Raw genomic sequence first — 121,896 nt, 5'->3', positions numbered from 1 at the left:
AGAAAGAGCTATCAGATCACAAGGAACAGGAACGAACACGGAGATTAACGGACGGACGGCACTCGGCGAAGCACAAGTACAGCGATGTAAACACTAAAGTGCAGCGCAACAGTTACCAGCGGCCACTTGCGAGCGCGGCTGAAACGGAACTGTAACTCAGCTCGTCTGGCAATTAGACTCCTCGAGGGCTCTAAAATGTCACGCAAAATACTGATTAAACACTGTTGGTATGACTATGAATTACTCACGCTTCGTCGAAGTACAGTAGGAAATAAACAATTACCACTGTTCTTTATTGCGAAATGCGGTTCGTGAGATTGACACAAACACCTTTCCTTGCTATCGCCTGAATTAGGAGGCTTATTTAACTCTTCAGGCTTTCCCGGCAAGATCTTGACATGTGGAATAATCGGGTCTACTGCCGGATGTTTGTGTCGCTCTGGCACAATATTTCGGCCACGTAACTCGTTGCCTTCTTCAGGTGCTACCTGAGACTGCCGTGTTGGAGGATCTTGTCCAGTATTTATGCCCAGAGGGCGCTGGGTGCTCTCTTTGCCGTCCGCGCCCGGCTGGCGCTGCTTGTAAGGTGTTGTTTCTTCCCCGGTGCTCCCTCGGACGTCCACGCTCGACTTGGTCTGTGGCAGTTCTCTGAGGCCTGTCCTTTGTTGGGCGCTCCATTCGCGGTCTGCGCCCGCCTGGCGCAGATCCTGCGGTGTTGGCACTTCCCTGGTGCTCCGACGGTCGTCCGTGCTCGGCTCGTCCATCATCTGCGGTCGTGGCGGCTGTCAGAGGCCCGTCTTGCGTCGGGAGTTGCGTTCGCGGTCCACACCCGCCTGGCGCTACTCCTGCAGTGTTACTACTTCTTGAGGAGTTTGTTGGTTCATTTCGTTGAGCCCTGATAAGCTCCAGAGCCGGACTCCACATCGAGCTGAGCTGGTAACCGCTGTCTCGGTTTATTAGGTTTTCAGTGACCTTGATCTCGATGGCCTCCTTTATGACACTGTCCCAAAATCTTGGCGTCTGTGTCACAATTTTGGTGTTGTTATAGTCCATTGAGTGGCCGAGCTCCAGACAGTGCTCCGCTATGGCAGATTTTGTTGCCTGTCCGAGTCTGGTGTGCCTCTGGTGTTTTTTGCACCTGACATCACCGTCCTGGTTGTCTGGCCAATGTATGACTTTCCACACTGGCACAGGATGTTGTAAATGCCTGGTTTACGTAGCCCCAGGTCGTCCTTCACACTCCCTAGCATGGTCCCAATAAGCAGAATTCTTTCAAAATATGATACAAAGAGTATCTTCTGTCCACGCTCAAATATTGGGACCATGCTTCGCAGTCTGAATACAGGGATTGTATTGCATTTATTATTTTATGTACTTGCGTAGCTGTAACTTAGAAATATAAAATATAATGTAAACTTTAGTAATTTTTTTAAAAATAGAAATAAAGTTTCTTTTGTAAACCTTGACATGTCTCCTGTAGATCAAATCAAATGATATGAAAATTGTACATAATGAGATGAATAAATCGCATATCACATAGTCATGTTGCCATCTTCAGATGGTTTCTAATGACTGCTGCTCTTAGGTCGACATCCTATATACATTGGCCATTACCCCCTCCACCATTCCATTCCTCTTGCCATCATAATGGGAGGTGGCAGTTGTGATGACTGGCTGTGAACTAAGGTCTTCAGTCTCTGTGCTCTCACTGCCAGGTGAGGACATCTCTGTAAGGCTATACTTTGCTTTTTCTCAGCTCAGCACAAGGTCCCACAACTGACTCAGTTACAAGCTATTATCTTTGTTTGTTAGACCATACTGACCCTAATTTCAATGGCCTCTTTAATGATGCAATTCCAGTTGCAACCTGTAGTATGGCCAGTTTTTATACTATAGTCAGCCACTGCTTACCTGGTGGTCTGCCATAATTCATCATGGTATCTAAGTTCAAGGTAATCCTCTTCTACCATATGCACAGTTTCCCCACTGAATGCCTTGCCACAATGGCAGGGGACTTAGCACATCCAGGTATGCAAGAGCCTAGATCATCCCTAATTATACCTAGTAATGTCGAGGTCTTAAGAGGATGGGTGAAATACTGATATGATACTGTGTTGCTCCAGGATCCTGCAGACTTTTCTTGAGGTATTGATGACAAACAGGATGCATGCTGGTGATTTGTGCTACACTTTTTCTTCATGCTTCTGAAGTACAACCTGTCTAAACACATGCCTTATCTGTTTATCATTGCACTCATTCCTTCCAAATGTCTCCAGATGCTTCACCTCAGTTGGAAGGTTGTATTGTTTGCACATGATCATGACCTGTGAATAAGTGTGCTGGAAACAGTTTCACTCTGTGAGTTGTGGTTACTACTGGAGGCTAGTAGATACAAATCAGTGTGATAGTCTTTCTGCAAACACTGTGTCTACACTTGATATCTGGTTTCCAATTCACCAGGACATCAAGAAGTGGAAGGACACCATCTTGTTCCACCTCTACAGTAAACCATATGTTGGAGTGAAGCAAGTTGACATCATGGTGAAATTCACCTAAGATGTCCCATCCATGAAGCCAAACAGCAAATGTGTCATCCAGTAATGGTAGGAATATGTTGGGCTTCAGTTAAACTTGCTCCAGGACTTTCTCCTTGAAATCTTTCATAAACCGGTTCATCAGAACCTGCAACAGAGGATATCCCATGATGACACCATCTGTCTGTCCATATTAATTGCCATCAAGCAGGAAGTTGAGGTGAAATGAAGAAAATTTTTAACTCATCATTCAATGATGGACCTGGACTCAAACTAAGCATAAAAAACAGAAAGTATCTACGTACATTAAAGCAGTCAACATTTATGTAAACTCTGTTTGTAACATTGCTTCAAAGAGGATAAATTCAGTGGCATATTGAGCTCTATAAAGGCAACAAAAACAAGTTCTGTTAACCATTACACAGGATATTGTGACCTTGCTTGTTTCACCTTTATTCACCTACCTATACATGGAAAGTACTCTCCAAGTCTTCTGCCTAAACAATTACACTCGAAGCACTTGCAAGACTGAAGAATAAGGTACTGTATCTACTAAAGTAAAACTTCTATAAAGCAAATTTTTGCAGCTTCACTAATAACAGGTCTTTGATCACAGTGAATATCTCTCTGATCTAATAATAAAAATAATAATGTTATTCCAGTAATGCCACACAACCCAACTGCCTGGAATTTAGTGGGCATGAAAATAAAATAATTAGTAAAGGCAACAATATCATAACAATCTGAAGGGTGTTTGCAGTGCATACCCATATTAGAAAATAGATTATCATGAGAGAGCAAGTCACTTATATCATTCTGCCACAAGGTTATTTATATTTATACATCTTAACCCTTATTATACAAAATCATTCAGAACAGATTTATACTGTCTAATTCAAAATTATTGCTACTCCCTGTCAGTGTGTGTGTAATCTCATGTTTACCTTTATCTGCTCAAAGAAGAGTGAATTAAATTGCAGGTCCACAGAAATCAGATGTTCAAATGAAGAAAGCACTAAAAACTTCTACTTTCTATTCACACACACAATGATGCTCAACTGGCTAGTTAGAAATTCCACCTTACCCTGAGCATTTGTCACTTTACATGAAGTATTTTGCAGTCAAGCTTCTTTGAAAGACAGTTGCACCCAACTTTTGAAGTAATCTTGACATAGTTACACACAAATGAATATTTCACACTAACAGGGTACACAATGTAATTTACTCAAATCAGAAGCACAAACACAGGATTCTGTAAATTTACAATTTCAGCTAAGGAAATACACTGATTTTACACATATAGGCTACAAACATATGAAACTGAAATAAATAATTTTTGCCCAGAAACAAGAAACTGCTACAGTATTTTCTTGTGCATTTAGAACCTCCTCCTTGCTGCAAGAATCAGGGCAATTTAAAACATTGAGAAAGATGTTTTATTGTCTGTAATTCTCTACTTACAGACCTCGTAAGCATCCCCATTCATAAGTTGTTCAGTGATGTCCACACCTTCTTGGAGATTACTTATCTGGCTGACCACAATTTCTTTCTGGCCTCCTTGACTGATGTATTTAATACAGATGTTGCTCTTGCTACACTTCAGCCTAGTCTTGGTGAAATATGTCAATGAATATAGTGGGTATAACTCATTTTCGTCGTCTTCATTTCTTTCACCAGTTATGAGTACTTCCCAATGTATGTCACGAAGAGCAATGCCTGCCAGGTAGTACAATTTATCAACAAGAGTTGACCTCACACAGCCAGTAACTAACCTCGCAATGTCTACTTCTTTCATGTGTGTGTATTTATACCAGACTGCGCAAGAACATTCACCAGCCAAGAAACACAGTGCCACAGCAAAAGTTCAGACTACCTGAGTTTGGGCACCCACAGATATTAACAAACAAATTTCCAAATGGTGGTTTTTGGCTTGCAACTTGGTTAACTCCATGTTATTTGTGTGTAAAACAATACTTCAGCTCAATGCTTCTGAAATTACTTTTTACCCCCCTCCTGCCTGTCTGTCTCTTAGGTGGAAAGTGCAAACCTGAGTTCTGTGTGGGTTTGGCTTCAGGTGTTCTTGTTACAGTAATAAAAAAAAATTCCGAGAGCACTTGTCAGCAAGTGTTCTGCTTCAATATCATCTGTGCTGTCAATGCAAGGTTTTCAGCATACAGGAAAATTTTGAATGAATTAGGTCTTGGCAGCTGCTTCTTGAAGATTCAAAGTGTTGCCTTTCAGAGTGAGTATTTTCACAATCTGGGTTGTTCAAACACTTTCAATCAATGAGCAATATCTACAAGTTTGCAGAACAGCCTCTGAGGAGTTGGGAAAAGAGGTTTTCAGGTGGGTGATGAAGTGTGACTGGATAACTAAATCAATAAGAGCAATATCTGACTGATAAAGTAATCATATCCCTTGTTTATGCCACAGAAGTGTCATATTGGTACAGAACATAGCACAACTGAACACAGGAAATAAAACTATTATGAAAATGCATTGGTATTGTACAAAGTATATTTCTTCACCAACAAAGTTACACTGAATGAATATCTCAAACAAATGAAGGCACCCACAGCTACAGCTACATCTACCCACCTTACAGTGTGTGGCAGAGGGTACTTTTACTGTAACTGTTATTTCTCCTTTTTGCTGTTTCAGGCACGAATGGCGTGTAGTAAAAACGATTGTTGATGAAATTTTATCTCACTCTATTTTACCTTCATGGTCTTTTGACGTGATACATTTAAAAGGAAGCAGTATATTGGCTGACTCCTCTTTAGAAGAAGCCCTCAATTTTAACAATAAATCACACCACGATACACATTGCCTCTCTTGTAGTGCCTGTCACTGGAGACGGACGAGCACCTCGTCGGTCTTCCATTCTTACTAAATGAACCTGCAACAAAATGTGCCTCATCTTTGGATCTTCACTATTTCTTCCATACGTTCTATTCCAAACTGAGCAATGTTCAAGTATCAGCCAAACAATTTTTTTTTTTTACACTACCTCCTCCAAGGGTGGACTACAGTTCTTATTGATTCTTCTAATGGATCTGTCTGGCATCTGCTTTACCCGTTATTAGTTTTACACGATTGTTCCACTTTAAACTGTTCGGTATGTACACATTCAGATATTTAATGGGTGTGATTCTTTCCAGTGATTCTTATGCCATTGTGTATTAACAAAATAATAGATCTCTTACAATTTTTTTGCGATATGTCCAAAGTTACTTTTATGTCTGGAGGTTTCGCTACCTTAAGATGGTCTACTGTGTTCTATTTGGTAGGAAATCTTCAGTCCACCACAATGACTGTGCAACACTTTCATTCACTGTGCGATGGTACGAAACTGCATCAAATGCTTTCCGGAAGCCAAGAAACACATCATCAAACTGGATGTCTTTACCTGCTGGCTCCTTGGTCTTATACAAAGCATATTTTGTCTCCAGAAAGGTCATAATACGTGAGCATAATGTGCTCTAAAATTCTACAGTAGACTGATGTCAGCAATATATATGAGCATGACGTATGTTGTAAAATTTTACAGTAGGCTAACACCAAGACAGGCCTGTAGTTTTATGGATAAACCTTATTTTTTAAAAACGGGAGTACCTGCACATTTCATTCAACCAGTGAAATTCAATTTATCCTGCCTCATAGTTTTTCGAAATACTTCTAATTTACCACAGAAACAATAAGGGAACACAATCATCCACCATGGCCTAAAGTATTGAAGTTCATAGAAGAGTACACTTCTTTCACAAGAAGAATTTCCATTGAGGATGCAGTGCAACAAAATACCGTATTTACTCGAATCTAAGCCGCACCTGAAAAATGAGACTAAATCATAGGAAAAAAAAAATTTCCCGAATCTAAGCCACACCTGGAATTTGAGACTCAAAATTCAAGGGGAGAGAAAAGTTTTAGACCACACCTTCAAATGGAAACAAAGTTGGTCCATTGTAACATGAGACACAATTCAGGTCGAATGGATGAAGATACAGCTACAGTAATTTGGTTCGAGTCTTAAGCTTAACAGTTAAGATTTACCAAGTAGCCATTGCTATGTGTCCGTATTTATAAGGGTACCCTTCCTTTTTCACGTGCTTCGTCTGGTTTGAATTGATTGCTTATTGTGCTTTGATCTGATAAGTGCCATTCTCTTTGTTATAGTTGTTTACGTCACTCTAAGCTGAAAATGCATTATTGTATTGTGTCATGCATTGTTTGTCGTGTTATGATAATGAGTGTTTACGACCTGTAGCCGCTCGCAGCCTGGCTCGCTTTTGTGGCGCTACCGCCACTTACAATTAAGAAAGAGAGAGGAATTGCCAAACAATGGCAAGAGACCGCTATTTGTTGTTACTTACACTGCTGCTTTCTTTGACAATGATCAACAAGAACCAAATAATATACTGCGTATGATAGATGTTCTGAACGAGAGTTTAGCGAAAATTTTTCTCCATTTGAAAATCTTTGCAGATGCCTCTTTAGTACATTACATTCTGCACAGAAATTAGAGTCATCTTAGACTTAAAAACCTAGTCAGTTGCTGTGCTTCATTTGTGACTGTATCACTATTCAGCATAAGAATAATGTGAATATAAACATGGCATGATATGTATATTCTTCCGTGTTTGCTGTTGTCTCACTCTAGTTTCGTAGTTTATTGGGCAGACAGGATTTAAATGAGACAGCAGCAAATACGAAAGAATACACAGCATAATGTTTACGTTGTTCTACCTTTTCTTTTAATTTATTTGCTGACGCAGAGATCTTTGTGCCTGCAAAACATGCCTGTGTAGCGCTACATATATTAGATTGCAGAAGTTAGTTGTGGCGGCACCTACCAGCATTTTTCAGAACTTCCGCTTACTTTGCACTCGATTCTAAGCCGCAGGCAGTTTTTTGGATTACAAAAATCGGAAAAAAAAGTGTGGCTTAGATTCGAGTAAATACGGTATATACTTGGTGGTAACAGTCAAATCCAGTATGTCCATTCAGATTCAAAGTTTTCATTGGTTACACTCTGTACAGCCTAATCCATTAACTATCTCCCCCTCCCCTACGCCACAAAGCATTCTCTTTTCTACAATTTGGAGTGATCACTATTTTTTTTCTATGTCCCATATCCTTTAATCAATAATAATACTGTTACAAAGTTATCCCGTCATGGAGATACAATTAAGGCCATGTTGGTATAGGCTAGAAAGAATATTACAAAACATTTGTGGTGGCTGATCACTATAGGAAAAAATGAGCATGCCACTCTGCAAAATACCCAAAATCTACAGACTAAGAGCTGAAGTGCTTAAGCTGGGTAGTAGGGCACTGAGGAAATCACAGAGATCAGAAACTTCTTTCTTCGAATCATCAGCATATACTATATTAAAATTGTGATGCATTTTTGACCATTAGCCTGTAGACTCTAAATGTTATGATTTATGATACTGGTTTTGCTGAACCTGACATGGTATTGTCCTCTGCAAGCAAGATAAATAGTGAACATTGATAAATTTATGCCCTGAATTTCTGGTAACAAAGTAACATGTATTTCCAGATTTGAATTAAATTACTTGACATACCGAAGTCTGTTTCACTTTTCATTTGCAAACAACTCCTGGTGTTTCCTCCTGAAGTGCAATACAGCACTGCCCTTGGTGACAGGCAGACCAGTCCATTTGGTTAGGCTGTACATGTAAGGACTCCATTATTCAATCAAGTGTCAATAACTTACTGCTTAAAACCGAAGTCCAGAATATGAAGAAATTATGGGATGGTAACATTTTATTTAGTAACCAAATAAAAGCAGTTAATATGAAAAACTAATAACTGAAGCACACAACAGTACTAAAATTTTAATTTTGCTTTTATGTCCTTAATCACTGTTAAGGTAAAACAGTGGAGCATATAGGCAAAATGTTCATATTGCATGGTTCATCTGTTCTTTTCTTCTGTTTTGCAATCATCTGTAATAACAGTCTAGTGTGAGTTACACAGAAAAATAACTTTTACAATGTCATTCATCAGGCCATCACTAGAAAAGAACAGAAAATAAAAAAGTAGATATTTCTTCCCTAACTTGGGTTATCTGACAATACAATATCACAAAACACAATTTATCACAAAATCTGTTGGTCAATCACGCATTTATGCAAGATAACAGCTTGCATGGCGCACAGTATGTACATTATACAATTCAGCAACAGTAATTCATAGATAAAAAAACATCGACGAAATTCAATGGCCTCTAAGGGGAACACTTGCTTTCAGCTCACTGTGCTTTTGAAGACATGATTCTTGGGTAATATTAACAGAGTACACAAAAAATGAATATTATTACAACGAAATATACACACATCACAAACTCAATCACACCATTAATTACAAAGAAATATTACAAGCAAGCGCATATCCCCACACACACACACACACACACACACACACACACACACACACACACACACACACACACACACACACACAGGTATTTTCATATGTGACTCATTTTACTTTCAGACCACAATAGTGTACAAGGATACATTAGACCGTACATCATTTAACATGCACCCATACTATACATGCGAAAATTTACAAATACGTCGACAAACAAGGAATACTGGCATCACTGCCAGCATAGCACAGTTCCATAGTGTAATCACACCAGAGCAATCACATTCAATTACAATTCATACTTAAAGTTCACTGGCTGGCATTCACCACATTAAACCACGTCCGACCAGCTCCTAGGTGCTCCGATGAGGGTATCCTAATTTGAACAAGATGCACAGGGCCAGAGCTAGTCTGAATAGCAGGTACGGATCCACTGAGGGTAGCAACAGCATCCTGCTCATATGCAGCTGCAGCTGCCCCTAAGTTTGGAGTAGCGGGCACCACAAGTGTGTGTCTGCTTGTATCACCGGACGATGTTGTGATCTCCGTTACCGAACCAACATCAGTGTGAATATCAGCCAGTTCCGAAGGGTCCGCAAAGTGAACTTGTCCATCAATTATAAGATGCTCCACTGCTTCCTGGACAGTCTGGCTCTTTGTGTCGGCATCCTCAACTACTACTGTCTTTTCTGCATAGCAGCGATCATCGCTGTCTTGTTGGATAATCACATGATCCTTCAGTTCCGCAATGTACACCTGGAAAAAAATTATTTATTTTAATAGATTCCTGAATAATAATAATAATAATAATAATAGTTAGGAAAATATTCATTTTTTGGGTTCTGTACATAAATCAGAAAACATGTAACACTTATGTTGTCTATCTGCCTGCCTATCTGTTCATTCATCTGACTTTTCAAAATCGTTTTTGTCAGAAACTGCTAGACATTTAGAGTGGAAATTTATGTCACATACTAAGCTTTTAAGTCAATGCAATCAAAAGATTCAGTCATTTATGTCACATATTTTGATACTTGCAAATTCACTCATTTAAACCTATAGGGCACTTACCCTTGATGTAGAATCATGAAATGTGGCAATAAGAAAGGTTTCACAGTACACGTAAAGGAAAAAACAGAAACTTTTAATTTTATCAAACAAAAAAATTATTTTCCAGTCATTTGTTATTCAACTTCAAATTTTAAATTAAAACTTTCTTAATAGCCTTGGAATCCCTGGGACCGGAGCCAAGGGGCAAAAACTGACTCCCGGAATGGCTGATTTGTCTATATACATAATAGTTCATACGGAACCTTCAGTGTGCATGTCCTAATCACACTTCACCAAATTATGTTTTTTTTTTCTTTTTTTCTTTTCTTCTTTTCTTCTTTTTCTTTGGTCCATCAAATGTGTCCTTACTGTCAACTTTTAAGAGACATAATATCTATATACAGGCCTCTGTGTAATGAAAGAAACATTCTTCCTTTACAAATAGTTTAACAAGTTAAAGCACAGACTCTTTTTTTATTAATATGCATACTGATATCTAGCACAAGAGCATACACTGATAAATTCATACTGAATGCAACTATTAATTGATCAACAATTTTTCCATGAGGTATCATCTAATAAAAATAATGAAGAGCAAACTTAGATTCCGTATTTCTTATTATGATTCTATCATAAGTGATGTGGAAAATCATTGGCAAACAACAAATGTGGCGCACACTGATTTTTTATGAAATACTGCCAAGACTAAAACATCATCAATATTCAACGTTACAGAAAACATAACACCTCATTTATCACACAAGTCTTGTAGTGACACATCCCATTCCTTGAATGAGAGGCATCACATCCTGAAATACACATGCCAGAGAAAATATGCTCACGACAGAGTAATCAATAAGTGACGAGCACTCCACTGTTGAAATGTGTTTTACATCTGATACTAGAGCTAATGATCCAGTGACTGTATGGAAGTGGGTAGCAGTCAGACAATTCTATAATATGCTGAGGTGGAGATTGGACTTCCATGGAGCAGGCAGTGCGGAAGAAAGAGCTCCGCAAAATCTATGAACATGAAATGCTGAAGATAATAAATGTATTTTAATTGTTAATTATCAAGTTGAATATCACATGTGTTATATACATAGTATAGAGAGGCAGTACACGAGTTGGTAGCTGTCCTCATTTATCATGTACTGAGTTATAATTTTGAAGATAATATAAGAAGGTGAATTGAATCTCACTTCTTATTTATGTGGCTTATTTATGTGGAGGAGTGAATGAGAATGAGGAGTTAATTTTCAGCAGCTTTATCTGCAGCCTTTAAGGAGGCAAAGTCTGGGCCAAGTTGGAGGAGGAAAGTGAATGGATTCAGAGCACAGACTATCTGGACCATGATTAATAATAATACTTAACTGCAACTGAATATTCAGTAAGCAAGAGTCACTGTATATAAAGGAATGTTCAGATGGCAACTTAATTGTTTGGTGCATGAGGTGAAGTATAACAAACCATCACACAGCCCAAGCCAACCTGAAACACTTCAGTCTGACACAGAAACAGTTGTTACATAATTATACAGATAATTATTTATTTTATGGTGTCTCTTGACATTCCTACCATGTAGTTCGAATTCTCAATGATAAGAGTTCAAATGTCTGAAAAGATTTACTATATCATCCAAGATGATCTGTTTTCATACTATGTCAAATGGCTTGGATAACAGTGGCCAGAGAAGGAAACCATCACAGTCACAGGTACTTCAATACAAAGCTGATGTCTGTAGAGTACTTGACTTCCTAACCTTATTTGTGCGTTTTTTAATGACAATTCCTTCATGCAAGCATGGGCATTCATAGATAATGAGTGGCCCAGCCTCAAGAAGCTAAGGTCACATTTTATGCACATTTTTAAGTAGTTTTTGTACAAGGAGACAAACTGCAGTGAAACTTGTCTGTAATAATCATTGCCCTTTGTGATTATAATCAAAGATCGTTACTTGTTTGACCTTTGACTCAGCTTGTCCAATTTTCTTTTGCTGTTTTACTGGAATTTCAACTCCAGCTGAAAGCCTGTATTCATTACACACGAGACTGTTGCGATGCCCAGACATCTCTACTTATAGTCAGCTATCTGGCAATGAGGAATGCACTACATAGAAATTTGTCTCTTGTTTAAATCACTGTCAGAATTCAAAATCCTCAAGGACAGTTTCACAATGTTCTCCACATTCACACATAATGATCTTCAAGAACGCGTCACATGATGTCAAGTCTTCTGTAATTATGTTGTTGGTTCACCATTTGTGCTCGCACAACCACAACAAAAAAGAAATTTATGAGAAACTGCATGACAGTTTACTGTTGACTGTCTGTGAGTTTCTATCATGTTTTGAGCAATAATGTTTTGATCTTTATGTACAATCATTGGTCAACAGTAATAGTACCCAAGACCCAGCCATTCTCTATTAATTTCACATTCACATTACTTCAAACTAGAGGATAAAACAAAACCCCTTTTCCTGAAGCCACTCATTGCAACTAGCAGTATTTTTACTATTGTCGCATCACCCAATCCTAAGAGTTGCCAACATGCACAGTATTTATAAAGCAATCCTCACATCCACTATTGAAGTGTATCTACTGTATTGCAGGTAAGAAACTCTGCAGTACCTCTGTTACTTGTAAAGTAATTTTCCTTTATGTCACTGATGTTATAAATGACAACTTATGATGAAGTAGGTAAAAACTAATACTGATCATAAAGGAGTGAGTATGCACAAAAATAAAAAAATTATAATAATGGCAATATACTATACAGGAAGCAGCTACTCAGGTAGCAGATTACTTGTGGACTGCATGTGAGGGTTTTTTTAAGACTAGGTGGTAGTCTGAAGTACTCTGATGAACAATCATCAGTTGATACACAGCAAGGGAAGTCATACTGCATTAGGAATCAATAATGGACGAAAGGTGTTAATAAATTAACCACAGTTGGAAGAAAAAAAGTGTACTGATATAGAAGAAGGTAGCAAAAACAGGAGCATTAAAGGTTGTCTTGGTCTCATCAGCTAAACGAAAGCTGGACTGAAAAGAGTAGTATACAACACATTATTCTGAATTAAAAGGCAGAATATTTCTAACGCAGCAAAATCACAAAGCTGTTGTCAGGTAGGAGTACATTTGTGCAATCTAGGTATCAAACCAACAAAATTGGATAAGAGTTGCCGCAGTTAACAAAGATGATAAAATACGAAGTTTAAAGTGAAATTTTTGAACACTTAGAAAGCAAGTTACACCAGTAACGAAGACTATTTGACAGCTGTCTAGTTCAGAAAGAAGACAGAAGAAATTGGGGTAGGGATGGGTTCCAAGGCACTGAAATTTTGGTTTTCCGATATTGTGTGTGAAGAGAACAATGTTGCATTGGGAGTAGTTTATTGTTTAAAATCCACAGCTGAACGTGGGAACATTACAAAACATAATGAGAAGAGAGGCCAATTAAAATAAAGGAAGTTTGGGGAGTTGAAATCATTTAATAATGGAACTTTTTGAATTTTCCACATACGAGGAAATTAAAAGCTGGTTTTGCAGCAAACCGGGAAAGTCTTTGTAAGTGTTTGACAGAAAGAAAGTAGTGAATTGCAATCAAATTTATTCAGAGTAGTATGAACAGTAGGTATAAGAAAAATGAATTATATATATTTTCCAAGAAGAAACGTGAAGTGCGAGACTTGAGAGAGACCATGCTGAGTGAACTTTTTTGTAGCCAACAACTACGTACCGCGAGCTGCCAGAGTAAGGTGACAGAGCTTTCAACAAGCTCGATAGGTCTGGGGTGCACTATACAAAGGAAGCAGCTACTCAGGTAGCAGGTTACTTGTGGACTGCATGTGAGGGAGTCTGAAGTACTCTGATGAACAATCATCAGTTGATACGCAGCAAGGGAAGTCATACTGCATTAGGAGTAAAGACACACTGACTGTCAAAATTTTATCAGTAAATTACTGAAGTATTTGCAACCAAGTTCCTGAATTTACTGCCCTCTAGGAAAGTTCTCACTCTCAAATTATTCTCGGGACCAAGAGCTGGCTGAAACCCAAAGTGGAAAGCTCCGAGATATTTAGCGAGTCATGGAACATATATCGGAAAGACAGATTAGAGGCCATAGGAGTGGGAGTGCTCATTGTGGTTGACAAAAATATTGTCTCTATTGAGGTCAAAATTGAGTGTGACAATGAAATTATCTGGTTGCGTGTAACAGGTCTAGGTGAAACCAAGCTAATTGTTTGATGTTTTTCCCGGTCATCCGATTCTGCTGTGACATTTCTAGTCATTCAAAGAATGTCTAATGTCAGCAGCACGTAAACACCCAGATCATTACTAGTAGGAGGTGGCTTTAACCTACCAAGTATGGACTGGGATGTCTATTGATTCACTGCAGCAGGGTACAGTCATTCGTGTGAAGCACTTTTGAACACTTTTTCTGAAAACTGTCTTCAACAGCTATTTTAGCAACCCACACACAACAGAAATATCTTAGGCCTTGTAGTTACAAATAGGCTGGACCTTATTGACAATGAAAGTACATTAACAGGGATTATCAATCATGATAAGGCTAGGAGAATGATTCTGCTAGAAATGGCAGATAAGCAGTTGTTAGCATTCCACTTACACAAGTGAAATGAACTGACATCACTTAGTTCCAGTAAGGTGAACATAGAGAAATTACGGGCAAAGTTTAAGCAGATTGTAAATCGTGGTTGCGAGGCTTATTGCCCAGTAATTGGATTAAGGATGGAAAAGACCCCACCATGGTTTAATAGCAAGACTTGGAAAATGCTGTGGAAGCAGAGGCTGTTGCGCTCTCGGTTCAAAAGAGAACACACAAATGTCAACAAACAAAGGTTAGTAGAGATTCATGCGGCTGTGAAAAGATCTATGCGCGAAGCATACAGCTACTACCACCATCATACCTTAGTAACAGATATGGCAGAGAACCAAAGAAAATTGCTAAGTGGGTCTAAGGCTTCCATCCCGTCACTTGTTGACCAGTCTGATGTGGCAGTTGAAAATAGCAAAATGAAAGCCATACACTGCTGTTTGACCATCGAAAAGACTTCAGTATGGACAACATAGTAATAAGCATCCCTGGTGCGGAGAAACAACTGAGGGAGTTTAAAACAAATAGTTACCAGGTCCGGACAGAATCCAAATTTGGTTTTTCAAAGAGTATTCTATGGCATTGGCCCCTACTTAGCTTGCATTTATCATGAATCTCTAACCCAGCACAAGGTGCTAAACAAGTGGAAAAAAACGCAAGTAACTCCTTTGTATAAGAAGGGCAAAATAACAGACCAACAAAATTACAGATTAATATCCTTAACATTAGTTTTATGCAGAATCCTTGAACGTATTCTAAGTTTGAATATAATAAATTTTCTTGAGACCGAGAAGCTGATGTCCATGGATCAGCCTGGCTTTAGAAAAAAAATCACTTGTGCAAAACTCAGATTCCCTTTTCTCACATGATATAATGCAAACTATGGATGAAGGGCAACAGGCAGATTCCATAGTTTTAGATTTCAGGAGAGCATTTGCCATGGTGCCCAGTTACAGGCTGTCAGAGAAGGCACGAGCATATGGAATAGGCTCACATATATGTGAGTGGCTATAAGACTTCAAGTTATACAATGCAGTATGTTGTCCTCAGTGGAAAGAGATTTGGCGGACAGAGTGGGCAGCAATCTGCAGTTGTTAACTGACAATGATGTGGTGTATGGTAAGATGTCGAAGTTGAGTAGCTGTAAGAGAAAACAAGATGACAGACAAAATTTATAGATGGGGTAGAGAAATTAAGTTAATGTGGATGAGTAGGAAAAACAATGTTTGGGTAAGTCATACATCATTAGTAGTGTCCTGCTTCACATAATAACATTATTTTAATAACTGGGCATAACATTGCAAATTGATATGAAATGGAACAAGCATGTGAGGACAGTGGTAGGAATGGTGAGTGGATAACTTCGGTTTACAGGGAGAATTCTAGGAAAGTGTGTTCATCTGTAAAGGAAACAACATATAGAATGCTAGTGTGACCAACTCTTGAATACTGCTCCAGTGCTTGGGATCCGTACCAAGTTGGATTAAAGGAAGACTTCAAAGCAATTCAGAGGCAGGCTGCCTGATTTTGTTACTGATTGGTCCGAACAACACACAAATGTTACAGAGATGCTTTGCGAACTCAAATCTGAATTCCTGGAAGAATGTGATGTTCTTTTCAAGGAACATTATTGAGAAAATTTACAGAACCAGCATTTGAAGCTGACTGGAGAATGATCCTGTTGCCTCCACCAAACATTGCACATAAGGACCACATAGATCAGATGTGAGAAATTAGGGCTCATACAGAGGTACAGAGAGTCACTTTTCCTTTGTTCTATATGCAACTGGAACAGGAAAGGAAATGTCTAGTAGTGGTATGAAATACCCATGCCATGTGCATTTCGATGGATTGTGCAATATTGAAGTAGATGTAGATGTGCCTAACCAGAGGCCCTTTGTCAGCCTGCACTGATTGAGAGGATTTTAAACAATGAGTCATCACAACAGTATTGAGCAGAATTTCAGCTGACATACTCACAAGACACATTAACATCAGGACAGTCACATCATCTTGTGGCTTTCTAGGCAGTAAAAATTTGGCCAGTTGTACTGGAGTGACACATCAGGTGGGATTCTTGTTGGCACTTATGAGTAACGAGCCACAACATTACAACTTCATAGTGTATCTTCCTCCAGTGGGCTGCAGCGACCGTAAGGGACAGTGCCCTCTTTACCCGTAGTGTCAAACTGGCTTCAGAAGGAGCAGGCAGCTCAAAAGGGCTTACTTTACTTCCCACTGTAACCACACAACCCTCCTGCAGCAGCTGCACCATATAATTACAATAAGTTATTTCAGTTTGAGTTGTTACTGTCTCTGAAGGGTTTGGAGTGAAGAAGCCAACTGTTCAGAAAGCCACTAAGACAGTTGACAGAGCGAAGCAGAATGTCCAGTTGTCTGCCTGTCCAAGTTACAATTAAACTGTAATGATCTAAAAAGTTCATTTTGAGTACTTATAATTAGCATTTTCTTGAAAATTCTTTCAGTTCTGAACAAACAGTATAAGTTGCTTGTAATTTTATCAAGTAGGATACATCTTTCTTAGTAGTATACAGATTTCTATGGCAGTTATAGTGTAAAATGTAACTATCTATGTTTATGGAATCAGCTGAGTAGTTTAGGGAGGAAACAGCTGGTATCAATGGACAAAAGCTTAGTATGGGTGCAAAACTGGATGATATGAGAGAGCATAAAAACGATGTGAATCGGTAAATATGTCAAGCCAATTCAATGGCCATATAGATCAGTTATAGAGGAGTGTGATCAAGGATATAAGATAGTACATAAATCAGATGAAAGGATCAAAATAATGGAACATCTAACAGCCACAAGTTGCGAGCAACTCCATAATATGAACATGAACAAGAGAGGTTAAAAGGCAGATCTCAAAGTTTAAATGACAAGCTTGAACTATAGGGATAACTGCTCTGAAAAATTAGTTGGGTCCCTTGTTGACACAAGTAGAAGATAACGTCTAGGATTTTTCACAACAAAGATATTAGATTAAGTGAACTGCCAAATTACAGTTTCATCAAGATTTAGGCACAGTGAAAAAAGAAGTTAGAACGAAGCCGTAAAACCTTACAACTCAGTACAAGAATTGAACTTATGGGTGAGAAAATATATTACAGGAGAACAGTAACTTCTTTTAACCAGCTAACCAGCACTTGCCTACATTCAAAACTTTAGTGGAAGTAAACTCAAAACTCAAGAAAGTACCCCACTGCACATACTCCGAGTACTGGGATGAAGAAGTCACTGTGCGCACTTGTTTCGATGGGGGGGGGGGGGGGGGGGGTCCTATAGAAATACCCAAATTAATATTGCCAAACATTATAACGTTTACTTGTACGAAGTAAAGGATGGTGCATAAAAACTGGTCCCAAGTACAGAATCCTCGCCAACTATGCACGAATTGTTGCCCAACAGGAAAGATACAACAGCAAAAAGATAAACATGTAATAATTAGATTATAAATAAATAAAAAGTGAGCTAACCTAATGAACTAATCTTGTTTTTTACATTAAATTAAGTGCTGAAAATGATCACCTTGTGCTTCAAACCACTTTTGCATGCCTAATGTGTTAATACACATTTTGAACAACTCTGACATATCAGTTTTTAAAATTTCATTATGAATATTGTCCTTCAAATCTTCTAACATTATTGGCTTATTTGCATACACTTTCCCCTTTAGACTGCCCTCAGACAAAAGTAATAAGTGGTTAGGTCCAGTGAATACAGCAGCCACAATCCTTTGCTGACAGTCCTTTCTTCTATAAATCTTTCCTAAATTTGTGAGACTGAGTGACGTGAAGTGTGACAGATTCACCTGCCCTGTCAGATGGAACTTGTCTTCATCACTGATGAAATACAGCAGCGGATCCAGCATTCCACTCTCAATTGTTTGACATAGCCATGTACAGCAATTCATACATTTGTATTATCTTCCTCTTTGACTTCCTTGGCACATCTCATTTTGTAGGGCTTTATCCCTAAATTGTGTAAAACACACTGACAAGACTTATGCAAAAACGTCACTTTTTGTGACAATTTACGTCTCTACTTCTTTGGACTCTGGACCATTTGTGCTCGAACATCTACAACTACAGCATCATTTGCAGCTGACCCTGTAGTATGCCACTTTGTTACCATATCCTGTATACTGCTCTTTGCTACTACGGAAATGCTAGGAAACTTCTTTGCAAAAATGTCCCGCATTTCCTAATATGAAGTGGTTGACACGTATGCCTCCTGTGCGACAATTCTTTCTTGAATAGGATACACCTCGCTGAGATATTTACTTAACACATCTTAACCAAGTTGCAATGGCTTTCATACTGAGAATACAAAACACAGTCACAACATGTTTGAAACAATAGATGGCAACTGGTTGGCAACAATGAGCAATGTAGCACTCGGGGCCTGTTTTTCATGCACCACCCTGTGTAACAGCTTACAGTAACAGTAAAAAGGATGAAGTTAAGTGTTTTTACTTCCTTCTGTACAGTCACATTCAGACAGAAAAGAGAAAAATATTAAAATAAAGTGACATTTATGCTACTGAGTAATATAGTAGTGACTCTAAAAATGAGGAGAAATGAATAGCAGTGTTTACAAATCCCTGTAAGATAGACACAACATGACAAGTGGATAGTAAGGATACAATATAAACAAAAACATGGTGTGAAACAGCAATTGAAATCGAGCATGGTTTGCTCAGCAGCATGCTCATGCACTGGGTGGTCAATTTTGCTACTGGTCGCAGTTTGACAGTAGTCATTTAATTGGATGAACACTTAATTGGGCGTTATGTCCACATGAAATGTCGTGCAGAAATTACAGCGAAGCTGGTATACAAGATGACTGCTTTCCAAAGGTGCCCATGCCACCGATAGGATATGACAGGGTAATGTAAGGTAGCATAGGCCTGTGATGGGACTTTAGTAGGATGTATTGGGTGGGTATCAGACAGTAGCTGAACCCGTTAAATACAACATGCTCAATTTCAATAGCTGCTTCACAACCAATGCCATTTGGGTCCTTGCCAAACACTACTTTCTCTGAATTATATAGATGGGAGTTGTCCTTGCAAAGCATTCTTCAATCCCGTGATCCTCTTGGCCTCTAACTTTGCTAGCTCCTGCCTCCACCCCTGCCCCGTGATCTTACTTCACTTATTCTGCACCCACACCCTCTTCTTCAAAGTTCCTTCCCCGTCCTCCACATCCACTCCTCCATAGCATTGAGCAATGTGCACAACTCCCCCTGCCTATAGCCAGAATAAGCTCTCTGACAGCACATTCCTATCCCTTGCACCTGCTGACTTCTCTCCCAGCAATCTGTCACTCTACCCTAACACTCCCTCCCAATCCCTGCCTTCTTTCTCCACTCGCCCACTCCACATGTGCGAGGGGACAGAACTCGCAAATGGCAAAGTTCACAATTAAGTCTGAACAATGTAAATAAAGAGCCTGATTAAAAATGTAGAACAACGTATTTCTGTGCTACCTTGGATAATATTCAATGTAAATCATTTATTAATAATAGGTAATTATTTTTTGAAATTCTTATGCAACACAATCTGGATGTATGCTGTTAAAAGTGAGTCTCACACATAGTACCAATCCGTAGCGGACAGCCACTGTCCAACAGGAAAGAATATGAAAGAGGACTAACACTGATGTCACTTTTCCATTGAGTTATATAAGACCGATATTAATAGTAAAATGAAGTTCGTGTTATGTTCCTAATATTTTAAGTTCAAGTGGAATAAAAAAGTTCATCTCCTTTAATGTAATAATTATGATGTTTTTATATTGGAGAAACAAACTTCATTATGGTAAACATGACAGTTTTGGTAAATGTTTGTCGTATTCAGGGACAGAAGAAGTGAGATCAATATGTCAATGATGAAAGAAAGAATTTCATAACATACTACTCTTGATTAAAGTATTTACTAAGACCAATGTCTGTGCACTGTACCCATCAATTTTATTTTAACAGTTTATTCCCTCTGTCCTCTTTATGTAATTATCAGGTTATTTAAAATTCTCTTCTCAATTCAAAATCCAATTAGTAATATTACATCTGAGATGGATCATTGCAATCATCAACAATTTATCATCCACTAATGGATACAGGCCTCTTCCAAACTTCTGCATTCATTATGATCTTTAACTTTTCACATCCCAGCTTGTTTCTTTACATCGTCAGTCCATTTTCCATTTGGTACCCTCAAGGTCTTTCTGACCATAAGAAACCCAAAACAGAATCTTTTTAGTCAATTTCCCATTATTGGTAACACTGGTTCCCGTCAGCTCACCAAGGTTAAATGCCGTCGGGCTTCGCAAGTACTTGGAAGGGTGACCATATGGGCCTGCTGAGCACTGTTGGCAAGCAGGGTCCACTGAGCCATTGTGAGGCCAATTGAGGAGCTATTTGTCTGAGGAATAGGGGCTAAGGTCAAGAAACCTAACAATGGTCAGGAGAGTTATGTGCTAACCACGTGCCCATCCATAGCCGCATCCTATCAGCTGAGGATGACATGACAGTCAGTCAATACCATTGGGCCTACCGAGGCCAGTTCAGGCAGAATTACTCACTCAGAATTTAATTAATTATATGCTTAATGATTCACAATCTTCCTAAGGTGCAGAAAATAGTTTTGGTGGGTTAGCCATTCTTTGACTGTTCTCCAAACTAACTTCTTTTTGCATCACTAAAAAATTTCCTATAGCTCTAACTACTTGTACAATGAGAATGTTTAAGGTACTATAATAATGCACAATAATGCACACTAAGTTATATACACTTCCATGAACAGAGTATGCAAGAATGAATATTTTTCCTTTTTTCCATCATAAAATAATTCCTTGCATTATTACTTCTAAGCTGCAAATTATTGATTTAATACCTGAAAGTTCTGGGTAGACAGTAAATACCGAAAGGTGTAAAAGTAACCACACACAGTATAGTTAAGGTACTGAATGGCTGGCTGGTACAGAAACATGAGTTAAATAGTTACTAAGCTTTCAGACAATGTACTCATTTGGAGTTAAAATACTGAAACACAATAATCACCAAGCAAGGACACTGAAATCATTGTTAAGCTTTCACAAAATTGTTATAGTTGTCTGTTGACTGTTTAACATATCAGTTATATGGTGAGTGGTTATCTTTACTTCTTGCATTACTACTATTACTACTAATACTACTACTACTAACAATAACAATAATAATAAATTCGTATCCCAAATTTACCTTGGTTTCATGCTCAGGTACATGACTGCCATCAACAACAGTCATTTCTACTTCTGCACCAGCAGACAGTTCACCAGCAGTGGCAACTACTGCTTCTCTAGTTAAATCATCATCTGAAGTAAGCCTTGGCTGGTTCACTACAATTGTGTCATTTAAATGACCTTGGCTCTGCATGTGATTGTATAAGAGTGGTTTGCGCATGAAACCCATTCCACAACACAAACATTCATAAGGTTTCTTGTCACTATGCACAAACCTATGAGCATTGCGATTGTCACGGCTGTTGAATGCTTTACCACATACTTCACAATGGAAAGGCTTCTCACCAGTATGGATACGGCGATGTTTCTTGAAATGCTCAGGATAAACAAAAGTTGCATCACATGTGGGACATTTATATGGTCGTTCACCCGTGTGAGCAGCTTTTACATGGTAATCTAGGAGACGGCGTCGTTTGAAACCTTTACCACAATCAGCACATTTATATCGTTTGTCTTGGAGGTGTGTAGCACGTTTGTGAGATTGCAAGTTGCTACGCTGACTGAATGTTGCACCACAGAATTCACACTGATATGGTTTCTCACCTGTGTGTGTACGTTCATGATCACGTATCTCAGCCTTTCTTGCAAATGCTTTACCACAGGTGCGACATACAAAAGGCTTACACCCTGAGTGAACAACTGAATGGACTTCCAGATTTCGAGGTGTACCAAATGCCTTTCCACACTGCTCACAGATGTATTCACGAGAACCATTATGAGTACGTTCATGCTGTGCAAGGTTCTGTGCACTCAGGAATGTCTTCCCACATTCATTACATGTGAAAGGTCGAGGGCGTATTTCATGCGTCTTTGCATGAGCCCTGTATGTGTATTTTGATGCAAAATCTTTGCCACACACCTCACACACATAAGGTCGCACTCCAGTATGTGTATTGATATGTTCTTCTAGCAAATTTCGAGAGCTATACCGCTTGCCACAAGTCTCACATGTCCACAGCTTTGACTGTGGATAATGCATACGTTTGTGTACACGGAAAAGTCTAAGGTTACTGAATATACGATTACACACTTCACACTGATAGTCTCCATCCTCGGTGGCTGCATGCTCATCTAAGTGAGCAGATAATTCATTTCGTTTGCGGAAGTCCTGACCACAGATATCACAAATGTAAACACGGATGTTATGTACATTTTTTGTGTGTGATGATATGCTCTTCATGTCCCCCACAGCCCTCTGGTCTTCGTCACATAACAAGCAAGTGTAATTCTGTCCATCTCTCTCAATTACCTGCAATTATAAAAAATATATATAAATGTATAACACTCAGTTTAATAATGAACGCGTGAGAAAAACATACCGGGTGGTCATAATTAAACTGATGTTCCAATTGCTGCAGTGTGAGTTGTATACATAACAGGTTGCTGAAACACAGTATGTATGTTCATTAAATCGTTGTGCTCATGGAGTTCGCTGGGGGAAAAAGCTTCACTTTCTGCCACCAGGTGAAAAACAAGGCACCGTAAGAAGTCTGAACATGAAACATTTCCTGTTTTCACATCAGTATGCTGTTTGTGGCTTGGATATACATGTTGATATCTATTGTGAAGTGACTGTTGGTGTAAATGATTAAGAAGATTGAAGTTTTCTGTTCGAAACACAGTGGTGTTGACAAGAAAGACCGTGCACTGCTGGTAAAGTTATTTCATCAGAACGACAGCAATAGCAGTGCTATACTGCGGAAATATTGCCAAAAGAAACAGCTGCGAAGAGGCCCCATGTCAATAAATGGGCTAAAGAATATGATCAAGCACTTTGAAGAAAGAGGAGAATTAGGGGTGCAGCAAGGAGACAGAAGTGACCCTTTCCCATGGAAGTAGTTGTTGAAGTTACTGTTGCTATAACCGAACATGCAGCATATGGCTCAAACTCTGCACAGACAGTGCTCAAGCTGTGTCATGGGAATTTTCTCTCCCCTGGTCAACTGATAAAAGATTTTGCGGCACATTTTACACTGGTATACCTACAAGATTCAAAGTGTGCATCAAATGAAGCCCAAAAGCTACAACACCGTGACTGTCTTTTGTTTTTTGGCACCCATGGAAATATATGACATGTGGCCAAGGAATATTCATTGGCCGGGCAAGGCATATTTTACTCAGCATGGTGTCATGGATGCACATTTTTGCAGGAACATCCACTGCACCCAACTTTTGTGATTTTGTGGTGTCATTTCATTTCACAAGCTCCTTCATTGTCCATCTGTTTTTCTCTGTGCAGATGACACCTCGTGGTCTGTTAGCTGTACAGTGACATATTCATGCTATAAAGACCTTGTGCAAAATTTTATTCCAGCTTCGCAAGTAAGCAACTTTGTCACACCATATTTTGGTTGGTTGGTTTAAAAAGGGTGGGGGGAGAGACTAAACTAAGAGGTCATTGGTCATTGGTCCCTTGTTCCATAGGAGACAATGCCACAAGGCTGAGACTAAGACAATGAGACAACACAAAACAGAATGAAAGGAAAAACCAAACAACGACTGAAGGGCCACAAACACTTGAATGGACAAAAGGGGACAAGAAAACCACAAAGACAAAAAAACAGGTATAAGAGGTTAAAACAAGAAAGCAGGTTACCATGGCTGGCTGACCATGAGGATAAAAAGGAAAGGCCAGCCACTCTGCAACACATTAAAACCCCCAACCTGAAAGCATAGCGTGCAGGACACACAGGTACATAGGACATTGCTAAAAACTTAGAGCAAATGATAAAACTCACCCTCACAAATAAAACATAAAACTAAAGCTGCTGTGGAGGCATTGTCATCCAACACCGAAGGTAGGGTGCTGGGAAAGTTAAAAGTCGGCAGTCCAGCAAAAGATGGACAACCGTCATTCGTGAGCCACAGCGACACTGAGTTGGGTCCTCACGACGGAGAAGGTAACCTTGCATCAGCCACATATGGCCAATGCGGAGCCGACAGAGCCACAGAGCCCCTGCGAGAGGCGCGCACGGAGGTCTTCCACACATTCATAGTTTCCTTAATGACATGCAGCTTGTGCATACTGAGGTTATACCATTCCATCTCCCAAAGCCACAAAAACTTATTGCATTATATAGAATGCAGGTCAGTTTCAGAGAAGCCGATCTCCATAAGCGGTTTCTGCGTAGCCTGTCGGCAAGTTTATTGCCTGGGATTCCGATGTGACCTGGGGTCCAGACAAACACCACTGAATGACTGGACTATTCCAGGGCATAGATGGACTTCTGGAAGGTCGCTACCAAAGGATGACAAGGGTAGCACTGGTCGATAGCTTGTAGGCTGCTCAAGGAGTCAGTACACAGGAGAAATGACTCTCCCGGGCATGAGCTGATGTGCTCAGGAGCACGAGATATGGCCGCCAGCTCTGCAATGAAAACACTGCAGCCATCTGGCAGGGATTGCTGTTCTATATGTCCTCCATGAACACAGCCAAAGCCAACGTGACCATCAGCCATAGAACCATCGGTGTAAACCACTTCATGGTCCCAGTACATGTTGAGAATTGAGAGGAAGTGACAGTATGGCCCCAGTACATGTTGAGAATTGAGAGGAAGTGACAGCAGAGTGTCACAGGGTTAGCTGAGTGCTTAGGGCCATGTGAAAGGTCCACGCGAAGCTGCAGCCTAGGTGTACACCATGAAAGTGTTAGTGAATGAACCTCAAGTATAGGTGGTAATGACAAGGACTCCAGTTCAGAGAGAAGGAATCACACACGAACTGCAATTGTAAGCTCTGACCTAGGCCGCTGATGCAGGAGATGAACCGCCATGGGCAGGAAAAGGAGACGGTAATTTGGATGCACAGGAGCACTACGAACATGTGCAACGTAACTGGAGAGCAACTGCGCACACCTAAACTGCAATGGTGGGACTCTGGTCTCCACCAGGACGCTGGTCACCGGACTCATCCTAAAAGCTCTTGTCGCTAGGCGAATGCCACACACAGTGGTGCACTGGGTTGAGTAAACGCAACACTGAGGGTGCCGCCAAACCATAAACCGGACTCCCACAGTCAAGACAGGATTGAACAAGGGCTCTGTAGAGCTGCAGCAGCGTAGAGTGATCTGCTCCCCAGTTAGTGTTGCTCAGGCAGTGGAGGGCGTTCAGGTGCTGCCAGCACTTCTGCTTAAGCTGACAGGTGAGGAAGCCAAGTCAATCAGGCATCAAAACCAGTCCTAAGAATCGATATTTCTCCACTACAGTGAGTGGATCGTTATTAAGGTAAAGTTCTGGTTCCGGATGAATGGTACGACACCGACAGAAGAGCATAACATCAGACTTTGCGGCCAAAAACTGGAAACCATGGGCTAGATCCTGTGACTGTGCATTCTGGATGGCTCCCTGTAGGCGTTGCTCAGCAACACCAGTACTGGTGGAGCAGCACAAAATGCAGAAGTTGTCTGAATACAGATACGGTGAAACAGACAGCCCTACAGCTACTGCTAGATCATTAATGGCCACTAAAAATAGAGATACACTCAACACAGAGCCCTGCGGAACCCCATTCTCCAAAAAATGTGGAACGTTTCACGATTTTGCATGTCATCCTTGCGCAGGAGCCGTGCTAATCTTCTCTGTATCGTTCCAATTTTAGTGTATGTACCACCGACGTGAGTACACCCTTATTTTCATGCAAGATGGGGCGATGACATGTTGCTTGCCATGTGAAAGACTTGCTTGCTAACAACTGCAAAGTTTCAAGATAATTGGCTTTCCAGATCCCCCAACCTAAATCTAAGTGACTTCTGGTTGTGGGGCTATCTGAAAAATCATTTCTATTAGAGATGTACCTGGACTCTTCGTGATCTGAAGGATAGCACACAAAGACCCATTGCTCTGATTGTATCGCATATGATGCGAGCAACTGTTGACAAGATCATGTTACAGATGTAGCATGTTGCTGAATCAGGAGACCATACTGAATACACGTTGTAACTTGTGACCACATCCCAATAAATGTGGCAGAACCACCATTATCATGTGTTTTTTGTTTTGTTTTTTTTGTTTTTTTTGGGCGCAAAACTGCTACGGTCATTAGCGCCCGATATCATGTGTGTGATGGTTCCTCCCCTTTTCCTGCACCTGTACCACATTCTGACTGCTTACAGTGCCATATTTTCACCCGGTCCAGAAAGTGGAACTATTATTTTTTTTTCTAGCATACTCCGCCAGCGCACAGATTAACGAACATGCATACAACGTTTCAGCGTCCTCCAATGTATATAGCCGACACTGCAACACTCTGAACACCTGTAATTATAACCATCCAGTATAAACAAAATGACGAAGACAGTCACAAAAAAGAAACATAAAAATACTAAATTTTACATTTTGAAATGGTGTCAAGAAAGGGTACAGAGAGGCAAAAATTCTATTGGGAAGTGTGAGCCTACATCAAAGAGAGCCCTCGTATTCTCATAGGAGTACAAGACTGACAACATTGCTGTCTAATCTTTCCAAGGTGTACATACTGGGATAAAAGCGAAATTTACAGCTAACTAACACTAACATAATTTAGATATAAACACTGCAAGATTTGACACCACCAAAAGTAGTCAAGCATATTCAACAAAAAAATTTCACTTGTTAGTTATTTAACGCGCTTGCTAAGTATGTCAAAGTTTCTTATACAAATGTACAATCAACATTTCTTGAAGGTGCCACAAGTTGGAAATTCTTTGTAATTTGATTGCAAATTACACAAAAACTTGTCACAAATTGTTTTTCCTTCTGAAAAATATCCATAGCTACCAACACACAAACAAACTGATCATCATCATCATCATCATCATCATCATCATCATCATCATCATCTTAGTTATATGTCTTGCACACTCAGTCCACATACTTTTCTGTGTATGTTTCTAATTTACTACAAACCTCATACATGTCAACAACACTATGTCATGGCCCCAAGTGTATGTCTTGAAAACTTTGTTTACATCTCAAATGCCTGTGTCTGAAGGATGGACATGCCGAAACGACATCTTCACAGGTCGCGAAAGTCCATCTTCCAATGGTTATCTGTGCAAGGCATATTATTATTTGGAAGATAAATCCCATTTAACACAGTTTACTTCAAAGCTTTTTGTAACACACAGCATATGCTTTCTCTAATCTCTCCACATTCCCGAGTAACAATAATGGTTTATACCAGTACTTATTGTAAAAGACCTCAATGCTTTTAAATATAAAAACCTAAATAAACTGTTGAAGGCAAGTTACACATACTTTGTTTAATTACTAAAACCGATTACTTTAAAACAGCTTCTGTATTACTTTACATCAAGTATCTCGATGTTTTAAAATATTAAAACTGAAATAAAATGTGTAAGGCAAGTTACACACACTTTCTTTAATTCATCAGCATAGTTTTGAAATATTGCATCAACCCCCCCCCCCCCCAAACCCATTTTCATTAAAAATTGATTAAGCAACTTTGTCTCGCTCAAATGTACATCTAAACACCTGCACAATGAAAGAAGAAAAATATCACAACATTCTTCTTTCTCAATTTCCAATTCATTCCTTTCACTTTTATGTACAAGTACGGGCACTTTCCCTTTCCCTGGTTTCAAAGCATAGAGGTGAGACACTTTGGGAAAACAAATGTATTTCTATCATCAAGGGCCAATTTTTATAATCAAAGCTTATGTTCAGGAGAAGCCATGTACACCCATACTCAGCAAGCCCAGTGAAGTGCATGCAGAGAACACTTACCATTCTATTAGTTATTACGGTTTTCCTAATCCATTTGTCTGTGGAGCACAGTAAGAATGACTGCTTAAATGCCTTTGTGAGTACTATGGTAAGGATACAATGTAACCATTTTTTGTCCTACAAAACTCTAGTAACAGATGAAAAAATTTTAATACCTCTGGGTGCGTAATAACACACAGGCCTAATGGACAATATTGTGAGAGTAGAGTTCTGGAATTTGGACAAGATGCAATGGGAAATGGAAAACCATTTCACGGACAATGGACATGAAGGATTCAGACTTATACAGTGTCCCCTGGCAGTAATGCAAGAGTTACACTTCAATAGTGCATTTTAAACTGAAACATTATTTTGTTGTAACTAAGATGCTCCATTTTTTTTATTCTTAACAGTTCAAGAAAGACACTGAAATGTGTAAAGATAATCTGCATACTGGGTAACTGTGAGTTTGCTACACTTATGCATAACTTAATTTATATTATTTTCTTTTTTTAATAATATTTTATAAAATCACTTGAAATACACATATATTGTCTACATGCCATTATATGTAAAAAAAATTAAATCTACCTATATTTCATGAACACAAATTCTGTTTTAGCACTTTAAATAACATTTTCCAGAAATAACTTTGAACATTTATAAAGCGCTATAGTTCATACTGTGTTATGAACAATATGATCAAAAACCAACAAAAATATTTACATGAAAACAACTTTCTCAAATGTTCAATTTCTGCCATAATTTTGTCTGCTTCAGCCAACACTTTTTCTTTTTTTATTTATTTAGATTCTAATGTGTCAGTTTCATATTTTATTCTTTTTCTGGCAAATTACTGCCTTTTTGTTTTTCAGTTTCAATTACTTGTTTCTTTTTATCATATTTATATGAGGAACTCGCATTATGCCTAGATAGCATTAAACTTCTGTCGATTTTATAACTGCCAAAACCATCATCATCATAGATTGCAGCAGAAATATGTACACAATTCCCAAGCAAAAATACTGGAATAATATTGAGCACCACCATCATCATAGATTGCAGCAGAAGTATGTACATTCCCAAGCAAAAATACTGAAATAATATTGAGCAAATCTACAAAGTTACAACATTCTTTTTGTGACAGTGACATTCATCCAAATGAGTTTCACTACTTTTGAACAATGTTGTTTCTTTTTTAATATGAGCATTGCTACAAATATTGAAAAATTCTAGTTTGACACAATTTGCTTTTACACCGGATAACCTTTGAGCAGGCAGAGAATTTCAAGGCATGATGTCAACCTCTTAACGGCCATTTCTTAATTTAATGCTACTGATACATGAAATGGCACATGTAAGTTTATATTTCAGTGGTGATCTTTCAAATAGCTTTTGTATCATACCAATAACACAAGAATGCATTTCTTCTTTAAGCCTCAAGGTATCAGTCAGTACCTTAACTTTCTGTTACAAAGTACTGCATAGTGACCAGATTATTCTTATCCTTCATGTCAATCTTCACAAGAGATTTTTCATTTACTGACCAGTCTGATCTGACTATTCACTACATTAACGGCGTGGCAAGAGGGAACAATTCATTGTACAAAAAGGAGCCACACACACATTACTTTGAAAATCAAGCAAAAATCTTCGAATGCATGCACTATCGCAGCAAAAAAATCTAATTTTGGACCTAAGAATCTGTCTCTAACTGCTGACTTTGGTAAGACTTTTATTTTGAGCAGCTGAGAAATATAAGTTCTTAGATGTGGAAAAATTTTTAAGGCTTGTTCAGCCACACGTATATTTTCGATCCATCTTGTGCCATAGAACTGTTGAAACAACTAAGGCTCTAAAAAATGGTGCAATTTCCCAATTTGTTTGTCACAGGCCAGTTTTGAAAGTTCCGTGAACTACATGCAGGCTCCAACTACATGCAAGAGTTCCATGTTATAAGAAATGTCATTCCAAACTTAAAAATTCACTTTTGGTCCATTCATTGACAAATTCAAACGTTTTGGAAGATTCTTCACGCCAAAAGAACCTTTCAAAGTATATAGTAAGTCACTGACCTTTGTGCACTGAATAAAAGCAGAGTCAAAATATTGAATTGAAAACTAACTTATTTTTATCCCAAAACCTAAAAAGGACTTCAATTTGTTGGTTGGTTTAAAGGCGGGAGAATGGACCAACCTACGATGTCATCAACCCTCGTTCCTAATAAAACAGTGCCACAAGTGAGAGGATAAAACGGACAAAACATGTACACAACGAAAAGCCACAAGAGCGAAGGGAAGGCAATGGACACTAAAAGGAACAAAAGAGGACAAGAAAACAAAGAGATGCTGGAAACACAAGAGAGTAAAACATGAATGCAGATTACAGTGGCTGGCCAACCACGAAAATAAATAGGGAAAGCCAGCCACTCTGCAACACATTAAGACCTCCACCCTAAAAGCACTAGGGTGGAGGACACAGAGGGACAAAGGACATGCGCTAAAACCTACATAGAAGTATAAAACCCACTCTCACGGATAAAATGTAAAACGAAACCTGCTGTGGAGGCATTGTCGCCCAGCACCAAAGGCAGTGTGCTGGGAAAGTTAAAAGTCTGCCGCAGAGCGGCTAAAAGTGGGCAGTCCAGCAAGAGGTGGACGACTGTCATTTGGGAGCCACAGCGACACTGAGGTGGGTCCTCGCGACGGCGTAGGTAACCATGCGTTAGCCACGTATGTCCAATGTGCAGCCGGCAGAGGACAACCGATTCCCTGCGACAGGCCTGCATGGAAGACTTCCACACATTCATAGTCTCCTTAATGACACGCAGTTTGTCGTGCATGCTGTTATGCCATTCCATCTCCCAAAGCCGGAAAACCCTGTGGTGTAAGACAGAACGCAGGTCAGCTTCAGAGATGTCTATCTCCAGAAGCGGTTTCCGCATCGCCTGTTTGGCCAGCCTGTCGGCAAGTTCGTTGCCGAGGATTCCGATGTGTCCTGCGGTCCACACAAACACCACGGAATGGCGGGACTGTTCCAGGGCATAGATGGGCTCCTGAATGGACGCTAACAGAGGGTGGCGAAGGTAGCATTGGTTGATAGCTTGTAGGCTGCTCAATGAGTCAGTACACAGGGGAAATGACTTGCCAGGGCATGAGCGGATGTACTCAAGAGCAAGAGATATGGCCACCAGCTTAGGGAGTGCTGCTCAATATGTTCTCCATGAACATATGCGAAGCCTACGTGACCATCAGCCATTGAGCTGTCGGAGTAAACCACTTCAGAGTCCAGAACACGTCAAGAATTGAGAGGATGTGACAGCGGAAAGCGGCGGGGTTAACTAGTCCTTAGAGCCATGCAAAAGGTCCACACGAAGCTGCGGTCGAGGCATACACCATGGAGGTGTACATGAACGGACCACAAGTAGAGGTGGTAAAGGGAAGGACTCCGGTTCGGAGAGAAGGGACTACACGCGAACCGCAATAGTTAGCCCTGATCTGGGCCGCCGATGAGGGAGATGGACTGCCGCGGGCAGGAAAAGGTGACGGTAATTTGGATGTTCAGGGGAACTATGAATGTGTGCTGCGTAACTGGCGAGCAGTTGCTCATGTCTGATCTGCAGTGAAGGGACACCAGCCTCCACCAGTACGCTGGTTACCAGACTCATCCTAAAAGCTCCCGTCACTAATAGAACCCCACAGTGGTGCACAGGATTGAGCAAATGCAATGCTGAAGGCGCTGCCGAACCATAAACCACACTCCCATAATCAATTCGGGATTGGACAAGGGCTCCGTAGAGCTGCAGCAGCGTACAGCAATCTGAACCCCAATTGGCGTTGCTCAGCAACGGAGGGCATTGAGGTGCTGCCAGCACTTCTGCTTAAGCTGACGAACATGAGGGAGCCAAGTCAATCAAGCGTCAAAAACCAGTCCTAGGAATTGATATGTCTCGGATGAACGGTATGACACTTGACAGAAGTGCATGACACACAACTTTGCAGCTGAAAACTGGAAGCCGTGGGCTAGAGCCCATGACTGTGCCTTGTGGATAGCTCCCTGGAGGCGCTCAGCAACAACAGTACTGGAGCAGCAGTACAAAATGCAGAAGTCGTCTGCATACAGAGAAGGTGAGACGGAGAGCCAGACAGCTGCTGCTAGACCATTAATGGCCACTAAAAATACAGACACACTCAATACAGAGCCCTGCAGGACTCCATTCTCCTGGATATGGATGGAACTATGGGAGTCACCAACTTGGACATGGAAAGTATGGAGCAACAGGAAGTTTTGGATAAAAATCGGGGGTGGTCCCCGGAGACCCCACTCATACAATGTGGCAAGGATATGATGTCGCCAAGTCATGTCATATCATATGCTTTATGCAAGTCAAAAAAGATGGCAATAAGGTGTTCGGATGGCAGACTCGATGGACACAAGAATATCAGTGATAGAGTGACCCTGACGGAAGCTGCCCTGACATGGAGCCAGCAAGCCACGTGACTCTAGAACCCAACCCAACTGCTGACATACCGTAAGTTCCAGCAGCTTACAAGGAAAGTTGGTGAGGCTGATGGGCCAACAGCTATCCACATCAAGCAGGTTTTTACCTGGTTTGAGCGCTGGAGTGATGGTGCTGTCCCGCCATTGTGATTTAAAGACGCCATAGCACCAGAGCCGGTTGAAGATGATGATAAGATGTCACTTGTAGTCAGATGAGAGATGTTTAATCATCTGGCTGTGGATGCGATCAGGCTCAGGAGCTGTGTTGGGGCAATGTGCAAGGGCACTGAGGAGCTCCCACTCTGTAAAGGGGGCATTATAGGATTCACTGTAGCATGTAGTGAATGAGAGGACGTTCCCGCCGTTTGAGTGTGCGAAAGGCTGGGGGGTAATTCTCCGACACAGAGGCTTGAGCAAAGTGCTCAGCAAAGTGTTCGGCAATCGTGTTTGTGTCGGTACATAACTCGCCATTTATGGTAACACCAGGGACAACTGTTGGGGTCTTGTACCCGAAAAGATGTTTGATCTTTGCCCAGACTTGAGAAGGTGATGTGTAGCACCCAATGGTGGAGACTTCTCTCTCCCAACATCACTCCTTCCGTTGTTTGATAATGTAGCCACGGGCACGGAGCCGTTTAAAGGCTAAGAGGTGCTCCAGGAGAGGGTGCCACTTATGCCGCTGTAGAGCTCACCAATGCTCCTTAACTGCTTCAGCGACTTCCGGCGACCACCAAGGGACTGCCTTATGCCTTGGGCACCCTAAAGAGCGAGGGATCGCATTTTTTGTTGCAGAAACAATTGTGTTAGTCACCTGCCCAACCATCACATCGATGTTACCGTGTGGGGGAGTTTCAACGGTGACAGTAGAGGTGAAAGTTCCCCAGTCCACCATGTCAAAGCCCATCTGGGCAGGCATCCATGTGCCTGATGCTGGGGCAGTGACAGGAAGATGGGGAAGTGGTCACTACCACACAGGTCATCATGTGCTCTCCAGTGGATGGATGGGAGAAGTCCTGGGCTGCAAATTGACAAATCAATTGCCAAGTAACTACCATGAGCCACACTGAAATGTGTGGTGGCCCCAGTATTTAAGAGGCAGAGGTCGAATTGTGACAGTAAAGTTTCGACATCTCTATGTTAAAAAATATATCAACTCAACCACTTGTTTACAGTGTAAAACACTACATTGGCATTCACAACCACAACCTCTGATCCAGTATGAATAAAATCAAAGTACGACATCTCTACCTCGGCCAGTAAGCATAGTACCACCCCACAAGGGGTTATGGACATTAAAATCTCCCGGAAGTAGGAAAGGTTTAGGGAGTTGATCAATCAGTGCAGCTAATACACTCAGGGGTACTGCACCATCTGGAGGAAGATATACACTGCAGACAGTTATTTCCTGCACCATCCTCATTCTGACAGCCACAGCTTCAAGAGGGGGTTAAAGGGGCACATGTTCACTATAGACTGATTTTAGGACATAAACGCAAACTCCACCTGACACTCTATTATAGTCACTACAGTTCCTGTAATATCCCTTATAGCCGCAGAGGGCAGGGGTCCACATTGCTGGGAACCAGGTTTCCTGGAGAGCAATGCAAATAGCAGTTGTAAAGCTTAACAGTTACCGTAGCTCACCCGAGGCAGTTTACACCTCAGAGTCACCTGCTGCCACCGATTTATTGCCTGAACAGCCTATATCCATTGTGTCCGAGGGTCTGGCGAGACCTAGGTCCTCAGCGGACCCCAAAATCTCCACCCCATCCTCAGCCGCAGAGCTTGTATGTAGTGGTGGTGTTGGTGCTACTGCAATTTCCTTGGTCTTAGGGGCTTTCCTTCTGCGGTTCTCTCACTGCTCCTTGGGTTTCCCTGGCTGGGAGGACTTCACTGGCTCAGTCTCTGGGATTGAGGATGAGCATGAAGCACTATGACCAGCTGCTTTTGGGCTCTTCAGCCACTGTCTCTTTCCCACTAGAAGAAACCTGGGAAGGGAGTGACCGAAGGGACCGCTTCCTAGCGAGAGAAGCCGAAGAAGACTTACGCTTCTCCAGCTTAGAAGTGGGGATGGATGTCCCCGATGGTTGGAGGGGGGGGGGGGGGTTTGCTCCCGAAGTAGGTGGTGCAGGCGCAACAGGGAGGGAAATGCCCCACCATCAAGGGGGCAGGTGTAGTCTTCTGGCTCTGACAGGTGACCTGGATTGGCGGAGCTGATGGTGCCAGAACTGTTGTAGCAGCGGCGTAAGAAAATGTCATACGCACAGGATGCAGGCGTTCAAATTTTCTCTTAGCCTCAGTGTAGGTAAGTCAGTCCATGGTCTTGTACTCCATGATTTTCCTTTCTCTCTGGAGAATCCTGCAGTCAGGCGAGCAAGGCAAGTGGTGCTCTCCGCAGTTGACACAGGTGGGCGGCAGGGCACATGGAGTATTGGGATATGATGGGCGTCCGCAATCTCTAAATGTGACGCTGGCAGTACAGTGGGAAGACATATGGCCGAACTTCCAGCACTTAAAGCACAGCATCGGGGGAGGGATATTCAGCTTTACACCACACCGGTAGACCATCACCTTGACCATCTCGGGCAATGTATCATGCTCAAAGGCCAAGATGAAGGCACCGGTGGCAACCTGATTATCCTTCGGACCCCAGTGGACACGCAGGATGAAATTTACACCTCACCGCTCTAAATTGGCGCGCAGCTCATCATCGGACAGTAAAGGAGGTCTCTGTTAAATATGATACCCTGGACCATATTTAAGCTCTTATGCGGCATGATGGTTACAGAAAGATCCCCCACCTTGTCACAAGCGAGTAACTCCCGTGACTGGGCAGAGGATGCTGTTTTGATCAAGACTGACCCAGATCTAATTGTGGACAAGCCCTCCACCTCCCTAAACTTGTCCTCTAAATGCTCAACAAAAAACTGAGGCTTCATCGTCATGAAAGATTCCCCACCAGCTCTCAAACATACAAGGTACCGGGGCGAATAAGATCCACTGCCATCCTTAGCCTGACGTTCCTCCCATGGTGTGGCCAGGGAGGGGAACAATTTGGGGTCGTACTTCTGTGCGTTGAATTGAGCTCATTATTGCTTAGAGACTGCTGGTGTTTCACCACCAGCAAGAGATGATTGACTACGTTTCATCGCATGTCATCTGCCCTGATTCCACCCACCCCGACCAGGGGCCCTCCCCACGGACATCACCCAGCCGCAGCAAAGGCCACCTGGCAGGATGGCCATTGTTGGGAATCCCGATGCCCCCGTGGGATGGGCATCTACCTCTTGGCATACGTGGGAAGTTAACGGCGCAGACATCAGCAGAGCAATCCCTGTGTGGTGAAGGGGTGACAACCAACAGGGTACATGGCAGACTGGCTACTGTGCTGGATATCAGTTGCAAAGTAGTCCACGGTCATCGTCAATGCAGAAAACGACACTGCATAGTGCATGGTGGAAAACACACCCAGGAAGATGTCCTCACCCAAGAGATGGAGAATGGGCAAGACTGCAATGTGACGACGAGAAAGTGGGCTGAAGATCTCAATGCATGATGGACACAATGCACCTTCTAAGGCGCCTTTCCCCAATTGGCTCGCTCTTCAGGAAAATTTTGAAGAATGGGGGTCAAACCCCACAGGGGACCATCACATAAAGGCTGAAATGTGTGAAACATCCTTTTAGTCACCTTGTACAACAGGTAGGAATACCTCGGGCCTATTATAACCCCCGGACCTGCAGGGGGGAGGGGGTGGGCGGTCTTCAATTTGTGTTTCACGAGAAACAGTGTTTAAACTCTCATCAAATTCAATAACAACATTCTCACACTCATTGTCAGCAAATTTGCCATGAAGATAGGGAGCAACACTGTAAACAACACTATATCCAATTTTTGTTCTTCGCAATTGCATTTTTGCTGCAATTTGGCTATCTGGAAACATTTCCAGAAATAAAGATATACGAGCAGCAGAACTTCTGAATGACGAATGATTTTATATAAGAACCACAAAATGTCAGCTTTTGTAGCATTTTCTGATAGTAAAAGTGAGTGCATTGAAGACTGTTTAGTCAGCCAGTTTCTTTTTCTTTTTTTTAAAAGTTGAAGGTGTCACACCTGCTTCTGTAGTACCAGCTGCATCAGAAGATCTGCTACAGGTTGAAGCTCCTGTAAAATTTAAGTACATGCTAGAATTCCTGTATATGTGCCACATTAAAATGAGTTGGTTTGTCACTGTTTCATAAACATAAGTCAATGACTTTGGTCTTACCATCCTCCAATGGGTTGTGGGCACTGAAAATGTCCAAGAGGAAAAAAGTTAGAGGTAGCTAACAGATCAACTAATATCTTGATATGTCAGCTCCCTGCCTGGAAAGCAAAAGGTATTTTGATAGTAAAATCCATTGTCGTCCATATGTGCACAGCCGCAGCCTTTACAGCTGTACTGAGTGGAGACTGATAAAGTGTCTGCAAGCACCAACGTAGAGGCACAAACTGATGCCCTTTCAGAGCCAGCTCTATTTTTTTAAAATAAGCACAGTGATTACGTAGGATATGGATATACATTTCAAGGAATCAAGCTTCCCAAAGGACTGTACATACTGCTTGATGACAGGAAACTACATTTCCAAGTTCTGCTATGTGATGAATGTAACCATTACAGTTCCACCAGATGATGGTTGTAGGGGTACTAAAGGGAGATGGGAAAAAAGCAGTAAGATGGTTCATGTTTCTACCTCTGCCTACAACCCATGTTCAGTGGGAATAACGTTGGTGTACATAATTTTATGTCTGTGGTTCAGAGGGGAAGGCAAGTGAGATTTCTGGGGAAAATTTAAGTACACATCAAAAGGATATGCAAATCGGAAATAGAGGTGGCATACTTGTCGCAGTAAACAAGAAACTCAAATTCACTGAGGTAGAAAAAATTCAAACTGCATGTAAACTTGTTTGGGTAAGGCTCAGTATCAGGGTTGGGCATAAAATGATAACCGGATCCTTCTATCACCCACCAGACTCATCCCCTGATGTTACCAAAAACTTCACAGAAAATTCAGTTCACTTGTATATAAAATCCCCAATCATATTGTAATCATTGGTGGATACTTCAATCATCCAATGATTATTTGGGAAAATTACAGTTTTGTTAGTAGTGAGCGAGATAAGACATCTGTGGAACTTTACCTGACCTCTTTGTGGATGTCCACATCGAAACTGGTATCAGTGATCAAGATGAGGTTGTGGCAACAAATATTACCAAAGTACAAAGCACAATTAAAACTCTCTCTCTCTCTCTCTCTCTCTCTCTCTCTCTCTGTGTGTGTGTGTGTGTGTGTGTGTGTGTGTGTGTGTGTGTGTGTGTGTGTGTGTGCGCACTTGATTAAAAAAAAATCAGTAGTGTCATATCCCAATGAGGAACTTCAAACTTTCAGCACAGGGCAGGAGCATGAAGTTTAAAAGAATAGTTGACCATGCACTGGATAGTTGTGTACCCTGTAGAACAGTTTATAATGGGAGGGAATTTCTATTGTATACAGTACAGTCACTGGGGAGGGAGGGAGGGAGGAAAGTGAAGCACCAGAGATTACCACACAACAGGTGAAAAGCAAATTGTGGGGCTACTGAATGAAACACATTTGGCTGTCAAGACAGCAATATATGATACCATCAATGATTACCACAACAGAACACTGTCAAATGATATTTTGCAGAACAGAAACAAATTCCGGTTGCATGTAAAGCCTGTTGGTGGCACCAAAGTTAGCATCAGGTAACTTTGATGACAGTGGTACTGAAATTGAGGGCAGCAAAGCAAAAGTAGAGATTCTCTCCTCTGATTTCAAATGTTCCTTTATAAGGGAAAACCCAGGAAAATTGCCCCAATTTAATCCTCATGTCACTGAAGGCATGCAGCTTTACTATATGACGGCATTCTCTTGAGTAAGATATTCCCGAGATAAAATAGTCCCCCATTCGGATCACTGGGAGGGGACTACTCAGGAGGACATCATTAACAGGAGAAAGAAAACTGGAATTCTACACATCAGAGCATGGAATGTCAGATGCCTTAATCAGTCAGGTAGGTTAGAAAATTTAAAAAGGGAAATGGAAAGGTTAAAGTGACATATAATGGGAATTAGTGAAGTTCGTTGGCAGCAGGAGGAACAAAACTTCTGGTCAGGTAAATACAGGGTTATAAATACAAAATCAAATAGGGGCAATGCAGGAGTAGATTTAATAATGAATTAAAAAAAAAAATAGGAATGTGGATAAGCTACTACGAACAGCATAGTGAACACATTATTGTAGCCAAGACAGAAACGAAGCCCATGCCCACCATAGTAGTACAAGTTTGTTTGCCAATAACTCCGCAGATGAAGAGATTAAAGGAATGTATGATGTGATAAAAGAAATAATTAAGATAGTTATGAGAGACAAAAATTTAATAATCATGGGGGAATGGAATTCGATAGTAGGGAAAGGAAGGGAAGGAAAAGTAGTAGGTGAATACGGACTGGAAGTAAGGAATGGGAGAGGAAGTCGTCTGGTAGAATTTTGTGCAGAGCATAACTTAATCAAAGCTAACACTTGGTTTAAGAATCGTGAAAGAAAGTTGTATCTGTGGAAGAGGACCGGAGACACTGGAAGATTTCAGATAGTTTATATAATGGTAAGACAGATACTTAGGAACCAGGTTTTAAATTGTAAGACATTTCCAGGGGCAGATGTGGGCTCTGACCACAATTTATTGGTTATGAACTGTAGATTAAAACTGAAGAAACTGCAAAAAGGTAGGAATTTAAGGAGATGGCATCGGAACAAATTGAAATAACCAGAGGTTGTTGAGAGCTTCAGAGAGAGCATTAGGGAATGATTGGCAAATACAGGGGAAAGAAACAAAGTAGAAGAAGGATGAGTAGCATTGAGAAATGAAATAAATAAGGCAACAGAGGATCAGGTAGGTAAAGAGACGAGGGCTAATACAAATCCTTGGTTAACAAAAGAGACATTGAATTTAATCGATGAAAGGAGAAAATGCAAAAATGCAGTAAATAAAGCAGGCGAAAAGAAATACAAACGTCTCAAAGATGAGATCGACAGGAAGTGCAACATGGCTACGCAGGGATGGCTAGAGGAGAAATGTAAGGATGTAGAGGCCTATCTCACTAGGGATAAGATACTGCCTACAGAAAAATTAGAGAGACGTTTGGAGAAAAGAGAACCACCTGTATGAAGATCAAGAGCTCAGATGGAAAACCAGTCCTAAGCAAAGAAAGGAAAGCAGAAAGGTGGAAGGGGGATATTGAGGGGCTACACAAGGGCAATGTACTTGGGGGCAATATTATGGAAATGGAAGAGGATGTAGATGGAGATGAGATGGGAGATACGATACTGCGTGAAGAGTTTGACAGAGCACTGAAAGACCTAAGTCGAAACAAGGCCCCGGGAGTAGACAACATTCCACTAGAACTACTGACAGCCTTGGGAGAGCCAGTCCTGACAAAACTCTACCACCTGGTGAGCAAGATGTATGAGACAGGCAAGACACCCTCAGACTTCAAGAAGAACATAATAATTCAAATCCCAAAGAAAGCAGGTGTCGACAGGTGTGAAAATGACTGAACAATCAGCTTAATAAGTCATGGCTGCAGAATAGTAACACAAATTCTTTACAGATGAATGAATGGTAGAAGCTGACCATGGGGAAGATCAGTTTCGATTCCGTAGAAACGTTGGAACACGTGAGGCAATACTGACCCTACGAATAATCTTAGAAGATAGATTAAAGAAAGGCAAACCTACATTTCTAGCACTACTCTCTTTCAAACTCTGAAGGTGACTGGTAAAATACAGGGAGCAAAAGGCTATCTACAATTTGTACAGAAACCAGACTGCAGTTCTAAGAGTCGAAGGGCATGAAAAGAAAGCAGTGGTAGATAAGGGAGTAAGACAGGGTTGTAGCCTATACCAATGTTATTCAATCTGTATACTGAACAAGCATTAAAGGAAACAAATGAAAAATTGGGAGTAGGAATTAAAATCCATGGAGAAGAAATAAAAACTTTGAGGTTCACCGATAACAATGTAATTCTGTCCGAGACAGCGAAGGACATGGAAGAGCAGTTGAACTGAATGGACAGTGTCTTGAGAGGAGGATATAAAGTGAACAACAACAAAAGCAAAACGAGGATAATGGAATATAGTCAAATTAAATCAGGTGATGCTGAGGGAATTAGATTACGAAGTGAGACACTTAAAGTAGTAGATGAGTTTTGCTATTTTGGGAGCAAGGTAACTGAAGGTAGTCGAAGCAGAGAGGATATAAAATGCAGACTGGCTATGACAAGGAAAGCATTTCTGAAAAACAGAAATTTGTTAATATTGAATACAAATTAAAGTGTCAGGAAATATTTTCTGAAAGTATCTGTATGGAGTGTAGGCATGTATGGAAGTGAAACATGGACGATAAATAGTTTAGACAAGAAGAGAATAGAAGCTTTTGAAATACGGTGCTACAGAAGAATGCTGAAGATTAGAGGGGTAGATCACATAAATAATGAGGAGGTACTAAATAGAATTGAGGAGAAGAATTAGTGGCACAACCTGACTAAAAGAAGGGATCTGTCGGTAGGATACATTCTGAGGCATCAAGGGATCACCAATTTATTACTGGAGGGAAGCGTGAAGGGTAAAAATCGCAGAGGGAGACAAAGAGATGAATACACTAAGCAGATTCAGAAGCATGTAGGTTGCAGTAGTTACTCAGAGATGAAGAAGCTTGCACAGGATAGAGTAGCATGTAGAGCTGCATCAAACCAGTCTGCACAAAAGACCACAACAACAACCACTGAAAAGATGAATGAATTAAGTATTAGTGTCAGTGGTGTTGAGAAACAGCTGAAATCATTAAAACTGAACGAAGCTCCAGTCCCCGGTGGAATCCCTGTCAGATTCTATACTGAATTTGTGGCCGAGTTAGCCCCTCTTAACTATAATCTACTGTAGAGCCCTCAAACAAAAAACTGTGCCAGTTCTTGAAAATGGCACAGGTCACACCCATATACAAGAATGGTAGTAAAAGTGAACCACAAAACTAGCATCCAATATCCTTGACATTGATTTGTTGTAGAATCAGAACATATTCAAGCTCAAACACAATGAGGTATCTTCAACAAAATGACCTCCTCAGAGCCAACCAGCAGGAATTTCCAAAACACTGATCACGCGAAACCCAACTCGCACTTTTCTCATACTGAACATACTGAAACCTTTGGATTAAGGCAACCATATAGATGCAGTACTACTTGATTTCCGAAAAGCCTTCGACTCAATACTGCATCTATGTTTATTGACCAAAGTGTGATCATATGGGGTATCAAGCAAAATTGTGACTGGATTGGGGGCTTTGTGGTAGGGAGTACACAGCATGTTATCTTGAATGGACAGTCACCATCAGAGATAGAAGTAACTTCGGGTGTGTTCCACGGAAGTGTGTTGGGACCGTTGCTGTTCATGTTATTTTTAATGACCCTGCAGGCAATATAAATTGTAAAATCAGGTACAGCTTTACATGACAGGGGTGAACCATTAGTTTGACCTTTTGAAGTAATACATCCCTTTCAAAAGCCAAAATGAAAGCTCCATTATCCACTCCATTATGCTTTGGTGCTTGTTGAATACGGAGAACAAAATGGACATCCCATTTTTCCTTTTCCAAGTTTGTATGCAGTTCTTCACCTGTCTGAAATGTGAGATGCATGTTTAAGTTCTTTCATAGAGGGTGGGGGGGATTGTGACTGCAATACAGGATGTCACAAAGCTTCTCATAGGAGGCAATGTCTATGACTCAGTAAGCGTCACTCTTTTAAAGAGGATGCAGCTATTTACCATTTTTCTATTGGTTTTGTATGCAAAAAGAGTACATATTTAGAAGCTGAGGGGAATAATTGTTGCCATTTCTATTTAATTTGCTTTCCAACAAAGATGTGGATGAAGGAAAGGTCTTTGAGTTGTACCTTTCTGCACTGAACATACTGTTCTATCTGGTGAGACTACAGGGGCCACACAGCCACCAAGGTGCAATGTTTTGATCCTACACATTGCAGATCATTTGCCACTGTGTCACCCATTCCATCTGGGAACACTCCCCATGGCTAACCCCTCCCACCCCAGCCACACAGCAATGGCTGCCTGCCGTGGTAATTATTCCTCTGCCTGGCATGGTAACCTTTGCTCAGAATCACTGTATCCCAAAGTTGAAAAGCACATATTCCTAGGCATGCACATGGGGAGCTTGCAGCTCTGGCATCAAGAGGGTGTTTCCCAAGTTGTTAGGGATCCCTAAATTATTAGGGGCTCAGACTGTGCTGGTACAAAACCCAGTTTCCAGGGGCAGTTAAATGAAACACGGTAAAATAATTTAAGACATGTTCTCCATAGAACATAAGCAGTGGGATTAGTGAAGGTAACAACCACATTATTTGAGGTGTTGAGTCATCAATGAGCCCAACAACTAAAACAAGGGAGTGTTACTATCTTCCAGAGCTACCACCATCAGGTGGTACAACAGTTGGTTCGTTGACTTGGGGAAGGGGACCAAACAGCGAGGTCATCAGTCCCATTGGAGGAAGGATGTGGAAGGAAGTCAGCTACGCCCTATGGAAGGAACCATCCTAGCATTTAACTGAAGCATGAACTGTTGTCCTACCCAATGCTAATCCAGTGTGCTATTCACTGTGCCACATCGCTTATAGGCAGTACAGTGATTTCTGTTTTTATGCAACAGTCGTGCACCACCAGGGATGAATGTGCAGCTGTGTTACTGTAATGCAAGAACCATGAATTGTCTCACCACATTTCAGGCAGATTCCTTCTCACATTTTCTTGCAGGCATTGCAACATGTTGCGATAGCACCATCGATTATCAGTCTGTCCCTGTGGCATGAATTCATGATCAACTTATCCTTCAAAGTCAAAGAAAACTTTCAGCATGGCTTTGACATTTGATCTAACCTGATGAGCTTTTTATGATCTTGGAAAACCTTTCCCAACCGACTGTGAAACTGAACCTTGGCCTCATCATCATAACTGTGGACCCAGCTCATCACCAGTTATGATTATCTTAAGTAAAATCTCATTCTCAATTGTGCACTCCAAAAGCTCTTCACACATTGCAAGGCAAAGGTCATTATAGTCTTGACTCATGAGCCATGGGACGAACTACAAGGCAACACAATGCGTTCCAAAATCCTATTTCAGGATTTCATGACATGATCCAACTGAAATGTTACATTGTTCTGCAATCTCATGGACAGTCAGGCTTCAACTAACATGCACAATTTTGTTCATGTATTTAAAATGAGCATCATCAGACACTGAAGGGCATCCTGAATGAGGATCATTTTAACATCCATCCAGTCAATTTTTAAACTGTGTTAACCATTCGTAACGCCAAGTACAGCTTAAGCACTAATCACTGTAGGCTCCCTGCTTCATTTGGTGTGTCTCTGTAAAGGTTCTCTTGAGTTTCATGCAAAATTTAATGCAGACATTCCTCTAAATGTAATGTCTTGAAATTTGAAAACTGTGCGACAACTTTCTACTTAAAAAAAAAAAAAAGAAAAACACTGAACAATAACTAACAGACATACAGCAATGAAAATTCCAGCAGTTATAGATTGAACACAGGTGTATACAGGGATGCCAATCCGGTTTCACTCGAACACACCATTGGTACGAAATTATGAATGTTCTGGAATTCTTTTAACAGGCCTCTTACATAGGGGAAAACATTACACAGGCAACCCCTCATACTCTGACAAAGTTAGCTCACAATGCACAGATAGTATTGTGTAAGTTTTATGGAATTCCTACTTCACTGTCTCTCTGTATATGTGAATAGTTGGCACAAAGTGAATTACATGGATCTGAAACAAATTACTATATTTGTGTTTGATACAAATATCTGAGAAAATATACAATTCCATGTTTCAGTTTAAAGTAATCTGTACACTGCAAACTGAAAATGAATTGATAATTTTTTTCAACAGTTTTAATTGGGCAAGGTTTGAGACTGCACACAGGTTTGAAAACAATAGTGTCATCTACACCAAGTATAAAAAATTTATTCCATTTTTCTGGGAATTCAAAATATTTTTCAATATCTAAATTTCACTTATGAAACACATGGCATTCTAGAAAATACTGAATCTGCACTGAAATATGTATGTTCAAGCATCTTTTCATGAGAATGCAAAGGCCTTAGAACAAATAAGCTTAATCACATTGTATTAAAAGGAAAATTCACTTAGAACTGCTGGCCAGTACCTACCCCCAAGATGCAAAATTTTTACGATTGCCAAGATAGATATAAAAGTATAAGAAATGATGCTAACTTTTCACACTATTTGCTCCTTCCTCAGGAGCAATGAGGAGTTTACAAATATGATATGGAAATCCGTACGGGAGAAGTGAGTAGGAATTACTCGTGTTTTGTTGCATTGAAGAATCATTCTCCTTCCTGTCCCACTCACAAATGTGGCAAAGGAAAAATGACACTGTGCCTCCATTAAAGCCATAATTTCTCTTATTTTGTCTTCATGGTCCTTTTGCGAACTGTACTTTGGCAGTAGTAGAATCATTCTGCAGTCAGTCTGCAAATGCTGTGTCTCCAAATTTTCTCAACAGTGTTTCACGAAAAGATCATCATCCTCCCTCCAGGATTCCCACTTCAGTTCACAAAGCATCTCCATAGTTCTCACATGTTGATCAAACCTACTGATAACTAATCTAGCAGCATGCCTCCCAATTGCTTCATTGTCTTCCTTTAACCTAACCTGCTGAGGTTCAAATGGCTGGCTCTAAGCACTATGGGACTTAACATCTAAGGTCACCAGTCCCTTAGATGTAGAACTACTTAAACCTAACTAACCTATGGACATCACACACATCCATGCCCAAGGCAGGATTTGAACCTGTAGCAGCAGTGCGGTTCCGGACTGAAGCGCCTAGAACCGCTCGGCCACAGTAGCCAGCTAACCTGCTGAGGATCCCAGACACTCTAGCAGTACTCAAAAACTAGTCACACTAATGTTCTATAAGCTGTCTCCTTTGTAGATGGACTACACTTTCCTACAATTCTCCCAATAAATCAAAGATGACCATTCGCCTCCCCTATTACCATCTTTATGAGCTTATTCCATTTCATATCGCTTTGCAATGTTCCACCTAGGTATTTAATTGATGGGATTTGCCTCTTGACCTTCATCCATAGTTCACACGATATCATGTGAGAAAGGGGCAAGCAGAGTTTCACACAAATAATGCTTTCTAAATTTGTGTTGATTTGTGGACAGAAGCTTTTCTGCCTCAAAGAAATTTATTATATTTGAACATGCTCTAGAATTCTTCAGAAAATCAGTGTTAAGGTTCAGTAATTTTGCGAGTACCTTCTAACCTTAGAATAGTCTGGAGTAAACTGCATTTTTTTCTGATTTGCTTGGAACTTTGGGCTGGATGAGAGAGTGATAGTAAATGCAAGCTAACTAAGGGGGTCAATACTGTAAAGTACTCTCTGCGAAATTGAACTGGGATTCCATCCAAACCAAGTAATTTATTTGGTTTCAACTTGTTTAGTTGCTTCTCTATACCAGATATGATTATTAGTATGGCTTCCAAGTGGAAGTCTGTACTATGGTGAAACGACATTACGTCTGTACAATTCTTCTGCACGAAATGATTTCTTAAACGCGAAATTTAAAACTTCAGCTATCCTTTTGCTGTCTTCTTTTGTCACACTGGACTAACTGATGACTGACTTTACAGAAGACTTCATTCTGCTTAGTGTTTTTACATAGGACCAGAATTCTCTCGGGTTCTTAGGAAGATCTTTCGCAAAGTATTACAAGTGAAGTTGTTACATGCTTGGAACATCGATCTTTTCATAGATGCACCAATTTCTCGCTAACTTTTCTCTGTTGACATTCCCATCTGTAATCCACTTCAACATATTTCTCTAAGGCACAATTTACAATCAGTTCAAAGTTTGTGTTCACAGATATCTTCAGTCAGGCTCAATTTTGACCTCAAAGGAGGACATAATTTTTTCGACTACAACGAACACTCTCCCTCCTATGATATCCAATGTGACTTTTCAATATATGTTGTGTATCTCACTAAATGTTTCACAGCTTTCTATTCACATTCCACCCAGCTCTCAGTTCCGTGTATAATTTGAGTGTGACAAATTTCCTGGAGAGTAGTAAATTCAGGAACCTTTTACAAATGGTTCAGCAATTTACTGCTAAAATTTTGACAGTGACTGTCTTCACTTTTGGGACTATAATGGTTACACTAAAATACATTTCCTACTGAATAGGACTAAAATATATCCCACACTGAATAGGATCTTTTCAGAAAACTGAAAAACCAAAAATAAATCTCATTACCTGTTTGTATTTACCACACAATGAATAGGTAAATGAATCTTAGCAGAATTAGTAAGTGTAAATTACAGAAATATACTGAGTTCCACTATTATATCTTATGAGTAAATGCAAAACAGCAGTAACTAGAGATTTTCAGATGATCTGCAACAAGTACATCAGTGTACAACACAAAATGCTATATTTATGTTACAATCAGGAAACAGCAAAACCAATAACATCAAGCAAGAAGCTAATTCACACTAAGCAGTTACCCTACATATTAGACTACCTGAAGCCTAGGAGTGCTTTTGGAGCAACACACAATAAAGTCGGGTTATTAAGAGTGAATAAATGCCCAACTTCAACTTTTTTGTTACAATTAAACTTGATAAACCCATTATACAAACCTTGTCCTGTGCATCATAATCTTGTGGCTCATTAGCAGTCTTCTGTTTCCTTTTCGTTCCACGTTTTCTATGTACTTCCCTCGAATTAGACTCTTCAGATTGTTCTATTTTGATTTGTATAACATCACCATTATTATCTGTGATTTCACTGTTCTCTATTACCTCAGTGGCATAATTACTATCAGGATCTGATATTTCTATCTGACACACACTATTTTCCTAGAACAGAAGATGTTAAACTAACATGTAAATTATGCATAAATGATAAAAACTAAAAATTGTATCATTTATGTTGTTTAAAGAAACATGTATTACACAACCGGATAACAGCATTGTTACAAAGATATTCAAAATGCTTATTTTAACCTATCTCCTCGCAAAAAGTTTTTGAGATGGGAAGTGGAGGCTGAGAATCAAAGGTCATTTCTGTATTGCAACTTCAGCACAGTATATTGACAGGAACCACACAATAAAACTAGAAAGGGAATCTGAAAAGTGGTACTATCAACAAAACCACTTTAGCCTCCATGCACATCTGCTTTCACAATTTCAGGCATATGTAGATAAAGGTCTGATGGCTGAAGTACAGCTCCTTATGATATTCTTGATATTCCACTTCTGCTGATTTATCCAAGACCTCCTTATACCAGAGCACACCACCATCAAAAGTTTATCATCACTGCACAGTTGCAGATATTAAAGGGACCTTTTGCATATTTTTTATGGAAATGTTATCCAGTACCTTTGTCCAAGGAGAGAAACTGGAAACTGTAGGTGGGAATACACTAAACTGTTCACTTACTCAGCTAGGAATCATCAACCTCTATAACCACAGTTAAAAGTGAAAAAGAAGAAATTCTCTCATAATGTTTAAAACACCGAAAAGTTTACATTTCCTTATATGTAATATACATTGGTGTGCAAAACTTTTGCATGGTGTATCACTGCCAAGTAACATAGCTCGATGAAACTTGGACCGTACAGAGAAAGAACTGCTACAGTATAGAATAGAAGGTAGCTGAAAGAAATACATGATGAGAAACCGATATGACCTTAAACAAAAATAATAATTAAATTGAAAAGCCAGCACGCTTTATGATGGTTCCCTGGACATTGCAAAAGTTGGGACATGGTTCTTAATAGGGTGAGTGATCACCACAAACAGCAATGCATGGTGCATCATGCTGGCCATAATGTTGGTAAGAGGTACTTGTGGTAGGGCATTACATTCTTCCACTAGTGTTGTTCACAACTGCTGGACAATTAGTGTTTGTGGATTGCATCAATACACGTCTACAGGGCATTCCACAAATGCTCGATAGGAATTATGTTGGTGGGACGGGAAGGTCAATCCATTTGCTGAATATCCTCTCATTCCCACAGCTGCTCCACCTCCACTGTTTGATGTGGTTGCACAATATGTCATTCATAAAAATGATATCAGGGTCAAATGCACCCCTGAAAAGAAGTACATGGGGAAGGAGTACAGTATTACAATAACACTGATCAATGAATGTATCATGTTCAAAGATTTGGGAAATTTAAAATTATGTCTCCCTATATCATAACACCTGGACTACCAAGACAATCATGTCTGACAATGTTTCTGGGTACATCAAATATTCCACCACTTGCCATATGAGGGTAAATCCAGAATCACTACACTGTTAATCAGCTCTTATCCAAGAAGAGTGCATGATCCACTCCTCAAGGGTGCAGTCCCTATACTCTTGGCACAATTGCGAAAGGTTGCCGCTGATGAACAGGTATCAATAGAACACAATGTGCTGGTCATCCAGCAACGAAAACGAAAACAGCCGCAGTTAGTTGCTGTGCCACTGTGGACTGTGAGACTGTGTGCCTTGCAGTCCTGTTAAATGTGACTGCAACAATTGCACTGTCGTTTGACATGGGTCACTCCTTGGCTGTTGCAGAATGAGGCAGACAACTGCTACTGTAGTTGACCACAGTCAATCACCTCCTGTCATTCGGACAGCAGTGCTCATGGTTTGGAATGCTCCCCATGCATGAGAAACAATGCTGTGAGCATTACCAAACTCCCGAGCTACACAAGACACACTTCGTTTTTGTTCCAGATGATTCTTCCAATGTGAAATAATCCAAACTTTGTTTCTATACCATGCTGTAATGAAGACCACCACAACAGTACACCATAACTGCTTGCTGATTGATGCTAACCATCTTTTTCTGTTCCTTCAACTGCTTCATGTTACGGGGCCAGCTCAAATTGGCACTATAGTCAGTGACCTCATGCTGTATGATGTCCACATTTCTGTGCACGACAAGGAGACCTCTGGCAACATGGTCCCACTCTTTCATTCATTTCGACCAAGTTGTTATCCTTAAGTTTTGCTGAGCAGTGCATTTTAACAAATTACTTCACTCTGTGTGCCAACAGATTAAATACTCACATTTTTTGTACATTACGTGCAAGGTTACCTATAATATTACAGTTTCTATGGGAAATTTTACACTATCAGTTTAACGGTCTCAACAAATCTATTGTGAATCAACAATAGCGAAAGTAAAGAAAATGCTCACTGAAAAATACTGTCACCATTCTCTCAAATTAGAATATATACAGTAACACTAATTACCTCTTTCACAATACCAGTTTTAGTTTGGAGGGGTATTTGACATACACACCGTCATTCCAGGTCAGGCCATCAATAAGAAAGGATTACGTAGAGCAATTTTTCATTTCTATTTAACTCAGCGGCAAATGCTGTCCACAAAATATCACGTATCATATTGGGATGGTGCAGAAACTGTTACAGCGTAAAGTCACGTGCCGGCACGCCAGTCGGGAATGACAGATTGTTAGATGACTGTGAGAAGACAACAGCCAATCACATGCTGACCAACCCTTCTTCAGGATGACAACATGACAGCAGCACCCCCCTATCTGAAGAGGACAAAGCGCCACAACCGACTGGTGACGATCCAGTTGAATAGCAACTTTAAGATAAACGACTTGGATAGAAGTCTCAACTCTAATTACTTCACTTGCACACTCTATGTAGCACAGACTTGGAACTGTTTATACTGAAGAAGATTACCTATTTTGTATGTCACCCCTTGCTTGTGACACATGTGTGAATTTGACATTTAAGTATTGTAATCTTTTCCTTTTGTAACTGCTTGATTGACTGTGGTCAATACAATTGTTTGAATGTTTGTCTAGTGAAGACATAATAGAAACAGTGAAATGTAATGCAGCCCTAGTTGACTCACGAACTACACTTTTAACTTTTACTGAAATTATTAGTTTTTGCTATTGCAATAGCCAACTTCAAACTCAAAGTACAAAAAAAAAGTCTACTAAAGTTCGTCAGAACAGTCCAAAACCTTTGCGTTATTCATTCTAAAACAACTGCTCTTCCTTTTTTTCCTTTTCTCTTCCTGTCTCCTTGGTTCTAGATTCTTTTATCATTTGAAGAGTTAAGTCTCTCTGCTGTGGCAAGATGCCCGCAGCCAGCAGTATTCTCTGAGACTATCCTTAACTGCGAACTCCAAACACCCACTTATTGCTATGTCATTTAAAAGTGTCACAGAATCTTGTTCTCCAAGTTTCAAGACACTTCTTCCTACAGAAAAGTATTTTAATACCTGTTCCTAATTTATGTGATTGAAATGTTCATTCAGGTACTGTGCAAGACTATGAAGACAAATTGCTAAAAGTCTTATCATTTAGATCTTGAAAATCAGATCTTCACTTATCGATGTGTTTCCTTGTTGATAAAATTGACTGTATAACTCTCAGCTTGCCTCAGAATCTTTTGAGCAAAGTCTATTGAGAGTGTGTGTTATTTAACTGATTTTACTGCTCTTCTCCATACCACCAAACAATAGTAACACTGAAGAAAATCGACCAGGATGTGTAAGATATGAACAACCTATTAATTTCTTACCATCAAACAGTCTTTTTGGCCTTTGTATAGTTTTTCAGTTTTCAGCTTCATGAAACGTTTTGACTCTCCTTCCTAATGAGAATTAATGTAAGGTGGAATAATGTCTCAGACACTTAAAAAATTGTGAGAATGTCTTCGCCTTTCATTTCACCTCTCTAAACATAATTTATAGTACAATTATGTAAATGACCCTCAGCATAATATCTGCACATGCAACAGAGTTTTGGATGGACGGACTGATGGGGTTATTGGTCCCTTAATCCTTTGTGTGTCAAGCTGGGAACAGTCCACAGACAGGAAGGATGCAGAAGACAAAACTCAATGGACTCTATTCTATCCAAGAACCAAGCAAACAGAAATGAGAGTGGGGTAAAAGGGTAAAGTAGTGAAAGCCACCCTGTCCAGAAAGTAGCTGGAGGCCCCTGGAACACATTATGCAACCAGAAACACACCCTCTGCATCCAACTTGTGCTGCCACATCCTCAAGAAAACTAGCTACATGGACAAGATAAAATCTCAGGCAAGAGAACAATGACTGTGTCCAACAGATATAAAAGAACAAAAAGATTTGAAAAGGTGGGTACAGAAGGCACCAGGCCAGACCACTGTGCAAGGGCAGTCATGGGCCCCTTAGGTTGGAGCAGGTGACAGGGCACCCTTCCAATTTCTCAAGCAGGTGATGAGGTTAAAGTGTCCTACAACACACAGAGAGAAGTAAAAAATCACTTATGGGTAAAAAAAATTAAAAAAAAAACTAATCAGCCACTTTGATGTCCACTAGCACCACAGGTTGTCACCAAGTTTAGGGTTTCACCATAAGTTATTTCTTCTTGGCTTCTTGATATGCAAAACAATCTAGTGTATTGTATTCCTGGATATTCTTTTTGCCTTTGAATATGGTGCAGTCTGTTGAACAATAGGATGGTGCTCCCCACAGCTAACACAGATGGGAAAGGAGCACAAGGATCTTATGCAACTGACGGCCACAATACCTACAGACAGGGTGGCACTGCAACAGAAAGAATCACATGCATTTTTAGCACAGCTTGGGAGGAGGAATATATGACTTGCCATCTTAGTGGTACACCATCATCTTGACCTTCTCAGGCAACGAGTCACCTTCAAAGGCCAAGGTGAAGGCTTCAGTATCCACTCTGTTGACCTTCGGTCCCTGCTTGACGTGACAGACAAAATGCAAACCTGTTTGCTCCAAATCAGCATACAAATCATCATCCGTCTGTAAAAGGAGATCTCAGTGGAAAAGGATATCCTGTACCATATTCAGACTTTTATGGTGGGTTAAAGTGACAGGGAATATCCCCTAACTTGTAACATGTGAGCAGTGCCCGTGACTGAGTGGGGGAGACCATTTTAAGCAGAATGGGGCCACTTTTTATTTTTGAAATTGCTGCCTCTTCCCCAAACTTGTCCTTGACATAATAAACGAAGAACAAAGGCTTTGTAGTGGAAAAGGAATCCCTGTCCATCCTAAAACAAACCAAGTACTGGGAGAGGGGGGGGGGGGGGGCTATTTCTCACCTTGTATCTGACAAGGAACCCTTTTGACAAGGAACCCTTTGAGTGTGAGGTCACAAGTTCAATCTTTAGTAAGGCTCATATGAAAGTGTTGTATTAACAATTATGACAGGAAAAATGTTAGCTCCTAATGACTCACGATGTGCATCAGGAAGGCAAAAGAAAATAAGTGCCGAAGAGCTGCAGAGATCAACTTTTTATGGGATGCATGTGTTACACTTCACAAAATGGACATCGCCGACATTCAAGAAATGTTCAAAACAAATCATTAACAATTAATGAAAAATGGTGCACCACAACGATCACAAAGTTTCCACACTATCAATATCGAAGGCAAACTCCCAAGGATTACAAATAGTGCAGGACATTCAGCTAGGTATCCACTCTTGAAGAATGCATATAAAATCATATTGGCGTAATGGGATGATGATAACCAATACCCTTTGTCGTGAAGCTCATCGTGAAACTGGCTATCCTTTAAGGCGTAGCTGCAGTGGTGTATTAATATGTTTTATAGGCATGGAAAAAACAAACATCCAGAGGCTCAATTTGTCAATGGTTCCAGGTGGTACAAATTGCATATCCACACTTTTGAGGAGGGATAGTTTGCTCTAAAGGAGTTTTCATTTTTATACACAGGCCAGGAATCAAGCAAAAGCATGTTATTTTGACCAGATATTGGTCAAAAAGCAGTGGTCATACCACAGCTGTAGTTCTCTTACATATATTTCCCACTTTTGCTTGCTGTAACTTTTACTTCCTACTGCCTTTGCAAGATTACAGACACAAGAAAGAATCATAAGGGGACAGAGAACCTCTAGCTTCACTCAGCATAATAAATAACTTTCCAGTCAATTCACCATCCAGATTAAGTCGACATAGTTGTATACGAATACATGAAGGCACTGAAGTTAGTTGATCTTGATATGACTTCTTGGTAGCTCTAATTTCAGGGTTCCTTTCATAAGCATTTCCTCTTCAAATCCCGACTGGTCGGAGCTGAAAACAAACTCCTTACTGAATGACGGGATAAATTTGTTTATCTCATCCACAAATTTTTGGGCCGATTCCACAGTTTGCTGTGCATCATCAAGTTGACACTTTCTTTGAAATTTCATTATCTTACATCTTCTAACTCCGTAGCACAGTTTGAAGTTATGGAACCATCCATTTCCCCCTTGAAATCACTGTAAGCTATGTCATGCAATTTGATGTCCATAATTTAGTATGTCACTATCTTGCACACTTTGTAAACTGTATCAAGCATCCTTGAAACATCCAAACACCAGTTTTGGTAGAGAGTGCACCTTGTCTTGCCTTCAATACCCATAGTTTTTCTCATGCACTACATGGTCATATTGCTGCAGACTTATTCAAAATCTGTTCATAATTGCTTTTTTTTTATGCTGCACATGATCTTCCATGTACATAATCATGTATAGTGCTCGCTCCTAGGATAACAATTCTTCTTTACTATGTTTCACTGGAGACAGGATATGTGGCTCCCTATCTGGAAAGGTGATGAACTACATCGCTCGACACCTATTTTGGTATCACTTTCAGTTGTTAAGCATGCATCGTCGTCACTGTACTCCTCTAGTACATTGTCCACAGAGTCGAGCGTATATGACACCACACATTCCACCGACTAATCTTGCAGAAACACTAATATTTCATCTGCCAATTCTTTCTCACTCTGTGAAATTCCCTGTGTTCCTTCCTGATGAAATGCCAACTTCAGCAACTGTTGTTGTAGATATAATACATTATCCACTTTGTTTATCATCAACATTGCTCTGCTTTGTATCAACACAACTTGCACTGTAGCACTGTTCCAAATCACTCATCCGTTAAGCATTTTACCTATGCTCCATCGCCTCGTGCTATGCTCACCATTGGATACCTCCAGTACCACACCCTGTTGCCATTAGTAGCCAATATGGTGGTTGCATGACAAGACAATATGTAATGCATAGAAAGCCCATAAATATTGTTGGCCTTTTGCAATCTCGCGCTCTAAGAGTTGCTTATGAGCCTTATATTCATCCAATGGCATAGCCAGGGAAAGGTAAATTTTAGGGTCAGACTTCTCCGCATTATAGTGTGTCTTAACTTCAGAAGAGACAGCTGGGGCTGTGCGGACACTACCGGAAGAAAGTTTAGTTCAATTTATGTAGCCCAATCAATACAGACGAAAAGAGGACGAACTGGGGGAAAAGTTCACTTAGTTGAAAATTTTCATACGATGGTAGGGGCAATGTTATGGACAACACACTGAAAATCCCCAGCTGTGGTGTGTTAACATTGGGGTAATAGCAAGGGGTGGGGGGGGGGCACATTTTAGGATCACTTTTTTACATTTTTCTTGAGTAATTCTGGTTTCTATCGAAAACGTTTCCCAGTACAAAATTGGACTAATAGTTTCTGTGTTCTTTTTTTTTTTTGGGGGGGGGGGGGGTTGGAAAAAACTCGCAAATTATTAAAAATAGTGTTTTAAAGGTATGGATTAATGGTTATTGTTAAATGAAGTGGATTAAGATCAAATATTAAAGGACTGTACTGTATCAAAGGGACAAATTGTGTTCAGGGGAATGTGACTGGTGGCAGTGGAAGGGAGTGGCAGTGGCAGGTGAAAGTGTGAGGGAAGGTAGGTCACCAGACTGAGGTCGCTTACTTTCCTTATTTGTGCATCCGCAAAACAAGGAGCGAGCAAGTGAGTCCTCACTCTCCACACCACTATATTGCAGGAAACAGCTGCATGCTGTTTCACAACCATAACGACCCCTCCACAGCATGCCCATAACTCACTGGTGATGCAGCATACACATACACCTGGAGAGTGTATTTTCCACATAATGCATTGTGTGCAAACATGTCTGGCAACTGTCTATTTTCCACAAAATCTGTTAACACTAAATAACAGATATTAGACACTAATAATACTACACGTATGAAGAGAATCTATGTAAATCCCTGCACACCGCCCTACATTGCTAATAGGGAAATTGATTGTTAGTCATCCTGTACGAGTGTCAGACTTTCTTCTGGGAAAGCTCAGTCCCCCACAATCAGAACTGCTCGCTCTTCAGTTTACACAAAGGATAATCAACTACACTCTCCCTGGCATTTCCTGTACTGTTCTCTTACATGAGTAGAGAAAATAACTTCACTGTATTCATTTTTAAATAGTGGAGTAACTTTCAGTTTAGTAAGTGAGTACATATTTGTTGAAATTAAGACAGATTTTTATATAAAATATGCATTGGTCACACAATGGTAGGGTCTACACTGAAAGAAGTGTTAAGTCGAGTTTATGCCACAAATTCAATTGACAAGATGTTAACTGGGGGTGCTTACGGCACAGACGTTATAGGGCACTTACTTGCTCAAGCTGTTTAAGCTCGAATCATTCTGGAAGACGCCTGTGTCTCACAAGAAGGAAAGAGATGGGCTATCAACATTTTGAGAAAGGCAGAAGATATTACTGTACATAGAACTGAGGGAGAAGCCATTTTCAGTAATGTGTATTACTAAGGGGGGGGGGGGGGGGGGGGGGGGGGGAAAGAGATACTTTGTGCCCACCATAAAAATATTTAGAAAATAAATAAAATTCATTAATCCTTCTTGAATTACCATACTTTTGAAGGATCTATTGATGCATAATCACGATCTAGAACCTGAATATTTCTTTTAAAACTGTTTTCAAAAATTCATTTCATATCTTCCACTAACTTTGTCATTTAAGTTTACTAAGTCTAATTATCTTGATAAAAATTTCTAGTAAAACTCATAGTACTATTGAAGTACAATTCACTATAATTAAAAAAATATTACAAAAACTTCAGGTAATATACAGATAGCTTAGGTACATAACACAGTTTTGCGAGAAGAATTATTCACCACTTCCTTTGGAATCTACTTCACACTTGGAGCATACAACAGATTTTTGCTGTATTTACCACATGTGTATCTCTTACAATTGTTGCTGATTATTATTGTTTTATTCACTTTATTGTACTTTTCTGCTTTTGAATAGCTTTCATTAACACACAAACGACATCTATCTTTACCTCCATGAGCTTCCTTTGCACGGAAGTTCTGTTCGATTTTCTGTCCGAGAATACCCTCCATACTTGAAACTCCAGGCTTGGGCAGTCCTGCAATTTTTGGAGCCCTTTCTTCAATGTATGGTTTCGTGAGCTGCAGTGTCAGTTCTTTAAGAAAAAGTCATCACTTACTAGGTTTTTTTCTTATTCCAGTCCAGGAAGTTCAACAATAATAATGTATAACTATTTATGACTTCTATGTCCAAAATAGTATAGAAAACAGACAGCAGCCACCTTCTTGCTGCTCTCTTAGCTGAATATTTCCTCACCATTTGATCTTTCATGTCAATGCCACCTTTAGTCTCTTTACAATATAAATTTATAACTGTTTTCTCCTTAGGGTCATAATGTTGAGATGACAGAAACAGCAGATTTCTTTTGGGCTTTTCACGGGGGATATAAGAAACAATTGTGAATGGAACATTTTCAGTACTAGTATCACTGAAAGCCAGTTTACTAAAATATAATTTTCGTCTTGAGATATCTTTCAGTTCTTTAGGTATCTGTTTCCTATTAGCTTGTAATGTTCCCATGAGAGTTAGTTTGCAATTCCTCCATAGATCTTCAGACAAATCAATTGAAGTGTAATATCTGTCTGTGGTGACATTTCACCCTGAATTATGTATAGGAACCACCAGGCATTTGACCACAGCTGCAGTGGAATTTTAACTGTTGGGTATCATCATTTCTTTTCTCAGCATAAGGCTCCATGCTGATAACATATCTGGTTTTAGCATCTGTGAGCATGCATATAAGTATATGGTATTTACCGGGTTTTTTCCTTCATGAAGATCTTTAAGGGACACCTGCCACGGAACAATGCCAACATTTCATCAGTAACAGAGCGCATCCCAACAGAATAATATTTTGGCAGTAATTCATTTGTCTTATCAAAAACTTCTTGTATTGCAGCAAACTTATCACATCTCCTGTGATTGCTTCGCGATTCTCTGTCATCAAATCTTACTATTTTAATAAGCTGCTGGAATCTGGTTCGGCTTATGCTAGCAGTATAAACAAACCTTCCTGAAGTGTAGGACCATAAATCTGTAACAGATGACTTACTGTCATTTTCCTTCCCCAGAATAATAAGTAGCCCTATATATGCCATGAATTCAAGTCTGTCTGTCTTGGGTAATTTCTGCCTCAATGCCTCTTCATTGGTATGCTTTATTATAATGTTGACAATTTTGGAGACAAAAACTTTTCAGATGATTCTCTTATTGTTCTTACTTTGTCTTCGTCTCTTATGCCTTCTCTTTCCGTCACTATGTTTTGTGCTACTCGTCTTCTAATGTGACGATGTTTGGAGCTATAAATTTTTCCAGTGCTTGTAATATACCTGTCACTAACCTTGCAAGCTGTGTTGTCGTCAGTTTCAGGTGCTCAGAGTTCATCTTCAGCAGCTGTAGGTACTCTATCACTGTCCACATCCTCGCGCACAGCACATTCCTCTTCAGGTTCACTCACTACAGCGTCAGTGTCATCAAATCCAATTTGAGAATCTGCAGATTCTTCCAAAATCTGTGATATTTCTCTGTCAGTAAGTGACTGTCATTATATTTTCAATCACATTTGTATCTAACACTGGACTAAGTGCCACGGAACAAGACACAATGAAGAATTGTTGAGATCATTGGTGCTGTCAACCAAGAGAAATATAATTTCCATGTTTTCTATGGTCCAGTCACACAAAATTCAAGCTTTCGCAACAAACTGTTGCCTCATCAGGAAAGAGGGAAGGAGAGGGAAAGACGAAAGAGAGAGAGAGAGAGAGAGAGAGAGAGAGAGAGAGAGAGAGAGAGAGTGTGTATACCCGTCCTTTTTTCCCCCCAAGGTAAGTCTTTCCGCTCCCGGGATTGGAATGACTCCTTACCCTCTCCCTTAAAACCCACATCCTTTCGTCTTTCCCTCTCCTTCCCTCTTTCCTGATGAGGCAACAGTTTGTTGCGAAAGCTTGAATTTTGTGTGTATGTGTTTGTTTGTGTGTCTGTCGACCTGCCAGCACTTTCATTTGGTAAGTCGCATCTTCTTTGTTTTTAGATATATTTAATGTAGTTTAATTTTTTAATGGTGAACATTTTTGACAGAAGCCACAGTGTTGTACGATCCCTGTGTTGTCAAGGGGCTACCACCATGCGGGTACATGATGACCCCCCCCCCCCACAACAGAGTGGGTACTGTGCTGGGTTTTGGGCGTAGTACCATTGCAAGAAAGAAGAGCGTAAAGAGAGAAAGGCACAAAGGTGGGGTGTACTCCATGCTGGGTGACCTTCCCTGCATGATCCACACTTACATAAAATTTTGAAGAGAAGTATTATGTCAAACCTAACAAGAGGAACATATAATTAATAACAACAAGCTGTACAAGGTTGGACGGTAAGAAAACTGATTTTGTCCATTATAAACCTTTTTTAAGCCTGTGACTGTGAAAACAATGGGTTTATTTACAAATAACTTTTCTGCTACCAGTCAAGATTTTGTTTTATTTATATTTTATATGACATATTTTGGGAAGCAATTCCCATTTTCAAGTGTTTTTTTCTCTTTGTACTGTGCCATTTTTACATAATGTTTCCAATGTATACGTTCTGCTTTGCTTTGTTGAAGTATAAAAAATGCACAGTTTTTAGTTGGTTGTCGTTTTTTATATGCCATTAGTGGATAAATTTGGAAAAACTTGTACTTACAGTTTTCTTATGGTCCATTTGTAGCAAAGATCATCTAATGGAAAGATAGAGAGGAAAAAAGAACAGCACAAAGAGACTTGCAGCATGGAAAAGAAAGTAGCACAGCAAAGGTTCGGGCTCTGTGATGGCCAAGCATGTAGTCACGAAAGAGATGTGAGGCCCCTGTGGCGGGGGTGACATTTTTGTGATACAGTCCATGGTCAACCTTTATTCTGGGTAGTTCAATGAACCCAAGAGAAAATAGAACAGAAACTAAAAAACTGATAACTTAATAAAAACAAACACACATTACTAAATCAAAGAGAGATGACGTGCTTCTAAGAACAGTTGCACAGCTACATACTGCAGAGAAGAGTACCATCATTTAGTAGCCATTCAATATACTGTCAGATCTGTGAAGCAGAGAAATACAGTGTACATCAAATAAAGCCAACACGAGTGAGACGTGCCCTCCGTGCTCATATGACAGAAGTAAACCTGTTCCAGTACAGAATTAAATGGCACATCTGACAAAAAACAAAAACATGATTTATTTCATTGATGGTCATTACCCTCCAGAAAATACAATTTATCACACAGGGTCCGACCTAAGCTGCCATACTACTGCGATCACTATTTTGGGTCATTAAAGCATTTAATGTCACAGTGATTGGCCTTCAACAATCACAACAGGCATACCAAATTTAACAAAACATCTACATAAAAAATACCTCTCTCTCTGTGTGTGTGTGTGTGTGTGTGTGTGTGTGTGTGTGTGTGTGTGTGTGTGGCGGGGGGAGAGGGGGGGGGGGGGGGGGGCTGCAGTGACAACACAAATATCACAGCATTTTAAAAAAAGGGAAGAAGAGTGCAAGATATCTTAGGTTCAGATTAGCTTTTCATGCCAGTTTTATGTTTTCAAAACGATACGAAGCTATGTCCTTATAACAGACATTCAAATTCAAAACTAAAGCAATTAATTTGAAAATAACTAACTAGACTACTGATTACAAGGGCACCTGTTATTGGGTGCAACAGGGTTTGCCTCCCCCCCCCCCCCTTTCTTACGGACAGGAAAAAATTAGTGCAGTCAGGTGATATTCTTTCAAGAAAATGACTGCAAAGTTGGTATTACGCAGGTATTTAACAGAGTCAGAACTGGGTGTTTTTAATGGCCAGTTGCTAGTCACCATTTGTCTTCCAAAATAATAATACTCACGACCCCCCCCCCTTCCCCCCCCCCCCCCACACACACACACAAACAAACAAACAATCATATGGGTGTTCTTGACTGTGTAATAATGTTTTAGACATCTTCAAACATTAATATAACTGTAAAAATTCGATGTATGCTTTAAGGAAGCACAATAAACGGAACATTTTAAGCAGCAGTTCAAAGCAAATTTGAAACACAGATCAGTCTAATTATGAAACAGATGTATTTGTAAAGCACAAGCCAACAAAAATTGTTATGATATGTTTTATATTTACTACTGTTCTGATTCTGTAGATGGAGGAGTAATAAAATCAAATATCACATAAGCAAATACTAAGAGATAGAGGGGCTGGCCAGTACTTACCTCAGCTCAGTACAGCTGATAGATACACAAAAAACAGAACCGAAAATTTACGTTCCTAGCTTTCGGAACAAATGTTCCTTCATCAGGGAGGAGGGAGGGGAAAGAAAGGGAAGAAGGGAAAGTGGATTCAGTTACTAACAACCCAGGTTATGAAGCAACAGGGAGAGGAAAACAGGGAGGGTATCAAGGATACAGGCATGGTTGTCAGAGGGAAGCCAAAGATATTCTACTGTAAGCACTGTGCCAGCTTCAAACCAAAGAGTATGCATACAGAAGTAAAGAGGTATATAGTATAAAGATAAACACAACTATGTAGGATGAAAAGATGCATGAATGGCTAAAGAGGAAAGGGAAAGAGGAGAAGACTGAAAAGTAAATGGGATTGAGGTGGTTTAACGTAGGTTCAGTCCAGGGGGATGGCGGGATGAAAGGATGTGTTGGAGTGCAAGTTCCCATCTCCACAGTTCAGAGGGACTGGTGTTGGGTGGGCAGGTTCCTAGGTCCCTAGAATTATGTTGGAGGGCATGCTCCGCTACTGGGTATTGGATATCTCCTAGGCAGACAGTTCGTCTGTGTCCGTTCATGCGCTCAGCCAGTTCAGTTGTTGTCATACCGATGTAAAAGGCTGTGCAGTGCAGGCATGTCAGCTGGTAAATGACATGGCCCTGCCTTGAATTGTGTATGTTTTACCAGTAGCGGGGCTGGAGTAGGTGGTTGTGGGGGGATGCATGGGGCAGGTTTTGCAGTGGGGTCGGTTACAGGGGTAGGAACCGCTGGGTAGAGAAGGTAGTCTGGGAATATTGTAGGGTTTAACAAGGATGTTACGGAGGTTAGGGGGGTGACGAAAGGAAACTCTGGGTGGAGTGGGGAGAATTTTGTCAAGGGATGATCTCATTTCAGGGGTTGACTTGAGAAAGTCATATCCCTGGCGGAGTAATTTGTTGATGTATTCGAGGCCAGGATAATATTGGGTGACAAGGGGGATGCTTCTGTGTGGTCTGGGGGTAGGAACATTGTTGTTGGACGGGGAGGAATGTATTGCTCGGGAGATCTGTTTGTGGACAAGGTCTGCAGGATAGTTGCGGGAGAGGAAAGCACTGGTCAGTCCGTGTTTCCAATAAGCAGTTTTATTTACGCTAAGAAGTCGTCAAACAAATGATTTGTAACCTAAGTTTTGACCCACCTGAAAATACTTTCATCATCTGAACTTATTTAATCTTATAACATACTTCTCTTGTTCCACTTTTTCTAATTTAGCTAGTACATCTGATTATCCAAGTAAGGTACTAATTAAGAATTAGGAAAATTGGAGATCTGAGAAAATTACTTGGAACTCTGTAAACCCACTGTGGAGGTATGCATTGAATCAATCATAGTACATCAAACATCATTACTTTTCAGTTATCTAACATATAAATAAACAAAATTATTGCTTGGTCCAATACGAGTTTGGACTTCATTATGGAAGCATGTTATGAAGAAACTGTCACTGTCTAGAATCCATTGTGTGTGGCTACTAACTTGATTTACTGCTATTATTATACTGAAGGAAGAGGCCTGATAAGACTGAGATGGTCCATTGAATTTGACTGTTATCATCACTGTAAAGTGAAATGTAACTACCAATTTCACTAATAATTCTCACACTTGTCTACATATACCGCCATTAGACAATATGTCACCAGTCCTCGCTAAGTTATTATCAAGTTAACATCTCGGTGTGAATTTGGACCTAATAATCACTAAACCAACGTCCCTATATCAATGTTCGCAGTTAAATCTCATCACGTCAACTTCTTAATGAAAAAATTCATGGCTGATGTTCACCATCACATGAAGTTCTGAGTGTGAAATTTCACCTTAATTATTCATGTGATAACCATTAGCCAATGTGAATAATTTACAGACTTACTTTGAACAGTCTAACTGCAGAAGTCAACATAACTTTTCTGTGGTAGTAGACTAGTAAAACTCCAGTGACCATCTCAGGGAGTTGTTTGTAATTGTCCATCTTCCCTCATATAATGTTTGGGTGAAGGTGTGTCATTTGTAGATAGGACTCCATTATGGAAGTGTGTTATGAACAAACTGTCACTCTAGAATCCACTGTACGAAGTTAATAACTTGATTTACTGGCATTATTACCTCTAAGGAAAGAGGACTGATAAGACTAAGATGGTATTCTTGTTGACATACAGATAGAAATATGAGAAAGACAGTGTGAGCTGATCACTAAAGAGTGTTTTAATCTGCAGAAAGGTGAAAGAATTTCAAGCTTAACTCAATGATGTTGTAGCTCTTATTGAACTATGATACTACCAACTCAAGCAATTTCAGAGGATGAGACATCACAACATCAAGTTCCACTGAGGTATTTTAGCAACACAGGCAGGTTAGAAATGTTACAATATATTCTGAAGTACAGTGATGGTTATTCATCTGGGATACAAAAAAAAGATTCCTCTCATTGATTACCATGTAAGGGTGACATACTGATTGGGAAATATATGCAAATCTTTTTGACCCCCTGTATAAAAGGTGGAGAAGTTAAAAGAAGAGGAAATAATCACACGTCATCAGATCATAGCACCTGAGCACGAATGTAATTCAGCAATGAGAAATCTTATTTGATTATGAATTGTTCAAACATGCGCCCTAACCTAAGATGTTAAATCTTCCGATTTTCATTTATTTCCACATGTAAAAAATCCTGTGGCTGGAAAATGTTCATAGACAAGGTCATGCAAGGTGTAGTTTGGTTTTGGTTTTGCTTTGCTTTAGGGCGAAAACAACTGGGTTCATATGCGCCCAAGTCAAAACTATATAAAATGAAGACAGAGAGGAGTTAAAAAACTACTATACATCAATCCCAATTGACATAACAAGAGACAGCTAAAAACAGGCACACGGGGAAAGGGCTAAAAAGACTCAATACAGAAACAGAGGTCCAAAACTAAAAATTAAATGGCCTTTGCCATATTGCTTCGGAGGATAAAAAGTAAATGTGGTCACCAGCCTGCACATCATTTGCTAAAGTGGCCAATAACTCAGATGGCAAACCCAAGCGGGAACGTAAACAGTTAAAAAATGGGCAGTCCATTAGGAAGTGGCGGACAGTTAAAACGTGGCCACAATGTGTACAAAGTGGTGGGGTAGCCACTTATCAAATGACAATGGCTAAAAAGGCAGTGCCCAATATGCAGCCTAGTTAAAATGCCTCCCTCCAGTGTGAGGGCCATACAAAGTGTAGATGAATATTTCAGAAAACTTTCACCACTAAACTTTCAAGGAGGGAATATGCACAAGAACAGTTACAGACAAGGAGTGTGTCAGGAAAAAATAAGTGCATTTCTTCACTGGCGCAATGGGAACTTCTCAACTTTACCTTGTATCTGTTTTTGGACAATTATTCATCAGTAACAGAAAAAAGCTTTAACATAACAAACAACAATAGCTTAAGCTACAGGATAGTAGGGAGAGACTGATGAGCTTAACTGTTAGTAGTAAAGTGCGCAATGTAGTCTACATGAAAGTTTATGGTGAATAATAAAATTTCATCAAGATTTAAGGGTTTCTAAAAATGAAGTTTTTCCTTAATTAACAGTAATCCTTGGCATATCTTAAGATTATAATGCTTTCACTGAGCAATTACTTCTATATCACCATCTATAACATACCTTTTGCTGTTCATATTCTTCTTCACTGTTTATTAAGTGACTTGATTTCATTTTCTTAAGTGGTCCCTTTTTACGAGCTCGTGGCAAAACTTTTGCTTTCACAACATTTCCATCTTCTGATCCCAGGGGCAACTTATGGTTCTCCTCATCTTCCTCAACTATATGAACAATTTCCTTTTCTGCTTCACTCTGAATTTTCAAAGTCTTGTTATAATTTGTTGTTATTTCAAGTTTCACTTCCTCCAATCTTGCTTCTATTTCATCTATTTCATTAAAAAGTTTGAAACACTTTTTACAAATGACGTGACTGTGCACTGTGTCCTCACTCATCTCCACCCCTAAAACAGTTCCAATAGTATACGATATTGGTTTCTCTGTGGAAGTAACTGTGTACTTGTGAAAAATATTGCAGCTGTTCCTGGAGGAGACTGCCACACGACTATTGCAAATCAAACAATGGGTTGTCTTTGAACTATTGTTTTGCTCTTTTTCTGTATCTGGTGTCATGATATCTCCTTGAATTAACCTGAAATACAGGAGTGGAGTGAATTGAACGTTTACCATACAAGCATCTGCACAAAATGAATGTGAAGTAATGACAATTTGCAAGTATTGGTACAATAATGTGCACTGCAGTAGTTTAATTTGGAAACAAATGTTCAAATAACAAGACATCACAATTTCAACATGTTACTTTTGTCAAGCAGTGAATGTTCCTTTCCTATCAACTCTTAGCAGTATATTTTCATTTACTATGAGATGCTAACATATACTGTAAGTTCTAGGCTGTTTACTAAGGAATTTGTCTCATATCATATGGCCCAGTAACAAATAAGCAATGTTATGTACTTCCTTTCCTGCAGAGGGCACGTGGTAGAGCAATAATTACCAGACACAGCACAGTTACACAGCATCTAATGATGCCAAGATTTCTGACAATAGTCATCTAAATTGTACACACTATGCAATTATCTAGCAATGTAGAACTGAATGTGACGTAAACATTTAAGCTTCCTAAGGGTCGACAGAAGCATCCGATCCCACGCGTTGGCTTTGACCCGTGACGTAAGGGTGTTGTCGTGTGTGACGTCATGACAGCGCGGAGTTTGGTTTGAGTGTGGCTGTCTCCAGTTCTGTTTTAACTTATTTTATTTACTTTTCCGAACTGTTCGTTCTATCTCGTGAGATTTTTTTTTTAATTTAAAAACACTTATTACTTATTTTAATTATCTGTTTCCTCCAATTTCTGTTTTAGTTTATTATATTTATCTTTCTGATCTGTTCGTTCTATCCCGTGAGATTTTTTTTTTTTTTAATACAAAAAACACTAATCAGCTACTGAAGCATCTTTATCTTCTATGGGTTGCAGGGGTTACGACCCCTGGGGAGGTGGGTGGGTATTCATGCATGGCTGTCTTCACTTACACGTTGTAGCTACGCAAGGCGTCTACATTTGTTTATATTTAGTTTGCCCCCCACCCAAAACACCCCATTTCCTGTGCTTGTCCCGTTAGTGTCATTAGGCTTCTTGTGGAAAGTGTGTGTGTTTGTTTTTGTTTCCGCCATATTTGTGACGTCATGGGTCAAAGCAGACGGGTGGGATCGGACGCTTCCGTATTTCCGCTTCCTAAATATTCTAGTTCATCCACATTACAGATTTACTTTTGTTTCACAACCACTGACAAAATTGTTACCCATTAAGACAGTATACTCTATTGTAAATGTAAACTGTTGCACTTAGCGCCATCAGTTGGTATGTAAAACACTACAGTTGCAACCAATTGTGATGGTTATAATAGGCCCCGAAGTGTTAGTGTTGTAAGCTATTGGTAATGTTATCAAGTCTGGCAGAGTATACGATGAGTGTGCAATGCGTCAGATGGTTAGCAAGAATTTTGGAGGATTATGGAGAACACCACACACTTGTTAAGATAAAGAAACCAGCATTTAATAGAGTTTCGAATGGGGGCATCATTTTAAGCCTGCTTGTGACCAGCTGGGCAAATTCTGCAATATGCAAACAGCAGACATTTTGAATGTGACAGAAGCATCATGTCTGACTGAAGGGGGATGGAAGGGGAAACCACATAAGGCATCCAGGTACTTGTCAACCAAATCTGCCCACATGAAGGGAGAAATGCCCCAGTGCGCACCCACCACATTGCAACCCCTTCATATCTGCACTTGCCATCCAAGCATAAGCAATGGCTTACAGCAACACCCCATATCATCCTGTCCCATTGACGGAAGACCAGCAAGCCTACTGAAGCAACATCCCACAAGTAGGCTGCCATTAACACCACTGTAGTACCATGACTAGGAAGCATGGCCTGCTGCCGAGTGGTACTGTACCATTTTCCACGATGAATCTTGTTTCTGCACTACCTCAGATCACAGTCTGTGAGTACAGCAGCACCATGGAAGATGATACATTTAGGCAAAGTTTGTAGGGACACATTAGTGTTATCCCCTAACATCTAACATCCTCAAGTGTTAACCTTTTTCAACATATGGCTTATGTGCCTGTGAACAACCAGCATAATGTTGAGATACTCCCTTGGTCAGCAAGATATCCCTATCTGTCCCCAAACAATGTATGCAGGACAAGTCGTCACCGACTTCATCCCAATAAAAGAGTATCAAGAACCATCTGCAACATTTGTGAGACAACTATCCCTGGAGAGTGTGCAATAGCTGTATATACCTACCTCAGTTGAATCAGTGCATATATCCAGGTAGATAGAAGATGCACCATTTTACTGACAAGGGACCAGCAATGTGCTTGTATTTAAGTTTGTCTTGTCTTCATTATGAAATAAAACTGGACAACTTTCAAAAATGTTAATCTCCCTTTCACTCTCCTGTCCCTCTGGGTGTTTATCCTTTTTGGTCAGAGAAATTGTTTTATTGGCATTTGGTGCACATACCACATAGGGCAGTATCATATGACATTACCACATTTTAGACAGGAATCATAGGAAGTAAACAAAGTGCCTAAGTTTGTCAAAGAATGTTTCTTTGCTTGGAACTAAAAGTTTTAGAGTAATTGCAAATAGCTTAGTAATTTAACAAAAACTGTGCAATAAACTTTCACAAATACAATGTGATTCAAGAAAACTGCATAACCTGGATTTAAAACACAATTTACACAGTAATTACATAGCACCTTAGTTTTCACATTCACAGACAAATGTCTAGAAACAGAGCAGATGAGATGGTAAATGATACGTTGGCAGTAAGATCACCTTGTATCTGTATTGGTCAGAACCTGTATTTGGACCACTGCAGTCTATCCAAAATTACTGCAGGACTGCTAGCAGGGACATAAGTGGTAGGGGGGGTGGGGGTGGGGGGTGGGGGGGGGGCACGCGGCAGGCCCGGACCACTTTCCACCAACACCATACTACCAGTAGCTGCGGCAAATTCCCAAAGTTGCCAAACCATTGCTCCACGCAACACTTTCTCCCTGCAGTGGACAGTTGCTGCCAGGTAGCTCTCCTGAGTGATTGTTGTGTCCTATGGCTTTCTGTGTGTGAGTTTTTACTGTTGTAAGAGTTATTCTTTTATTTGTTGCTTCTGTTATTCCTCATATGGTACTGAACAAAGTCAACAGGAAGTTCATCGAACATTATAAGTGGAAAAGTTAGACAACATTTTCTTGGCCATGGGATTGCCATACGAGGGCAGTCAAGAGAAATGGTTTGCGCGTTATGTGCCTACTTTGAGAATAAAAAACTTAATGTTAGCCTGCTGCTCTCCAATACAAAAGTGAACGATAGAACTGCTGCAGCCTTGAATACAAGCAAAAACATTTATGTGAATATTGGGAAGGAAATTTTTGACAAAGAAAAGGAAGTTGAAGAACCATAGAAACCTAACATACCTGGGGAAAATGTCATATTGGAAGCAGATTACCAATATTTATTCATCTGCCGAGGACGAGATTCATCATTACATTTATAATAATTATTGTGGGAAGGAACATCTGACGCTCAGGAAGTTACTATTCACACTTAAAGACTAGGACTTTTTCAAGGGAATCACACATACTTGTCCACTGTTTTACACAATCTTAGCTTTCACTACGGAAACTTCTGTGGCCATAAGCTGTTGATGGAAAGGGAGGATATAGCTGAATGGTGGCACCGATTTTTAAGGGACATCTGTAGCATAAATATCGAAGTGGTGTGGCTTGATGAAACTTGGGTCAGTTCTGATCAGGCTGTCCAGCAGAGGTGGACAGATGCCTTCTGGCAAGGGGGGAGTGGACTTTTTCTTCTCCATGTAGGTACCTTGCAAGGTTTTCTCCCAAATAGTCTCCTGCTTTTTAAATCAAAGAAAACAGGAGATTACCTTGAAGAAATGAACCACACTACATTTACAAAGTGGTTCAAGGATACCAAATCTTGGAAAACAGCCAACAATTTTTCAAAGTAATGCTGCTTACCATTCAGTTGTTATTGACAAGCCACCTGCCACGGCAAACGGAAAGGAGGAAATGATTGACTGCCTTCAGAGCCCTAATGTCGATGTAGGTGATGACCTTAAAAAGGTCGAGCTTATGGAAAAATCTCTCTCTATAGGTCACAGATCCATCTCCACGAAATCAACGAATTGGCAAAAATACATGGGTATACAGTCATTAGACTCTCACCTTACCACTGCCATTTCAACCCAACAGACTTGATATGGGCCCAAATCAAAGGTTGCATTGCCAGGAATAATAACAAATTTACCCTCTCTGCAGTCTAAGCACTTACAACAGAAGCCATCCAGAACACCACACTGAAGATAGGAAGAAACCCATCAAACATATACAAAGCATCATGGACAGAGCTTGGCAAAATGACACTCATTTTGGAAATTTCAGTGAAGGAGATGATGTTTCATTAAATGGCACCAGTGAAAGCTACACTTCAAGAATCCGTCATAGTGACGGGAATGATATCAGTGGAGTTATAAAATGAATACTTTCGCTGTGTGGGTTAGTTGAACGAAATTTAAGATTACATGTGTGTTCTGTGCAGGATGTGGCAACACTGTTCCATGCCTTCACATGCTCCTGGTGAAGTTTCAGTCCTAAACTAATTTTGGACGGACTATAAAGTATTTTTTTAAATGATATATGCAGTAATAAAACACAAAAGTATTATATCAGTGGTAGATGTTGCACTAAGAACTAAGTGAGAAAAAGACTAATGGAATGGGCCAGTCCTACAGCCAACTTGTGAATTACAGAAGGCAACATCTGACAAATTTGAGTGCGGCGAGTAACATTTTACTTTAAAACCAAAACATAACAATTTGCAATCATCACCTGGAAATAGAGATTTGTTTAATGTGCCAACATTTAAGTAATCACTCTTACACATAGTGCAAATGAAAATAGTCCCAGCCCATCCTCCTAAAAAACTTACATTCACTAAAATAATTATATATATCTAAAAACAAAGATGATGTGACTTACCAAATGAAAGTGCTGGCAGGTCGACAGACACACAAACATACACACAAAATTCAAGCTTTCGCAACAAACTGTTGCCTCATCAGGAAAGAGGGAAGGAGAGGGAAAGACGAAAGGATGTGGGTTTTAAGGGAGAGGGTAAGGAGTCATTCCAATCCCGGGAGCGGAAAGACTTACCTTACGGGGAAAAAAGGACGGGTATACACTCGCACACACACACATATACAGACACAAGCAGACATATTTAAAGACAAAGAGTTTGGGCAGAGATGTCAGTCGAGGCAGAAGTGCAGAGGCAAAGATGTTGTTGAATGACAGGTGAGGTATGAGTGGCGGCAACTTGAAATTAGCGGAGATTGAGGCCTGGTGGATAACGGGAAGAGAGGATATATTGAAGAGCAAGTTCCCATCTCCGGAGTTCGGATAGGTTGGTGTTAGTGGGAAGTATCCAGATAACCCGGACGGTGTAACACTGTGCCAAGATGTGCTGGCTGTGCACCAAGGCATGTTTAGCCACAGGGTGATCCTCATTACCAACAAACACTGTCTGCCTGTGTCCATTCATGCGAATTGACAGTTTGTTGCTGGTCATTCCCACATAGAATGCATCACAGTGTAGGCAGGTCAGTTGGTAGATCACGTGGGTGCTTTCACACGTGGCTCCGCCTTTGATCGTGTACACCTTCCGGGTTACAGGACTGGAGTAGGTGGTGGTGGGAGGGTGCATGGGACAGGTTTTACACCGGGGGCGGTTACAAGGGTAGGAGCCAGAGGGTAGGGAAGGTGGTTTGGGGATTTCATAGGGATGAACTAAGAGGTTACGAAGGTTAGGTGGACGGCGGAAAGACACTCTTGGTGGAGTGGGGAGGATTTCATGAAGGATGGATCTCATTTCAGGGCAGGATTTGAGGAAGTCGTATCCCTGCTGGAGAGCCACATTCAGAATCTGATCCAGTCCCGGAAAGTATCCTGTCACAAGTGGGGCACTTTTGTGGTTCTTCTGTGGGAGGTTCTGGGTTTGAGAGGATGAGGAAGTGGCTCTGGTTATTTGCTTCTGTACCAGGTCGGGAGGGTAGTTGCGGGATGCGAAAGCTGTTGTCAGGTTGTTGGTGTAATGCTTCAGGGATTCCGGACTGGAGCAGATTCGTTTGCCACGAAGACCTAGGCTGTAGGGAAGGGACCGTTTGATGTGGAATGAGTGGCAGCTGTCGTAATGGAGGTACTGTTGCTTGTTGGTGGGTTTGATGTGGACGGACGTGTGAAGCTGGCCATTGGACAGGTGGAGGTCAACATCAAGGAAAGTGGCATGGGATTTGGAGTAGGACCAGGTGAATCTGATGGAACCAAAGGAGTTGAGATTGGAGAGGAAATTCTGGAGTTCTTCTTCACTGTGAAATCCCATGCCACTTTCCTTGATGTTGACCTCCACCTGTCCAATGGCCAGCTTCACACGTCCGTCCTCAGCAAACCCACCAACAAGCAACAGTACCTCCATTACGACAGCTGCCACTCACTCCACATCAAACGGTCCCTTCCCTACAGCCTAGGTCTTCGTGGCAAACGAATCTGCTCCAGTCCGGAATCCCTGAAGCATTACACCAACAACCTGACAACAGCTTTCGCATCCCGCAACTACCCTCCCGACCTGGTACAGAAGCAAATAACCAGAGCCACTTCCTCATCCTCTCAAACCCAGAACCTCCCACAGAAGAACCACAAAAGTGCCCCACTTGTGACAGGATACTTTCCGGGACTGGATCAGATTCTGAATGTGGCTCTCCAGCAGGGATACGACTTCCTCAAATCCTGCCCTTAAATGAGATCCATCCTTCATGAAATCCTCCCCACTCCACCAAGAGTGTCTTTCCGCCGTCCACCTAACCTTCGTAACCTCTTAGTTCATCCCTATGAAATCCCCAAACCACCTTCCCTACCCTCTGGCTCCTACCCTTGTAACCGCCCCCGGTGTAAAACCTGTCCCATGCACCCTCCCACCACCACCTACTCCAGTCCTGTAACCCGGAAGGTGTAGACGGTCAAAGGCAGAGCCACGTGTGAAAGCACCCACGCGATCTACCAACTGACCTGCCTACACTGTGATGCATTCTATGTGGGAATGACCAGCAACAAACTGTCCATTCGCATGAATGGACACAGGCAGACAGTGTTTGTTGGTAATGAGGATCACCCTGTGGCTAAACATGCCTTGGTGCACAGCCAGCACATCTTGGCACAGTGTTACACCGTCCGGGTTATCTGGATACTTCCCACTAACACCAACCTATCCGAACTCCAGAGATGGGAACTTGCTCTTCAATATATCCTCTCTTCCCGTTATCCACCAGGCCTCAATCTCCGCTAATTTCAAGTTGCCGCCACTCATACCTCACCTGTCATTCAACAACATCTTTGCCTCTGCACTTCTGCCTCGACTGACATCTCTGCCCAAACTCTTTGTCTTTAAATATGTCTGCTTGTGTCTGTATATGTGTGTGTGTGCGCGCGCGAGTGTATACCCGTCCTTTTTCCCCCTAAGGTAAGTCTTTCCGCTCCCGGGATTGGAATGACTCCTTACCCTCTCCCTTAAAACCCACATCCTTTCGTCTTTTCCTCTCCTTCCCTCTTTCCTGATGAGGCAACAGTTTGTTGCGAAAGCTTGAATTTTGTGTGTATGTTTGTGTGTCTGTCGACCTGCCAGCACTTTCATTTGGTAAGTCACATCATCTTTGTTTTTAGATATATTTTTCCTATGTGGAATGTTTCCCTCTATTATAACCATAAAAATAATTATATAATTATTTACATGTGCCTGGTGCAAGATATTTATTTATATGCGCTACGTTAAAGATGATTTGTGCCTAATGTTCTTTGGCAGACACCTTTAAACATCTATGTTTTGTATGGGTGCAGGACCGTAAATCACTCAGTGCAAATGGTAACACCAAACCATTGTCCACATGTTCCATTAAACAGGGAGGTTTGGCTCTTCTGAAGTATCATAAAGTTAGCAGCTCCACACTAGAGAGTTGGCAACATTATTTCTTTTAATAATTTCTACACGAAAAGTAAAGATGGGTGAACGTTACATTGTAGTAATGGTAATATCACTATTTTAAACCCTATGTAATATTCCTATTAATATTTATGCAAATTTACCAAATTGGTACCACCAAAAACTTTACCAGAAATTTATAATATTTCACTTACCTACATATTTGATGCAATATTTTTCCCTCCTTTTTTTTTTTTTAATCCAAAATCACACTAACTGTGAAAGGGACAAATGAAGGCTGTGTGAATCTAAAATCTTCTCTTCAAGGTCTTAAGAAACTGAAAATTAGCTTTCAGAGAGAGTAAATGGAGAAAGGAAGGCACTGACTCTATTTCAGGAATGATCTTGGCATTTCTGTATGTGAAGCACAAAAAAAATCTAAATTTGGAGGATCAGAAGAGGATTCAACCTCCCCTTCTCATGCACAGGAAGTGTCTTTCCCTGCATCATCTCACTAGGCAACCTGAATTCTGAGGCCAAATAATGTTGATGTAGTCACAACAATGAAAATGTAATCTGTTGTGATTTACCTCTAACAATTCAAGGTCACCATCTTCCAAAGCCTTCTAAATGTCATCTTACCTAGTCCATCTGCTTATTGGTGTAACATTGGAAGTTCGACTAATCACCATAACAGATCCACAAAATATAACAGCTTAAGAAAACCAAACACATTAATTTCATTTTACAAACAATAGAATTGAAAGAAACATGCTTATGATATAATTCAATACTCTAACCATCACACTCTTTACAACCAATCAGTAACCATTACATTTAATGCCACCCCTCCATTAATTTCAAAAAATGCACCATCTCACACAACCTGAAGAACAAACATTAAATTGGTTAGAATAAGTATTACAGGTGTTGATGTGCAACACTGAGAACCATTCATCATTAAAGGAATAACTAAACATGAAGTTCCCATGGTACATTCCTGTAATGCATCCAGATATACTTCCCAACAAACTTTCTCAAAAAACAAAGACTAAATCTATTCTGAAAGAGCATTTGTTATGCTTCTAAATTAATGAAGCACTATATACCTGTATGAAATTGAGAACCCAGGATGTTCCTGATCTTCGTGCTGTGTTTCCACTGGAGATGCCATTGAGGACTTCTGCAGGCCCTATGGAATGAAGTGATTGAAAATACACTAATTCATCCAGGAGAATCATAATTTAAAGATGAGATACGGTTTCTTTAAAATACCTGACTGAATGTGAAATTTCGAGAAGACAAGCGTACATTTTTCTCAACTGTGATTTGCGACAATGAATAACTAATAACGAAGTGTACATTACGCCTATTACGGTTTGTCACTAATCAGTTGACTAAACTGTCACAATACTGTTTTAATGATACTCGATGTTTTAATTGCAAAAACTGAAAAAAATACTGAATGATAGGATTTAATGTCATGGAGCATAATGGAAATGAAAGTTAATATTATTGAAGGAGACTACTGACGAAATTTTAATCAGTCTTAATTTCGAATTATGTAGCGAAATGCCAGAACCATGCACTGTAGAATTATATAACTGTTCACAAAGGTAAGACAACATTGTATTTTAAAATGTTACAGCTCAGTATGTATAAATGACTTAAAAAACGAAAGCTATGGCTTGTTCGCGTAACATTAACACAACAGGATTTTGAACGACGAAGTATTTGCTTAACAGGATACTACTGTGTGGGATTGGATAACGCCTAAAGACTGTTGAGTTGTTCTGCACGCTATGACCGTTATTATATGCAATAAAACATTTGTTTACAAGCTGTGTGATGATTTCGGCACAAGCAACTGTCATTATACAATTGATACAGGCTGCCAACAACTTGCAACACGCTTTCGTTACCAACACATCTACAACAGGTTCGTGTTTTCAGTTGTCGATGTTTCTGAACCATGTAATTCTGGGTATTACCCTATATATCTAACATAAAACTCGATTATGCTATATATTCTCTATAACATAAATCATATTCCGCGAACTTAATGTCTACTGGCCGAAAAATACACCAGAACCAGCTCGTTAAACGCAGAAACCAACTTAGGTTATGCGACGAACTTAAATGTCAACAGTTGGCGCAACATACGTAAATCGTTTGAAGTGTTTCGCGCAATGGTACATCAAAGTATGTAGTGTCTTCCCACATCTAAATAGTTGTCTGTCAAACTGGTATTTCAACTTTTTCAGTAAATTACGAAATTTATATTGTTTCTATCGCCTAAACATTCAGTACTAAAGGAAGAATTCACTGAAGAATGTGTATCCATTTTAATGATCCAATATTGGCATATTTTTAAATTCACTACTGTTAATACTAACCGAGGGGCATTTGAGTTTCAACAAAGATTACATACTATAAGAGTATGAACAAAATAAATTTAGTAATTTATGAATTACTTTATAAAATTTATAAGGAGCACTACAGGACGCCCGTGTGCCTTATTTTCGTACAGATACGACAAAATGTTGGCATCACACTATTTGTTCAGGAAAACATATACGCTCATGCAGTAATCTAACTATTGTAACACAAAACAATCTATTCGTTACTCACATACCTTATTTTAACAAGTAAAAACAGGCAGTCAGAAGTTGCCAGCACTGGACAAACAATATGGCGCTCAGAAGGTCACTATCTAGAGCTGCGTTGCTTCGGAGCTCAGTGTATTAGGCTGAACGAAGAATGCATGTTCATTAATTCATTGGAATACCGTTATAACGTGAGCATAAAAGTGTAAAAGCTATATCTAACAATCAATAATCACAGTTAATTCGAAAGTGTTTCTTTATTCGTAGATTTTCTAAGTTGTTCATACGCAAAGATTACATGGCAAGTTGTACAAAGCAAAGACATTACTCCCGTAGTCAATCATAGCAAACGTCACGTTATCAGTTGATAACTTTGCTAATGAACGTTGATCAGAAAAGCGATGTAGTAAAAGAGTAATTTTCAGAGTGTTTATGTCATACAAGCTGAAAATATTGCATTGTCAGAAAAGTGGACTTATATTTCGTGCTAGCTAAAATTTTCCGACAATTCTAGTGCCTTTCACATATCTACAAGAGCCTTTTCTTTTTGTAAAGCCGAATCAAACTGGACTTCAGGGGAACGGTGGGAGGCGTAACATCAGATCATGATTTGGAACTACATTAAACATCAAAACAATCTCACTTTGATTAGCACAACATCAAATATTGATAATAAGGTTATGAGATAGCATCCCTGACTAAAAGCAAGAGCCTTTTCAGATGTGGGTTGTATTTATATTTCTTTCTAAGTAACTACTAACTTCAAAACCAAATTTATTTTTCTTTTCGGGTAGCACTGACTCTCTCAGTATTAAGAAAGGTCATTTAATGGCAACCGTGTCGTCAGTTTTATGTTCTCATTTATGAGCAGTGTAGGCATTTACCTTTCCATAAGTGAACACAACTTCCTATGTTAGCACACGACGCCATGATCCCCGCAAAAACGCCAATGTCTAATATTTTGTCCGCAAAAATTTACATTAATGTGCTGAGCAGTTCCGTTGACAAGCTGTGAATGAAGCCTTTTGAAATACATTGTGCAATGTTTTGAAGTTCCGCACCGTCAACTAAGAATTGACCTGTAGAGTAGCTATAACACAAAAAAAGGTCAATTCACACTAGACATCAATGAAGCGGCAGGCTACGTCACCGCCAAACTATGGTGTGTACATCAGACAGAACGTCAACACAAAGTCACTTCCCTTAGTTCAATTCTAAACAGTAGAGTGAGGTTTTGAGATATCATCCTCGATACATAATGTCGGAATATAGTATCAGAATTCAGAACCTAGGAATGAAATGATAAAGTTTATTAATAGCCAAAGTGAACTTCATAACAGATGTTCTTTGCAAAATTGGTATGTTAAATCGTTAAGAATAAAATAGAAAGCGTCAGGCAAACAATTGAAAACATCAGTATATCTGTATTAGCGAAAAAAACACCAACAATATGTAGAGTGCAACACATAGAACCTTTCTACCACACCCACTTTAACATTTTCTTTTTAAGTACCAGATAACAACTACTTTCTTTCCCTTAAATAGAGCTGACTTTTTCATAGTCAAAAGTTGTTTAATGGAAATTGTCTCTTCAATTTATGTTCTTATTATGAACAGTGTAATTTTTTCTCTGTCCAGTTATTGTAAAACCAAAATCATTTTTCACTTTAGGATATCAGGTCTCTCTAGTGAAAAAACACTCCTGGAAAAAATCTGTCATCATGGAACATTTACAATGTGTCATGGAGGCGAAGCCCCTCCACAACAGTCTGTACATGCATTAAATCGCGACACATGTGATGTCTTCACACGAAACAAGTTCCAAGTAACTGCTCACCCACAATCAGTCGGTCTAGAAAAGAAATTTCAGTGGCTAGTTTGTGTTCGAAATATGTTTTGCTGAAAAAAAAGCAACAAAGAGAAATGCTGAGTGAAATTATATGGGCAGTGGCAGCTTAAGTGAAGACAGTTTCCTCACATAAATTTACTTAGTGATTTGCAGAGTGAACCCGATGACTAGCGTTAACTATTTGTGGACATATTTGGAAAACATAATTATCTTCTGACACTCATAATGCCTCATATAACACGAAAAATACTTGTATAAGGAGAGCAATCGAATGGGAATATTGAAAGCCCACATGCCCATCTTTTTTTTTATTTTTGTTCTGGCATTTTTTGTATTGTTATTCAGGCATTGTAACCTTAATTGAAAATTTGAAGTTGTCAGCTCTGTTGTCAACAAATAGAATATTACAATATCATATTTCCTTGCCAAGGTTGATATGTCAAAGAAATTTGATAGTGTAATAGGGATCTTTGACAAATCTTGTCTTTCGCCAAAGAACTATGATGAAATGTAGGACCTTACCGTAGATTTGATAGAAAAGTCGTTCTTCATCTCTTCACTACAGTGTGAAATGTAACTACTTGCAATGACCTCTACAGCTATTGACGTATGTAATGGGTTTCTAAATGTGGCTGCAAAGTTTAGTTCGTGTGTTCCTTCAGCTGTTAATAATAACCTTGCTTCGACGAAGTTGGGGGAGTGATTCAAGGGGCACAGTGCATGCAATTAATCATGTGCTGGAAACATATGATGCAGGTGACTTCAAATCCACAATCACAGCTACAGCCATACACCTCTACATCGGGAAACACCAAGGCAGCTTTTCATCAAACTGGAATAGAGGATGACACGTCTTAAAAAAATTCTTAGTTTCCATTCTTGTTTGTCTATTTTTGAACTCTGGATCACACAAGTTAAAAAGCTCTTCATCTGTTTCGTACTTTTCATTAATTTTGTTGTGGTTGGAACACTAATACTATTAATTAAATTATTCAAAGGTAAAAATAGTTCTAGATGCCCATGTAGCGCATTTAACATTTATTGATGTTCAGATATGCCTCCTTCAGTGTTTTACAAATCATTTCACACATTTCTGGATTATTTTGGTTAATATGCACGGTGGTATTCGAGTGCCGTAAACTACATTAGAGTAGCTTTCTTCTGTAGCAAGCAATCGCGATGTTATGGTGAACCTGTCTTCTACACATATAACATTACTCAAGTGAGTATTCTGCTTTGTAACATTAGGAGCCACTTTACTGAGCAAATACTAAAATGCACTCTCTTCCATTCGTGAGTAATTTAAATAAGACTTGATGTCTTCCTCCTGCAGCTCTCGTAACAAATTTTGATGAATGCTTTTACTATCTCAACACAAGACCCATAGTTGCGCCCACTTATGTTCACTGTTTTCTGCTGCTTCTTTTCCAAAAGCATAAACAATGCAACTGAGCTGTCCACCATCTTGAACTGTGACGAAAAATATGATGACAGTGTAATACCCCTTTCTAGCGCCACATCAAAGATCTTTTTCAAAGAAATTTGACGAATATTTGATCATTTTTCTTTGTCAAAGGAATATGATAATGCAATACCGACCTTACTCTTAGGTTAAATCGATTTAAATTGTCATTAGTGGTAAAATATCAGACAGTGGTGACGCTAGCAGCAAATGTCAGGAAGTAATGAAAAAGAAAGAATTAAGTGGCTTTTCCGTAACATATACCCATAAAACGAGCAGGAGTAAAAAAATGAACGATATACAATTTGGAGACGGAATAGAGTTTTACCAAAACATCATGGTTATGACTGCAGGTGAGTTCTAATTTGAAACCTAGTATTGCTTAAAACGTAAGGTTTAACTATCACAGTGAACGTAATAATAATATAGAACATTAAATTAAATTTATAATGCCTCTTTCGATATTACTCCAGGCCCACTACAATAGGTCACAGTCTCTGCTTACTTTCCCAACAAACTTTCAGTACAGCTGATCTCATTAAATAATTCATACAGCGATACTATGATGACTGTTTCAAGTAAGAACACCGATTATTAAGGGGTCAGGAATTATAATTTATTCAAACACTCAGTAAACATTAACACTTATGATAACATTCCGCATTTCAAGCTACATGCGACAGCTTGCTACTGATTGCTTCCACACTGAAGCCTAAGCAATGACCAATAGTGGCACAGACATGCTATTAAAGTACTGAGATGGTTACAAGCAGTGCCGACGAATGCAGTAACCAAGCTCAACTTATTCTGTCCTAGCTGAGAGTCCAACTGCCACAAACTCACATAACAACAATAACAGGTCTCCAGCATACTGTCAACGAGCAAAGATTAACTTATACTGGTAGCCACAGCTACAACATGCTCAATGGAAAACTTCATAATATACAGGAAATACATAGCCGTTTGAGGATAGTGTACCCTCACAAATTGAATACATAATTATATTTCCAGTTGATGGATGAAATTCATAACAACTAAGTGAACAGAGAGCACCAAGTTGGAAAATTTTATGCTAAGTTTTTCATATAAATTTTAATTCAAAATCTGGGCAACCACAAGTGGATACATGTTGCACATTTGAAGTGCTCGGTGTAAAAATCAGAAGTCCATCTCTGAATGATGCTGCTAAAAAGGACAGCAATAGCTGAATTAATAGTGCACAAGAAGTGTGCTGATGAACTCTTCATGAAGTTAGATGCAGTTAAAATGAAAACAAACTGAGTCTACCACTGCAGGCCCCTTGTTTGATTTTATGCAGAATCTGCAGTTTCCTCACTGACCGATACAACATGCATTTTAATTGCAACAGCTTTCAGTGAATGTCTTTAATGTGCAAAGCCTATGGAATGGAAGACCTAGGTGCTATCTCTATCATGAAGGAGTTGCACAAAAATCCCCAGTTACTTCTTTTTGATTATGTGGATGAAAATGTTGGACAACACGTTAAATACCTTCACTTGTTCTCTGGCTCTTGTGGAGGCCAAAATAATAAAAACATACAATGATGAGATTTTCTTTAAATACTTGTGGCACAGGGAAGATTTCAGTTCATTACTCATCACTTTCCAATAATAGGCCAATTTAACATTCCTTGCACTAGAGACTTCAGTATGGTGAAAAGGAAAATCAGAAAGGCAGATAGGATATATTTTCTGAAAGAATATGCAGCTTTAATAATTGAATCCAGCACTAAGACGAATTTCGAAGTGAAACAGAAGAGGTGCTAAATTTTAAGGAATGGTGATGGTAGTCATGCCAAAAGAATACGATTTCTATTGAAATTCAAGGAAGGGCTACACATAGAAATAACAAACACGACTTTCCTGTAACACAATTATGAAGTTCTGCTATTCACATGAACCTCTTGGTGGTGTTAAACTTAAACACTTCATTGATGGGGCAGAAGAGCACACGTTCCAACTGGCTGATCAAACTGTAATTCCACTAAGCCCTGTAAGTCAGGTTTATTGTGGGCATGTGCCCATAAATGAGAAGAAAATGCGCGACCAAAGGCGATTTCTACCATTCCCACCAAAAGAAGAAACCATCAATAACTTCTATTTTGACACATACAATTGGCCAACACATGTCAAAGAATGTACCATATGTGGAGTATGCCAAAGAGAATCGAAAATAGCCGTAATTTGTTTGTTTCTTGTCCATATTAGCACTAAAGTATGAGTTAAGTATTGATTTATGTTTATTTATTACAAAATATTGAGAAAACCCCTATGTTCACTCAATAAATTTTAACACAACGTCAGGAAAACATATTAGGATTGCCTGCATAGCATTGGCATTCATCCTTCTGCATTCACTTTCACGAAAAATTAAAAGAAATAATTTTAAGACCTTACTCTCCAGTTTTAAGACCTGGAATGGTTTTTTTGTATTGTCTGAAAAGTTTAGTTTCTTGGACATGTAGAGTTTCTCAATATGCACGTCTAATTACTCCACATGAGCGGATTACACTGAAGTTAAGATGCCTAGCACCAGGAAGACCCTACAAGGAACTAGATTCTGTACTGCACTTTCAAAACAAGCATTGCATGAAATCACACCCAACACATGCAGAGCTATATATACTGCACTGAAGGAAGATTTCAGAAAGGCAGATAAAGTATTGGTATCTCAGTTCTGTAATATATCAATCCTGACAGGTTACAGGCAATAGTTTTACAGCTTTAGGCGTGTTTGAAACTTAGTATGCTCTTAGAAATTATGGGTGTGGCCAGTGATTTGTAGTTTAGTTTGTTTCTGAGTCGGATTTTCAGCTCGCTGCTTGAAGCCTACAAGAATCTGTTCCAGACTTTTGCACTAGAATATAAAACCCCATTCAGAACTCTAGACAGAGATTAATCGTCTATCTCGTAAGTTTAACACATGTTATTGTGGATGTTAATTCTACAGTTCATCTCTAATTAACACTTGTTATGAACCATACGTTATTTTAGGAACTAAAACAAGTGTAAGAACGCCTATGATCCTGAAGGTATTGCTGCAATAACTTTCATTATCAGCCTATCACAATATTTCGACTGCAATTATCTTTAGAATAAATTGGGTCTACTTCTTTTTTACTACAGGGTCAACTAAGAGCATGGCATTGGACAGTTCTGAGTGAAAATATTATAGAAACCTGGTCCCAGACCCCTACAGTCATCAGGAGAGAGCTGCCCTCAGCGGCCCAACGTTCATTTCCTGGGTATGGGTTTGGTAACCCTGGGGTTCCTGAACTGGGGAGTAATAAGCGCAGCCAGTCCTTTGTCGCTGTATGCTCTGGGCATGCTTCAGCGACAACCATGAGGTGTGGCAGTGGAACGTTGCATGTTATAGGGAATGGCGATCTTGGTTTGACCACCTAGATTGCGAGGCTGGTGAAAACCTCTATAAAAACCCTTCAGTCTTAAGGTGTGCTGCACACCAATGAGATGCATGGCAGTTGAGATGGAACAGTCATTAACAGGCAGCCTCTGTGGAACCTGCCGCAGCTCAGTTCTATAAGGCTTACCTAGGCACGTGGGGCTGCTTATGCGACCAAGATGGAATCATCGAAATTCTCTCCTCCTCCCAACGGAAAGGGTTGGCCACTCGTAGTTACCCAGTCAAACGAGAGGGCTCGTGTAGGCAGTCCTCCTGATTCAGGAGTCCCTTTCAAAAGTTTTGTCTGCAGTAACAGAATGCATACTGGTAATCAGATAGCTTTGAGGAAGTTTCGCTGTTTTATATTCAGAGAGCTTATAGGGCATTGCTGGAACTTTAAAATCAGTCAAGTGATTGCGTAATGGCCAATGGGACACGGTTAGTAGAAACTTTTAGTTCCCAACAAGTTAAGAACTTCCAAAAAGCCTCAGTGCCTTGGTGAATATGCTATCGAAACTGAGCTACACATCATCTTAAATTACAGCAAAGGTGTTGTGACATGCAGGGATCTGCTGGACATTCCCAAGGAGAAAATGAGTAATGAGTAGGCCCGAAAAGGTATAGTCTACATGCAAAACATCATGAAGAGGGTGAATGGCGATGTCGTAAAATCCACCTCCTTTATCCTGACATTCAGCAGCACGAAACTTCCTGAGCATGTTAAGGAAGGTTTCCTTTGCCTAAATGTGAGGTGTTACCTCCCAAACCCAATGTGCTGTTTATAATTCCAGTACTCTGCTCATCCTATTCTTGTGTGTCATGGATAAGCCACATGTGGCAAATGCAGTAAGGCCACCCATAAAGGAGTTGCTTGTTCATCTCCTTTGAAGTGTGTGAATCGTTCTGTGGCTCACCCTGTTGGGAGTTGGGACTGCTGCGTATACCATGAAGAATAGTAGATACAAGAGCTTAAGGTAATGAAGTGCGTCTCATATGGTGAAGACAAAAAGATATATAATGCCATGCTGCCCCCATCACTCGCGACTTTCTGTGCTTCAGTTCTTAAACATCCAGTATAGAAAGCCAATGCTGCTTCACAAACGGAAGTACCTAGTGACAGTACTAGTATCTGCATTTGTCAATGCGCTTGTGCTGCTGCAGTTATTTTGAAGCCTGTCCCTTCCTTGACTGTCAGGAAAGACTGTGATTGCTGATACTGTGGGACTCCCTGCCTCTCCAAAGATTCAGTCTAGTCCACCGTCCAGTGCCACAGTTGTGGCTCAATAGCTTCTCAGATAAAAAATCAAAGTCGAAGGCAAAGAATGCCCACTGATGGAGACAGGAGGTACAGTCAGACACTGTCGACTTTATCCCCTCTGATGTCTCTCTCGACTCTTCTTCAGAGGCAATGGGCCTTGATGTCAGACTGGGAAATCATCTTGCCCCAAGACTGAGCCTCCACTCATCTCAAACGCTCCTCCCTCGCAGAAAGTCGGGATGAAAGTGGAACCCATGTTACAGGTGGCTCCCATTCTACAGTGGAACATTAATGGGTTCAGGAGACATAAGGAGAACTGAAACTCCTTGCACAGGAACACTCCCTGTTCTTGTGTTTGCAGGAAACGTATTTTAAAACGTCTTATGTTCCTCTATTTTGGGGCTATATGCTCTATCACAAGGATGCCCTTACAGGGGAAAGGGCCAAGGGGGGGATCACTATGTTTGTAAATAACACACACCACTCCTTTGCTCTCCCCTTGGCTACTGACCTGCACAAAGTTACAATTGAATTTCATGTGTGTCCAAGGCTCACTGTCTGTTCACTGTATTTACCTCTGCAAGATGCAATAGACTCTGTGGGTCTCAAAGATCTTATGGAACAACTCCCCTGACCATTTTTTCTACTGGGAAAACTTTAGTGCCTATCATGCCTTGTGGAGCTCGACCTCTACTTGCTCCTGGGATCGGCTTTTGGAAAGGCTCATGGTGTCTCCCAAGCTGTGCATCCTCAACAAAGGTACTCCCTCCCATTTCTGCACTGCTGCTGAGTAGCTCTCCACCCTGTTTCTGCTTTCCAGCCCTAGCGGACTGTGCTCTGTGGGAAGTCATTGTCGACCCTCATTCCAGTGATCACTTCCTACTCCGACTTCATCACTTGAGGGAGCATTACCTGAACAGAATCCACGAAAATGGGTAGTCAGCAGGACTAACTGGACGCTATTCAGTCACGTGGTGCACGCCACAACAGCGTCCAGGTATAGGTGGACCACATTGCCACAACTTATTCATCTCAATATCGTCACGTCACCTTAGGAGGCAACCTGTACCTTGGTGGACCAGTGAGTGCCGCTCAACAATCCAGTATAGGTGTGTGGCTCTTTGACAGCAATAGCAGACAACTTCACAAGACTTCAGGTCAAGAGGGCCAAGGCTTGATGCATAATTAAGGAGTGGAAGAAAAGGTTATGTCAAGCATTCCTGGACTCCATCAACCATTCCTCTTGTTCTACAGAAGTATGGGAAGCCATCAGGAGGATTTCTGGTAAACACAGTCGTTTACCAATAACAACAATGCTGAAACAGGGGTGTCTCTACACTACATCCAATACATCACCCAGGTGATGCAAAGCATTTTGCACAGACTACCATCAATGCCAGTGAGGATCTGTCATTTTGCTGCTACTGTGTGACTGTAGAGAATGATAAGCTGGACTTCAGATCCAACAGTTCTGAGTCTTACAACTACCCTTTCTCCATGTGGGAGCTGGAATCGGCACTTTCTGAGACTTGTGATATTGCACACTGTCACGACCAAATATGGTATTGCATGCTTCGACATTTGCCTACAGCATCAAAGGAAATCCTCCTTGGATGTTTTAATTTGATAGAGTTGACAGGTCACTTTCCCAACTTTTCTAGAGAGACAATTTTGATCCTTCTCCTTAAACCATGAAAGGACCTCCCATGTCTCAGTAGTTACCAGAGCATCACCTTAATTAGTTTTGTTGGAAAGACGATGGACGGAATGATTAACTGTCGTGTGACATGGTTGTTAGATACCAGTAAATTCCTTAGCTGTTCAAAATTTGGATTCCGGAGATTTTGGTCCACTATCGACAACCTGACCCTTCTAGAGGTGGCCATTCAGCAGGCTTTCCTATGTGAACATCACTGTCTTCGTATTTTCTTTCATGTCAGTAAGGCATATAGCACTATTTGGACACAATATTCTAGAGCAACTTTATGAGGGGGTTTCATGGTCATCTCCATCTTCATCTTCATATGCTATTTCCTATCTAAGTGGTTTTTTAGGTCCCACATTGGTGACACTCTATCAGATCATTTTGATCAGGAGAACAGTGTCCCTCAGGATGGTGGTGTAATTGTTGTCATCTTTGCCATAGCCTCTTCAGACCCAGTACCAAGTTTAATTAAAAATTTTGAAAATGCCAGTAATTTTTTGTTTATTTGGTTGTATAGGCACTGAATTGTTGTGTTTTGCAATTTAGAAAATTTTCATTTTTTGAAAATTGATGGTACACGTTTGTGTGCCTCAGGTTTCAGTCACAGACATATTTTTTAAATTTTCTTATGGGAACCTACTGTATTTCAAGGTAAAATTAATTACAGTATGTTGTATTTGTACAATCTGCATATTTTATTTACAATACGAAATTTTACGATAGATATTTCACAACTTTTTATTACTTCCAGATGGTTTTGTATGTTATGTCAAGAAATAATTGTTTTTCATCACACACAAATACATTGGCATTTGGTGCATTTAACTCTTGTCCTTCATTTGCAACATTCGAGTCTTCATTTTGATGCAAACTTGTCATCACAAAATACAGGAAAATGCCCTACTTGATCATACTTTACTTCACAAACTGGTTGACTTACAACTTTCCTGTATTTTGGTATTGGTGTAAACTGTTCCTCATCTGTGGAACTTTCTTCATCAATGGCACTATGTGTTACCAGTGGCTGCTTACTGATATTACACAGTTGCTGAGATTTTATAAGTGACATGGCTAGATGTAGTCGAAAAGCAATCAAAGGCATCTGATCCTTTTTATTAAAATCTGCAATCACACAAGCTCTTCTGTATATCAACCAACACTTCACAACCACCACATCAACAAAATGGGTAAATACTCTTACTCGACATTTTTTTATTCGAATAGAACTTCTGTAATAAGCCAGAAACCTGTCACACAAATCTATACCTCCCATCATTTGATTGTATGCTTGTACTACAGCTGGGTGGGGAATATTAATCTTCTGCCCCATCTTTTTAGGACCATCTTTTACATGTGCCCACACGATTGCTACCAGTGCAAGAGGAAAGTAATGTCACACATTTATTGTCTTTCCATTTGACAACACAGAGTTTGCCAGCTTCCCTTACAATCTCATTCCATTCACCGCTTTTTAGGCACTTATCATCACTCAGTTTTCTCATAACTGTTCCTGTCAGTAAAATGTTCTTCTCCAACAACATTTCTGCACATCTAACACGTGTAAAGAATCTATCTGTGTAAATTACATGAGAGACACCTTGAGGGATAGTTATTGACAATAGTTTGACAACAGCTCCTCCCAAAACCAGGGTCTTCAGATCATCTTCTGGTACAGTACCCTTCCTAACACAAAAACAATTATCCAGGAGCAGTCCGTCATTAGAAGCAAGAACAAATTTTTTTAACCCCAGTGGATTAGGCTTAGAAGGAACATTCTGAGTGAAACCACACCTCCCAGAAAAAGGAATAATTTGTTCATCAATACTCAAATGTGAATTTCTGAGCAATGTTAAGCATTCTTTTCTCACTGCATCAATAAGTGGCTGAATTTTCCACAACTTATTATTAGGATCCCGAGCACTTAGGTTATCAACAAAATGCAGATTACTTCTCAGTTTGTAATATCGATCCCTGGGCATAGCCTCAGTAATGAGAGGAAAGCAGAGAAGCCTGGACAAATACATTTTTGCTTGTGGTATCTTAAAAGTCCCCATGATAATTTCAATCCCAACATAACACAAAAAATTCTGATGCTGTTGTTTTCAAGCTAAGTGGACTAGTCTTAACAGATTTCTGGTTTGTCTGATACACCACAGGCTCCCACAATTCAGCTGGAAAGTATTCCATGAAAGATTCCAGTACTCCTTTAGGTCCACTGGAATCACATGCCTGTTTGTTTTCCGGAGATGGGCCCATCTCAGGCATGTTGAAATGGAAATGAACAAATTATGGGTTGGCACCAAAACAACATTTTTAAAAAAATTTTGTGTGACACTTTACATATTTTTATTGCAAATAAAGAAACAAACAAACAAAAATACTGTTCTTCAAAATGAATAGAGATACTAACCAAGTAGCTCTCCACCTCAAACCTTTTGTGGGTTTTTAACACCACCATTCATTACATCTTCAATGTTTTGACACTGAATTTCGTTATTAGCATCACATCCAGAGTCATAAATCAGAGGCTGTTGATTCATTTCAGCAAATAAGTCATCCACAGAGTCAAAAGTTGAACATTCTGCATCAATTTCATTCAGTATGCGTGATATCTCTTCATCAGTTAGCACATGAGCTGCAAAAAAGTACATTATGAAGTAGCGATCTATCCTAAAAGTACTCACCAAGAACCAAGGTACACAGACGTGTACCATGAAAACATCGTCATTTACTGCACAGGAAAATCGAAATAACACACATTTGCTGCATTTCAGATAATGCTCCAGTCTTTCAACTTCACTTATCACTCACTACAACGAAGATAAACACATATAGCTCTAGGTATTATTTAGTTACTGTCATTACGACGCTGTCGGGCCGCCATCTTCTTTCACAACAAACTTCTGATGTGTGTAGTTCACGAAGTACTGCTACAAGAGCGCTCCAAGTGGCGTTATTTGAAAGCACAAAGGTACACGACCGTGACCTCGCAGTCTCAGTTCACAAAATACGCAACAGACAGCGACACAAGCTTATGAACTAAAGTGCACATATGTGCACTTATAGACTGAAGAGGATAGCCACAAACAGTATCACGTCTACAATGAAGAGTCATGTACAATGCTTCTTATTTGTGGACAATTTTGCTGTTTTCCGTTCCTTCTCTAGTGTCGTAACAACGACTCGCCAGTTGTAGCTTCAATTCCAGAGTTTAGAGGAGTGTGCTGCTAATACAGGTTTCCAGTTTTCTGCAGGTAAATGTGTGTGTGTTCATTTTAATCAAATTTTTAATTTGTCTGCTTTGCATATGAGGGACACCGTTCTGTGTTTTAAAGACTCAGTGGGGTTTCTGGGCCTTATTTTTTTACACAAAATTGTCATGGTTGTCACACCTGTGGGACCTGAAAGCCAAAACCCAGAAGGCATTGGACATCCTAAAGTGTCTTAACCACAGGTCTTGGGGAGTGGACAGGGCGCGTTTGCTCCAGTTTTATTGGCCTGTTGTGCTTTTGTGGATAGATTACAGGTGCACCGTGCATGGATCAGCGAGACGTTCTTACATCCACCATGAGGGGATTAGGCTGGCCATGGGTGCTTGTAGAACAAGACCCATACACAGTCTCTGTGCTGCAACTGGTGAACCACCGCTTACAGTACGACGGCAACTCCTCATGGCACATCAGGCATGAAAGTTCTTCACAATTCCGCATTCACCTGCATACCATACTGTTGCTCGTCTGTCTCTGGAATGCCTTTTCTTCAATCGTCGACGAGCAACTAGTCTTCTTGGGATCTGCGAATGGCGTATGCTGGAATCGCTTGGTGTGGAGCAAGTACAACCCCACATCGAGGTTTTTAATTGTCTACTACCCTGGTTACTGCAGAGGCCCTGTGTGATTTTATATTTAGTTGCAGTACAGGAGAGGCTGCACTCCAGGAAATTTTTAATATATTATTTAAGAACATTTTAACTGTTCACCACAACTCTACAACTGTCTTTTTGAATGGACAGAAAGAGTGGGACGCCTTTGGTAGCTTTGTTGATTTCCCTGGTCGTGTCCTCGTGGTCCAACTGCCTCGCGATTTTTACTGTCTTCAGCGTGGAATTATATGCGATCTTCTGGGCACTCGAGCAGATGAGCTGTTCTTCGAGTGTTGATTTCCTTGTCTGTTCCGATTCTCTGGGTGCCCTTCACTTTCTACAACGCTTGTACCAGCAGATAAACTCGCCCAGAATATCCAGGATGCTCCAACTACAGTGATTGTGGGAGGGGGCGTCTCCCCGCTGGGTACAAAGGCACATGGATACTGCGGGGAATGAGAGAGCAGAAGCAACAGCCAAGGCGGCATGTCGTGATCCTCAACTATTTTAGTGTGCCATTCTCGAACATGCTGTCACTTCACTTTTAAGTTACAGTCTTGCCTCGATGGGAGGGTGAGTGGCTAGAAGCAACATACAATAAGCTCCGTCTAGTAAAGCTGACAACATGTCCACGGCATACCTCTTTCCAGCGATGTTGACCAGACGAGGTCCTCCATGCTCATCTTCACATAGGCCACAGCCCTATACCACATGGCTTCTTGGTCCAGCTAGAGAAAACTCCATTGTGTGGTGCTTGTGATGTACAGATCCCTATGGGCAACATTTTATTACACTGTGTGCCAGAGGGCAGTAGCAGATTTGCTGAGAGGTCTGCCCTCTATTTTACGTAACATTCAAATGAATGTGGTGAGAAATTTAAGTTTCTGTGATTTGTCCAACTTGTTTACTAAAATTTTATTTCAGTGTGCTTAATGTGTTAGCAGGGTGACTGGTTCACCAAAATTTTTTCTCTAAGTGGTCAACCTGTCACATTACCCCGTGCCTTTCTTTTAGCTCTTGTGTGGTTTTACTTCTGGTTTAATCCCATGGGTAGCACCTTTCACCCTTCTCTGTTGTGTTAAAGTGTGAGAGATGCAGTGATCTTGTGGGTCAACATGGGTGAGGTGGGAGCGAGTGAATGAGTGTCACTTTATATGTGTCTTCCTCAATGTGTTGCAATTTTAGTCTCATAAGGATTTCAATATAGATAACACTATTTATACATACAGTGAGAATGAACTTAATTCATTAGATAACAAATTAAAGGCTACTGTCATTTTATGCGGCCCATCAAAAGCCTTTGACTGTGTGAATCACAGCATTCTCTTAAATAAATTAGAATATGATGGTGTCAAAGACAAAATGGTTCGAGTCTTCCCTAACTAACAGGAAACAGAGTTTCAATGCAAAATAGCTATAGAGTATGCAATCTATCTTTGCCTGATTGGGAATTAATTGCATGCTGTGTTTCTCAAGGTTTCATCTTGGCTTTGTTGCTTTTTCTTGTGTACATTACTGACCTCTCGTCTGTTAGATTGCCAATGCTAAGTTTTCTATCTTTGCTGATGATACAAACATTGGGGTAAATAGCAAGTGAAGTACAGATTCAGAAATGGCTGCCAATCAAAATTTCACTGACATTAATAAATGGTTTAAAAATAATTCACTGTCATTAAACTTTTAAAAGATCCACTACATGCAGCTCAAAACCTGTAAGAGATTCCCTTTCAGCCTGAGTACAACATATGATTTCATGCAGATAGAAGTTGACAGTATCAAATTTCTGGCATTTCAACTCGATAATAAATTCCTTATGCTTACCTGCCTAATCTAGTCTGTATTTGCAATGCGAATGACGTCAGATGTAGTAGATATAAATATAAAAACCTTGCATGTTTGCTATTTTCATTCTATTATGTCATATGGGACCATATTTGTGGGTAGCTCCTCAAGCTGAGTGAAAGTTTTAGGATTCAAAAGCGTGTTTTAAGACTCATTTTTAGTATAAATTCAGAAACATGATCTAGAAACCTTTTCAGGGAACTGGTTATTGTAACCAATGCTTCTTAGTATATTTATTCCTTAATGAAATTTGTTTCAAATAATATGTCTCCATTTCCAAGCAACAGCTCAATACATAGTGTCAATAGTAGGAGTAAAGTCAAAATACCTAAAGACTTAAAATAACTTACCTTGGTCCAAAACAGGGTGTGATAGCCGAGAACACACATTTTTAATACATTGCCAGCAACTATTAAAAACTTGGTTTCAGATAAAGTACAGTTTAAACTGAGTTTGAAAGACTTTTTGTTGGGCAACTCCTTCTACTCTATAGATCTTACAGAGACTGTTAGATCAGTTGAAGTAAAAAGTCTGTTAGATTTCAGTTTTGACAGCACATTGTCACAACAGTTAAGATTAGGTATCTTATGTATGATAAAGTTATTGAAAGTGCGTAACTATGTTTCATTCTGGCAGTGTATTAATTCTGTAAATACTGGCAATTCCAGTTTATTGTAATGTATTCACATATTTAGACAATCTCCTGACAAATTATTGTGAAAGTGAGTATTATATTCAGATGTTCTTTGTTTTTTTGTGTTATACTATCTGAAATATTCCATGCCCATGAAAATCATCTCATTTTTGGGTCTATGGAACTAAAACTGAAGTTAATCTAGCCTACCTCCTCATTCGTTTCTTTTAACATGTGTAAATGAGTTGATAACCTTGGTGCTATTCACCTATAAGCTTTAGACGCAGAAACAAGGGAGTGCCAGGCAAGATGTGGCGATGAGGACCTAGCTACGCTTGAGAGTGCCAAGAAAATAATACTGACAATAACACATCTTTAAAGGGAGAATACAGGATTGTCTTCCAAAGTGTTGGACCACAGGTGGGGCGTCAGAGTGGCAGCCTGGTTTGCTAATGAGAGCCAGTATGCACCCTTGCTGTTCCACCAGCACAGCGAAACATTGGGTGGCAGCGATTACGTCACGTCATGGCCGTCGACCATGGACGCCGACGGCCTCCAGTGTTCTTGTTGATTTCGAAGATTTGCACTCAGGAATCACAGTGCAGGTCTACTTGAATTACTCACTGACTTGCAGGGATCGGCTCTCAGGCCATCCTTAGGAGACAGGAGCCATCAACTTCAGTGTTGACCTCAGGAATGGGATGAGCAGCAGTTGCCCTCCCTCTCGAAGATGTATGATGGACAGTGTCCTGGTCATGCAGATCAAGCTTCTAGCAGGTCTTCAGGATGAAGGTGGCCTCCACACTCCACCAGCATTGCCTTGGAAGTTGGCAGTGCAGCTGGCAACAGCAGCGTCCTTCCTGCCAAACTCATGGCTCCATAGACGTTCAAAGCCAGCTTGGTGTGCTGAGGGTTGGCCTCCACAGTCTCCTCTCTAAATAGATAGTTGCAGCTGACACAAGATCTGAGAATATGCACTGGGCAGTCAGCAATCCACACTCAGCAATCATACATTTGTTAAGAAGGGTGGGGTATTTATGTTGGCGTTTCCCCTGCGCTCTGCAATGGCAGTGACATCATGTGTCCTGTCAGCTCTCCTAGTAACTCTAGACGTTCGCAACTTCACCTTTCAGATCCTCCTTTCTGTTGATTCAGCATCTAAATAGTTATTGTTGTGTTCTATCTATGCCTCCAGATGACACTGTAGTATGACGGTATCTCTTGGCTTCCATGATGTCATTATGCTTAGCTTGCAGACTTGGGTGCTTGGTCATTTCCCTGTGCTGCAATGGCTTCCTTGTCTGCCACACTTGCCCCTAGCTGACAATCTGCTGCTCACTGACACAGGCAGTTCGGCTTCTGGGAGCTGCAAAGGTAGAACTTGGACGAATTTTTGGCGTCTGCCAGGGATACTATCCTGCGGCATAACCTCTCCCCCTTCCTTTGGAAAATTCGTATCGAATTTTTCAGTTTGGAGTACCCATTATAGCATGATCCAACATACTTTGCGCCAGTAGTTACACATTATGCAACTTTAGCTATTCTTCCATTAACGTATACCTAATTTACATGATTTTCGACAGTTTATACATCGAATCGATAACGTTGATCTTTGCAGAAGTCATTTCTTACACATTGACACAACTTAATTTTACTTATAGGTTCACCTATTAGTTTACATGGGGGAGGTCTTTGCAGAAGTCTTTTCTTACACATTGAAACGATTGTTCATGTATTTATAGGTTCACCCAATAGTTTACATGTAGTTCCCTTCAATGCCTGTGCCTTTATTACAAACCAGTCAACTGGTATTTGGTGCTCAGGTAAATCTGAGCGTCATGTTGACTTTTGTTTGAAACAGAATTAGATTACACAAATCGTTATCAGAAGCACGAAAGTGCTGGTAGATATCACGCTAATATTCGTGACATATGATTTTGTCTATCGCGGTATTCCTGTATAGCCTGAACATTTGCTCAGCTGTAATTCTCCATTTTTGCATTGCTACTAGTTCGTCTAGTGAGTGCAGAACATCTGGATTCAGGTTATTATTTAGGGAGGTTAAATGTATTCATACCTGTCCGTTTCCCATGTTCATGAAAGTTTACTACTACTACTTCTGATGAAAGAACTGAGTAGGCCCACTAGGTGCCTACTCTCAGTGAATGTGGACACGATGTTAAACCTCTCTTTGGCATTCACTTGCTCCATCGTCTCCCAGGAATAACTGGACCTCACAGGCCTGTGTGCCAGTTTGTATCATCCTACTTGGGCATATCATAACACTTTCCTCTGGCATATCTGTAGGTCTACCAACGTAATCAGAGCATAGGTATCTCTTTGTTATGAAATTTGTAATTGGTCCATGCTTGTACCTATTTCCCACTTGACTGGACAGGAGTAGATGGTAAAGCATTGATACCGTACATTGAAGCCTGCCACTGGAAATCGAATTAACACATGAAACCTTGCACATTGGAACTCATTTCAATAGAATAATGCCAAATTTCCTTCTGTTGATTCCACTATGTGCCATAGCTCTGCTGAAAATTCTTTTTGCGCTTTGCATAGACTGGTTAAGAATTGCTGTGGTGACAATAACGTAGAACTTAGGTGCCTGTGGAGGACGTCATCGTCTGCTTCTTGTAGCGTAGATACTCCCATCCTTGCATCATTCAGGCTATCTGCTAGTGTTCATAGGAACCTGACTATGGCCATTCTCCCATCCAATGCGTTCATTCGATTTTGCACTATCTGTAAGTCACTGTTTAATACATTGACTGTATCTCTTTTATTTTACGCTGGTTCGGCAGTTAATTCTAGCACTATCTTGGCACTGTTCAGCACATACTGTTCTATGTTTGATAAGTGAGTGATATGCCATTCCACTCTGGATCTAGTAGCCTCGTCTTATATTCATCCTATCATGTCAGGTCATGTGTCTGCAGACGGGGTCTTGCGGTAGTGTTCTCGCTTCCTGCGCACGGGGTCCTGGGTTCGATTCCCGGCGTGGTCAGGGATTTTCTCTGCCTCGTGATGACTGGGTGTTGTGTGTTCTTCATCATCATGTCATCATCATTGACGCACTTAAGTCGCCGAAGTGGCGTCAACTAAAAAGAACTTGCAATACGGCGGCTTAACTTCCCCGCATGGGGCCTCCTGGCCATCAATGCCATACAATCATTTCATTTCATTTTCATGTCATTCAAATTCCGGATGTCTTCGGTGTCAGCTGTGCCAAACACTGTTTCCAATAGTTTCCCACCAGCGCCTAACCAAGCCCTCTTCTTACCCACCAGGGTTCGTGGTACCAGGTCCATTAACTGTGTATGTTTTTCTTGTGAGAGCTGTAAACCTTGGTTTTCACCTTTTACTTTGTTTAAAATACCCTCTTTCTGTGCTTTATGATGCAGCTTCCCAAATTTGTTGTGCAATCTATGCACTTCGTTCATAACTTCCCATGCACTGAGAGTAAATCTAAGCAACCACTAATGGTTGTCCAGCTGAACGTCCAGTTGCCTGTAGAACAGTATCCCTGACTTAAGAGGTGCAGTGGCACTTGCTAGATGTTTCCAAAGAGGTACACATAAGATAAAAGAAGTGATTCGCTGCAGCAGAGATGCTGTTGATGAGACAGACGCGACTGTCACTGTTTCACTTTTTTTAAAAAACAGCAGAAAGAGAGGAGTCTTTGGTGTGTGTTGATAAAGAGGGAATGTGAACATTTTATTGTTCCTCCCACAGTTTTGTTAATAATATTGGAAATTGGATTAGTATAAATAATGTCAAGCAAAATATGGTGCCTGTCTATTTATTTGACAGACAGTTCATATCACCACATCAAAATATATGGTGATATGGTTAACAATTGGCAACTTCTACGGTGGCTGTATTCAAGGTGACCACTCCAGCAGAAAGAAGAGGTAAAGTTTCCCAATGAGAAGAAAGTGCAGCTAAGAACATTTACCATTAAATTTCCTAGAATGTTTACTTCAGATATGTTTTATGGTGTCTGTTCAGCAGCTGGCAGTAAAAGCATTTCATTAACTTCCATTTACGACTTCACAGTTAAATGTCATAAAAAATTTCCAGATCAAAAACTCTAATTCATTATCCAGCGAGTACTGAAAATAGGAAATAAGACAGAGGCTGAGTTTGTAACACTCTCTTCCTGCCGAAGTACAGCATTGCCTTGACCATGACACTCCTTCTGGTAAGCGACCTGAGAGAAAAGAACCTTTATCGCTTCTCCTCCTCCCCCCCCCCCCAAAAAAGGCGAGATTACCTGGGTATAACTATACCCCCCTCCACCCCCTTGTTCAAAAACAACATTATGTCGATCCCTCGATAAGGAAAAAATAAAAAACACATTAAAACATACTATAAATAGCACAAAATAAAACTGGACGACTTCATAATAATCTACACAAGAAAAAACAAAGTGCAATATATGCAAACAACAATCTCAAATTCCAGCCGATCTGGCCCAGCGGTTCTAGGCACTTCAGTCTGGAACCGCGCGACCGCTACGGTCGCAGGTTCGAATCCTACCTTGGGCATGGATGTGTGACGTCCTTAGGTTAGTTAGGTTTATGTAGTTCTAAGTTCTAGGGGACTGATGACCTCAGATGTTGAGTCCCATAGTGCTCAGAGCCACTTGAACCATTTGAACAATCTCAAATCTTATCTGTCGCCATGGACTAAGGATGTAAGAGATTTTAGACACACTCTGGTCAACAGTCGTTTGCTTCTTCTTTGTTCCATCAGGCTTCACATTCTGTATCGCGTATGCTGCAGGTATGTGTGGCAATGCATCAACACCTCCCTTAAAAGGCTTGATATGTCCCAAGTGAATAATCGACGTCCTTGTTGGCATCTGTATTTTAACACTGACAGATGAGGCCATCTCCAGTACTTAGTATACGGTCACTAAATTCTTTATTTGCCTTTTGGTGTACAGTCTTAGACATAAAAACTGACCACCGGCTGGCCGCCTCAGAGACCAAGTCCGAGTCGTTCACTTAAGGTGGCCAATAAAACCGACCGCCCCTGACAACGCAAAGTCCGGCCATCTGCACAATCTGGTAACACTGTAAGATGCAGAAGCGTCAGGAGGACGTGTTGTTTACTTACGAGACGTTGTCGTGTTGTGTGAGCCTGTGGTCAGCCAGCACGGTAGCTCAGCGTGTTCGGTTAGGGGGTTAGCTACCCTCTGTAATAAAAAAAACTGAGTGAACGGATCAACGAACAACCTGAACGGGTGTCATGAGACGTCCGCCCCGAACATATACAACGAACAGAATAGAACAAAACGAGATTAACAAAGAATAAAAAGAAAAAAAATTGATCGCAAATGTAAAAAACTGTAACATCTGCAACACAATATTTACTTTTTGTATAATAGAGGGCTGAATGCAGAGGGGGCAGCTCGAAAGATTTGAACTGTGTGTGAGGCGAGTGCTTTTGGGAAAAATACGCCAGCAAAAGATATTCTTGTTTCAACAAAGATCGATCTGGCATGAATGATAAATTCTGACGAAATTTTTACACAGGTACAGACGGTGTTCAGAAAGGATAGATTGCATGCAACCGGTGGTGGAGTGTTCGTCGCTGTTAGTAGTTGTTTATCCTGTAGTGAAGTAGAAGTGGATAGTTTCTGTGAATTATTATGGGTGGAGGTTACACTCAACAACCGAGCTAGGTTAATAATTGGCTCCTTTTACCGACCTCCCGACTCAGCAGCATTAGTGGCAGAACAACTGAGAAAAATTTGGAATACATTTCACATAAATTTTCTCAGCATGTTATAGTCTTAGGTGGAGATTTCAATTTACCAGATATAGCCTGGGACACTCAGATGTTTAGGATGGGTGGTAGGGACAGAGCATCGAGTGACATTATACTGAGTGCACTATCCGAAAATTACCTCGAGCAATTAAACAGAGAACCGACTCGTGGATATAACATCTTGGACCTACTGATAACAAAAGACCCGAACTTTTCGACTCTGTATGTGCAGAACAGGGAATCAGTGATCATAAAGCCGTTGCAGCATCCCTGAATATGGAAGTTAATAGGAATATAAAAAAAGGGAGGAAGGTTTATCTGTTTAGCAAGAGTAATAGAAGGCAGATTTCAGACTACTTAACAGATCAAAACGAAAATTTCTGTTCTGACACTGAAAATGTTGAGTGTTTATGGAAAAAGTTCAAGGCAATCGTAAAATGCGTTTTAGACAGGTACGTGCCGAGTAAAACTGTGAGGGACGGGAAAAACCCACAGTGGTTCAACAACAAAGTTAGGAAACTACTGCGAAAGCAAAGAGAGCTTCACTCCAAGTTTAAACGCAGCCAAAACCTCTCAGACAAACAGAAGCTAAACGATGTCAAAGTTAGCGTAAAGAGGGCTATGCGTGAAGCGTTCAGTGATTTCGAAAGTAAAATTCTATGTACCGACTTGACAGAAAATCCTAGGAAGTTCTGGTCTTACGTTAAATCAGTAAGTGGCTCGAAACAGCATATCCAGACACTCCGGGATGATGATGGCATTGAAACAGAGGATGACACGCGTAAAGCTGAAATACTAAACACCTTTTTCCAAAGCTGTTTCACAGAGGAAGACCGCACTGCAGTTCCTTCTCTAAATCCTCGCACAAACGAAAAAATGGCTGACATTGAAATAAGTGTCCAAGGAATAGAAAAGCAACTGGAATCACTCAACAGAGGAAAGTCCACTGGACCTGACGGGATACCAATTCGATTCTACACAGAGTACGCGAAAGAACTTGCCCCCCTTCTAACAGCCGTGTACCGCAAGTCTCTAGAGGAGCGGAGGGTTCCAAATGATTGGAAAAGAGCACAGGTAGTCCCAGTCTTCAAGAAGGGTCGTCGAGCAAATGCGCAAAACTATAGACCTATATCTCTGACGTCGATCTGTTGTAGAATTTTAGAACATGTTTTTTGCTCGAGTATCATGTCGTTTTTGGAAACCCAGAATCTACTATGTAGGAATTAACATGGATTCCGGAAACAGCGATCGTGTGAGACCCAACTCGCATTATTTGTTCATGAGACCCAGAAAATATTAGATACAGGCTCCCAGGTAGATGCTATTTTTCTTGACTTCCGGAAGGCGTTCGATACAGTTCCGCACTGTCGCCTGATAAACAAAGTAAGAGCCTACGGAATATCAGACCAGCTGTGTGGCTGGATTGAAGAGTTTTTAGCAAACAGAACACAGCATGTTGTTATCAATGGAGAGACGTCTACAGACGTTAAAGTAACCTCTGGCGTGCCACAGGGGAGTGTTATGGGACCATTGCTTTTCACAATATATATAAATGACCTAGTAGATAGTGTCGGAAGTCCCATGCGGCTTTTCGCGGATGATGCTGTAGTATACAGAGAAGTTGCAGCATTAGAAAATTGTAGCGAAATGCAGGAAGATCTGCAGCGGATAGGCACTTGGTGCAGGGAGTGGCAACTGACCCTTAACATAGACAAATATAATGTATTGCGAATACATAGAAAGAAGGATCCTTTATTGTATGATTATATGATAGCAGAACAAACACTGGTAGCAGTTACTTCTGTAAAATATCTGGGAGTATGCGTGCGGAACGATTTGAAGTGTAATGATCATATAAAATTAATTGTTGGTAAGGCGGGCACCAGGTTGAGATTCATTGGGAGAGTGCTTAGAAAATGTAGTCCATCAACAAAGGAGGTGGCTTACAAAACACTCGTTCGACCTATACATGAGTATTGCTCATCAGTGTGGGATCCGTACCAGATCGGGTTGACGGAGGAGATAGAGAAGATCCAAAGAAGAGCGGTGCGTTTCGTCACAGGGTTATTTCGTAACCGTGATAGCGTAACGGAGATGTTTAATAAACTCAAGTGGCAGACTCTGCAAGAGAGGCGCTCTGCATCGCGGTGTAGCTTGCTCGCCAGGTTTCGAGACCGTGCGTTTCTGGATGAGGTATCGAATATATTGCTTCCCCCTACTTATACCTCCCGAGGAGATCACGAATGTAAAATTAGAGAGATTAGAGCGCGCACGGAGGCTTTCAGACAGTCGTTCTTCCCGCGAACCATACGCGACTGGAACAGGAAAGGGAGGTAATGACAGTGGCACGTAAAGTGCCCTCCGCCACACACCGTTGGGTGGCTTGCGGAGTACAAATGTAGATGTAGATGTAGAATGATTTTTCACATTAAGGAAGCTAGAGAATAGGTGCGGCATATATGTCTTACTTATTGGCCCAGTAGTAGCTCTGATAGATAATTCACGACATAAGAGATGAGAGTAGTTGTATTTCCCGTGTGGAATGACTTTCGTAGACTCAAAAGCATTAACTAATATCCTTATATCACATCTGAAGAGAAAATCACTCAGATTATTCGACTGAAATGACACAACAATATCAAGTGAATTTATTAGGATAGTTCTGTATCATCACTGAAGTAACTCGTCGGTCACAGAATTGCCAAACATATTCTGCGTTGTTACCAAGTTTCGGGAAGGATACCAGCTGATGTGTTCTGTAAGTAACCTCAGAAGTGACTATAGCTTCGTCTCAAATTTAGGGTTGGCAAGAGCCAGAATATCCTCATTATACACTACTGGCCATTAAAATTGCTACACCAAGAAGAAATGCAGATGATAAACGGGTATTCATTGGACAAATATACTATACTAGAACTGACATGTGATTACATTTTCACGCAGTTTGAGTGCATAGATCCTGAGAAATCAGTACCCAGAATAACAACCTCTGGCCGTAATAACGGCCTTGATACGCCTGGGCATTGAGTCAAACAGAGCTTGGATGGCGTGTACAGGTAGAGCTGCCCATGCAGCTTCAACACGATACCACAATTCATCAAGAGTAGTGACTGGCGTATTGTGACGAGCCAGTTGCTCGGCCACCACTGACCAGGCGTTTTCAATTGGTGAGAGATCTGGAGAATGTGTTGGCCAGGGCAGCAGTCAAACATTTTCTGTATCCAGAAAGGCCCGTACAGGACCTGCAACACGCGGTCGTGCATTATCCTGCTGAACTGTAGGGTTTCGCAGGGATCGAGTGAAGGGTAGAGCCAGGGGTCGTAACACATCTGAAATGTAACGTCCACTGTTCAAAGTGCCGTCATTGCGAACAAGAGGTGACCGAGACGTGTAACCAATGGCACCCCATACCATCACACCGGGTGATACGCCAGTATGGCGATGACGAATACACGCTTCCAGTATGCGTTCACCGCGATGTCGCCGAACACGGATGCGACCATCATGATGCTGTAAACAGAACCTGGATTCATCCGAAAAAATGACGTTTCGTCATTCATGCACCCAGCTTCGTCGTTGAGTACACCATCGCAGGCGCTCCTGTCTGTGATGCAGCGTCAAGGGTAACCGCAGTCACGGTCTCCGAGATGAAAGTCCATGCTGCTGCAAGCGTCGTCGAACTGTTCGTGCAGATGGTTGTTGTCTTGCAAACGTCTCCATCTGTTGACTCAGGGATCGAGACGGGGCTGCACAATCCGTTGCAGCCATGCGGATAAGATGCCTGTCATCTCGGCTGCTAGTGATACGAGGCCGTTGGGATCCAGCACGGCGTTCCGTATTACCCTCCTGAACCCACCGATTCCATATTCTGCTAAAAGTCATTAGATCTCGACCAACGCGAGCAGCAGTGTCGCGATACGATAAACCGCAATCGCGATAGGCTAGAATCCGACCCTTATCAAAGTCGGAAACGTGATGGTACGCATTTCTCCTCCTTACACGAGGCATCACAACAACGTTTCACCAGGCAACGCCGGTCAACTGCTGTTTGTATTTGAGAAATCGGTTGGAAACGTTCCTGATGTCAGCACGTTGTAGGTGTCGCCACCGGCGCCAACCTTGTGTGAATGCTCTGAAATGCTAATCACTTGCATATCACAGCATCTTCTTCCTGTCGGTCAAATTTCGCGTTTGTAGCACGTCATCTTCGTGGTGTAGCAATTTTAATGGCCAGTAGTGTATGCCAATGTGTCTTATTTACATTTCTTTGAGTAGGTTTAGGGGCTTGTAATACATCGATGCACCGAGTGCAAACGAAACGTCATAAGAATGGGAAAAAGAAATGAGAAACAGAAACATCTGGAGACACACCAGGCTAGAAAGACAGCAGCATAACATCAACGTTACATGTCTAGTCTTTGCTGATGATCTTGCGATTCTTTCTGGAAATAAACAAACAGCAATTCATCAGATTGAAGTCCTCAGAGAATGTGCAGAGAAAGTTGAACTATCAATTTCTTTCTCAAAAACCGAATTCATGACCACAAAACACATCAAAACACAAAATTTGATCACAAAATACGGCGCAATAAAAAGGTCAACTACTTTAAATACTTAGGCAAAAACATTGAACCCACAGGTACAAAATAATTAGCACAAAAAGCACGCGAACTCAAAATACGGAAAGCATCTACAAAAAGGAATGCATGAACATCAAAACCAAAATTCGACACTACACAACTGTTATCAAACCTGAAACACTCTATGCCAGAGTAACCCTAAACCTCAATTACAAAGGGGAGCTCGAGAATATCAAGAAATCTGAAAGAAAAATCAACCGAAAAATGCGTGTGCCAAAACTCACAGATGAAGGATATCGTCTAAAATCACACATAGTAATAGAAAAATACATCGGAACCGATTTCCGCAAACGACGACTGAAATTCTACTGTCACATCACGAGATCAGATGACAACCTACTAACAAAGAAAATGTTGGTGTATCTACAGAAACTGAAAACTACAAGTTCGCATCAAACAAGTCCAAACTGATCTCAAAAATGCCAACATCACACCCACAGACATCTACGATCGAATGGTCTTTGGACATAAATTCCACTGCAGGGAATCTGTACCAGAAGAGAGAATGAACAGAAGAACGTCGCTCTAAACACAGCAAGATGATGAAAGAATTCTGGAAGAACAATAAAAATAAAAGAAACAGATCATAATTTGCTTTATGTGATCTTCTATAAGTCTAAACAGCGTTAATAAATAAGTAAATAGCAATAGTACTAGTAATAGTAGTAGAAAGTAGTAGGTAGTAGTAGTAGCAGAAAATTCAGAAAATGAAAATGACCATGCAGGTGGCATCCAACGCGTTATGAAAGAGAAAATTCAAAGTAAAATCTTATTAACCAGACGACAGAATGGACGGCAATGAGGAAAAATACTAATTAGATCAACGCTGACGGAAAAGCATTGGTACTAGAAGTTAATCACGTCGAGCTCTTCGTGTACGTCGAACGTGGTCTTTGCTGTGCATATTGTGGAACACACGGTGGTCCCTCTCACCGTACACGTGGGGTCGCCCACTCCCCCTTTTCCGCCCTATACGACCTGTTTTGATTTAGTTTTTCCACCAACGCCTAGCCGTCCTCTTCGGTACTCCGCACCTCTCATCGGCTTCAGACGGGCAGGAACGTCCGTCCTCAATCAATGCGATAACACGAAATCTTGTCTCTTGATTCCACTGAGCATGCATTATGACTAGTGCCTTTGTGATGTAAAGCACATTTTATATACCATGTGTGTGTGTGTGTGTGTGTGTGTGTGTTGGGAGAGGGAAAGGGGGAGGGGATTTACAGGCGCCGAAAGGCGAGATTATCAGCGCCCTCACTTAAACTGAAGACAATTTATTGTTACAATGGCGAACACAAATGAATTAAATGAAAAATCACAAGTTTAAATAGTTAATGAGGTTCAAAACGAAACTAGTTGCAATGTTGGATAAATAAATGACACTAAGACGTAAAACTAATGAAGTACTACAAATCAGATTAAAAATCACTGTGAATTATTTTAATGCGACGGAAAGTTACAAACTGAATTTTTATCCAACTCATGTCCTGCATATTACGTTCAGTAAGTAAGATGTATTAACTCCAAAATATCGTTAGCAAAGACAGTGCGCTCTTATCGCGGCTCGCGACAAGTGCAGGGTTAACAGTGCCCAATGCCGCCGAGATTTGTTAATGTTGGCTGAGTGTGGACATTGCAGCAGACGCTTCGTCATCAACAGAAAGAAATAATCTTGGCTCTGACTACAGTGAGCGGACATCTCTACTCACTGTGCCATGGATCAATTGGAACTGGTATATGTCATTAGTCATCAGAATATTAACCAGTGATGAAATGTCCACTCTATTTGAACCCCAAGAAAATAGAAACCTTCTCACACAGTAATGTGAGGTGATACAGGGTTATCTGTGTCGATTGGTAGTGTCTTTTCTTTCGGACACATGCATACACATACACACACACATTTCTATCTTAACTGCCGAAAATGTTTGGCAACTGACTGATAGTGATGGACTGGAGTTGCATTAACCTAATCATTTCACTAGATGTAATATTGTAACTTTCTGAACAATTCATGTTTAACAAGTGACAGCGATTTGGAAAATTTACGTTTGCAAGATGGTTACTTTATTCGTTGATAACAGTGTCTCTCATCGTTTACTATGTGCGAAATCTGCTTCTTTCTGCCCTAGCCTACACTACAGCAATGAGTGAAAGCTCACATTCTTGATACCTCACTGGATGTGCTACTGCAACTGTAGCCAAAGATTCAAATCCCGCTGGAAAAGTATATTTCAAGTCAGATGATTTTGTTGCTCCTGTAATACTATTGAAAACGATCACAACGAAAGTATAGGAATCCTACGCAACTCTTGAGTTCATACTGCGGTGCTGTGCAGATGAAAACAGTTGTTTTTCACAATTGTCAGATTACAATTGTCAGATGACAGATGGATTTTGTCAAATTCCACTAATTATCACTGCATCATTAATTGTTGGTTCAGTGATCTTTTCTGCCGCTTATTGTAACTGTTTTTTGAATGTTGGAGCTGGAAGAATAGAAACATCGGACTTACGCCATATGGAATATTTGAATTCACTTTAAGTCTTCACGTTTTGAGCAACGGCAGAATATCCGTCAGAAAAGCTGACAACAAGAAGCCAGATCATGCCTGTCTTCTGGCAGGTGTGCCAATGACAGTGATCTCAATAGCAAAATTGTCTAGCGAAGATACGTTGCCAACTCAACCACTGGAGAAGCTCCAAAATTCTGAATCGCATCTGGTGAATACGCTTTCGAGGTTTCGCTCCGATTAAGACAGTAAACAAAAATAATTGTCGCAGTTACTAATTTGTGACGTTTCGTTTGCACGCAGTGCTTCGATGTATTACAAGTAATTACACTCTAGCCCCTAAACCCAGTTACAGAAATTCCAATAAGACACATTGACATATAATGAGCATATTCCGACTCTTGCCACCCACAAGTTTGAGACGAAGCTATAGTCACTTCCGCGGTCACTCACAGAACACTTCAGCTGGTATCCTGGCAACAACGCAGAATATGTTTGGCAACTCTCTGACCGACGAGTTACTTCTTTGATGACACAAAACTATCCTGCTAAATTCACTTGATATTATGGTGTCATTTCAATTGAATAATGCGAGTGATTTTCTCTTCAGATGTGATATAAGGATATCAGTTAATGCTTTTGGGTCCACGGAAGTCATTCCACACGGGAAATATAACTACGCTCGTCTCTTAATGTTGCTATTTATCTGTCATAGCGACTACTGGGCCAATAAGTAAGACATATATGCCGCACTTCTTCTCTAGCTTCGAGGTGACGTGATTGCCTATCAGGTGCAAGCTGCTTTCGTTCGCCTTTCGAGACTCGCCGAAAGCAAGAGCTACAAGCAGGCAGATAGAAACTCAATAAGTAAATCGTAAGACAAAGCTCGAGCAAAACTCGCCTTGCTACTTTCAGTACCCCTTAGTGTCAGAGCAAAAACCTTATGATACTGCAAAATTCATAATGCCACTTTTGCTTTCTAACGACATATTTGTTGTTGTTGTGAATACATAATTTTATCTATTAACTGCCACATTTTCATAATACTTGTGTCTGATACAGGACATGAAGTAAATACAGACCTTTTCGAAGTCAAAAGACGGTAATATCCTACTAATTCGTTTTAAAATAGGCCAATCGTCTTACAGACACTTGATGCTTTATTAAGATAGACTGCGTCGTGATGAAACTTCCTGGCAGATTAAAACTGTGTGTTGGACCGAGACTCGAACTCGGGACCTTTGCCTTTCGCAGGCAAGTGCTCTACCAACTGAGCTACCCAAGCACGACTCACGCCCTTCCTCACAGCCGTACTTCGGCCAGTACCTCGTCTCCTAGCTCTCCTGCCTAGCTAGAACACTTGCCCGCGAAAGGCAAAGGTCCCGAGTTCGAGTCTCGGTCCGGCACACTGTTTTAATCTTCCAGGAAATTTCATATTAGCGCACACTCCGCTGCAGAGTGGAAATCTCATTCTGCCGTCATGATGTTTCTGTAGTAAGTTGAATTTAATTTGTATTAATACAGTGAATATTTTAATTGTGTTTCCCATTAGTTTATTGAACACAACAGTAATCATCAACGATAAATTAATCAGCAACAATATATTCTTTCACAATATCCGAAACAATCTGACAATGCTAAAGTAGTTTACAAATCCTACGCCTGTAGAAATCTACTGGTTCTAGCAATATCATTAAAGCAGAGTAGTTTGAAGAGAATTTTCGACTAGAAATGAATTGCCGCGACAGTTGATCGTGCAAGAGCGGGAAAGATAAAATTTTGCGAGTATACGATCAGAGGGACAAGTGACTGTGAAATGATTTCCTTATCAATACTAGTGCCTGAGAGTATACGATCAGAGGGACAAGTGACTGTGAGATGATTTCCTTATCAATACTACTGCCTGAGAGTATACGATCAGAGGGACAAGTGACTGTGAGATGATTTCCTTATCAATACTAGTGCCTGAGAGATAGTGCCTGAGAGGATAGTTTTGTTTCTCAAATCAACAGAGTGCGTTATAGTGCAGTAACACGCGTGATGTAGTTTTGTCTGTCGATTTTATTACACTGCTACGGCAAGGTGTCTCAGTTGTTAGCAACAAACTCCAGCTGTGATGGACATACTCTTGGGGAAGAATTCTTAATGCAAAACACACTTTTGGATCTATCAAATGGAAAATATTATGTTCACACTACTCTTTGCTCGCGTTTACGTCTTTTGGTAGGGCTCAGCCTTTCAATTCTTCTTAGGAAGATAATGATAAAGGCATCATAACTTGTCACCAGTAACAGTATTGCATAGAAATTCTCTATGAGCTACCTAATTATGTTCAAGCAAAACTATAACAATAGTCACTCCGTTGATTTTTGTTGTGTCGAATTAGAGCATGAAGTACTCCTACACCAGACTTCTGAACCTTGCCTGTTGAATGCAAATGTCGCAGGATGGTTAAATGGTAATCTACATCTACATTTATACTCCGCAAGCCACCCAACGGTATGTGGCGGAGGGCTCTTTACGTGCCACTGTCATTACCTCCGCCGGCCGGGGTGGCCGAGCGGTTCTAGGCGCTACAGTCTGGAACCGCGCGACCGCTACGGTCGCAGGTTCGAATCCTGCCTCGGGCATGGAGGTGTGTGATGTCCTTAGGTTAGTTAGGTTTAAGTAGTTCTAAGTTCTGGGGGACTGATGACCTCAGACGTCATCTCTTTCATTGAACTTTATGTCTGTGTTGCTCACCAGTGGAACTCCTGCAGCTAACCCTAAGGTACAACTACTTTACCTTTAATGACAACATTTATAAACAACCAGATGGCCTAGCAATGGGATCATGTATATACGGTACCATAGCTGACATATACATAAATCACTCAGAACAAAATTTATTTGACAGCCAAGAACCTTGCCTAAAGTAAATAGAATTTTATAGGAGATATGTAGATGACACACTACTGTTAGTGAAAAGGGATACCAAAGACATCACAGACATTCTTAATCATTTCAGTGATCTAAATGAGGAAATCAAATTTACAGTGGAACATGAGCAAAATAAAAGTATCAACTTTCTAGATTTAAATATTACAAGACACAACAACACATGCTCATTCAAAATTTATAAGAAAAACACAATGACTGACACTACAATCCCTGCAACCTCATGTCACCCAAATATCCATAAACAGGCAGCGTACAGGTCAGTGCTGCATAGGGCAACAAAAATACCATTGAACCAAGAAAATATGCAACAAGAAATAAACACGATGAAAAAGATTGCAGCTGCCAATGGTTACAATGCTTCCATGGTTGACACAATCTTAGACAAAATGAAGAAACACCCAGGTACAAACTGCACCACAGAAGAAAAAGAGAAAAACAAATGTATATCTAGTATTCCATACATAGTCAATGTATCACAGAATGTTGCAAATGTTTTCAAAAACCACAGAGTAAAAATTGGGTTTTCTACATCTAATAAACTACAGCAAAAACTAATACATAATATAAAGTGTAATCGATCCATATTCAGACTCTAGAATATTCAAGGTAACATGCCAGTAGTGCTTCAAGTTCTACTAGGACAAACAGGCTGAAATTTCAACACCAGGTACACAGAGCACGTTACAGTACACACACACAACAAACACAGTAAATCAGCAATAGCAACACACATACATAATACAGGACACCCATTTGTAAAAATAGAGCAAAATGTCAATGTACCCCACCGACTAAATAAAGGACACAAAATGGATTTGCTTGAAGAACTGGAGATATATTCACACTACAGAAAATGTGAAGATAAAATATTAAATGAAAAATTTTGAAAGTGAATCAGTGAATTGCTTCAGATATTTCGATAATATACTTAAATAAAAATAGTAAAACATAGAAATAAGCACAATTGTAAAATCGATATAAGTAATTTATGAGCCAAATTATTAAGAAAAATAACCTCTGTACAAAAACATATAATCTGTGGAAGACCTATAATGTTATCTCTGTGGACTACCTGTAAGAAGATCTTTGTAACTGTTTTCTTTACATATGATATTTTCGATGTGTAAAGTGTACAACAAGATGTGTGTGATGTTTAGTGTGTGTGGGACTTTGCACAAATGGACCATTAGAAAACTGTAAGTACAAATTCTTCTAAATTTCGCCACTAACTTCACAAAAAAAATCGATACCCAACTAAAAAATCGCGTGTTTCTTATGTATTGCAGTAAAAGTCAACGAAATGAAGCAGACTCACACACACTGACATCAAAAGAAATGCCTTAATACACACAAAAAACGCACTTGAAAATGGGAATTATTTCTCGAAACGCGTCATGCGAAAAGTAAAATTAAGAAAAATCGTGACTGGTAGCAGAAGATGTATTTATTAATAAACAAACCCACTGATTCCCTGTTCTGCACTTACAGAGTCGAAATGTTCGGGTCTGTTTGTTATCAGTAGGTCCAAGATGTTATCTCCAAGAGTCGGTTCTCTGTTTAATTGCTCAAGGTAATTTTCAGAAAGTGCATCTCAGTATAATGTCACTCGATGTTCTGTCCCAACCACCCATCCTAAACATCTGAGTGCCCCAGTCCATATCTGGTAAATTGAAATATCCACCTAAGACTATAACATGCTGAGGAAATTTATGTGAAATGCATTACAGATTTTCTCTCAGTTGTTCTGCCACTAATGCTGCTGAGTCGGGAGGTCGGTAAAAGGAGCTAATTGTTAACTTAGCTCGGTTGTTGAGTGTAACCTCCACCCATAATAATTCATAGGAACTATCCACTTCTACTTCACTACAGGATAAACTACTACTAACAGCGACAAACACGCCACCACCGGTTGCATGCAATCTATCCTTTCTAACCACCGCCTGTGCCTTTGTAAAAATTTTGGCAGAATTTATCTCTGGCTTCAGCCAGCTTTCCATACCTATAACGATTTCAGCTTCGGTGCTTTCTATCAGCGCTTGAACTTCCGGTACTTTACCAACGCAGCTTCGATAGTTTACAATTACAATACTGATTGCTGCTTGGTACCTGCATGTCCTGACTTTGCCCCGCACCCTTTGAGGCTGTTGCCCTTTCTGTACTTGCCCGAGGCCATCTAGCCTAAAAAACTGCCCAGTCCACACCACACAACCCCTGCTACCTGTGTAGCTGCCTGATGTGTGTAGTGGACTCCTGACGTATCCAGCGGAGCCCGAAACCCCACCACCCTATGGCGCAAGTCGAGGAATCTGCAGCCCACACGGTCGCAGAAAAGTCTCAGCCTCTGATTCAGACCCTCCATTCGGCTCTGTACCAAAGGTCCGCAGTCAGTCCTGTCGACAATGCTGCAGATGGTGAGCTCTGCTTTATTCCCGCTAGCGAGACTGGCAGTCTTCACCAAATCAGATAGCCGCCGGAAGCCAGAGATGATTTCCTCCGATCCATAGCAACACACGTCATTGGTGCCGACATGAGCGACCACCTGCAGGTGGCTGCACCCCGTACCCTTCATGGCATCCGGAAGGACCCTTTCCACATCTGAAATGACTCCCCACGGTATGCACACAGAGTGCACATTAGTTTTCTTCCCCTCCCTTGCAGCCATATCCCTTACAGGTCCCATTACACACCTGACATTGGAGCTCCAAACTACCAGTAAGCCCACCCTCTGCGACCACCTGGATGTTGCAGACTGAGGGGCAACAGGACAAGCAGCCATGTCCGGCCAAAGATCAATATCAGCCGGAGACAGAGCCTGAAACTGGTTCATCAGAGGACTTCCGTTCAGCCCTCCGGAATGTCTTTTGCCCCCTGCCACACCTCGAGACGACCTTCCACTCTACCACGGATGAGGGGTCAGCCTCATTGTGGGCAGTATCCTGGGCACCCACAGCCGTAGTCCGATCGGGGGATGCGTGAGACGAGCTGGCCGTCCCTGACAAACCCCCATCCAGACCACCACAGTGATGCCCATTGGCAACAGCCTCAAGCTGCGTGACTGAAACTAACACTGCCTGGAGCTGGGAATGAAGGAATGCCAACTCAGCCCGCATCTGAACACAGCAGTCACCGTCCCTATCCATGCTAAATACTGTTGTGTAAAGAATGTCTGAACTAATCTACAGAGACCACAAACAATTCAACATAAAATTTAAACGGTTATTAAAATACAAGACTGCCTAGTAAATGCAGCAATGCTGCTACTTGTGCACTGCTGACACACTGCTCGGTGGCAGAAGGCTAACTTAAATCTGTAGTTGAGACTTCCTTAATGTGAAAAATCATGCATGCCAAAACGATCTTTGTTGAAACAGGAATATCTTATATCTTTTTCAGGCGTATTTTTCCCAAAGCAGTCGCTCCACACACCGTTCAAATCTTTTGAGCTGCCTTCTCTGCATTCCCCCCCTATTATACCAAAAGTAAATATTGTGTTGCAGATGTTACAGTTTTTTACCTTTGTGATCAAATTTTACAACACTTAACCGTAGTTCATGATTTTCAAGTATGCAATATCCAAGCCAAGATGATAACTAGAACTTCAAATTCGAAAATGCCAGTTGATTCTTACACTGATAGCATCGTGCCGCATTCATCTGGATGGTGCTCGATTTCAGGCAGTGGGTGGCGTCTGGCTGATGGTCGGTAGCCGCTGCAGTGCGAGGAAGCGCTCGAGCGTAAAGTTGTTCTGGTCGTGATGCATCTGTGAGCTGTCATGTGGAATTGTTTCTGGAAGAATTTGTTGTTACTGGTGGGTAGAATGTAAAGCGAATTATGTTTTACATTCAATCAGACTCGTATCTTTAGACAAGGGTCGAAAAATGGTAAGAAAAAAAAAGTGAGACGCGAACAGGCAACTGTAAGTTTAGACTGCATAACGATTACCATTAGACCACAGGCTAACACAACGCAGCAACATCTCGAAAGTAGACATCATTTCCTCCTGACACTTATGCATCTTACAGTGTTGCCACATTGTGCAGACGGCCAGACTTAGCTTTGTCAGGGGCGGTTGGTTTTATTGGCCACCTTAAGTGAACGACTCGGACTTAGTCTCTGTGGCGGCCGGCCAGCAGTCTGATTTTATGTCTAAGATTGTACATGAATTCGTTACTAATACCTTTTGGCCAACACTGTATTGTCGTAACTTCCCTTAACATTGTCCTATCTGCTCTTGTTCTAAGGCTTTCACATTTGCTTGTTGCCAAATGTCTTGTAATTTCTTAACAAACATTTTTACTAATTCGACATCATATTCAAACTTAAGCTTAATCACTTCAAAAGATGAAGGCATTTTTCTCCAATATATTATCTTATATGGCGAAGCACTGGTACTCATACGAACTTCAGCGTTACATGCAACAGTTACAAAATTTAAATATACATCCCAATTTTCATGATTGCTGATCGCATAATAGCTCAACATCTTCAAACTCATGCGATGAACCTTCTCTGTTCTCCCACTAACTTGTGGGTGGAAGATACCTTCTTGCATTTGCGAATTCGGAGCAATCGACACAACTGCTTCATAAAGTCAGACATGAAACTGATACACTGGTCTGCAATTAATATGTCCAGAATGCCAAATGTGAGCAACCGATTATTTGCTAATGCTTGAGCAACTATACTCCCTTTTTTTTTGTCAGAAATTGCAATCCTTACTATATAACATGAGAAATGGTCAATTATAGTTAGTATTTATTTCATGTTGGTGTTTTATTAAATGGTCCTAATGTGTCCATCCCAAGCATTTCAAATGGTTTAGATGCTTCCAGCTGACACTGTAATGGAATCGATTGGTGGCTTAGATCAGCTCGCTGAGCACAAGTTCACATTTCCTGACATATTGTTCGATATCTCGTTTTCTAGTCCTCCATCAAAATTTGTCATAAATTTTTCTACCAGTTGTTCTGCACCCACCATGCCCTGACAACATATGGTCATGGGATTGTGCCAAGATTTTGTTCCAGAAATGTGTAGGTATGACCAGTCATAATCTACAGCGTTTTTCTGCATAGCAAGCCATCATGCATCACAAACTGAGGTTGCCAATTGAATTGTTGATAGATAAGCAACTTAAGCCTTTCACCATTCAATAACGCTCCTGCTCAATGTCTTTAAAATTGCAGATTTTCTACTCAAACTGTCAGCTTTACCATGCTTTTTCCCTGGCTTGTGTATTGCCCCATAATCGAATTCACCTACTCAGAGTGCCCACATTGTTAATCTGCTGCAAAGGTCCTTCACTCCTAATAACTATTTGAGAGTAGTGTGATCCATCACTACTGTAAACCTTCGGCCATGTGAATAACAGCGGAAGTAGATAATACCATAGGTTACTGACAAATCTCCTTCTTAGTTTTGGAATATTTTTGCTCTGCCTTGTTCAACTGTGATGATGCATATACCACAGGATGCTCTTACCCATCTATATCCCGCCCTAGGAGTACCCCAAGGGCCATATTACTTGCATCACAAAATAGAATATATACTTTTCCAGAAACAGAGAATATCAAAACTGGCTCCAAGGTCAATTCTCACTTTAAAGTATCAAACGCCATCTGACATTTAGTAGACCATTCAAGTTTTGCTCATTTTTGTAATGAACAGTTCAAAGGTCTGACAATTTCAGCAAAGTCTTTTATGAATCAATGATAGTAATATAAATACAATGAAACTTTGCAACTCTGTAACTGTCTTTCGTGGCAAAAATTCTGAACTGCTCAGACCAAGTGTGGATCTGTTCTCACGCCTTCCTTGCTAATTATATGCTCAATATAATTTACTTCTGTTGAAGCAAAATGATATTTATCGTTGCTTATCAGTAGTCATACTTTTCTCACACTTTTGAATACCTCCTTCAACCATCATACATGCCCTTCCACATTCTTTAAAAACACTATAATATCATCAAGATAGATTGTACATTGTTTTGGTTTCCATTCTCTAAGAACACCGCCAAACAATTTGTGAAAGATGGCAGGTGCATTCTTGGGTCCAAATGGCATTCGATGATATTGGAAATGATCATCCCAGAACAGGAAAAGCTGTCTTTGGTTGATCCTCTGACATATCCACTACTTAACTCTATTCTCGAGAAAAAGTCATGCTGATCCAAATTATCGAGAGTCTCTGTCATGTTTGGTACTGGATATGAATTTGTGATCGTTCATGCAGTGAGGTATTGGCATTTACAGCCAAATCTGTGTAATGCTGTCTGGTGACATGTTCAGGACAAAATTTATGGCTGCTCCACAAGAACTATCACTATACTCAGTAATACCATCAGATAGTTTGTTGGCAGATAAATTCTTCCGTTAACAGTTTCATGCACTCTGGAACTCAATATGGGTTCTTGTACACTGGAGCATTATTCCCTGTTGGTATTCTGTGATACTTACGTGGCATTGCTGGTAATGGACCACTCGGATTAAACCAAGCCATTAACTGCAGTAACAAAGATTCCATCGCTTCTGCAGCATTCCTCTGTAAATGTTTCAGTTTCTCATGTAATGCAGTTTCTTTGATGGTATGCTTGCAGCAGAGATCCTCACTTGATCTATCCATGTCATCTTGCTCCAAAACATCCAAATTAGCAATTAGTAAACCCTTCAACAGACTCACTTCTTCACTACCAAAATTATCAAGATTGACTGGAACTATAAAATCTCCATTCACATGCTGCGTACAAAATGGTGTGACTTACTGACTTCTTCTCTTAGTTTCCAGTGGCTCTACAAATATAATACATCCATAGAAAGGTCCATATTCAGTCCGCCCAGCTCAACTTCCCTGTTCCTCGCGGTATTGTATCACATGAATTGATCTGCAATGCCTGTGTCCACAGTTTATAGGGTACAGCCTTCATGATTGGTGAATCTTGTGACAATGTAACACTTATAGCTGTTGCTCCAAGCGGAAACAATGTCACACCAAGTTAACTTTCGCATAATGTTTATCAACGAAGTCGCGTCCCAGAACCGCTCTATACTTCCACATGCTCTCTAAAACACTTATTTCGCATATTAAAAATGAACAGCATTGTTACCAATGATTTCACGGCATTGTCACTTACTCTATGTAACCTGTACTGTGGCGACCTCAGTCTCTTTCTGAAGAAGAGTTCCATACTGACTACTGACACGTGAGCCCCCCTGTACTCCAGAAATTTGTGTTCCCTACCATTTACTTTTCCTAGCAAGCAGCACTCCATCTATTCATATGGCTCTGCAGTCTCATGTTCTACTAGGAATGCTGTCCGATGGACGAGACACCCCTCTTCCTGTGATTTGAGACTTTCTCGGCGTATTCCATTCGTGAAATCTTCTCGGGTGATCAGCCGAGTAAAGGCGTCGTCTTCTCGCAACGTTTCGAAGGGTTTCGTACCCATCATCTTCAAGCGAAGTGTCGAGATGCTGTGTTGCGCGGTCCTATAAAGGCTCCTGGACCAGTGACTGATTCCGGGAGTTCCATTGCGACCCATAGTGAGCACCATCAACTCACCGACATATGGTTTAGCCAAGTACCTAGCACAACTGCTCAAACCGATCGTGGGTCACTGTGAGCACCATGTCAAGAACTCGGCGGAGTTTGTGAAGGTACTACAAGGCTTTCGCCTGGATAAAGAAGATCTTCTTGTCAGCTTTGACGTCACCTCACTCTTCACACGAGTACCGCTGGAAGACTCCCTAGCGCTGCTCGAAACACGCTTTAGTGAGGACACAATAAAGCTGTTCCGGCATGTGTTAACAAACACCTACTTCAAGTGTGGAGGCAAATTTTATGAACAAGTGGATGGTGTAGCCATGGGGTCCCCCTTAGCTCCAGGCATCGCTAATCTTTACATGGAGCACTTTGAAGACATAGCCCTGGACACCGCCCCATTGAAACCTAAAGCCTTTTACAGATATGTGGATGACACTTTTGTCGTGTGGCCACATGGCAGAGAGAACCTGCAAGACTTCCTGCGACATCTCAACAGCATACACAGCAACATACAATTCACCATGGAGGTGGAAGAAAACGGAAGCTTGCCCTTCCTTGACATTCTAATCAAGAGGCACCCTGATGGCACCTTGGGTCACGCTGTGTATAGGAAGAAGACACATACGGATTTATACCTTCATGCACAGAGTTGCCACCACCCAGCACAACGCAACTCAGTGCTTAACACACTTGTGCACAGGGCCAAGTCTATCTGTGATGATGACAGCCTACCTGCAGAATTACAACACCTAAGGAAGACCTTCCGCAGCAACGGTTATAATGAGACGCAAATCTCGCGCGCCCTACACAAGAGCAGGAAGGTAGACACACCAGAAGAAGGAGATGAGACCAGATGCCTGGCATTTCTACCATACGCGGGACCGCCAACAGCCAAGATTGCCCGCATTCTGGAGAAACACAACATCAAGACAATTTTTCATGCCCCAAGTAAAATTAAGGACATACTTGGCTCAGTCAAAGACCACCTAGGACTGCAGACTCCGGGCGTATACAGTATTGAATGTGAATGTGGTACGAAATACATCGGACAAACGCAGCGCTGCATCACGCAGAGGCGCTCGGAACACATTAGAAATGTACGCCTTGGTCAGACAGAAAAATCGGCGGTAGCGGAACATAGCCTTAACGAAGGACACACCTTCCTCTTTGAGGGTACGAAGAAGCTGTGTGACGCTAAAGGATTTTGGGATTCAGTTTTCAAAGAGGCTGTAGAAATTCGGTTGAACAGCAACCTGATTAATCGAGACACTGGTTTCCAACTCAGTACAGCGTGGAATCCCGCAATAACTAAAATTAGAAGAGAACGCTCCGGCACGAAGACGGTAGCGGCCACAGACGTATTAGGAACCGGCAGGGACTCGACGCCCGGTCCGCGCCGCGAACCCCCCACCACTGGCGCGGCGGCCGATTCCGCAGGTACCTGATTGGTCGGCGCCCGGAATCAGTCACTGGTCCAGGAGCCTTTATAGGACCGCGCAACACAGCATCTCGACCAGAAGCAGAACACACAGATCCTCGTCGCCCTTCAGGCAACAGTCCAGCAGTGGCTCCCCTCTGCGACTTCCTCAGTAGTATCAAAACCCCATCATGAATAGACGACCGAATATTCAAGGCCTGACAATGTGCGTCTTTAACGCAGACGGCATTGTTAATCAAGAGGTCGAGTTCAGAGAACTCATGAAGGAGTTCTCCATCGACATATGCATGATGGGGGAAACCCACCTAAAGCCGGGAATAAAAGCGACAGTTCCCAACTACGTTACCTACCGTAAAGACAGGCCAACCCAAGGCGGAGGAGTGGCCATATATGTAAAAAGAGGGATCCCCCACCACCAGGTATTCTTACCAGCTACCAACAAAATCGAAGCAGTGGCGGTGGAAGTAGCCACTGCCACTGGACCCCTAACAATTGTCGCAGTCTACCGACCCCCACATGACCAGATAGATGAGGGAGACATAGCTGCTCTAGGGCAAATTGAAGGCAAACTCATAATAGGGGGAGACTTCAATGCCAAACATGCTGACTGGAATTCTAGAGTAACCTCCAGAGCAGGCGCCAAACTGCAACAACTAGCGCGCACCCACCACTTCGAAACATGGGGTCCAGTCGAGCCCACACATTTTCCAAAAAATGGAGCCAGGCCCGACGTGTTAGACATAGCTCTCACTAGAAGGATCGCAGGGTTTGTGGCCGCAAGGACAATCAACAGAATGTCCTCCGACCACAACCCAGTGATTCTGGAGGTCGATGTGGGAGAATGGGTAGCACTCCCACGGTACCAGACGTCGTACAAACGTACAGACTGGGAGCGATACCAAGAAACTGTCGCCTCTGATATCGCTCGCGCTCCGCCACCTACTGCTGAAACAGTAGAACAAGCGCTACAAGACCTAACAGGCACCATCTTGCAGGCAGCGGAAGAAGCCACCCCTCCACAAAGGGATGGCCCTCCGCCGCAAATACAGCTCCCAGAACACTTGCTAGCTCAAATTCGACACAAGAACAGAGTGGCAAAAGAGTGGAAGATCACCAGAAACCAGGCCACCAGGAGGCTGCTCAATCGTCTACAGAGAGAACTAAAGGTAGCGCTCAATGAGCACAGAAACCAGCAATGGCAAAACCGCCTCACAGCTCTCAAAGTAGACGACCATACACTATGGCAAGCGACCAAACAGTTTACAAAACGACGCGCTAGGATGCCGCCACTGCATGGCGAGCGTGGACTGGTCTACAGCCATGCTGGAAAGGCCAACGCCCTCGCCGACTCCTTCGAGAAGCAGTTTCAAACGGCAGAACCCCAGGATGAAGAGCATGAAGAGGTAGTTAGTCGTCAACTGGCCGTCTTCCTCAATGCTGAGGAGGACCCAGAGGACGAACCCATACTTTTTGCCCCCGAGGACGTGGCAAGAGTAATCAGGTCCCTACCTACAAAAAAGGCGCCAGGGCACGATAGTGTCACAAACCAGCTAGTCAAAAAACTCCCACCCACAGCGATCACACACCTCGCGAACGTCCTCAACGAGATTACTCGTTCCCGTATTTTCCCAGCTTGCTGGAAACATGCGGAAGTGGTCGCGATACACAAACCAGGGAAAGACCCTCTATTCCCGCAGCACTACAGGCCGATTAGCCTCTTGCCAACTCTCAGCAAGATCTATGAGCGCCTCCTGCTAAGACCCATACAAGAACATATTACCAGAGAGCAAATTCTGCCGGATTTCCAATTCGGATTCCGGCAGAACCACTCTGCCCCACAACAGGTCATGAGAGTGGTTGAAGCAGCCACGGAGGGCTTCAACCACAGAGGCTACTGCGGGATAGTGCTACTAGACGTAGCCAAAGCCTTTGATTCAGTATGGCATAGAGGGCTACTCTACAAGTTGTACACACAAGGGTTTCCTGGGAGTATAGTTCAGATGATCAAGAGCTATCTCACCAATAGGACTTTCTCCGTCAAAGTAGAAACTGCCACCTCCACCAGAAGGCGTATTCGTGCTGGGGTGCCACAGGGATCGGTCCTGGGGCCCGTATTGTACAGTTTGTACACTGCGGACACTCCAACGGCCCCCCTGGTGCATACTGCGCAGTACGCTGACGATACAGCCTTCTACACGAGAAACGCGAACAAGGACCTGGTCATTCGTAGGCTACAAAGGGTTTTAGATGACACAGAAACCTGGGCCCGTCGCTGGCGCATCACCATCAACTCGGAGAAGACACAGGCAATGCTGATTACCCGCAGGCTCGGAAGGCGCGTACCTCCTCAACGTCCCCCCCTCCACCTTCACCTAAATGGAACCCAACTCCCCTGGCGCAGAACCGCCACGTACCTTGGTGTAACCCTGGACTCTCGTCTTACGTGGAAACCCCACATAGACGAGGTCCACAGGAAGGTCTGCGCTAGAATGTCCATCCTATACCCTATCCTGAACACAACCAGCTCCCTTCCTTGCCCAGTAGCAGTAAATGTATACCAGGCCCTGATCCGGCCGGTAATGGAGTATGTGTGCCCTGTCTGGGGATACGCGGCAAAGCAGCACCTGGACAAACTCCAGAGGCTGCAGAACCGCGCCCTCAGAAGGGCATTGCACCTTCCTCTCGGATTCCCTACGGACGACTTGCACGCCGCAGCCGAAATCCCACTCCTGAGAGAGCGTTTCCAGGATCTGGCAAGGGCCTTCTATGAGGGTTCTTCCAGATCCGGAAATGCACTCATCCACTCCCTAGGTCGGTATGACATGTCCCGCGATAAGCATAAGCGCCCTATGACGATCTTCGACGACTAAGTCGAAGAGAAAAATCCCAATATCCATTCCCAAATCCTGCTCCTACCCAAACCACTACAATTATCTCGCCAAACCTCAGGCAAGTACCAGACTCACACAGAACAAACATCACATTTCATAGACACCAAAAAATACAGAAATAATCATACACACAAGTACACAGGGGAGTAAAAGCCGAAAGGCTACAAACTCCCCCTCACACTTCTCCAAAGAGGAGAAAGTATTAGATGTAAGCAGCAGCAGCATCTCGACAGTCGCTCGGTGCCAGTCGTACTGTGCATTGATCGCGTGCGGAGCTGCAGGAGCGCGTACGATACTACACCGAGCCATAGGGACCTGCTTGCGGGTTACGTCTCGAGGGTGCGTAAAGCTTTGAAACTTACGCATACCAAGGACGCAGGAGCGGCCAACTGAGTTTTTGTTAAAACACAGTTTGGCGCTCAATATCATCTAAGGTCTTAGCACGGACGGCACTGGGAAAAACATTTGCATGGCGTCGCCTGGCAAAGTTGTCGTGTCTTCTCGTCGTTGTGGTATGCCGAGCTTGGGTGGCGCCTTGGGGTCGCGGCGGTCTCTTTCCGCTGACGACACGAGGCGCGCTTTCTTGTTGCCGCGGGCCGCTCGGCCGGCCGTCTCGAGCACCTCAGCTGCCGCAGAGTCAGTCTCTGCCCCCCCTAAGAATAGGGAAAATGTGGGCCAGGACCTGGGAGCCGGCCGCGGAACCACATGGAAGGTTTCCGCCGCCGCCGATCAGACCTCCGCGTCCGCAAATACAGTAGGGCCAGCAATGCAGCCGGGATACCTAACGGTGTCAACGAAGGCTGTAACTGGCACCCCCTTGGCAGCAGCCCCACTTTCCGCCCCGGACATGGCAAGAAACACACCAGTTATACACAGTACGCCGACAACGAAATACATTGTCGGTACTTGCGATCCTGCCCCTCCTAACCTCGTCCTAACTCCGCTCCTGCTTGCCAACGCCACCGGCACACTTCCCGAGTACATTGCGTCCATGAAGAGTGGCAAGCAGATGACCCGTCTGCCGACAAAAATCCTCCCCAAACCCACCCCCTCGTCACAGTCTTCCACCCGCTCCAAATACCTTAAATCCCCCCCACTCAAGTCCACCACATCCAACCAGCGGCGTGTAAGAAAGGACAGGAAGGAGAAGCACTCCAAGGGGAAGAAGAAATCCACCACCCCCACCCCAACCACTTCCACACCCTCTGAGGAGCCAGCGCCCCCGACAGCACCTGTCGTCGCACTGGGAGGGGACCAGAAAACACCTGCACTGGAAGGGAACCGCGTAACCGGGCAGGATGCGGACGGTTTCGTGCTGGCGAGGAAAACGTTTCGCCAGCCGAAGCTTCCGCCGGCCCGGGGAGTGAAACCCACCCCGAACAGATTTCAGGCGGTTGCTGATGAGCCAGAGGCAACAGAAATCACAACACAGACACAGAATCAAGTCGCCCACCACCTCCCCCCGATTGTAGCTGAGTTTTCACAAAGCTATGAGGAGCTCTTCGAGCTGTTGAAGGCAGAAATCGGGGGAGGCAGTTTCCAGGCTAAACCTGCAGGTGGAGACAAGATCAAAATCACACTGCACACACTTGACAACTACACCGCAGTCA

General features: G+C 41.1%; 1 protein-coding gene and 1 non-coding gene across 3 annotated transcripts; both read right to left on the bottom strand.

The window, feature by feature from the left end:
- Nucleotides 1-8,306: 8,306 nt before the first annotated feature.
- On the bottom strand, nucleotides 8,307-76,757 carry LOC126236923 (zinc finger protein 37-like). Of its 2 annotated transcripts, XM_049946588.1 has the most exons (7): nucleotides 76,737-76,757; nucleotides 76,530-76,643; nucleotides 75,004-75,086; nucleotides 65,439-65,964; nucleotides 47,939-48,157; nucleotides 21,864-23,153; nucleotides 8,307-9,686 (listed from the first exon to the last, which is right to left on the bottom strand). In XM_049946588.1, the coding sequence occupies exons 3-7, from the start codon at nucleotides 75,066-75,068 to the stop codon at nucleotides 9,240-9,242; spliced, it is 2,547 nt and encodes an 848-aa protein (XP_049802545.1). In that variant the 5' UTR covers nucleotides 75,069-75,086; nucleotides 76,530-76,643; nucleotides 76,737-76,757; the 3' UTR covers nucleotides 8,307-9,239. The 2 variants fall into 2 exon arrangements, with proteins under 2 accessions (XP_049802545.1, XP_049802544.1); XM_049946587.1 differs by lacking the exons at nucleotides 76,530-76,643; nucleotides 76,737-76,757 and adding an exon at nucleotides 75,170-75,397.
- On the bottom strand, nucleotides 26,418-26,524 carry LOC126237723 (U6 spliceosomal RNA). Its single transcript, XR_007545179.1, has one exon. It is a non-coding gene; the product is annotated as a U6 spliceosomal RNA (small nuclear RNA).
- Nucleotides 76,758-121,896: the final 45,139 nt, after the last annotated feature.

This window comes from Schistocerca nitens, chromosome 2 (genome assembly GCF_023898315.1).
Source record: "Schistocerca nitens isolate TAMUIC-IGC-003100 chromosome 2, iqSchNite1.1, whole genome shotgun sequence".
In the NCBI taxonomy this organism is placed as follows: Eukaryota; Metazoa; Arthropoda; class Insecta; order Orthoptera; family Acrididae; genus Schistocerca; species Schistocerca nitens.
The sequence above is the reverse complement of the archived record's forward strand: the minus strand, read 5'-3'. Positions and strand labels throughout refer to the sequence as shown.

Bases quoted from the DNA above. Each gene is read 5' to 3' on its own strand.
- LOC126236923 (XM_049946588.1), bottom strand. From the start codon at position 75,068: ATGGCATCTCCAGTGGAAACACAGCACGAAGATCAGGAACATCCTGGG. The intron at 23,154-47,938 runs GTTTGTATAATG...TTATAATTGCAG, and splicing joins ATTATGATGCACAGGACAAG to GTAATTGAGAGAGATGGACA. The intron at 9,687-21,863 runs GTAAATTTGGGA...ATTTTTTTCCAG, and splicing joins TACCTGAGCATGAAACCAAG to GTGTACATTGCGGAACTGAA.